This window comes from Trachurus japonicus, chromosome 11 (genome assembly GCF_045865225.1).
Source record: "Trachurus japonicus isolate A0001 chromosome 11, Traja_1.0".
In the NCBI taxonomy this organism is placed as follows: domain Eukaryota; kingdom Metazoa; phylum Chordata; class Actinopteri; order Carangiformes; family Carangidae; genus Trachurus; species Trachurus japonicus.
The window spans coordinates 27,511,774-27,633,669 of record NC_140917.1 but is presented as its reverse complement, the minus strand read 5'-3'; the positions used below and the strand labels follow the sequence as shown (position 1 = coordinate 27,633,669).

At 43.1% G+C, this 121,896-nt stretch overlaps 10 protein-coding genes and 1 long non-coding RNA gene across 20 annotated transcripts; 10 read left to right on the top strand and 1 right to left on the bottom strand.

Annotated features, from left to right (window-relative positions):
* The first annotated feature begins 1,375 nt into the window (after nucleotides 1–1,375).
* On the top strand, nucleotides 1,376–3,766 carry LOC146979031 (homeobox protein Hox-A13a). The gene is made up of 2 exons (XM_085792137.1): nucleotides 1,376–2,186; nucleotides 2,742–3,766. The coding sequence occupies exons 1-2, from the start codon at nucleotides 1,526–1,528 to the stop codon at nucleotides 2,987–2,989; spliced, it is 909 nt and encodes a 302-aa protein (XP_085648263.1). The 5' UTR covers nucleotides 1,376–1,525; the 3' UTR covers nucleotides 2,990–3,766.
* Nucleotides 3,767–13,260: 9,494 nt separating this feature from the next.
* On the top strand, nucleotides 13,261–16,488 carry hoxa11a (homeobox A11a). Its single transcript, XM_085792155.1, has 2 exons — nucleotides 13,261–13,927; nucleotides 14,760–16,488. Exons 1-2 carry the CDS (start codon nucleotides 13,261–13,263, stop codon nucleotides 14,990–14,992), a joined length of 900 nt encoding a protein of 299 aa, XP_085648281.1. The 3' UTR covers nucleotides 14,993–16,488.
* A 461-nt stretch (nucleotides 16,489–16,949) lies between these two features.
* On the top strand, nucleotides 16,950–23,750 carry LOC146979029 (homeobox protein Hox-A10-like). Its single transcript, XM_085792153.1, has 3 exons — nucleotides 16,950–17,471; nucleotides 20,702–21,710; nucleotides 22,586–23,750. The coding sequence occupies exons 2-3, from the start codon at nucleotides 20,846–20,848 to the stop codon at nucleotides 22,858–22,860; spliced, it is 1,140 nt and encodes a 379-aa protein (XP_085648279.1). The 5' UTR covers nucleotides 16,950–17,471; nucleotides 20,702–20,845; the 3' UTR covers nucleotides 22,861–23,750.
* Nucleotides 23,751–25,699: 1,949 nt separating this feature from the next.
* hoxa9a (homeobox A9a) lies at nucleotides 25,700–29,433 on the top strand. The gene is made up of 2 exons (XM_085792156.1): nucleotides 25,700–27,935; nucleotides 28,334–29,433. Exons 1-2 carry the CDS (start codon nucleotides 27,383–27,385, stop codon nucleotides 28,573–28,575), a joined length of 795 nt encoding a protein of 264 aa, XP_085648282.1. The 5' UTR covers nucleotides 25,700–27,382; the 3' UTR covers nucleotides 28,576–29,433.
* A 2,829-nt stretch (nucleotides 29,434–32,262) lies between these two features.
* On the top strand, nucleotides 32,263–35,484 carry LOC146979027 (homeobox protein Hox-A7-like). Its single transcript, XM_085792157.1, has 2 exons — nucleotides 32,263–32,899; nucleotides 33,803–35,484. The coding sequence occupies exons 1-2, from the start codon at nucleotides 32,533–32,535 to the stop codon at nucleotides 34,114–34,116; spliced, it is 681 nt and encodes a 226-aa protein (XP_085648283.1). The 5' UTR covers nucleotides 32,263–32,532; the 3' UTR covers nucleotides 34,117–35,484.
* A 3,215-nt stretch (nucleotides 35,485–38,699) lies between these two features.
* Nucleotides 38,700–41,911, top strand: hoxa5a (homeobox A5a). Its single transcript, XM_085792151.1, has 2 exons — nucleotides 38,700–40,055; nucleotides 40,674–41,911. The coding sequence occupies exons 1-2, from the start codon at nucleotides 39,461–39,463 to the stop codon at nucleotides 40,922–40,924; spliced, it is 846 nt and encodes a 281-aa protein (XP_085648277.1). The 5' UTR covers nucleotides 38,700–39,460; the 3' UTR covers nucleotides 40,925–41,911.
* Nucleotides 41,912–42,110: 199 nt separating this feature from the next.
* Nucleotides 42,111–67,419, top strand: hoxa3a (homeobox A3a). Of its 7 annotated transcripts, XM_085792140.1 has the most exons (6): nucleotides 42,111–42,591; nucleotides 48,292–48,428; nucleotides 53,665–53,742; nucleotides 58,425–58,485; nucleotides 62,308–62,884; nucleotides 65,663–67,419. In XM_085792140.1, exons 5-6 carry the CDS (start codon nucleotides 62,425–62,427, stop codon nucleotides 66,451–66,453), a joined length of 1,251 nt encoding a protein of 416 aa, XP_085648266.1. In that variant the 5' UTR covers nucleotides 42,111–42,591; nucleotides 48,292–48,428; nucleotides 53,665–53,742; nucleotides 58,425–58,485; nucleotides 62,308–62,424; the 3' UTR covers nucleotides 66,454–67,419. The 7 variants fall into 7 exon arrangements, with proteins under 7 accessions (XP_085648266.1, XP_085648269.1, XP_085648264.1 ...); XM_085792138.1 differs by lacking the exon at nucleotides 53,665–53,742 and having other exon boundaries at nucleotides 42,112–42,591; XM_085792143.1 differs by lacking the exons at nucleotides 53,665–53,742; nucleotides 58,425–58,485.
* Nucleotides 49,279–51,940, top strand: hoxa4a (homeobox A4a). Its single transcript, XM_085792152.1, has 2 exons — nucleotides 49,279–50,265; nucleotides 50,795–51,940. Exons 1-2 carry the CDS (start codon nucleotides 49,848–49,850, stop codon nucleotides 51,130–51,132), a joined length of 756 nt encoding a protein of 251 aa, XP_085648278.1. The 5' UTR covers nucleotides 49,279–49,847; the 3' UTR covers nucleotides 51,133–51,940.
* On the bottom strand, nucleotides 54,754–55,855 carry LOC146979024 (uncharacterized). Its single transcript, XR_015037149.1, has 3 exons — nucleotides 55,618–55,855; nucleotides 55,244–55,423; nucleotides 54,754–55,094 (listed from the first exon to the last, which is right to left on the bottom strand). It is a non-coding gene; the product is annotated as an uncharacterized LOC146979024 (long non-coding RNA).
* LOC146979022 (homeobox protein Hox-A2a) lies at nucleotides 62,725–73,002 on the top strand. Of its 4 annotated transcripts, none has more exons than XM_085792148.1 (3): nucleotides 62,725–62,884; nucleotides 71,081–71,282; nucleotides 71,921–73,002. In XM_085792148.1, exons 2-3 carry the CDS (start codon nucleotides 71,192–71,194, stop codon nucleotides 72,646–72,648), a joined length of 819 nt encoding a protein of 272 aa, XP_085648274.1. In that variant the 5' UTR covers nucleotides 62,725–62,884; nucleotides 71,081–71,191; the 3' UTR covers nucleotides 72,649–73,002. The 4 variants fall into 4 exon arrangements, with proteins under 4 accessions (XP_085648274.1, XP_085648271.1, XP_085648275.1 ...); XM_085792149.1 differs by lacking the exon at nucleotides 62,725–62,884 and adding an exon at nucleotides 70,066–70,581; XM_085792146.1 differs by lacking the exon at nucleotides 62,725–62,884 and adding an exon at nucleotides 70,066–70,697.
* A 2,950-nt stretch (nucleotides 73,003–75,952) lies between these two features.
* On the top strand, nucleotides 75,953–78,693 carry hoxa1a (homeobox A1a). The gene is made up of 2 exons (XM_085792150.1): nucleotides 75,953–77,065; nucleotides 77,445–78,693. Exons 1-2 carry the CDS (start codon nucleotides 76,459–76,461, stop codon nucleotides 77,822–77,824), a joined length of 987 nt encoding a protein of 328 aa, XP_085648276.1. The 5' UTR covers nucleotides 75,953–76,458; the 3' UTR covers nucleotides 77,825–78,693.
* Nucleotides 78,694–121,896: the final 43,203 nt, after the last annotated feature.

The window sequence follows — 121,896 nt, the reverse complement described above, 5'->3', positions numbered from 1 at the left end:
CACCAGCACAAATGCACCCAGGCAGGCCAGCGCTCATGCTGGATTTTGAAACTCTGGTAACAAATCCAATGAAAGCTGCACCAGGTCCATTTCCTCCAACACAGAATGGAGAAAGAGCCACTGGTCGTAAACACAAAGCAGCAGACCGGACACCCACGCACGACACGTCTATCCCGTTCCCTCTTTTTCAGAGATCAACATCATTTTCACACGTATCTGCCAAAAACACCCCCAAAAGATCTGCAAATAAAAAAAAAACATTCCTTTTATATTTCTAAGGCCGGGTTCGCACCAAGCACCAAGTCAAGCGGGTACAGACTAGCTCCTGAGACTGAACGGTGGAGAAAACAAAATGATAGTAAAAGTTAATGTCCTCCAATAGCTTTCATTGGGACAGGAATTCTCACCCCTCTTCCGCTCTTTTCAAGAGCTCAGACGGTTCCTTCAAAGCCTGAATAGCCCGACAGGCTGGATGGCTAGACAGCAACTTTCAACTTGACCTTGGCCTCCAGCCGCGTCTACCTCCTATGTAAAACCCGCACGCACTGCCAAGTGGGAGAGCTGCTTTCTGTCTTTGCATATTGTAAACATGTTGGAAGTCGAGCGCCTGGAGTATTCACTTTTAAACACGGCCTTACGTCTGATTTTACTTCGTTTTCACCTGAAACTGGGGCAGAGTTTTATTTTGGAGGTCGTTTGTGTGAATGTGTTGGGCAGAAACACTTCTGCAGCTGAGTGACCAGGAATACATGGTCTCTCTATAGCTGCTACTTCATCCCATATTCAACCCGCTGTTTGTGCAGAATATAGAACATGGTACACAGTGTATCCAGGCCTATGCACCGACGGGAAACAAAGGGTTTAATTCCACGTGCGTCATGTACATAATCGAAATCCAATAGTCTACTTCAATATTATATTTTTGTAAATGGAAATCTTCTGTAGTAAATGGTTGTGAAATGATACGCAGTTGTTAGTGCGACGCAGACAAAGGCTGGTCAGTGAGCGTCCTGGCCACAGGCTACATATGAGTGTAGCCTACATAATGAATCATATCTGTCTTTCAGAAATCGCGACCCTTATTAATCAACTTTCTTTTAACCTCAATGTGAAAAGCAGATACGTGAAGCCAAAGTGATCATATTCATAATCCTGTGATTTTGAAATGAAACCTTTTTATGAATAAAAAAAAAAAAATCCAAACTCCTAAATGAATCTTACTTTTTTGATTCAAGGCATAATATCCATCTGAGATGAAGGAGACCGGGCAAAAGCTAAATCTCTTGATAGGTACGGTCACCTTACTTCGCCGCATTTTTCTCCATTTAATTATCTGTACTGGGTGATGTTTACCGTCCTCTTTGCATAGGCTGATCACGTGACAGCATCTAGGCCAATGACGGCGCAACCTCGGCGCTCTTGTGCGCGTCAGAGTGGCTTTACTCTCTGGGAACCAGTATCTCCTTTTTTCAGTCTCTGGGCTTTTTAAAAAAGAGCCAGAAGCTTCAATGTTGGATGCCGTGCTATGACAACGTCACTGCTGCTCCGTCCTCGCTGGGTCGACCCGTCGGTGATGTTCCTCTACGACAACGGCGGAGGTTCCGATGAAGTGAGCAAGAACATGGAGGGATTTGCTGGTGGCAACTTTGCTGCGAACCAGTGCAGGAATCTGATGGCGCACCCCGCGTCCCTGGCACCCAGCACGGCTTACTCCTCCAGCGACGTGCCCACCTCGGGTATGGGCGAGCCAGTCAAACAGTGCAGCCCCTGCTCTGCAGCTCAGAATTCATCCAGCGCGTCCTTACCTTATGGGTACTTCGGTAGCAGTTATTACCCGTGCAGAATGTCGCATCACAGCAGCATAAAAACGTGCGGAGCGCAGCCCCCCTCCGCGTATGGAGAGAAATACATGGACACGTCCGCCTCGGGCGACGACTTCACCTCTCGGGCAAAGGAATTCGCTTTTTACCCGACCTACCCCTCAGGCCCATACCAACCTGTTCCCAGTTACCTGGACGTCCCTGTGGTGCCAACTATCAGTGCGCCCTCAGAAGCCAGACACGACTCCCTGCTGCCTATGGAGAGCTACCAACCATGGACTCTCGCCGCCAACGGCTGGAACAGCCAGGTTTACTGCGCCAAGGAGCAGCCCCAGCCTGGACACATGTGGAAGTCTTCCATACCAGGTAGGATACATCCCTGAGAGTCCAGCCTGTACATGACAGAGCTGTTTGACCTGCTAGTGTTACTTCTCAGCAAACAGGATACACATTGTACAGAATGGGGCTGAATGAAATGTCAGTTAGTGTGTCAACCTACAAAACAAACAGCAAAACAGTATGATAATGTAGCTACAACAAAATAAATGAAATAATGTATGGTAAGTCAGCTTGAATATATCTAGTACACTTAACAAAAGTGTAAGAAACACTTCCCGCTGAAATGATTTTTTATATTTATAAAATAATGGAACATTTCCTGGTAAATATTATAATCTGTCATTATCACACAAAAGCTAGCACCTCTCCTCTTGTTTTATGGCTTTATTTACGTTATTCTACACAGCAACCTTTGAAATATATATATATATTTAATTATTTTTTTAAATCACGTGGAAATATGAGGCCCCCATAATGTTCATTCTTGTAGATGAATATGATTTTGAGAGTGACAGTGAGCCAGAGCCACTTGTTGAGAAGCAGCCTGTGACAGCTCCTCTCCTCTTGTATTTTCTGCCTCAGACGCAGTGTCTCACGCCGGTGGAGACTCCGGCTCTTATCGACGTGGAAGAAAGAAACGCGTTCCATACACCAAGGTGCAACTGAAGGAACTCGAGCGCGAGTACGCCGCCAATAAATTTATCACGAAGGACAAAAGGAGGAGGATATCTGCCCAGACCAACCTGTCCGAGAGGCAGGTCACGATATGGTTTCAGAACAGACGCGTAAAGGAGAAGAAAATTGTCAACAAATTGAAAACCATCAGCTAGTTTTTTTTCTTCTTACGGACAGTGGGAGATAAACTACCACGCGCTCGCGCGCGCGCGCGCACACACACACACACACACACACACACACACACACACACACACACACACACACACACACACAGTTGGACTCATGGATTGGAATAACAAAACTGAACATGATTTATTTGTATGTTGCCAAATGATTTCCCGGAGCTTCTGGAACAAAGTTTCGGAGGCCTATGAACGCCGGAGCCTCCATATCCTGCCACTTGTTGTTAAATAATGTTTGAGGAGTCAAGTGGAAGGAAAAGGGAAAATATATCTAGCTGCAGTATGTGTGACTTTTTTTTTCTGGCATGTTCACTCTCAACGCAGGAAAACTGACCCCAGTTCAGAAATGTGTGCGCCACCGAGCTACGCCTTTATCTACAAGTTTAAAGATAAGGGCGAAGATCCACAGGAAGTGACGATGAAACGGATTTGGACCTTGGGAATGTTAAATATTAATCTCTCCTGTCTTCCTTTTTAAAACCTACTCACATGTTTAGCTTGTAAGAAGTTTAGTCTATGCGAATCCGTGCTCTCATTCATTATCAAGTCCATGGTGCAATTCTTATTATAATGCTTAGATAATCGTCCGGGATATGTGTTCATATCAATCATAACTTTTATAATGTGTGCGTATTCATGTGGTTGTGTATATAAAGTGAATTCCGGCATGATATCCAGGTTATTTGTGTGTGAGTCCAATATGTCGGTGTTTAAAGTCCGTTCAAATAAAACATGGACTTGCTTGAATATGCTGAAAATGGACCCGTTTGCTTGTAGCACAGTTACAACCTTTTTATCCCTTGGAGGACATGATCCCCCTCCATTGTTCTTTCACATGAATTTAAAATCCTCCTCAAGGCCCAAACTGCAGGTTACAATCAAGGTTTTAATTGAGAAATTGTCTTTTAGAAGGGTACATAGTTTTTTTTACTCGTCAAAAGCCTGCTCTGTTGGTCTACAGATTTAATTTTAAAATCGAAATATTTGGAAGAGTCTGTAGACCCCTGTGTGCTTCTGGGAACAGAGGAAACAAGTCAGTTGAGGCTGGTCTGTGCGGAAATATAGGCTGACATCGCCATCTAGCGACGACTTGGTGACACACTCCCATGAGCACACTGTGTTCCAACAGTAACCATAATAATACTTACAAAATAATAATACAACATTCGTAATAACACAAATTCAGTGTTCATCATTTTAATAATTTTAATAATGAACATTCAACATATTCCAACTCCATCGTTTGTTCTCTCTTGGTGCAGTAGTACAAATTAAAACAATCGCTTAACTATTTACAATGATCGCAGGGACATTTAATCTTGAAGGTCACCGCCAACATGTTGTTTCTGTCTTGTTTCTTTTTATTTTAACTCTGTAATTTTGTGTAATCCATAATTGGCTACTTGTTACATTTAAAATCATTACGACCATAGGATATGCTTTAATACGACTCGTCCTTTCAGTAAATTACTATATCTATATTGCGTCAATATGTTGCGTTGAACCAAAGCGGCCCTTTTTTACGCATAAAATTTTGATAATTATAATCATTTTAATCATGCATTTGTACTTGTAGTTTAGTCGTTTTAAAAGCCGCATGCAGGCGGTAGACCGCCATTCTGCTTTGCGTGTTCCTGTTTTTAAATTATGTTTTAATGTGTAGGCATACAGGGGAAAATTCAGATAGAATCAATTTATCGCTTTGAATCTAGTTTGGCAATTTCTCTCTGCTTTGCCTGGAAATTTAATAGAACAAAGAAGCAAAACGTATGAATAGCCGAAAATGCGCTGTGTTGAAAAATTAATATAATTATTATAAAAGAAAATTAATTACATTTAAAGCTCCTCTGGCTGTTGCATAGAAATATTTGACACAGTGATGTTATATTTTGAAAACAATTATTGTTCAGTCAACAAGCTGCTTTATTTAATTAGAATTGCATTTTTTTTAATTTAAGAGAATTGAACGCACGTATTCCAAGTGTCGCTGCAGGTTGTGCATTGTTGTGTGGCACTTCTAACACGGATTGATAAGTGTTGATAATTACTTGGTGGCGGAGTGTGAATGTTTACTTGTAGTTTTTAAAAGATTTCTTTTTGAGTGACTGTGCAGCTGTAACGCAGCTGCAGCCAAAGACCCATCGTCCTAGCATGCTGGGTTTGGCTCCATCTAATGAATATGATTCAGTCTTGCTGGCAGTCAAATGTCAGACATGAAACCAAATCCGTCCTGATCCAGAGCCCCGGCTCCTGTAGCTGGCTTTCCCAGCTGTTAGGCAGATATAACGGTTTTAGTCCAGTTTTGTGAAATGTGCCAGCTTTATGCATTTTATGTCTTGTCCCATTAATTCCAAGCACATAGGCTTAGACAGGACGTTACTCTCCCAGTAATTTGAAGCCCGTAGACTTAGCCCATAGGTTAAGTAGACTAAACGTAAACGGTCCCAGTCACTGAAATATGAAGTGATTGATTTTCCGCGCTTCCGCTCAGTGGTTTAAAAATGTTGGCAAATAACACAAATGGAATTTGTTGGAGCCATTCTCAGTTTTTTACATGGTGTTATGTCTTTCACCTTGCCTTTGCCACTGGGCCCCTATCACGCTCTTTGTACCATTTCCCCCTCCGGCCTCTTGTCATATAAACCTGAAATTCATCCTTAACTGCCAAGGTAACTAGGCAACTACTACAGTGTTTATATATTTATCACGAGAAGATTAAGCCCTCCAAATAAGATATATAAACATTATTCTATAAATTCTATAAGGCCTGAACCTGAGCTGCTTATTATTATTATTAGTAGTAGTAGTAGTGGTGTTGTTATTTTTATTATTTGTAGTAGTATCAGTAGCAGTATTATTATTATTTGTTTATTTATTTTATTTATTTATATGCCTATTTACTATTGATATTATTTTTGTATCTATTTTTGTTTTTGTAGCAGAGGGTAGTAGTGATGGATTGGTGATGCTGTTGTGTTTCTGTTTTGCAGTCATACATAGTTAGTCTTTTTCAACACACTTGATTTAATGTGTGGGATTTAACAATCCAGCGGATCTAATGGCCTATCTTAAAACATTTAAAAGCGTATTTTTAGTAGCCTACTTGCTCAGTAAACTGAGATTTGTATTTACGACAGGGTCATTTACAGTCAGCTAAAGACTGTGGAGTAGCTATTTCTAATCGGTGAGTAGTCAGATATGTTGTGCTTATGACACGCACGTGGCCAGCTGCTTGATTCAGAGAAATTTGATACAGTGCTCTATGTGCACGAGCACGACATCTTGCGGTGCCTTCAGACGTAGAGAACAGCGGAGCGCGCACGCATTATACAAGAAGATCAGAGATGGGAGAAAGGTAAGATGCGCGACTGCTCGCCGCATCCCAGAGTCCAAAAACACAGAAGAGTGGAAGTGTCGAGGCTTTACAGCGGAAGTTTACTGCAGTGACGTAGAGTGGGTGGCAGCTGGTTGGCTTTCAGAGAGCACGGCGGAGACTCATTGGTTCGCTGAGGAGCAAAACAACCCTAGAAGTCCCGCCTCTAGCCAGAGGCATGAGGTGACGGTCCAAAGCTCAGAGCGCAGAGCTCCGCCTATCATGAGCCATCTTTGATGGGACGGCCCAGACTGACGCAGGAAGACACAGGGGGCCGGGCTCCACGCTCAAGAATTGAGTTCTGCTGCCACACTAAGGACAAACAGGGAATTGCAGTTGATTTGTTCCCTTTTTTAAAAAAATGCATTAATTAACCTCTATTTTCAAGCAAAAATCAAACCTGTAATTTACTATTATTCATTTAGCGCATTTTAATCACCATTAGGTCCAGAAGATGAAGAAAGGTGGTAACATTTGTCTATTAGGTATTCAAGTATTCAGACAAAATGAGTCTGTGCTGTTTTACTATTCAGTTTCTTATTACACCAACACTGAAAACAGATTGGTCTGTTTTAAACAACAGTTAGGTGATGTCATTTCTTGTGGCCCAATTGTTTGAAAGGACTTCGGGCTCTTCTGCGTCAGTTTTACGCCCTCGCACAGTCTGTAGTCTCCAAGCAAGAGAGAAACTCAGTATCACTGAATAAACAGATACCATGGGCGGCTTTCGGATCAGTGACAGGGTAAACAGACCACATCGTATCTAATACGTGGCCTGGCCTGGTTTTGCACGTCTCTGGCTTGACAGTCAGACGCGCTTCAACACAGACAGGAGCAGCACTAGGCTTTGCTCTTTACATTGACCTTCGCTGTCTCCGTCCGTAATGGAGGCGAGGCCTGCAACCTTCAGTCACTCAACAATATAGCTCTGGTCAAGCCTAAAAAACACGAGTTTGGTTTGGAAGTTAATCTCGTAATACACCACAAAGACCGGAGCAGACATAAGATGATCCAGCACCGTGACAGCGGTCAAATAGAAGCACTTGACCGAGATTACGTGAAAGCCTCCTCCATGTCCCAGTCGGCGCCTTATTCCCCCACAGCCCTTTACTGATTCTCCTGTCCTGATTCCTCCCGTACATCATCTCATTTTCTTTCAAATATTAATGCCACCTAATTTACTGTAGACATTTATGAAGGATGTATAGACTATGTTTTCAAAGAACGGTATAAAGCGAGTTGTCTGTGTGTGTGTGCGTCGAATGCGTGCATGGCCTTTGTTTTCGAAAAGACATTGAATTAATTATCTGTAAGCAAAAATAAACCATCACAATTCAGCTTTAATAAAATCCAACAATATAGCCAAAATAAGAATAATCCCGCACGATATATATCCAGACGAACTGTGCAGCAACCCGTTGAAATGTAGGTTGCACTTGGCCAACACGCTAATACAAGCTTCTCTTAAAAACGTGGCCGCTTTAAGTAAATAGTTTTTTTAATCAACACGGGAATGTGCGACAATATGTATAATGTACCTTAAGAAACATCTGCATACGAATCATATTAGTGTAATATGACAGGTTTAACTAACCTATTTTCGATCAAAATTAAACTAATATCAAGTCTAATGCCAACCATAATTTCACGCGTGGGTGCTTTTCATATTGCGGTTTGTTGTCTGATTTTGTGGTCATCCAGTCTGGCTCAGTCTGTGATTCGTTCATTATTTGATCTTAGATGCAGGTGTTCATCAGCGAGCAATTGAAGTGGCGAGTTTTCATTGAATAAATCCGTTTTATCAGTAAAAGCTCAACTTGGCGCAGTCTGTTGCCGTCACTGTGGTAGTTAACCTAGATTTTCCACATCTGAAATGACACAAAAAAGACACTGTACAGCGAGCGTTGCGTGAATTTTACTTTTTCCAAATATCATGTAAACACTGTGTTAAACGGGGCATACTGTTTCGTATCCCACAGTGTCATATAGATCCACCTAAAGCTGAATATTGCGTTAGAGGATGAAATTCAACCAGTCATCTAATTAACATAGACTGAATCTACATTTCAACACAGAAACATACTTTAAATATATTTATAGGTTACTGTTCATCACTCTCGGTCCGATTATTCACTTTTGAAACTATTTGTCACTTAATTGGGCTTTTTTTTTTTTGCAAGCGTACGCGATTGGAGAGATTTTGGTGATTTTTGTGGAAATTCTTTTTTTTTTTTTTTTAATGTTATTAATGTTTTGTTTACTTAACGGCGGGTTTCTCATGCAGTAGACTAGTTTGTGCAGCCCGAGCTCCCTCTTCATATGAAATCCAAAGCCATTCACTGGACTTTAATTGCGACCCGTTTCTTTCTGTCATTGTTTTCTCCTTTCCTTTCTTGTTTTCCTTTAAGATTTCATTTCTTCTCCCACTGAAGTCCATTTTATGTTCCTTTTTGTCCAAGCCCGCTCCTCCAGACGCCTTATCTCCCAGGATACCCATCTACAGGCTAATCCAACATTGTGAGTCTTCACTGGTTTGTCGGTGGCTGCTCCCGTTGACCGTGGAGTTGGTCAGTTTCCCTGCATGGCCCCTGTGTGGTCCGCTTTGGGCCCCTCTGTCGTCGCCATCGCTGTCGGCCCACATTTCTGTCACCTGTGGATAAATCAACAGTTGTTCGCTGAATCAGGTTCAAATTTACTCAGATTATTCCTGCTCGTTCACTTCCTATTCGATTCCAGTGCAAGCTGTGATTGTTTCATGTTTCACTCTGATGGTTTTATAATCCTCAAGCAACCCCAGGCTTGTATCAGCATATCCAGCAACATAGTACCGGCTGGGCCAAGACCATTTAACCTATCATTCAAGTTCAAAACCATATTCAAAAACATCTCATAGCCTAAAAGATGACAAACGGGGAAAAAACTTAACTAAACACATAGGCTACATTTATTTATTTTTTTACTAAATGTTTTATGGTTTAAATTAAATCTACATTTATTTATCTGTCAGAAAGCCTGCTCTACATTTTGCTGTGGTTATATTATGACTGTGTCCGCATTACAAGCTCCTCTCTTGGTAAAGTTGTATTTTGTGACCTTTGAATGCAGGTATATGAACATGGCGCCCCGTCTTCTTATTCTATAATCAAACAGCCTGTGCATCTCTTCGGCCTCCTGTTCAGTACATTATCCAGTCCTCTACACAAAGTGTTCTCATTTTGATGCTTTGAGGCGCAGGTGTGGTGGCTGCTTTCTTCTTTCTTTTCTTTTTCATCATAAAATGGAAACAAAACAGCCTCTACTAAAACTCCGGGCTTGTTTTATTCCACTTTAAGCCTGAAACTACAGGAGGTTTCTTCGCAAGACACTGAATGAGCCTATTTAGCCTCCTTTATAGCCTATAGGCCTACCTGACGTGGCGTTAAACTGTACTTTCAGTTCCTCCCCAGGCTTGATTGTTTACTTGTTGTCTAACAAGGTTTTATGGCAGAAGGATTGGGCAATCTGGACGTCGCATTCCCTTCCTGACACAGCCGCTGCTCTTCTAAACTGTGGTTAGCAGTTCTCCTACATTTAGAGTAAAGTAGCCTGTATCGTGGTGTTATTAGTTACTTTATATAATTGTTCAATTTAAATCCTCCACCCTCAAAACGCAAATGTGTACTTATGTGAGAGTGTGTGTGTGTGTGTTTATATGTTTATATGTGTATGCGTTAAGGTACAAAAACAAAGACTATCATGGCAACAATGTCTGTGTAAACAAAGCTTTTTTCTATCTCGGTGCTAAAAGTATAAATAATCAAGTGCTGACTTTAAGGTTTCTTGACAATTCTTCAATGTAACATCACGAGTTAGTGTCACTGGTTTACTATTTAGATCAAATCCTAAACCACATCAGAGACTACACTGATAGCCTACGTCTCTTATGACGCACTATTAATGCGAAGGTGGAGTTCATGCTACTTTTCCTCAGCCTACAGTCAGAGGCTTTCATTATCGACCAGTCTTGTAACCTAAAGCCTACGTAAATGCAACAGCAATTAAAGGAACTCCATCCGGGGCACAGTGGGCTCTTTGCTTTCTGTGGAGGAGTCGCTCCCTCCCCCGAACTTGAAGTCGACCGTACAGACAAAGCTTTGGCTTTGAGGGCTTTTACGCAGCGCCAGACTGCAGTTTTGGTGAAGAAAATCCGCACAGGAACCAGAGTCAGGGGATCATCAGAATGCACTTCTTTAATACAAAACACATTCGACCCCAAATAACCTTTAGATAGTTAATATTGTCTCTACTTTTCAGACAGTTATTTAAAAAAATATTGTACATGTAAGTGACATTTAATCAGAAGGTTAGAATGGGCCTTAATTATTGTAAGTAGAAATCTTACCTTAGTAGTTTGAAGACATAATATGCTTGTATGTTGTTGAAAATCCTCAGCTGCTGACTTTGAGTCCGTGGAGGTGGCGACTTCCTATCACGCTTGGCCAGTTTTGTGGTGTCTGTCTGGCCAGAGAGAAAAAAAGCACTGCAGAATACTATAGCAGCTATAAAAACGCAGGTCTGTGCAGAGCTGGCTTTGGTTTTCCTGGGCATCCTGTGCTCAATTACAGCTTAAAAGCTCCAGCACAACTCGTAGAATTTGTCTGGATTGACCGAGAGGCGGAGCGTGTGGTCGCAAAGACACTGGAGTTGCTTGTGTCCCTGCAATTTATCCAAATAAAATGGCCTGCGAGCGTAACAGCGGAGAGCACAGAGACTGCATGGTTTTTCCTGTTTTGATACACTCACGGGGTGTTAGTTGGTGCTTGCACCGTCTTAGTGTGTGTGATATTTTAAGGTTGTGTTTCACATGTGCCATCAGGAGCCCCTTGGGTCCCCATGTGCAGCACCGGGCTGTGGGGCCAGGCCAGCCGCGACGGTCTTAATCCGAGCTCAGGTCTCTCATTCACAGCACATTAGAGTCAGGTTGCAGCCTCTCCAAAACAAGCTCCACGGTGGCCTCAGAGCAGAGGGCGAGGGAATGTGCACTGTGACTTATTGACCAGATCAAATAGAAGAAATCTCTGCATTTCACAAGATTTAGTCCAATGTGTTTGTTACTTTAAATTTACTAAAGCCTCAGTGGAAAGTGAACCTCTGATCCACAATTATCAGCGTTTTCTTTTAGCCCAGTCCATACCAACTCATGGGCGCAATATATTTATATATATTTATATTATATTCACATTCAAAATTTAGACTAGATTTCTGCGTTGTTGCTAATATATTTCAAAAAGTAACTGCAAAATACATGTGGAAGTATTTTAAAATCCTGCGCACCATTTTTCTTTCAAAACAATGATGTGACCTTTGATTTCGTGTGTGCTTTGATGGGATTTACAAATGTATCTGTCTATATATCCGTCACGAGGAGAAATAGGGGAAACAAACTGGGGACTCATGGAACTTATTATCCATCAGAACATTGAATTACCTGTACATTTCTGGATGACGCGCAAATGAGTAAATGCACCAAAAAACGTAAAGAAATAGCCGTGCGTAAAAGTGGAGCGAGCTTGAATATTGCGGCTTTTTTGAGATGTTGGTGCAAGGGCCATTAAATGTAACATGAGGAGAAATACAAAACAAAGGATAATTTAGAAATGGTAAAGGTTTATTTTCCAAAGAGCTTTCAACATTTGACTATTGAGCAGACTGTTTTAATGATTGTAGGCGTCAGACTTTAACCCTCAGTTCATGCGCTTTGTTCCTCGTTAAACCTGTGGTCTTTTCTAAGAAGTCTATTTCTTTCTTCTGTTGCTATATTACAACTAATATTACAACAATTAATATATCTAAAATATTTTAAAGTTACCATTTAAAATCCGAAATTATTAAGGCAGGATTTAAAAGATAAAGTTCAATTGACACTTTTAAAGTTGCAATTCTGCTTTCTGTGTAACCGAAGATTTTATCCAGTAACTATTTTGTAAAAACCAAAATCTTGTTTGGTCTTAGTTATAGTGTCACTGAACACAAGGCTGTGGCCAGCTGAAACATTAGCCGCTACTTTGAACATGACCCTGATAACCAAATGCCCACTGGGCCAAATGCTCTGTTGTAAAACCACCAAATGATGATGACTAAGACATTTCTAAAGGAGAGATAAGCTGCTTGTTCCCATCCTCCCAATTTAAGTCCGTGTTGTCTGTGCACTGTTTAAGTCTAGTTTAGTCAATGTTTCTATGAAGTAGGCTACGGCTCGGACAAGTTCGTGTATGCGGGATGCTGTCTTTATTTTTCATGCACTCTTCATAACATTCCAATAAAAGAAAAACTTAAAAATACGCACATATTATTCCAGGACAGACTGAGATTGGAACCACACAGAGCATCTGGGAAATAGTTATTGATATTTTGGCTAAAGCCTCGATAGAAATCCCTCTTTTCAATTTAAAGTGCGAGCATCCAGCTATAGTTCTCTCTTCTTCTGACTTCGTTGCATGTAAAGGAATTCATTTTTAAGTCGACATGGCGATAAACCACCAATGTCAAGCTTTAGGGCACACAGCAGTCATGTCTCCTACACTCCGACACACACTCTTTCTCTTTCCTGCGCGCACACACACTCACTCACACGCATACACACACGCAGGCGAGACACGCACACACATACACACAGCCTGAAAATCTGTCAATTTCTGCCGCGTGGTCACGTGACCTCCTCCTCCGTGGAGTGGATGGAGATGGCTCTCCACGTCAGCTTACGTCTCCAAATTTCTGTTTAGCGAACCTGCTTCAAAGAGGCAAGAGGCACGGCGCTTCAGAGCCATGTTCAGGGCGGTTATAGAGGAATCAAACCCTAACATAGAGTTATAGTAGAGGGTGAACTACGATGATGGATTTTGACGAGAGGGTCCCCGTCGGATCGAACATGTATTTGCCCAGTTGCACTTATTACGTCTCGGCGGGGGCTGATTTCTCCGGTCTTCCCTCGTTTTTGTCCCAGACCCCGTCCACCCGCCCCATGACATACTCTTACTCCTCTAACCTGCCGCAGGTCCAACCCGTCAGAGAGGTGACGTTCAGGGACTATGCAGCCATTGACGCGTCCGGTAAATGGCCGCACCGGGGGAACTTGCCTCAGTGCTACCCCAGCGCAGAGGACATGGTGCACCGGGACTGTCTGTCGGCGCAAACCGCCGTGGTAGGGGACATGTTCGGTAAAAACAGCCCGGCAGCCGCCGCCGCCGCCGCCTACCACCACCACCACCACCACCATACGAGCGCCGGGTCTGCCGCCTCCAATTTCTACGGGAACGTGGGCAGAAATGGCGTGCTGCCACAAGCCTTCGATCAGTTTTACGAGACGGCGTACGGCAACGCGTCGGAGAGCTCTTCCACAAATGGCTACTCAGGGGACAAAACAGCGACCAAGCAGCCCAGCTCTGCGCCGGAGGAGGCACCGTCGTGCCGGGACAACGAAGCGAAGGAGCCCCGGGATGAGACAAGCAGCCCGGAGTTGTCTTCCGGCAACAATGAGGAGAAATCCAGCAGCAGCAGTACGTATTAAAGTCAGCGCCTTGGTTATGAGAGAAAGTTTGCAATCTTGCGCGCTGCTGTTAAAAATTTTATATGCTGTTTTATAAGCATATAAGGTTTATAGAGGGCCTGTAGACCCCCCACCCCCAACAAAACTTTGTTATAAACTGCAGGATCACGTGTTTGGAATTGAAATTGGCCGTGAAAGACAACAGGCCCGTGAGTTTTCTATAACACTCCCTGACGTTTCCAAAAAAGCACCCAGTTATTAATGTGAATTCCTACAAGCTGTGGAGCTGCGTTAATTCAGTGTATTATAAACGTGCTTGTTTCACGGTTTCTTAGCGTTAAAAGCACATTTGCATGTAATGAGGGTGGCGCCTCTGGTTTAAGGTTTAGCACACACATGAGCTCTTGTGTTAAAGCTATCATGGAGTTTGTGCTCCCACTTGTACATTTCTCCCTTTATGTGTTCTATAAAACCAATACTTTCATATAAACTGTCTAATGTGGCGCACTCTGCTTTTCCTGCAGCAAGGTAATCGCTTGTATTTGAAAGTGATCTTGTTGTTTTCATTTGCTAGAAAAGGTCAAAGCCCAAGTGTATTGTCTAGTGAACCAGCAGCGAATGGTTTGGTCATCTTTCCAGTGTAATGTAATATCAGTATATATGACACTTGAAATGTTGAAATGGGAAATATGTTATTAATGCTTTATGTAGAGGAAATCCGCTCATGCGTAATCTGGGTTACATCCAGGGTGTGTAAATCTTGTTGTTACATAGTCATGGCTTATTTGAAATGTTTATATTTTCTATAACCGACACACTCTTTCCTTTTTTGTGCCTTCCAGATGGACAGAGGACCCGCAAGAAAAGGTGTCCTTACTCCAAATATCAGATCAGAGAACTTGAAAGAGAATTCTTTTTCAGTGTGTACATAAACAAGGAGAAACGCCTGCAACTGTCTCGGATGCTCAACCTCACCGACCGACAAGTGAAGATTTGGTTTCAGAATCGCCGCATGAAGGAGAAGAAACTGAACAGAGATAGATTACAGTATTACACGTCCAATCCTCTGCTTTAGAGGTCAAGACGACGCCGTCCTCTCGGCTCAGATAGCACTCTGTTGTGGGACCTGAGTGCATTCACAGAATGACTCTCCGGCTGTGACTCTCCTCATGTGTACATTCTGTACCACAATGGCAGAGACAGCAGCAGCAGCAGCAGCAACACTGCTCAATGGTTAATTTCAAGTTCGAGGACAACCGTATCCTGTGATCTGAATAACCTCAAGAGTGAGCATGAATTAAGGCAGTATGTGGACTTTGATATCGTTCTCCAGACTCAGTTTTTTTGGGGGGGAAATGTATAGAAATTGATTTTCTTTTGTCCTCGCCAAGACTTTTGTGCGTGCGAAGGCCCATGTTAATGTTATTGTGACTCACAGACGCCTCGTTTATTTTATTTTCACACGGGCAAAAAAAAAATTAACGGTCACTAATTGACTGACTCAGTGTATTTTGTAATCAAAAGATTTATTTTACTTTTTTTCTGTTTTTAAAACCAGAAAAGTGTATTTAGGATGATGGCGGATATGTGACTGAATCTATATTGGTGTGACCAAATAATGAGTCCGAACAGGATGAGAATGTACCGTGTTTGTTTTGTCAGCTTATTTATTTTGTAGCCACTCGTTTATTATCTCCTTTCATACCACGCCTAATCAAGTCAAAATACATTATTGGGATCCGTGTCGAGTCTGGGCTGACCTCAAAACAAGCTGTTGTAGTCTTTCCTGTGACCTGCAGAATATGAGGGCTGACTATTTATATTTTGAGTAATGCCCAAATCCGTGTTGTCCTCTTCTTTTAATTTTTGGAGACTATCAGGCGAGTATTGACAATGCAGGCCAAACCAGAGAGATAAGCTTGTCCACTGGAGCCGTGTGGAGTTGCACTGAGGTACACGCCCAACATATTCACACAGGTATACATATGCAGCGGGCCGCCTCGGTCTAATATTGTTGCGCAGTACAGAATAATTTTTCTTCATGACTCATGATTCTTTGGTACTTGCAGTGTAAAGATTTAAAAGATACATTTTCAAGTGTGCAGTCAGGGCAAGACTGGTCAGGGTCACCGCATTGAATCAACTGCTTGGTATGCCCAACTATTGTGTATTATACTATATTTCCAAATAAAAAAAAACAAAAAACAAATGAAAAGATTATTGAAAAAAATCAGTTGAATGTTTATTCGTTTTTTCCTCAGTGTTTTTATTCTATATTATTTTATTTATAAAATGTAAGTCAAATGGATGACAAAAGTAAAACGCCAGACCAACACATTCACTTCACGTTTTTATGTCGAAAAGAATTAAAATTCTCTACTGTTGAGCAGAGCTGACGACTCGCATGCGAATTATGAACAGTCCAACTTTACAGATGCGCGCACAAACACTCTCCAGTCAAATTGAACATTTGTATTTATCTTCTTGAAAATAAAAGTGCTTATAAAATTGTTGAACAATGGTTCATATAATCTTCAAAGTTTAATTGTTGGACATATACACACCACATTAACGTAAATATGGACGACATAATAATATTCTCCTTTGTGCGGTGATCATTTATGATTTTCAATAAAGAAATAGGCCCATTCTTGTTTTGATGCTGCATTCTTATGCCGCTATTGTGTTTCCTGGTGACTTTTAAACCATGTCCCACAGTATTTTGAGCAATATGAGATATTGTACAACTTTTCATTCCAGCTGAAGAAAATCTTTCCTAATGAACCAATGTGGGGAAAGTATGGATAGGTCCATACTTTGTCTATCTATCTCCATTACCTTTACTGTTGCCAAACATTCAACATAGCACTATCTACACATTGTTTCTCTCTGTCTACTCTCTCTCTCTGTAGTCTGTGTGTGTCTCTCTCTCTCTGTGTAAACTGTCATTTCGCTGATTGGCTTTGGAAACACTGCTCCAACAGCCTTTCTCCTTTGGCGAGGGTCGCCATATTTGCTGTTGTTATCACTGTGTTTATGGGAGCTAGCCGCAGCGCATTGGCGTTCATATATGACAGTCAAAAGGGCCATAAACGCAGGGAGAGAGGCTGAAGTTTATGGTTGCCTCTCTCTGCCATAGTCCGGCCTTGCCTTGCGCATCCTTTACTGCGCGCTGGAATTCCGTCCCTAATTACGGGACATCCTCCCCGTTGCCGCAGCAACGCGACCATAAAAGCTGTCTGAGAGTCTGGAGCATTTGTACAATTGGAGTGCAGTGCAATAAACCGTCTGAGACCCAAGGTTATTAACTGTGTTACCAAGGAGGCGAGAGCAACGACAGGGAGAGGACGCACAGGAAAAGGTTCTGCTTGTTGGGCGCATCTACTTCATTTGAGAGACTTTTCCCCCTCGTGTGGTTTATCCACGACGAATCAGTGTGGTGGCAACAGCTGCAATCAGGATTTAGACCCTCCTCTACCACCGGGCGGCGCTATTGGGACCAATGTCATGGCCGTGGATCTTTTCGACTCCAAGCTCACCTCAAATGCACGCAGGTAAAAGTTGTTGTCCAAACAGTCTGGAGCTCGAATAGTTGGCTTTTGTTGCAGGTACAAACCCTCGGTAGCCGTACATGTTTAGCCACCAGTCTGTTCTCCTGCTCTCGGGGCCTGATGGTTTGAGATAGGAGCCGTTTTGTGTTTAGTTTCCACATTTCTCTCTCGTGCTCACTGGGCCGTGCGGTAGAGAAAGTCTTCCTGGGGGCCCTAATAAGGCAACACATCTGTGCCAAGCCTTCATGCTGCATGTGCTATTCATTTTGCTGAGCTTGAGCTTTTTAATGGGTGAAGTATAGCATGGCCGGCTTGTACCTGGAGAGATCCGCAACCCCTTCCAGTCCAACCACAAATGTTTTGGATTTGGGGAAAGCCTGCCTCCCTGTCTAACAGAAATGGATGCAGTTAGTATCTTGAAGATACAGCAGTATACGCAGTGGGTGCTGGGCACAAAACAAATGATTTCATTTTTTGTGCAGCTCATAGCAAACCAGCTCATCCTAAATCACAACAGCTGCCCTTGTATGCTCGATCTTCTTCGCCTTCCTCCTCCGCTAACAACGTTTTGACGTTCTTCCAAAACACTTGATTCCCTGAACGTGCCAAGTGCGTAAAAGCCGTTATTACTATAGTTGATTTGATTGTGATAAGGCAGAAATCGCTTCTCCCTTTTCCTTCCTGTCGTATTTGGTGTCCAAGTGGCGAGTGGCTATTCTGGACCTTAATGCGCGTGGACCGGCTCTCTTTCTCTCCTTTGTCTCTCGTGAAAAATAAATGCTTCCGCTGGATGTAATAAAACGCCGCATTATTGTTCATAACTGCACTCGGGACGAACATGATACGACTCAAACTGCCTCTTCGGCTACGATTATATGGGCCTGATCAAAGCCAGTGGTCAGAGTAAACTGTTTTGAGGATATAATAGCCGGGCAGCTGTGAAAATGAAGATTTAATAGCTACAATTAATAACTGTAACACAAAGATATCGATAGGCCTCCGTGCCAGTACGACACCATGAAGTGTGCAGGGCCAAAACGCTTTAATACTGGGCGAACATAATTAATTGATGTATTTAGTTTCTTCACTGGATCATATGTCCCATAAGGAAAAGGCCACTGTGGGGAAGAGTACACGGACTTTGGACTTAGTGCTGTTAATTTGTGTATTCTTACTGGGCTGACATTGTAGGGAATTATTTTATGGTTTGTGGGAATTTGCTAAACGGGCACACACGCACGGCCTTTGCCTTTAAACCCCCTGCACTGCAGAAAATGCTTTACTTTATATTATTTCTACAATATATTATTTTGCTAGGGAAAATTGGTTATTGTATTATATCCATATAGACATAAATAACCTAGGAGCAACTTGCAGTCATTTAAGTCATTTGAAATATGCACCTTTTGAGCAGCAGCGATTGACAAATGTCCGCCGCCTTTGCACTATCTAAAGCCAGTGTACATAAATGAGCTATCAGTGACAGCAGCGTTTGAAAAAAACTAAATGGGCTCAATTTATGAATTTTCCTCAAATTTGCTCATTTCAGTACAACAGGCTGCAAACAAACCCATGGCGCTACAGCGGCCACCTGGGCCTGGTAATGGCAAAGCTGGCCGAGATTAACTTCAACCTGGAGAGAGCAATAGAGTGCACATGGCCAAGGACACTACGAGAAGGAAGGAGAGTTTTATTGTGGCCCTTATTGCCCCAAATTGGACCGACAGGGTGACTTGTATGTGCAAGCTCTATGCCTGCTTTGCTCTGGCACAGTGTGACTGTTCCCCCACAACGCCGTGATCAATATTTTAGCAGTTTGACTAATTTAAATTTGTAGCTGGGACCGAGCGTAGTTTATATTATCTGCTGCTTGTATGACGTACAGATTAATGCTGCAGTAGAGCGAAACTATATGTTTGCTCTAATAGCCTCTGAACGAAAGTAAATGCAGAGTTAACCTTTGTTGCATTTGTGCGTAATGGCTTCGGGTATGATTTCCAGACAGACTACTGAGCTAGTGAAAATACAAAGAAATACAACCACTAAGCTACTAATACAAATCAGTTTCAAACGTATAAATGAAAAAATATTTTCATGGTTTAATGTGAAACGTAAACTTACATGAGCATAAATTTTATACATCAAAGAGAAACCCGGTGCATAACAAAACCTCTCATGAGGGATGAATTTGCTGCTTGGGAGTCGCTGTATTTCTTATTAGGTAGGTTATTTAAGGCCATAATCCTTATTACTTTTGTATAAAGATTTACCCGTCACTGTGACTTTAATTGTTTTTACTTGTGCCAAGGAAATGTTTTTGCCGTTTACCCGCGGGTGGAGTTGTGCTGCTGTTGGAATTTACATAATTTAATATTCCACGAAACTATGAAGTTTAAATAGATTATGTTTTGCGTAGCACGGTATTTTTAGCAGCAGGAAAAGGCTGAACGGTGTTAACTCGATATTGGGGATGAAAGTCCTTGTAGGAAATAAACTAATGAAAAATCCTCCAAATGAATGGAGCCTACATCTGCAGGCCTATATTGATGACACTCACTCTCGTTCCAGAGAGCATCAGTCTTAACATATTTACGTTTAGTGCGGAAGAACTCGGAATGTCTCCATGGATGCGCCTTATAAAACGTTTTTTTCCAAGGCTTCTTTTGCCACAGGCGAATTTTACCTACAGTTCAAAACCCCCTTTATTACCACTAAGTTACATGGCTTTGTTTTTTTATGTCTTTGTTGGTGCGTTTCAGCAGCCCCCTAGGCTACTTTTAAACTTGATTTGTCACCTTAAAGCCATACCCCCTAATGTAGATTGTTTTAATTCTTTTCATTCTTCTTTTTTTTGCAAAGAAAATGGTTTGTTTTGTTTGTCAGGTGTAGGTGTATGTGTGTGTGTGCAAATGTGAGGATAGTCACTCAAATGGCAACCCGCCCGAGTCTGAGATTTTTATGAATCTTGTGCTTCCAACATCTATTTTTGTGCTGTGATTGATTTGCACACTGGAAAGGTACACGCACGCATCATTTGGCTTTGTGTACAGTCGAGGAGTTTGTTTAAAGATTGCACAATTGAATTGCAGAGTTTCCACAAAAGTGTACTTTTAAACTTTGTATCTTGTTAGACCTTGCCCCTTGTCCGGGGTAGTGGTGGTGGTGGTGGTGGTGCATTAAGGCGAGGTGAGGGAACACACTGATTGCTGTGCTGTCTCCTTTCTCTGCCTCAGCTCCATGATGGATATCGCTCTGGCTGCTACGTAGCCTGGGAGTGGGAGGGACTGCCCATCTTCCAGCATTTCCATTGGTTTTACAGTCCGCACGGCGGAGAGGGGGGGTGCCTCTAATCATATCCAGCATGTTTTGTACAAGAAATGTCAGCCAGAAAGGGCTATCTTCTCCCTTCGCCAAAATACACCACAATAATGTCATGTTCGGACAGCCCGTCAGGAAATGCGTTTTTAGTGGATTCTCTGATCAGTGGCCGCACCGAGAGCGGCGGAGGTCACTACACGGGGAGCGCGGTGTGTGTGCCTCATAGCACCGCTACAGAAGTGCCTTACGGACTACACAACTATGGATACTTCCCAGGTATGGGTAAGCGGAGCGAGGTGGGTCCCCAGAACATGGTTTCCGCCTCAGGGGCGTATATGCCCAGCATGGAGATGTGGATGGACGCGCAGAGGTCATGTCGTATGGACCAAGAGCACCCGGTAGGTCCCCAGGTCGCGCCCTGCTCGTTCCCGCAGAACATTAAGGAAGAGAGCACCTACTGCCTGTATGAGCAGCCCAAGTGCCCTAAAGCCTCCACCGCCGAAGATCTGACATATTCGAGGTTAACTACGGCCGGCGTCGGGTCGAGTTCTTGTACAGTTACCGATGGCGGCGGCGGCGGGGGCTCAGTGCCTGTGCCGGGCTACTTCCGCTTGTCTCAGACGCACGCACATTCTCATAAACTTTACAACACCAACGGCCCCCAGCCGAACCCTTCCCATTCTCATTTTGGCCTACACCCCACTGCTCCTGCTCGCTTCCACACGCCACCAACCTCGACTTCTGCCCCAGCCACGGCGCAGGAAGGAAGGAACACCGAGGAGCCCGTGTCCTCGGCAAAAGCAGACGTGCAGCCTCACGCTGCACCGGGGACCGAGGAGACACGAGAGTCCTCGGATGCAGAAGCCTCCTCAGCTGACGAGGCAGAGGAGCATGAAAAAGACAGGCCATCAAAGACCAGTAAAGGTAATCCCAAACCATCATAGGTGTGGTCCTGCACTGTTGTTGTGATTGCATGCAGGTAGTGAGGCTTTTTAATGGCACCTGTCAAGTTTTATTTTACTGGTTTGGCTGCAGTGACAAGTCAAGAGGCAGGTCTGGGAACTTTGTAGCCTATTTACATACCCCTGACTTTACTCTAATTTTACAACTTTCCAAAGAGTAAATTCATTTAAACAGTATAATTGTGCACGTATAGGTCAGGACAGAGAATGCGTAAAATTCAAGAAACGCTATATAGGGCATCACTATGGGTTCCGTTATTCAGTCCTACAGTGCGTCACAATCCTAAGCAATTATTTGAAAGTAATAAAATGTAATACATTTTAATTTCATGTAGCCTCAGACAGTGTTTCTTTTGACCGCTGCGTAAAACTTACCAGTACACAGGCTTACATGTATTAGTGCAGGCCTCCATTTTTTCCCCGCGCCGTAATATTTCTATAATCTTATTCCTTTTGTGACACTGACATAATGTTTGACTGGACTGCTGGTGTTAAATGTTAGATGTAGTGTCCTGGAAATATGATTTATTTTTATTGTCATGTCTCAGTTACAGATCAGGTGAGTCTAACAAAGAGACGGCGCACTTTACGCATAAGACACACACACACACACACACACACACACACACACACACACACACACACACACACACACACACACACACACACACACACACACTGTAATATGTATATTATGTGCCTGATGGCCTCTTCTGGCCACATGCACATCCCCTCATACATATAGTATATACATGGTCACAGGTCACACAAACAGCACAGCGCGCCATGATGCAGTGCGTAAAAACATCTACTGTATCTGCCATTTCTTTTCTTTAGGAGACACAAAAAGTGAAAGCACGGCCAACTGGCTGACAGCAAAAAGCGGCCGGAAGAAACGCTGTCCATACACCAAGCACCAGACACTGGAGCTGGAGAAAGAGTTCCTCTTCAACATGTACCTGACCCGAGAGCGCCGCCTAGAGATCAGCAAAAGCGTCCACCTGACGGACAGACAGGTTAAAATCTGGTTCCAGAACCGCAGGATGAAACTGAAGAAAATGACGCGGGAAAACAGGATCCGGGAGCTCACCTCCAACTACGGATTTTCGTGATGAACGAGGTGATCACATTGAAATAGAAGAAAATTGGTGAAATCAATTAGCCTACTACACCCCTCTCTCCACTCTTCCACCCCCCTCCACCCCCACCTCACCCCACCCTCCCTCACCACTTAGTCCACCCCACTGTGGGGTCTACAACTTTCTTTTATTTCCAGACCGCTCAACGTCATCGTCCTCTGCGCGCTACTGAGAAAAGGAAAAAAGGCTAAAAATGAATGTTAGAGGTTCTGTTTGTTTTCTGATGTTGTGTTTTTGTATTGTCGACACGTTTTTGTCACGTCTATGTTATGGTTGGTGTCGTCAGTGGAGTTAAATCAATGCAGTTAAAACACACCACACACACATACACACACACTCTGTCTCTCTCTCACTCTCTCTCATACACACACACACACACACACACACACACACACACACACACACACACACACTGCGCCCTGGAAGGTGGTTTAAAATGTCCACCTTCGACCCACCCACTGTTGGAAAAATAAGCTTCTTCTTTTTTTTCTTTTTTTTTTAATTTAGACGAACAAATATGAAACTATTTACTTTTAATTGGAAATGCATGATATAAAGTTTTCCTACATTTAATTTTTTTAGTAATTTTTAACTACCCTCGAATATGAATATGATGCACCAAGGGAGCATATTTCACCAAGGGAGGAATAATTCAACTATGACCATTAGATGTAGTCCACCATGATATAGGTCTATTCTGTGTACGAGCTAAATGTATAAATTGAGTCTTTATTCACGTTGAGGACGTTTACACGAAAACGGAGCGCAAAGTGAAGGAGGAATGTTTTTATTGTATATTTCTGTGTATATATGACATTGTGTTTTTGTGTAATGCTTAATAAATTATCAGCTCGCATTAAGAACTAGCTCTTTGTATTTTTCTACTGTGGGTTTATATTTTTTTAGTGATGTAGTTTTTCAGCTCAGTATTATACAAAAGCAGAAAAGGGCTTTGTTTGAAATGCAAAGTCCAAAATAATACATGACCCCCCACTGGAGAATACCTTGTTATTTTGTGGGGCAGCTTGGAAATGTTTCTGGGGGCTAATGTAATGGCCATCGGAAATAATTAAGATATTAGGCTATAAGCCGTCTAGCTGCATGCCCAGCCGGCTATTGTAGAGTTTTATGACTGGCTGGTATATGAGGTTTCTCCCTCTCCACTAAGAGCAGCTTCAGTCGTGGGAGAGCCTTTCAGACGGAGAGGAGGCCCGGCTCTCAGCTAGAAATCTCAACTGTACAGATACATTGTGGATAAAAGATTACCTTTGGCTTTAGCCTGGAATACTGGGATTAACATTTCGGGGATGGGTAAGTCCATTCATCATTGTGAATTTGTCCATTTTGCGCCCTGTTGCAGCGGCTGCACTTTAGTGTGTACAACACACACACTTGCACTTTCTCAGTCCAGGCGAATTTGTGGACACTTGATGACGGAACCGACGACCACGGTGCATTAAGAATTGGCTGATAGTGTTTCACTTGAGGCCCGGATTGACTGTCGAGTGGTTTAGGTAGTTTCATGTTGTTGGGGTCCATTTCTAACTCTGCAACATGAAACTGTCTTAATTGCCCCAGTTACAAACATCGATACCAAAATGGAAAGCAAACCGGGGACATAAAGATGATGGGATTTGTCCAAAATTGTGAAATGGTGATTTGGAAGCATGTTCTAAACCTGCTTGGCTTATAAATCGGGGAGGGGTTGGCTGCCTGCTTGTTATTGTGTATATTCTTCTGTCTCCTACAATGTCTTCTGTCGAATTCCACATTTGTTTTGTGGTTTCAGGCCGAGTGTGCATGTGTGCTGAATTTAAACGTGATCAAAGCTGAGCTGCAGTATGCGTCGTGGACTTGGGGATTAAGGGTAAAGCCGTGAGTGTTTTCCGTGAGTAGTAGTGACGCAGACACGCCAGACAAGGCCTCGGTTACGACCACTGCAGTGGAGGGGAAGGGGAAGGTGAATGGGGCAACAGCGACCTCCGTGGGCAATGAGACCGGATGCTTCCGCAGCGCAATAGTGGCTCAGACAAAAGGAGGGGAAGGGCTTTATGGCGATATTTAGATCCGCCAGACAGGCTGTTATCTGCAGAGGCAAAAGAAGTGAATAGCCCCTGCGGTAAACTGGGTGAAAAAACACCCTGATTTAGGTTTACAGCCTGAGAGCCATTGGCACAGTGGCGTCTTTTCCTGCTCTTAAGGTGTTTGTCTATTCTAACTTTTAGTGCACAAATAAGCGCACAGCCGCTCCTTTCCCCCCTCGGCTTGTTTGATGTCTGTTTGCCAAATAATGTGCAACTACCAACGAGGTGATGGTCTGCAACCAGAATGCACAGTATGGACACCTTCTCTCTTTTTTATTTCCCTGTGCTTCTTTTTCTAAATGCTGAGAATTCCTGCGTATTGAATTGCTTGTGGCCTTGTGGGGTGTTGGCCAAGCTCTCCATTTATTTGCTGGTAATAAATAAAACACGCAGGATAGTATGTGAGAAATCAAGGTTGCTGCTTAGTGCATCTGCAATGTGGGCTTAGGTATAAGATAGTGTCCATTGATACGCACACAATCGCCTCCTTTTCCTTAAAATTCACATGTTACAGTTTAAGTTAGTGATGTTTTTTCTGCATCAACTATACATGAAGTCTCACCAGAGTGCTACTGCTTTGATCTTTGCTTTACAGAAAAGGTTATAATATATTTTCAGCTGCATTTGTACCATTTTTGCTTTAGTCATAACAACCATACACCCTGTCTATTTAAATATAAAAATAATTTCTTTATACCATAACGAGCGGTTGTCTTCTGTTTCTTCCGTGTATTTATTTAATACATTTCAGAATCTAAACCACCACTACACAACCTACGGTGGTCTATATTTAATTTGTGCTGTTGTTGTGTTTACCACTCCTCGCACCATTACATTTTAAAAGGAGGAAACCGCAAAGGCCACATTGCGCGTATGTGTAGCAGTGTTTAGGTGTAACGTTAGACCCAAAGCACTGGCTGCTGGCGGGCACCACAGTTCATTTGTTAATGGCAGTGATGATACCAGCATATAGACCCATACAAGTGATAACGGCGGTGCAAATTATAAACGCCTTATACGGCAGGGCAGGCGTGAAGAAATCAGGATCCGCCATCAATATGAAAATATTTCACAAATACTCGACTGTCGCACTTCAATGGATCAGTAACACACTTTATTTTCTTATTTTAAATTAATATAGCGATTATTTCCTATTTCCTAATGTTTTGACAACTTTCCACATTGGGATACTTTATATTTTACATCATGCAGTCACAGGCTGTCCAGTAAATGTAAGTTATTTTTGTCATATTCAATAATAGTTTTTTACACCGTAGCACCGATAAATTTGACAAGTTTGAAACGGCAAAAAACTTTAATAAAAATGTCTCCTTTTTTTATTAAACGGGTTGAATTTTCAAAATAAAGTATTGCTCTTTTTTATTTTTCAGATTCATTGATTTTTTCCCCCCTGATAATAGAAAATATTATATAGTTCCATTTTGTTTTACCTAAATCTATATACATATGGTGCAGGGAGGATTTTCAGACCTCAGAGTTGCAGCCTCGTCCCAATTTATAGAATAGTATTGAATATCTTGGTCTAAATCAGGAAATATTAATTATAGGAGAAAATTATGTCTGTACAGATAAACTCGACCATATAACTTGTTTTCAACACAGTTTTTACAGGTTTACGCGTAAATATTGTATCTAGATACATGCAGCACTGCAAATAACATATTTAGCTTGAAACAACTATTTCAAATATTATGTTTATTATGTTTGATATTTGAAGCTGAAAAGGGGAAAACGCACTGAAGGATATTTCTTGCACCCAAAACAGAGTGAAACAAATAAAAATGTAATGTGTATGGACGTGATTCAAGATCCAGATGTTGTTTGAGCTTTATGTTGCAAAGTTTTTTAGTATGGCGGTGTTTAAAATGTGTTTTGGTGAGCAGCAGTGGTAGGGTGCTTACGTGTCCTATAAAGTAGCTCGTAAAATAAGACTTCCAAAAACATACTGTATCGTTTTGGGTAACATAGTGGAGATTTTAACAACAGCCACTGGCTGAGACACTATAAAAAAAAGAAGAGATTTTCATTCATATTTCTCATCTTCAACAGCAGATCTAGCTTATATCTTGATAATTCTTAGCTTTAAAAATGGAGGTTGTTATAGGAGAGCGGGTCAGTATTTAATGACCAAAGGGATTGATTTATCCTTTATTGTTCAGCCTTTATGATCACGTGTGTCCGCTGCCCAATGGCATGGCAGCCTGTCTCCCCATTACTAGCCCACTGTAGTTCTCTGTGGGGCCAAGTTGCTACTTGATTTCTCCACATTGTTATTTTGTGAGGCTGGGTTTACTGCGTGTGTATGTGTGTGTGGTTGTGTGTGCGCGTTTTTTACTTTTGCATGTATCTGCTGAATGACTGCGTACATGTGAAAGTGTAATTTTTCTGCCATGTCGACATCCGGAACACTGACTAGTTACTACGTCGATTCCCTCATTCTGCCCGAGAGCGAGGAGGTCTCCGTGCCGAGATACTCCTCTGGTCCCGGGCTCCAGCATGCCCGACAGCCCGCCTCTCTCAGCGACCACAGCGAGCTTGGGACTTGCACCTTCCCGTCCAAACCTCCGGTATTCGGGCCGTCATGGAGCCACGTTCCGGCTCAGTTCCCCGGCACCGTTTCCTCTGTTTATCATCACCACTATGGGCATCCCCAAGGCGCGGTGGGCGCAGACACAGATGGCCGTTATCAGTCGTGGCTGCTGGAGCCCATGTCTGGTTCCCTGCCCATGACCGGATTACCGACGACCCATCACTACGGAATCAAACCCGAAGGTCTGGGGACACGAGCTGACGGAGTGCTGCCGGGATCCCACACGGCGCTGCTGCTCTCCGACTACGCTAACGGCACCGTGGCGACGACAGCACCGGTGGAAAAGGACGCACTGTCCGGGCAAGCAGGGGACATGAGCGGAGAGGGCGACGAGAAACCGGGCCTGGATCCAAGTAAGTGGCTGCGGGCTCCTTTATGTTTATTGTAGCCTATTTATACCGCACAAAGCTTTGAGGATCGGGGTGCGTTATGGGGGGTGCGCGTCTGAACAGATGCCATTTACGTGCCATGAACGTGCCATTTCCTTATGGGGACTGTTAATGGCCCAGCTCTCCCATTGCTATATTAGATAACCTTTTGCACCTTTCAAAGTGAACGTGAACACAGACAGAAAGATAGCAGTGAGTTTATTTGGATGCAGCTGCGTTTACATGTGTAGCTATTTTCTAGGAGATATTTTGTTTTTTGGTCTGAGCCAGATTGTGAGTGTTGTTGTTATATTTTTTTTCTTCACACACTTGGCCACTGAGCACCGGGCCCTCACACCACTGTCGCACCCCACTCTTTTCAGATAACCCAGTGTCCAACTGGCTCCACGCGAGTGCCACGAGAAAAAAGCGCTGTCCATACACCAAACACCAGATCCTGGAGCTGGAGAAAGAGTTCCTCTTTAACACCTACCTGACCAGGGACCGTAGGTACGAGGTGGCGAGGCTGTTAAACCTCACCGAGAGACAGGTTAAAATCTGGTTCCAGAACCGCAGGATGAAGATGAAGAAGTTTAATAAAGACGGCGCACCGAAAGACGAGTGACTGAAACCATAGATAAAGAGTATTTAGGCTGATGGCTGAGCTTTGTGTGTGAAAGCTCTTAACTCTGCTGGACCTTGTTTTTAAACTTCATTGTCTTATTGTCCTATATAACAGAAGCTACTAGGCTTATTTGTCTTGTTAAAAAAGCATGTTGGGCTTCAGTTTGATGCGACTACCTTTATATTGCACAATTTTAACAGTGCCCACTCGTTTTTTTTATTGTTCTTTTCTTATGTTGATTTCAATTAATACCTCGTTAAAGTGTAGGCTGTTAGCTGGCCTGGTCCCTGTGCTTGTTTGTGTATGGATGTTTCTAGCTGTGTGTGTTTTCTGGTTTGTAGCTCTATTTGTTGTCTATCTCTGAGTCATCTGAGCGTCTAGTTTGTAAACTGTGTTAATTTTATTGCTTCTCCCTTATTACTAGAACTATGACTGATGACCATGAGTTTGAATCTAACATTGGAACCGTAGAAATACAGACTGCTCGCATTTTGAAGTAGGTACAAAACCTCACACACCTCTTGAAAATGCTTAGTGAATTAAAGATGTTATAGAAGCTATATTACATGACATTATTGACTACCTATATGTCTTTCAACTACCTACAATAACTTTTTTTTTGTTTGTTTCCGTTGGCGGATTATAGTAGATTTGCTTGCATTAGATACTGAACTATGTTTCGAATTTCAGGGAGTAACATTTTGAGAGAACATAATGTTTGTTAGTGAGAGAAAATGAAAAAATATAACACTGTAGGCTACTTATTGAATACCTCACGGTCTGCTGGCCGTCTGACTTTTGGTTCACAAATGTAATTTGTACTTTATTTATTAAATAAAACAAATTATATCTGCGAATGCATGCAAGTTACATCCTTATTTCATTCTGACCACACATCGAAACGTTCTTGTTTTATCTCGCGATTTCTTGGTGGGCGAAGTGCTAATTTGCATTGCAAAAAATTATCAAGGTTACTGCTGTCAATTACACACACACACACACACACACACACACACACACACACACACACACACACACACACACACACACACACATGGAGAAACTACAACACATTTTTGATCCTTTAATAAAACCTAAATCGTGCAAATTAAAGTTTTTGCTCGTTTTCATAAATATTTAGAGAATTTCAATTTGCATGGAGCACATCACAACAAAATGCACACACCTAGCTAGGAGTGAATAAATGTGTGTGTGTGTGAGAGAGAGAATGTGTGTGTTTGTGTTTCTGGATTGGGGACAGAGCTGCGTCTTGGCAGAGGATGTTGTTAGCTGTATACAGCCATAAAAGACAATTACCGCTATAACCTTTTATGGGGTGCAAAGCGCTGCGAGGCGAGAGGACACAAAACAAAAAAAGACACCGAGGACCTCGACAGCTGAAGCCCAAAATAATGCAGCCGATGCTTTTCTGCTCAGCTCAGATATGACAAGGCCTCTGTGCCTAAAGCTCCGTCATTAGCGCCATCTCCACGCAGAATAAACAAGGCCATTATGGCGGAATATGATGACCTCTCATGTGCAATTCAAAAGCTTTTAGAGAAGAGGTCGGTCAACTGTAGGTCTAGTTTTTTTAAAGTATGGTCTTTGCGTATAACTACTTCAAGTCTCTGCATGTTGGAGAAAATATTTGGCACAAAGAGAGCGCGCGGCTTCAAAGCTACAAAATCTCTGATTTATCAGAGCCAGGCGCATCCCTGTCAGATGCAGCAGACATAATTCAGTTCACATTCAGGGCTGCACGGACACACATACATTATTGTAGTTGTAAGGTAGGCTAAGTCGGACTTTGGTCCACCATGAGTGCTGTTGTGACGCGTTAGAGGACGCAGATGGACCCAAACTTCAAAGACTCGTCCAGAGACAGTGCAATAAAACGCCTGGTCTGCTATACTGTCTGGCATTCCAGTTTTAATGGCTTTATGGCCGTCCAGACACAATTAGGCCGTTTCCAGAATGGCACCCATTTGTTTTTTCTTCTCTTTCTGTGGGACTGCGCTCTGGACAAAAGGCCGAGCGGAAATGATCAGCTTTATTGGATTCTCCCCGACGGGGACGCGCAGGACTCACGGTCATTTGGAGCGATCCTTTGTTCCTACCTGGGAACCTTCCGCCCTCTGCTCCTTTGCTGAGCCCGACCTAAAGGAGAAGGAGCAATAAAGCCAGCAACACAGTAGCAGCAGGCCTTAGTATATAGATGCTTATATCAAAATACATCTGGACAAGTCTCTCAGAGGACCAAGCCGCTTTACTTAAAATACCAAAACGAAGAAACATAAAATTACCTTTGATCGTCATGTCTCTCTCTCTCTTTTTTTTTTTGGTCTCAAATCTCGTATTTTGTCTCGGATTGCAGCAGAAAGACAAAACCAGCCGAGCACAGCTGCCTCCCCACCCTGCAGTCCCTCCCAGTCACCAGAGAGTGGCGACACTGTTCCACATCAAACACACATTAGTTTTCAACAACACACCTCCCTAATGAACCTGCACTAAGGAGGAAACACACTGTAGTCACATTAGAGTCCAGCAGAATAATTGTACAGTAGTATCCAGTGTCAGAACAGGAGCTGCTTCTCCAGCCTGCAGCTCTGCAGGGAGCAGAGTGGGACACACTGACAGCACACACACACACACACACACACACACACACACACACACACACACACACACACACACACACGCACACACACACACCGTAGCTGCTGCTGCTGCTGCTCTGTGATAGTCGCTCTCTGTTCGCCTTCTCTCTTGGATGATTTTATACGCTTTTATAGACGTAATAATTCTAAACTAAATGAATTTGTTTGATAACAGAGTTACGACTTGCGGGAAATCTGCAGCATTTTTCCTCAATTTCTCCGGATAATCCACACGAATAAATGCATTACACCCTATCAAGATATATTTACAACTAACCACAATCGACACAGTCACTACACTGCCATCGTTTCCATGTTCACAAATAATGTAATGAATTTAAGGAACAATAATGACGACAATAAAAATAACACACACTATTAACAATAGTTCTTCAACGTAATTCAGTTTATGTGCATTGCAGACCCTTCTGCTCAATTATCTCCAAATTATGGAGCAATTGTGCAACACTGTAATACCAGAATAAAAAAGGAAGAATTTATTATGCGGCCTCCACTATTAATAACTATTTTAATTCCTATTATTATAATTATTATGATTAAATTGGTAGTAGTCTAGTATTTTCGCACAGCCTATATATGTACAGCCTATATATGTACATATGTATATATACAGCCTAAATTAACTACACTAGTATAGTTATAAACCTTATACGTCTCCATACACTGCGAGTTAATTTCGCTGTTAACTGAATTAGTTAGGCCTGCATATTCTTCTTATATTCTGCTTTATGTAGCCTTTAGTGACATGAAACTGCAGGTGTTTTTTTTTCTTTTTTTCTTTTTTTTAAGCAACTGAAACCAACAAATTCGCCGCCTAATGCAATAAAATAATTTAAACGTATCCCAACTGGTAGAAGTACCATAGTACTATTATTATTGGAGTGCATATTGTCGTTCTCATGGAGCCCAGGTTAAATGTTCCACAACTAATAGTTGCATGAAATTAAAAGGTTTAAAGCGTGATCATTAATTGTAAAGCACTTGTGGGCACGATCTTAAATTAGGCACATGAGCTTTTCATCAGTGGATTGTGTGAATTTCACTCGTATGTGTGTGTGTGTGAAGTGTTAGTCCCTCTCTGCAGTCCTGCGCCATAATGAAATCCATGTCTGCCTTCTGATTGGACGAGAGCGGCCAGGCCTGCGTCACGTGGTGAGTTCTTTGGTCCAGAGTAAAAATGGGGTTTGGTGTAAATCTAGGGTGTATTGCTGTCATATATCAAGCTACCTCGTAAAAACGACACTGAGGATTCTGGGCCAACAAATCAGAGAGGAAAAATATGAGTTCTTATTATGTGGATGGTCTTCTTAGCACATATACGGCGGGTAGTTCTCTTTTCCCAAACGCAGACCGGACTTCTTGCAGCATTGGACCCAGTGGAGAGGACTATGGCTCGGCTCGGACTGCAGCGGCCATCGCGTTCGCACCCTCCCTGTCTGCAGTTTACAGCGGCAATAATGCAGTATTCCAGAGCCGCCCCGTGTTTACCTCGGGCTACAGCCAGGTGCAGGACGCGCACACGCTGCATCGCAACCCGTTTGACCAGAGCCGCCTGTTCACCGACAGCTGCTGCCATCCGGGGCCGGGACCGCTCACCTCGCCGCCGGACAAAGAGCACCGGATGTACCCGTGGATGAGAGCATCAGGTATGTGCTGATACTGTGTCGTATGTGCTGTTTCGAAGCCCTCAGGTCAATGCTTTTACAAAACATTGGGATACTTACACTGGCCGTTAGTGGTTCAATTAATTTCGTGAAGCCAGTGGTGTTGCATGGAAAGAATCGTAAAACTTTTATTGCGCAACTAATGAGTTCTGCGGCCATAAATTCATTTGGCCAGCGCTTCTGTGTGTGCAGTACGCAGAGACCTTGCCGCTGGGGGGTTTCTCTGCTCTCCTATTACTCTTACAGCCTCTTCTCCCCTTTGTGGTTGTAAAAAAAAGAGAGAGAGAGAGAGAGAACCGGCCTGTTGTGTAAATCAGTTCTCTTGCAATCTGCAGCTCCTTTCTAATTGGATCTGCAGTGCAGATGGTTTGGTATTTTCTCAACTTTTTCGTACACATTACAAGATCAATGTGCAACAGCATTGTCGGCTGCATAAAGAAGTCAAGTGGATTTAGAATTAAAACAGTAGATGTTAGTTACAATTTTCAAGCAGAAGGTGTTGGGAATCTAATTACTTATGGCTCCTTTGGTGCTCACAGCTTTGCTGGCTTTTAATTGGAAAGGCATGCAGAGTACCGAAGGAGGGGGCACGAGCCAAGTAGGACTACTTTAAATAGATGGAGAGAACTTCAAAACAGATTAGTGTGTGTGTGTGCACGAGGAGTGTGTTCTGTGAATTAGTGTGTTGGGCTGGGAGATGAGATAAAATAAGAGACACAATTAATTGTGCAATCAAAAAAGAATGGATGAGACCCAGGATGCTGCAAGTTTTTTTTTAATGTTATTTATGGTTTATACAAAATTGTACGTAATATGCGTGGGATAAAAAACAAAGCACATTCTCTGCTACTAGTTTATGCATCTGTCATATCTTTCCTCCTTCAGATCCAAATCGAAAGCGGGGACGGCAGACGTATTCCCGGTACCAGACCCTGGAGCTGGAGAAGGAGTTCCACTTCAACCGGTATCTGACCCGCAGGAGGAGGATCGAGATAGCTCATGCCCTCTGCCTCTCAGAGAGACAGATCAAAATCTGGTTTCAGAACCGCAGGATGAAGTGGAAGAAGGACCACAAGCAGGAATCGGTGTCAAATCCTGAAGAAAATGACGGAGATATCCAGGCGGTGTCTGAGGCCACGGGGGAAGAAGCTGGAGCCACCGGCAGCTCCGGTTTGGAAACACAAATCACTGCAAAGTAACGGAGGGGAATTAAAACACTTAATTATAGGTTTATTATGACAAGTATGGATTGAAATATGACATAACATTCATGCACTGCACCTTGAGTGACAACGGAAGGCAGTTGCTACAAAGCATTTATCATTAGACTGTGAATCATTATTATTATTATTTTCTGCATTTCATATTTAAACCAGAAATGCATTTTTTAAAAAGAAAAAAGCTCCGCATGAAAGAGCGACATTATCCTACCTATCCAAACTCTATTTTTATATGTAACAACAATATGTGATTTAACCTCATTATACTACTGAGTCAACATTCCTTTAACGAAAAACTACCTACTGTATAATCTTGACCTGCTATCATCAACAAACACTGAAGCAGCGAATTCAACATATGTTGAAATTGATTGTAAATTATTATATGTATCCTACCTATTAGAGTTTCTTTTTTGTAATCTATTTCTAAAGGGAACACACATCTAGCGTAAATGTGCCTTATTTTGAAAGTAGTTGAAATAAAATAGATTTTTTTTGTTAGTTAGCCTACATGCCCCCTAGTGTGTTTAGGTGCTTATTTAGCTTTGGAATGCCCAAGTTTATCAGTATTTTTAGGAATACTATATTCACCCTAATCGTAATATTCATTCCTATAATTCATGTTTTTAGCTCGTGTTTGGCCACCGTGAATGAACAGAGTTTAGTTTTCCTATGCTACCTACCTCAGACCCCCAGATGCTTGCACATGCTTATTATACTGTAAACAGGAATACCCTAATGTAAATGTTTTGAAATATTAGCTCTACGTTGTTATTGCATATTCCATGTTTCAAGAAATTCAGGCTGACAATTCCCCACGTGTCTGTGAATACAAATAGGCTAATAAAATATAATTCAGCCAGTATAACCTTTCACTATCAAGTTCTTTTCTTTTGCCAGTGTAAAATGAGTAGGCTGGTCTTAATCCACAATGTGCAAATACTGTGATACATTTAGGTTGGTGAAGTAATATGTGAACAAATGAATATAAACAAATCTGGAAATGTCTTAAAATATGTCAATAAAAATATAACAACTGAATAAAAATAGCTTTTCCCTGCTGATCTGTTTGCATTTAATATTTGGATTCGGTCTTTGCGCACTAACTATTGTGTAACCTCCACAATCATAATAATAAGCAGTGTAATCAGGCGCCGGCTGATAATAACATGTTGTACCTAGTCAGCAGTAAGTGGCGTTCACCGTGACCAGTGTCGGGTTGCCTGTAATGAAACATGTTGCGGTCCATTATGAGGGCTGTAGGTAAACACTGGAGTTGGGGAATGTGAGCTATGAGGATGCGAGATGGGGCAGGCTGCACATGAAGGGAAATTACTGTTGAACTCTGCATTCCCTCTCCCCTCGGTAAGATGGCGCCTGACGGTGACCTGCCCCCCCACTCCTCCTCCACCCCCACTTTCCTTCTCCATGCCCCCTAAACCCTCCCCTCCCTCTCTCCCTCCCTCCCTCTCTCTCTCCTCCTCCCCCCTCCCTTCCAGCTCTGGGTCATAAATCCGTTGTTGTTTATGAAAATTTACAACATGGCAATACAACTTTACGACTCGACTCGGCCTCCTATTGGTCGGGGCTCGTCACGTGGCGGGGAGCCGTGAACATGAACTTTTTATATATAATTTCCAATAGCGGAATAGAGCAGCCTTCCATTTAACGGTGTCGAGCTTCCACGCGGCTGTTTTCACCAGCGACCTTCTACATTTTACACCCCTCACTTCTCCCCTCTTTTTTTATTATATATCTTTTTTTTGTCGTTGGAGTTTGGATTTTTTTTTCCTTTGTCGTCGCGCAGGAGCTTGTCTTATGTTATGGATATGAGTGGATCGTTTGGATGCCCGGCTGTCGCTCTCCTGACACGGTTTTGGCAAGATGAGTGGAAGGAGCCCCGGTGCGTCACTGACCCCCGGGAGCCCCCGTTTCCGTCCTGGGACACAGCTGGAGACTTTCCCCCCCTCACTGGCCGTCTGCACCTGCCAGCTTCCTCCCTGTTGTACCTCCACAAGGTAAGACATGTGAAACTTGTTAATAAGCTGCATGTGATTGCTCAATGCGATTTTTATCCTCAAACAGCTTATTATTTAGACATCGCGCCTCTTTTGCTTCTGTTGGATTCAACCGAGGTTGAAATCATGTGGAGGAACTGGTTTCATGTTACAGTTTATGTTGCAGTGATAGCAGCTGCATGTGAAAAAATGTGCAAAGCCAGCCAAAGAATGCGTCAGTTTCTGCGCACAAGTATAATAATATAGTGTTGGTGCGCCTGATGGTTTTTGCATGTCGTCCAGACTTTGTTTGTTGTTGGATTTAAATGAGGATGGGCTTTCGGCTGCAAAAATCCATTGGACCAAATGAGGTGCTCTTTGACGCCCTCCTGTGGAGACACTGGAGGAACTGTCGTTGCAGGTTTTGCTGCAAATGTCTGTGGTGCGAACAGGACGTCAGACAACTCTGTACTTGTGTGTTCATGCATAATGCTCTTGTGTGCGTGCAGGCTTGAGTTTACTGTCAATTGCATTGGGAGATGGAGATAAGAGAACAAAGAAGATTATTTTAGGGACTGGATAAGTGGTAAATGTCGCGCATGCAGGGAAGTCTCTGTCAGTGGAATTCGGCATGTCTAAATATTTCTGTTTGTCACTGCGAGGAGCCTGTAATTTACAGTGTTGTGACACTGCGGTGATTTACGTCATGTCATATATCATTAGACGGTCAAACAAACAGGTTCTGTGTGGAGCTGATGCAGATGTGAATGCATATCGAAATACACTTTCGTTTCCCACCTTGCTTAGCCCATATTTGGACACAACGTTGGTTGTTTTCAGATTAAAAAAAATTTTTTTTGGCATATATTGCAAAAACAAACATATATGTGCTTGTGCATTGATGAGTAGCGAGGAAGTGCATGCTCTGTCTGCTGTTGTCCCTAACACCATAATGGAATAGACTACTGTTATTATGTTGAAGTCGTATTTAGGTAAAATATCATAAATATTCTGAAACGCTGCTAGTTTCAATCGTGCAATAATATTTATGCAAAAAAGAAAGAATTTAAATATTGTGATAATTGAATTGTATATTCTCAGGCAAACGGGTGCTAGTGTGCTGGGATGCCTGCAGAGTGCACTGCCCTCCTTTTTCCTGCAGCACTGACCCCCTCGCTCCCAGCGCTCCACATTTGACACCAGTGCGCACTCACTTATTTCCTCTCCTTCCTTTTGGTCCTTATAGTTAGTTCCTGGGTGTGTCCCTTCCTCGGCTCGGGGGAAATCTTTTTCGTGGGAACTTTGTTGCCATTGGCCAGCCATAAATCAGCTGTTCGGGGGACGATTGTTAAGTCAACAGACACTTGGTGTGGGTCTGCTCTCTACTTATTGCGGGCCCACTGGATGTGTAGGAGCTCGGTATTCACTCTCTGCGTGCCTTCTGGGGGTCCGTTAGCGCAAAGGGCACACATACCTGGAACAGAATAAATAATGTACATCTCAGTGTTTTTGTCAGTAACGCAGGATCGGGCTTGTGTTAGGTGATTGTGCTGCTCTGGGGAAATTGCATGTGGGGGGAAACCAGAGGACAAGTCACTGTTTTCGACAGGCGAAGGTGCCATAAAAATTCCACAAGGAGAAAAGCAAACGAAGAGCGCTGGAGGAGGCGACTATTAGAAGCTATGCAGGATAGTAGAGCTGATTTACACTTTTAATTCAATGTAGGCCAGGTCACAAAATTACGCAAAGACGGGAAGATTTCTGTCAAAGTGTTTGAACGCAGCAGTACTCTAAATATTTCTTCTTCAACAAATCTGTTTTTGCTTTTATACTTTCTTGCCATGAAAATTACCAGTGACCAAACACACGATTGTTTTCACACTGTTTCTCTAAAATAGCAGAAAATCTAAGTTTTAATTCTTCAATTCTTAATTTTTCAAGTGGAAAATGAGCAGTAGAAAATCATAGGGACGCTGTGTATTAACAGTGTTACACACACGAAGCAAAAATACCATAAATATGCACGGTTTGTGTTGCTATATTTGCAAGAAAAAAAAGGTTCAACATAGTCTACAAGTAAAATATTCCCCTTCTTTTAAATTCGACATTTCAAATACAGAGGCCTCATTTGAGCGTTTCTTATATTTTTCTAATTTGTATATTTTGTCTTTGTTTTTCTAAAGTGACATTTAAAGGCTCCGGGTTCTTCAGCAGCCTGTAAAAAAAATAAAATAAAGAAAGAAGATATTCCATGTTATTGTCGACCTTGTGGTGACATTTCTCACACAAGTGCAGCTTGTTCAGAGTGACTGTTAAAAAGTTAACATGACAGAGGAGGCGCCGAAATAACGCCGCGTTACGTCCAAAACGGTCGTAATATCTTCCAAGTGCTTGTTGTTTGCCATCGTTAAATCTGAACCGTCTCATAGAGTCAGTAAAGTGGTTGGATGTGTGTTCATATATAGAGCATATTCACAGTTATTCATTTTTCAAAGTGGCGTTGAGGACCGGCCTGGAACGGCTCCGTCTCTGTGGCATCACTCGATAATGTGGTGTTTAGCTTTTATCTTTCCCCCAAACATTTATTCATTACACTTTTCCCACATGTGCGCCTCTTCACTTGTTTTATGATTAAAAGAAGAAGAGAAAAAAAACATGAAAAAAAAACGCAGCCCTCTTTTGAACGGGCTTTTATTCTATTAACTGCACAGACTATTTGCACTCATCGCCTTTCATAACGTGCATAACAGACTCTGATCGAATTATTTCTGTACACTACCCTCGCAGAGATTGCACTCTCAGCATGTCACTTGTTGTATTGTTTAGGAGCCCGTTGGTTTTTGCCGCAATGGTCGTTAACCTCTGAATGACCCCGTGCCGGAGCCCACGCCTCAGAAAAGCGCCGCAGACGGGCAGTGCCGCAGTTGAGCCAGAGGATGGCGCACCACGACAATCCAAAACACCAGAGCCCCTGCTCTGAGCCTGCCCGAGCCACGAGCGCATGGAGGCGCGCGCCCCTCTCATCCCACCCAGTATTTCCTGCGTGCACGAGTTTACCTCTGGAGGTCACCAAGCAGGATTTACGACTGGTCAACAAAAGCACGTGATACTCCGCCGTACCCCATATTTGGGTGCCTACGTAAGAGAGAATCAAGTCCATGTCCCACTCATTTCCATAATTCATCATAAATTGTGCAAGGGTGCTATAGGACGCGCTAAACCATAAGAGCCACAAATCAAGCACACAGGTTTATGCTATTTTACCTCCAAATAATAAAACAACAACAACAACACCTACAACGGGCAAACGGTGGAATTGTCAACAAATGAGCTCCTATTTTGTGAACTCATTCTGCGGTCGCTATCCCAATGGCGCGGACTTCCAGTTACATAATTATGGAGACCATAGTACGGCAAACGAGCAATACAGAGACTCAACAGCCATGCATTCCAGCAGGTACGGCTATGGCTACAACGGGATGGACCTAACAGTCGGGCGGGCTGGGACCGGACACTTTGTGGGCAGCGAGCGGACACCGGGATACTCCCCGAGTCACTCAGCGGCGACGACTCCCTCGGTGGAGCCGGTCAGGTACACTCAGTCCGCCAGCAGCACCGGGACTTCGTCTCTATCGCCACCACCTGACCCTCTACCGTGCTCCTCGGTCGCCAGCTCGTCCCCGGTCACCGAGACTCATTCTCAACAGAGAGCCGTGAAGAACTCCATAACGACCCCGTGCTCAACCCCGTGCTCGAGCTCGAACGGAGGCACGCTGCTGCTCGGCCGGGACTGTGTGTCCAAAGCTTCCCCCCTGGAGGACGAGAAGCCTGCGGGAAGTGCACCGACAACTCCTCAAAATGTCACCGACTCGACACAGCCTCAGATTTACCCGTGGATGAGAAAACTCCACATAAGTCATGGTAAAGTGCTTTTTAAAAAGATCTTGTGTTGATTTGAGAGAGCTGGCACTGTGTTGTTGTTTGGAAAATGAATTATCTCGTTGCTATCTTATTATGGGACTCTAGTCCTACGAGAAAAATCTGAGCTAAATTGGACTATTTCGCCTTTTGCATCGAAAAGATGAGAATAAGTGCACTTTGCTATGCGCCTCTCACCTGTTTGGTCCTGTCACCATAGACCAGGTAGACTACGGGATCATTTACTGAAAACACAGGCTATAATTGTAAAGTTTAAAATCTAGAGATGATGCACAGGATGTACGCATTTACTTGTTTATTCTGCACAGTTTTAGTCACAGGTATATCTCACATTTTTGCACATTTTTATTGCGTTAATTAATTTTCGCAAGCTGCATCTGAAAAAGGTTAAAAGTGTGTATTTTTTACTTTGCTATTTGTTTTTGCATGATTTTGGATCTTGCTGAGCGCCATTTCAGACGTGTTGAGAATCAAATCAGTCAGGAAATGTAAATTATTATCGATACGTGGCCAAAAACAAAAGCTTGAACTGTGTATTTATTCAAAATAACATCTACTGTATCTCACGTGTTTCTTGTTGTTTAAAAAAAAAAAAAAAAGAATTGTCAGGACCAGAGGGGAAGAGAGCCAGGACTGCTTACACCCGGTACCAGACCCTGGAGCTGGAGAAGGAGTTCCACTTCAACCGCTACCTGACCCGCAGGCGGAGGATCGAGATAGCCCATGCCCTCTGCCTCTCAGAGAGACAGATCAAAATCTGGTTTCAGAACCGCAGGATGAAGTGGAAGAAGGACAACAAGCTGAAGAGCATGAGCATGGCGGCTGCGGGCGGGGGAGGCTACAGGCCTTGATATTCGCTCCTCTAACCCCCTCACTGATAACGAGCACTATAAAAATAAAAACAAAGATTGTCATATCAACTTCTCCTCCTCCTCCTCCTCCACCTCCTACAACAAGCGCAGAGACTTGTTAACGGGGCTGTGTGCGGGACGGGGGGACACCCCATACAGCCCCACTGTATGTTCAACAACAGTCCCATTATATCCCTTAATATTATTTCCTTTTTATTTCCACCGTGGTAATGCTTATGTGAGTAAAAAAAAATGCATTATGTACAGTTCTGTCTAGATTTAGAGGAAAAAGAAACAAAATAAATGTTTGTTTAAATTATTTCTTGTTCAGACGACAAAAAAAATAAGAAAAAGAAAAAAAAACGTCAAAGCTTGAAATGCTTCCTACCTACCGCAGATGAATCCAGTCAAAGTTGTGTGATGCACTCAGAACAATAACAGCCTACCAAATAGAGGGTTGAGGTTGAGCTGCCTTTGTGTTTAGCCTTCGTTTTTCTATGTATGTACTGTATATGTCTGTATTTATTTGTTTGATGTATTGTACCAACTTGTCAGATAACTTGCTTCCAAAAGTAGAGCCAGCAGAAGTTCAAGCCTTGTGTGGTTATTGTGTGCGTTGTGAACACATGTATGGACAGAGGTGCCGACTCAGTCAGTGTATGTACAGTAGCTGTGCCTTGTATCTTTTTCTTTCTTCCTTCCTTTCTTTGCAGGAGCTGTTTGCATTGTTCACCTGGACGCAACATCTTAGTAAAAAAAAAAGAAAAAAAAAGAAGAAGAAGCGTGTTTTGTCCTTGTTTTCTAGCTGTTTCTATGTGGAGGCTCCCACGGAAAATTTCATTGCCTATGTGTATAACTCCATCGTGATAAGCTTTTTGTAAATGTTTTTCAAAGACTGGAAGTCGAGAATATACTATAATAATGATAATAATAATGATGATGATGATGATGATGGTGGACATAATAAACTTTCTACTGGAACGGCAATATCACAGCTGAGTGTACGTTTTTGTCAAATATCTAATGCGCTTTTTGGGAAATTTCTGCGTGCGTGAAAGGTGAAAAGTCGGAGTTTGCCCCCCTCTTTTTCCCCCAAAAACCTGTAAGCCACTTGAATGACGTGTCAAAAAAGGGTTCAGTTTAGTCAATTAAAATCTGTTTGAATTCAACAGGTCCCCCTTGAATGAAAGTTTCTAGTTTTACTCACCTTTCTCTGAAGCTGGGGGCTTTTTGGGGTCCTTGGCCACTACACAGGCTCCTGGGGCCCGGCCGTCCCCTTACGCACAGACTCCTGGGCTATTCCCGGGGACTCAGCTCGACTTTTTCAAGCTGTAAACTTTATTAGGGCCGATTCTGGCTCTCTGACATTTGGGTGCTAAATGAATGGGGGGTTTTGTCTATGAATTAGATCGTAAAAATCATCCGGAGCGCGGCCAGATAGGCTCACTGGCCATAAACGGTCACGTGGTAGCCATTAAAGTAAGTTTTATGGTTTTGGGGAGTTGACAGTATATTGCACATAACATATAATCGCACTGACGGCGAGGCTTCGTCTGACTCTCTCTTTGCAGGCTGTAAGTGTTACTTGACCGGTACAGACCGTCTCTATTGCTCAGTCTGCCTCAGTATGGACCGGACGCTCCCCAGGATGAGGACCGCGTCTCTGGGTAAGTTTCTGCAGACTAGCCGGTAGCCTGAGAACAGTCAGCCTGTGTTAGACAGCCTTATTATTGTATTCGCTCCCTCTATCCGTCCCTATTAGTCCATTACACTAATTTGTCAGTTGTGCAGTGCTGAATACTGGTCTCGGCAGATGTTGCGCAGGGTTGGGTCCGGCTCATGGCTATTTAATTGCTTCCTTCCCCGTGTAACTTGTTTCCCTCCATCTGTGGTGTAACTCATAATCCATTTTTACATGTTGGATAATTATCTCTGTGTCCATTTCCACCCCCACAAACTTCTAGTTGTTGTCGTTTTATTACATTGGAGAATTCACAGACCGTGAGCCAGAAAGTTTCCAAGGGGTGTGTGGAGTGTGTAGATTTCCTTGATAAAGTTAAGCGCTAATGCAGGCCTACACATTTACAGCTAGCTGCGTCTGATTGGATTCTGCATGTGCTGATGACTTTTGGAAGTTGTATGGTCCATCCCTGGAAAAAAAGTTGCTCCTCTTGTTGCTGCTGCTGCTGCTTTGCGCTCCCACATGTTGGCACCGCAGTACATGGCTCCAGGACAGGCTGTAAACAGTGTCAAGTAAACACAACATGGGAACAAACAACAGCAGGGAGACATCTGAAAAGGAATTCCGTTTTGTGTCAGCCCAGGCGTTTTGTGTTTGGGGTTGAAAAGTTCAGATGACCTCTCAAAAAAAAGAGTCACTCTCGCTTTGTGGTGACCTCTTGTCCGACCAGAGCCGTGGTCAGAGCGGTCAGCAGTGCCACAGAACTGATCCCACAACACAGTAGCGGAAAAAACACAAAACTGTCACTTTTCTTGGACGCATTGGCCTTTATCTTTTTTCTTTTCCTGATATTTTGCATGTGTGCAGGATTGGACTCGAGGCGTGTGTTCCTGATGGGAAACGTCCAGACTAAATATGCTCGAAAACAACCAAATAATTTGACAGGGGACAAATCCTATTTGTGTCTCGCCACTTTTGGCTGCTAACCATGAGGAAAATAGAAACTTCGTTTTGTTTTTGTAAACTCGCTGTTGCGTTGCCTGGTCTGCAAAAGTCAACGGTGCCATTTTAACCTAAAATTAAATATTTCCTCCTTTTATTTTGCTGCAAAGGCCTACAGCACTCAGTAAATATAACGAACTATTCCAACCATTCAGAAAAAACAGGTATATTCAAATTAATACATTTCCTTCTCACTGCGCAGCTTCTAATCTTCTCAAGGCTTTTCGAGCTCTGCAACAGATCTAATCACCTTTGAGAATAAATTATTGGAAAGCAGGGGGATTTAAAAAAAAAATCAAATGGAAACAAAGTTGGCGGTTGCATTGATTTTCAAATTACATGAAGCAATCCAACCATATTGCAAGCACCCCTCGCTTTTTTATTGCTGAACACATTTCGTGCATTGTTGTGTGAGGAAGTCACCACTTCGACAAGATGCGAATGTATTCTCCTTCCACTTTGATTTTGGACACTTTCAAAATAAAAAATAAAGACACTGAGAATGCGGCTATTTGGAAATTAAAACCCCCTTTTTTTGCCAATATTTCAAAAGGAGAGATTTCGACAGGGCCCCATGTGCGGCATATTGCCAGGCAGAGAGGGAGAGAGGGGAGCGCTGTAGGTTCATCTGGAGGTCAGCCACAGCACCAAAGATAAATCTGCATCCTCTCAGAGCCACCAGCAGAGCTCGCTTTAGGCCAAGTTCACTGTCACCCTGCTGTATGGAGAGAGGAAAAGCACTCACACATCCACGCTATAGCGCTCACACACACACACGCGCGCGCGTTAATGACACGTATGCGTGGCTTTGCCTATAAGCATAATGCATAGTAATAAATGAATTTACCAAAGGACGCAGCGCCTGTGGTAACATCCTGCACTGGAGGAAAAGAGTGTGCAGAGGAAGAGAGAGAGAGGGAGAGAGAGAGGCGCAGTGTAACTTAAGGTGCTGCCTCCAACAAAGACTTTTGGCTGCTCTGGTTGCTTCTATAAAGCTAATGAATGATTTGCATATTTTACGGCCCTATTAGTCTTGAGTAGGAGCCCGTTGGATTTGTCTTCTCACTCCCACGTTGGAAACGCCACAAAGCCACAATTGCATTTCAGCTCTTGTGTTGGCATCTTTTCTAATTATGAAATTTGTGAAAATGATGATCTCGATGGCGAGAGGTGCGCACACTGTTCAGATGATTTTTTTTCTTTTTTTTTCGTTTCAAGAGATCCAGATATCTCAGTGGGCTGGGACTGATGAGGGCGAGGTAGCTGCAGAAGAGGAGGAAAAATTGGGGTCAAAAGTTTACCCGCTGAACAAGTCTCAGTCATCTGTTCACTCGGAGCTTGATGCCAGCCTTATAATAGCGATCTTGACTCTCCACACAAAAGAGAGAATAGCTTTGAATTACATATGTTGCACGGTGCACTCCAGGTGAACCCTGGAAGCGCGGTGACCTCGCGTTTGGAACCGGGGGGAGGGGACCCCCCACCCGTCCCCGGCAACAAGATTGAGTGGCTGGCGTTTTATTAGGGCGGTTGATTGGTGAATTTCTTTTGAATAAATTGCATTTGATATGTTTAGGGACGAGGGCAAAATTTGCATTTTGAGGATTGATACTCTCGACCCGGTCACAGGGTAATGGGAAGGCCCACAGCCCCCAAACTGCGCTCCCGACCCCTTAAAAAACATTTAGCCCCTCTCTTCCTGATAAGCTGAATAGGAGCCTTTTAGGAAAACAGAGATGGCCCAGATGTTTTTGTGAACCATAGAGAGAAAGCTCAAATGGAGATATTTTTTTGTCAATATGTAGCCTGTGAATATTTATTTTTCACCATACAGGCCCGTTGAAGCGCTGTTGAAAAATCTATTTCTTTTTGCGAGTTAAGCTGTCGATGGTCAGATGTGTGAAGGCGCAATAGAAAAATAAAAGATATAGATACAAAAAAAAATTGGCTAAAATCCAAAAGACACCAAGAACATCAACATTTTTGTATCAAAAACATGAAGTAAACCATCTCTTGTAAAATGTAAAACATAATAACAAAAGCTCAAAGAGTTTTTTTTTAATAATAAAATTAAATATTTATTTAACATACAACTAGAGCGATACAACTCTCCTGGTGGAGCTCCTCTGATGAAACCAACTAATAAAACACAACATATTGTCACTTTCGTTTTCAGGGTTTTTTATTTTTATTGTCAACATAAAATCATTACAAAAGGAAACGCCTTATTTTCCGGAATCACCAAAAAAGAAATAAATAAAGAAAAAAGCAAGATATTTCACATATATAGAAGTTAAACACGTTCACAGATATTCCCGTAATCCGCTTTGTACACAACAAGTTAGACAACAAGCAAATAATGTTCAAAAAAAAAAATCAAAAGAAGAAACATCACTTTCGCTCACAACTTAGTTCTTTGTATTTGTATTCTAATGGTCAGTGAGATTAGAAGCGGCCCAACGAGCTGCAGCATAAACCAGACCACATTCATATTCTCTTAATACAGGGTTGATTTTCTGCTTTGCTTAAGATAGTGAGAAATAATTCACGTTTTCACTTCTTTTAATTCAAATATTTACTGCGGCCATGTTGCACATCTCCTCTCAGAATCCACAATCTGATTGATTCAACTTTTAAAAATGCATCTGATCCATTTAAACACAGTTTCTGCAGCAGTCATTGCGCACATGGCTTTTTAGTTTTGGCGACATTAAGTTGATGAGTTGCATTGCTACTGTTTTGAAAAATCTCAATTTCTACTTCAGCACTTGAAGTTGCAGCACTCTGCTGCCTCTCAGGAATAAGGACGTGGCTGTTGCACCTCTCCTCTCTCTGAAGGTCACTGTTTTATAAGTGTGATCAAAGTTAGCAGCTGCAGGTCAGAGCTGGCCACCGCTCTGCTCCCTGCGTGTGTGTGTGTGCGAGCCTGGCTTTAATAACCAAGTGCTATAAAGGCCACTCACAGTGTAGGAGAGAAAAAATACCTTATTACCAGTGTTTACCTATATGAAGATATTTCCATAAAGCCATGAAAGCTGTTGTCTTGGCACATCTTGGATGCAGAGGGGATTTTTTATCCCGCCCGTCATGCAGGACTCCGGATAGACAAGAGACCTTGTGAGAGCCATCTGCAATCTGTCACCATCGTCCCAGCACTTCTCTGATAATCTAAATTTACAGTAAACTGTCAGCGTGATGTATATTGCTTAAATAGACCTTCACTTCACAGCACTGGCTCTGAAGGGGAACACCGTGATCCGGCATGTTATAGCTTATTTTCTCCTGAAATCAAAATCTCCAACACCAGCCTCTAACTGTTTTTCTTTCTTTCTCAACGTCAACAGGAAAATGGGTCTTTAAATTTTGTGGAAAATTACTCAGATAGAACAAACTGGTCCAATGTGGTTTCCAGATGCTGCACCTTTTCCTTTTTTTAGTCCAACGGTCAATTGGATGATTATGGTCCTATTATATTTCGCTATAAACTGAGGTGTTTGAGATATTTCCAGATGCTTTATAGCATCCAAACACAGCAGCAGCAGCAGCACATAGGCCCGCGTGTGATAACATAGGCATTTCGCTTGTTATCTAAACTGCTTCCTATAGGTTGTAATGTTTTAATGAAGTTATTCACAGTCGAATAGGAAAAAAAACTGGTCCACACAGCAACAAGTAGACTGACCTGTAAAAACACGACCGTTATCCACGCTAGGATAACTTACAGTAAGTGGATAATAGCCGAGATGACCTGGCCCATATTTATACAGGGACTATATATAATAGAATGGCAGCAGACTGTAAATTTAGATATCATGTGAAGTCGTCTTACCGCTGACATTATGTTGACATATTGCCTCTCAGGTGGTCTCTCGGCCATAAGGATACAGTGGATATATGGTAGACAGTACACCAGCTGCCATTTACAACGAGTCAAGCAGCCTGGAAGACACACAGAACAACAGCACCTCTGCCTCACAGCAACAGTGTGCTAACATGAGTAAGAAAAAAATAATACACACAACAAAAATGCATTTTTCCCTCATGAAAAGCAAAGACCAAAGGCCTCTCCCTCCATTCCTTCGTTCTTCTATATGGCTGCTGAGTAAAAGAAGAATTCACCCGTTTTGCGTCTTCAGCATCAGCATATCCAAAAAAAATAAAAACTAGGATTACAGAAACAAATCTGGAAAAGAAAAAAGAAATGTTTATAATTATACAGCCTAGTATACAGCCACTTCTGCAGCTGCAACTTCCATTCCACACAGATTTTCTCAGATAGTTCCAAGTGTGATTTTTCTACATAGTTGCAGCTCTTCTACACATTTTTTTTTTAAAGAATCTCTGGGGGACCTCCCTTGGGTGCTGACCCCGCGCTATAAGTGCTCCCCAACAGACCCTGAAAAACTGAAGTCCAAGTCCGGGGTGAATCCCAGGTCACTGCGTCTAACAGATATGAAAATGTCGCCTCTTTGGAGAAGGGGGCACGCCTTGTTGTTTAACAAAGACTGTCAATGGGCAAGATTAATCAGAAACAAAATGGAAACGGTGTCACTTTGGGGTCAGGCAGAAGTTATCTCTGTTTAGGGGAGAGAATAGAAAGAGAGGGGACCAGGGGGAGAAAAAAAAGGAGAGAAAAGAGTGCTTTCAATATTTCCGAAGTTTGGCCTCTTGTTTCTCCACGCAGAGGCCTTGTTGACGTGGACAGTGTGGAACAGCTTTGTGAAGAGCTGCTGCATCTTCAAGGGACACAGATACAGTGAGCCACCTCGGACATGGAGAGGAGACGGGACCTGGACGTGACGGCTGGTGGCGAGGAGCACGGTCAGAGACGTTTATATTTATTCTACACCTCAGCAACACCTACATCCAAAATTGTAGTTTATTTTTTAAATTATATTTTTTAACCTAACTCATAATTAATCATAAAACTGCACAGTTTCCACACTAAAAATTAAACATAACACTGCCACTATTACTTTAATTCTTTATCATTATTATCTCCAAAACATATTTTCACTCTTGCAGCATGTGACAGTGTTTCTGTGCAGCCTTTGCTGTTTACAGTAAAGGCAGGAAGCGCAGCAGAGAATGTCAACCAAAATCTTGCAAATTTATACATGTTAAGAAAAAAAAACAATAGGAAAATGTATTTTTGTATTTTAAAATATAGAAAATTATTATAAATGAAATATGAAGTATTTATTAGATGAGAGGTTATCTGTGCTGTACACAGCAATTCTGACACATCTCACTAAATGATCTGGCTTCAATTCCTATTGTTTGTTTTGGCTTCTGCTTTTACGACTACAAGTGTTTGTCCAGTTTATTTTGGATGGATGTCAATGGCATTTAACACTGAAGAGGTGATAAGACGTGATACACATGCGGTCAGTGTCAGATAAGTTTGGTTTGAATTAATAAGAGGCTTGAAGTTGTTTCTATGTTCTGGTCGTAATTTCATTTCAAAGCATGAAATGAACAGAAGATGGGCCATGTTCATGTGCACAGTCGTGCAACTTGAGAAGCGAAGAAGGTTGTGTTGTTGTTGTGGTGTGTGTGTGTCATAAGCGGGTATTAAGCAGGTTTTCCTGACAGGTCATTTGCTTTATATGCAGGCGTGGATGTCCGCGGAGCAGCGGCTCGTCAGTGTTTGGTCAGGGAGCGTCTCTTCTCCTCTTTTCTCTTTTCGGCCATGTGAACAGGCTCATCCAGCCTACACCTCCTTCCACTCTCTGTTATCACATCAACCTGCGTTTCTTTGCGTCTCCATCCGTTTATTAGGATGCGACGTAGTTTAAACTCAGACACCACTCTCGTGTCTCTGAGTGTCAGAAATCTCTGTCTGTCTTTTGTTTGTGGATAACAGTATTTTCCCAGGGCTGGATTTTCATATTCACTTTCTGTTTCAGAGCAGCTCTATTTTTTTCCTCCTGCAGGAAAGCCTCACCCACACAAGTTTGGCCTCATGCAGTAAACAAGTTAGTTGATTGGTTTTGCTTTATATACTGTGATTTAATAAGGAAAACACCAACGTAAGCCAGTCCGACCAGTGTTGGTGGTACCAGTGCCATGCTTTCCATTGGTTCCTGTTTACATGATGCCCACAGGACACGCGGTGATTGGTGGCGCTTCACACGTGACCAGGCAACTTTGTACATTTGACAGGGAGTAGGAGGGTTTTGTGGAGATCAGAAAAACGACAGCGCGATAAAAATTAGTATTGTTGCACTTCACAAATTAATGACCATGAGTTCCTACTTGATAAACTCCAACTATATCGAGCCTTCCTTTCCTCCATGCGACGAATATCAGCAGAGCGGATACATCCCTAACCCCGGTGATTACTACGAGCGGCCAAAAGATACGGGCTTCCCCCATCACGACGAACCATCCTATCCGAGGTCAAACTACACGGAATCGGGCTACGACTACGGTAACGTCCCCGCCGCTGGACTCGATGATTTCAGCGACGGGCATCATGCACAACCGCAGCCGGTTCCACAGAACCACGGACCTCGCCTCGCCGCGGCCCCAGACGGTGGCGCAGGGGCAAATGCCAGCAAAGACTGCAGCCTTGCCAGTGAGGTATATCCCGGCGTAGCGAAGGGCAAGGAGCCGGTGGTGTATCCTTGGATGAAAAAGGTCCACGTTAGCAACGGTGAGTTATCGTCACGGTTAAATAGCAGAACCACTGAGAAACAACCACTGGAACACACGCGAGCCTATTGAGGCAATACTAGTAGCAGCCCTTACAACAGCAATTTACGACTATCGAGCAGCAGGGTCGGTAATTAAGGACCCTCGTAAATTTTATTGCCTATGTTCGTCTGTCGGGGCCATGTGCCTTTGTTGCTTTTTAACCCAAACTACCTCCACCACTGGAGCCGAGCCAAACTGTAATATCCGACCCCGCTGTTTTGTTAATCATTTCTAAGCTTGATCTGTCCCTGGATGCGAGTGCTTATACACTCGGCATCTTCACATTAAGGTCATGTCCGTAAACTGAAACAAGACAGAGAATAAAACAAACAGAGCGGCTGCAATTTCCCACCAGAACCAGAAATGTTTTATAGTCTCCCAGCCTTGTATAATGCGTCCAGTGGAGGAATATGGGATTGGAATAAACGCTATCAGCCTGCATGTAACACCTGCTTGCTTGCCTGTGTATGGCTTTTTCCCCCCTCCAGTCAGTGCCAGTTACAATGGAGGAGTGCCCAAGAGGTCCCGCACTGCCTACACCCGCCAGCAGGCTCTAGAGCTGGAGAAGGAGTTCCACTTCAACCGGTACCTGACCCGGCGCAGACGGGTGGAGATTGCACACACCATGTGTCTGTCCGAGCGCCAGGTCAAGATCTGGTTTCAGAACCGGAGGATGAAGTGGAAGAAGGAGCACAAGCTTCCCAACACCAAGATCCGCTCCTCCAGCTCGGCCTCGTCCTCAGCCTCGGGGCCCCAGCAGCAGCAGCAGCAGCAGATCAAAACAGGCCAGCAGCTTGTCCCCACGCCGTGCACCGCAGGTCTATAGTGCATGAACGAACCCCCGACCCCACAAAAACCCCAATCCAGACTGAGATGGCAAATAACTCAAGTGGAATTTGTTGGACCCGATTCTCAGTATTTTACACACATGGTGTTATCTCTTTCACCTTGCCTCTGCCATTGGGCCCCTGTCACGTCCTTTGTACCCTTTCCCTCTCCGGTCGTCCTCGCCCTCTTCATATAAGCTTGAAATTCACCTTTAATTGCCACGGTGGCAACTGAAGTGTTTATATATTTGTTTATTATTATGAAAGAAGGATTACGCACACTCAAACCGTAGGACTTGGATCAAAATGTATCATTACAGTTAAAATTGAGTGAGGTGAAAGTAAGTTTGAACTCATTTTTCTATGTTCTGTTTGATTATTGTTCTCCTGTTTTGTATTATTGCTCATGGAAAGTTCTAATATACTTGAAAGATATTTAGCGAGACTCTATAGATGCCTGTGTAGGAAACCAGACGGCTGTTTTAGAGCTATGGCATCAGTCAGAATAACAGTGTAGTTTGTGTGTTTGAGTGGGTTGGTTTACTGTTGAATGTAGTCCAGGTGACTTCCACATTAATGTACATAGACAAATCATAATGAAGGCACAATAAGCAAAGCATTTCGTCAAGTAGATTTCTGTTCGTCGGTGTTGTAAGGTCTAGTTTTATTTGTGCTATAGTGCGTCCCATGTTGTGCTGTGTTCTAAACTGTGAATATTTGTATGTGCTGTCTCAGTAATGACCGTTGTGATGTAGGCTAGTGTAGGATCAAAAAAATGTCCCTGTGAAATAAATATGTACTTCACTTATAAGGCTGACATGGCTTTGGATATTTTCTCATTGCAAATCCTGATTTGATCTGAGCGCAACAAGCCGTGCGTAACGTGACATTTATGAATTTATTTTTTCATGCATTCCTAATTTTAGGAATTCCAATTTCAAAGCTAAACAATATAATTTCATACTGTTTGCTTTCATTTCAGTTCAGACTCTGCGATTTTTTATTTTTTTTAATGGTGTATCTTTTATTTGAAGCAGTTGAATCATTTTGGAGATGCGTGCGTAAAACTGTGATAACGTATCTGAGCATTTGGATAATTTACTGCGCTACTCTTGAAAATGACTTCACTGATCCTTCTGACTTTATCTGAATAGATAAAAGACAGTTTATTATATTTTCTGAGATGAGCTGAGAGGATTAACTTGTTCATCAGGGGTCAAAGTTGCACGATTCCTCTTGAAGTGTAAGATTTATACTGGGGGGAGACGTCTCGACCACTGAACATGTGCGATCTTTTCAGGATTAAGTCATTTCTAAGAAATGTATCCACATGTACAATAGTTTAGATAAAATATGTTCACATGCTTGATTCCATTTTGTATTTCCATGTCCAATTGGCTGAAATACTAATCCGTAAAATGTGCATGGACGTCATGCTCATTTTGCTGGATTTAAATCAGAAGTTGTAGAAACATGAGGCAGGGGTCAGCTGTTGGCTCTATGTTGCAGGCTTTGCTGCTGATACGGGAATTACACCGAACCCAAATTGTTAAATGTATCCGGCCACACATATTGTTCTTACTTTCCATTGCAGGGAGATCTCAGCTAACCTCAGTGCACCAGAGTGTGAGTGTTGGTCACTACCTGCTACATCCAAACAATAGAGAGTTCAACCAGGGGACACGGTCGGCTCTGGCCAATCACCGGCTCAGAGCACTTCTTCTGACCCCTGACCTCTCGACACACACAATGTTCAGACCATACATCAGCGCTGAGACCTCCGCCAGCTTTTTCTTCTGCTTCTTCTTCTCATTTTAGAGATTTACCCAGAGACAGCGCGGAAACAAAAACTGTGTTTAGGTGTGAATCTGAGCCATGAATTTTCCTCAAATTATTCTTAGAGACAGCTCTTCTGCAATTCATCACAGAAACACCCCTGTCAGCGCGCGGAGAGGGGGCAGATATGAGCAGAAACATGCTGCTATTGTGCACGCAATGCAGTGTGATTTTCAGTATGCTTTGGCACCGTTGGTTTCTTCACAATATTTATGCCACTAATGTCTTAATGAATGGACTCTCAGTGCATTTAATCGTAAATTAGATAAAACATGGCATTCACCAAAATCCCTGAAGTAAAAATCCACAGTGACACCATCCACGTCCTGTGGCTTTGTAGTATTTTCTCTTGCATGTCAGAAAATGTATTAACAGCATGCCTGCAAACGTAAAATAAAAAAGGACTCCGTTTAGTGCAAGAAACGTTAAAGCCCCAGCTCCTGAGCTTGTGTGCAGCCCTCGCTGCAGACATGGCAGTTGTGCAGAAGATGGCGTTGAGGCTGATTGGCACCAGTTTTGCGCAGACTCTAAGAAGTCCAACTAGTTCAATTACAGATTTGAAGTCATTTGATTCGCGTATAGAGGTCACTTCCAATGTACTGAAATTTTAATTCGCCCGTTCACGTGACTTGTTGAATAATGAATGCCCCGGGGTCAGAAATAGATCTGAAAATCTGCCTTATTTTCATTTGAAGTGATCCTCTGCAGGGTGCGAGTCACATCTCTTCTCCCCTGACACAACTCTGTCTGCTGGACACAGACCGTCATGACTTGTGAGTAGATTTGGCAGATTTTTACTTTATTTTTCCTTTAAAAAAATACTTAAAATGACCCAGAAGTGGGGTTGTTCCTTAATCCTGCCGCATATATTAATGGAATTTATAATATATATTAGGATATGGTCTAATTATCCGTTATTCTCAGGTTTCTGGAGTAAAATTGAGCTTATTATTTCACTCAAATCAAATATCTCTATTTGATTGTCAAACATTTTATTACCAGACGTGCAAATGTATTTCGCGCTGAAACATTGTATATTAAAAATAATTTAACCTTGTATCATAAACAGTAAATATGATGAATGGCAGTAGTTGTAATGTTTTCTTAAAATGCTTAAATCTTTGGACCAAGACAATATTTAAAATGGTGACACTCTCTCTCATTCTCTGCACGTATGAGATAATGTAATTGTGCAAATTAGTTTAAAATACACTCTCAGATCTGTCTGCATTGGTGAAACTATAATCTATATAAGTATACGTGCGACTACATATAATATAGTCTCTAAAAACGGACATGAATGGTAATTAACTGTCTGCAGGGTTAATTCAAAAAAGTTCAATAAATTATTTTCAAAGACGCATGAAAAACTTCACATCTGCCTCCATGAATTACGCCAGTGATAATGTGAGTATTTCTTTATTACCTGATATGTTCATAAAATGTATTTAAACAACAGTGACAATGCAGTGGGCTCATCTGTTGCTCCTAAAAGTTGTCAGGACAACTCGGTCAAAGAGCCTCTCAATGGGAGTGATCAATAGACTCAAGTTAAACATTAACACAAAGTACTCCGGGCACTTCAAAATGTGTATTTATAATTATGTGGTAATTAATTGTATTTATTCTTATTATCAGGGCTCATATTAAAGCTATTGTAATCCACAGTGTTGTTAGTAATAATGCCCTACTTTGCACTTACCTCCCAAATTTAAACTACAGCACAAAAGCCTATATTATAAATGATACTCGACCAGTGACAAAGAGTCAAAAAGTTCAACATGAAAATTCAAATAGTTTTTATTACAACCAGCTATGTGAGCACAAATCCCCCAGTCCTGGTCCTCCGTCCCCGCGCTGCGTCTGCGTCTGCGTCCATGAGAGATGTCTCCAGTCAGCTTAAGGCGTTGAATTTCGCATTAGCCTTGATGTTGGCCGGTGTAAACCTCGCAGAAAGAGTTATCTTCTGCTGAACGTATCGGTAACCCAAGCTTGGCTGTTAAGAGCTCCGAGTGTCAACAATGTGGGAAGATATGGACCCGCCGTCTGGCCAACATCCAGGGGTCTGCGCCTCTAACTCCTCCTCGCTGACAGTGATAAGGAGCCGTGATTTGTGTAAATAACTCTGAAACATTTGTTTTATGCAAAGGCAGATGAGATTTAAAAACATGATCAATCAATTTCTACTTTGTGCAAAGGACAACTCTGGAAAAACAGTGCAGCAAAAAGTGTAAAAAAGAAAGAAAGAAAGAGAGAGAGAAAAGAAGAAGCTACCAGCTCAAGGCCTTCGGTTTACGTCTTCTCCTTGTTTTTGAACCCAAAATGACACCCCACTCGACTCTGGATGCCTCTGCCCGGGTCAGGGAAAAGTTCAGGTGTGGTGGCGAAAGGCGAGGCTGGATCAGCCTTCAGTGCACGGTCATGTGGAGCCACCTAATCCTGACAGCTCTGCGTCTGTAGAGGAGCAAAGAGAGACCAAAGTAACACATTAAAGACTCAAACAAATCACAACCGTGCGTTTTAAAAGCTGTGCGTAAAAGTTCCCCCTGTAACCATCCACATTTATATTCCTCCTCTTCAGTTTCAGAGGTGCTGAAGGTGAATTAATAAGAGCTGCTCTGCTTCTGTTCCTGTCTTTAAAAGTTTACCGCTCAAGTTGTAGTTTGAGAAGACAAAGGCTGGTGTGGGAGTGGGATGCTGTCCATGTCCGCCCCGAATGATTAATAGTCTTGGTGGGATTTTTCCACGCCCGCTGCTCGGTGTTGACGGAAAACAAGCGCCAAACGGTGCCGAGAAGAGAGAAGCTCTTCCGGGCTAAGGCTTTTGGCAATACCTGGAGTGGCTGCAGCCAGGAGTCTTCCAAGGCGCACGCGTGGCACACTGTTTTAGATAGTGATTGGTTTATCGTATGGTGGTAAACCACAGCAGGGTTATGGCTTAGTCGGCACTTCTACCAGCCCATCCTCCCCCACCCTTCTCCAAAACAGCAAAACTCTTCCTTTGCACAAACCTGTAATTTCTGCCATCACTCAGTTGGTCATAGGAAACGCGTAAGCGCATGTAGGTCTAATGGGGGTCCATGTAGTGATCAGCGGGGTCGAGCAGCCACTCTTTGGTTACCTCACCTCCACTTTCCGCTCAGTGCTGACTGACACGCACCCCTCTCGACCACCAGGACTCACACCCTCCGTGTGCAGGACAGGTAAATGTGTGACGTTTTGTTTCAGTTTAGCCAGCAGCAGCAGCAGCAGCAGCAGCAGCAGCAGCAGCATGCAGGCTTTTGCTGATGGAGAATCAGAGGCTGAGTAAGTGGTACTACAGCCTAAGTCTGACAATGAAGACGGGGGGGCGATATTGAGTTGAGTTCTGTGTAATGCACTCCACAACCCCGGCTGTGCTGTAGAGAGAAAAGGAGAGGAGGTTTATTGGTGTGATGAGTAACCATTATGTCACCATTAAGTGGTATTTTGTAGGGAAAGCTCTCTCATTCTCACATAGTGCGAATTGTCACGCTGCAGCGCGAAAGCCTCTGGTTTGAGTCTGGCTCTGAGCCGCGGCTGCACTTGAAACTCAGCATAATACAGCAGGATTAGCTCTTTCAGCCGCTAACAGGCACCAAATATATGGCACTTTAAAACTGACAGAACAGTCTTTCCCTCTGAATGGGCGACACGTGGAAAAGCTGCTTCTCTGCGAGAGACTTGCTCCTCTGCCAGATACATTGCAGTGTCACATACCCCTCTTTTTTCTCCCTCCAAACTGATCTGTTTCTCCTCAGGGGCAATGACTGCCTCCATTAATGATTCACGGGCTCAAATAAAAGGGATTTAAGTTGACGTTGCGTCACGTGAGCGGGGCGCATAATACTGCGCGGTGTTATGGCACGGGGAAGAAAACCGGAGCCCCGGTCTGTGGCCATATGATGCTGATTATATGCGGGTTACCCCCACTTTCCGTGAGGGGAGTCCGGGCTGTGTAGTTTGTTTATCGAGGGGAGAAAAAAGAAAAGAGAGGCAGACTGAAAGACTGAGGATTCCGGGTTTGTGGATGTATTATACTGCTGTCACGGACGGATATGTTTTTCCACGCGGACAGAGTCAGAGCCCGAGCTTTGGGAGGATGGATTTTATTTTGAGGTATTTCCGCCGATTGTTCATTACTGTCGTGAGTTATTGCTGCGCGAGGCAGAGGTCAGTAAAAAGGGTCCTGAGCTTTTCGCAGGGCAGAATTAGACAGGTAGAGAGAGTCTATCGATACTCTACTATCTGTTATCATCTCTGATTTATCATAGTGAATGAAGCGAATCATAAATAGGCCTGCACAATGTACACACACTATATGTAGGTGAAGATTTAAGGATTTGTTTGGGCCATTAAGGTGCAGGCATCGTTCCATTTAATGCTCCATGTGCTATAACATTGTAATAAATCTATTATCAGTCTATTATTTCTGCTATATTCACATCACGAGCAGCATTTGAATAAATAGGCCCATGTACCGTTTGTAAATAAAGCAGCCATTTAAATATCAGCTCCCAAGGAAGAAAAAAAAATCCAAACAGAGCGCGCGGCCGCTCCAAGGTGCAACCTGTCCTATAAAACAAACATCTTGTGTCTGAACGTGGGGGTTGTTTGTGCGCAAATGGTACATCAAGATGGGCTCCATAAAGAAGTAGAGGAAAGCGGTGGGGTTGTGTCGCTCCGCCAGGGAAACGAGGATATAATGGAAGACAGAGTGCCATCCAGGACCGCGCGGCCGCGCTGAGGTCACGGCGCTCCAGCTTGATTTATGGGCACGGGGACTTGGGGAAGAGGGTGCGCGAGAGCTAATGACTATTCGATCCGTTTGTGGAGAAAATGCTCACCGGGCAGCAGGGAAACAACAAACACGATATTAGCATAGGCCCATTTTAATGTTTTTAGTGATATTACGCTGATAAGCATCGATGCTCGGCTGTGCTGCTGTTGTTCTCTCAGAATAATCTTAACATTCTGGTCTTAATTCATGCATTTTCTTTATTAGTGTTTGATTTATGATGTGTTTTCTACGGGTTAATTAATTTTAGCTGACATTTTGTTGCAAAATCTCAAACGGGATCTCGTTCTTTACGGATTCATAACGCTGTGAATACATTACAATTTTAATACAAATGCATGCAGCACGTTGTTAAATCCATTTTTTTTTCTTATTCCAAAAATTATTTTAAGAAAGCTCACATGGAATTTGACCTAATTTAGTTTGGCCTATTTTCCACATGTTTTTCTCTGAGTCATTTTTAACACGAGGCCCAAACAATTACGCACAATAACAATAGCTTTGTTATTCATAATCACATTTTCTATCTGCAGCTGTCTGAAAATAAAATCCACAGGAGCCCAATTTAAAGAACACGTTCAAATGTTGTATTATCTTCTGAGTATTAAAAAAAATCTTTTTATTCCACTCCTCGTTGCAGAAATCCAGCCAAGTAAATTCAGGCCATCGCGAGGTCTCGGAGACACCTTGAACTGCCTTCGGTAAGTCCATATATCTTTATTGATTTGTGTTATGAATGCTTGATGGTGATATCCGTATTCAATTTCTAATAAGTACCACACACGCCCACCAAAGCACTCGCAGGGATAGAGAAGCAGTCCGTGGCTTGTGCATTTCCTCGCAGCAGCAATACGAGCAGCCCGTGAGCAATAATTCCTTCTCTTCCACTTGTCTTTGTGGTGTAATTTGTCACTATAAAAGTGACGAGGGGAATCGCAGCTCTTGGAGCGGTGCCTTACTCCTTTCAAAAACTCCTTTCTGTGAAAGCCATCTGCCCGGACCCGATCTAGTTTACAGCTCTCAACTTTTTAATTTTTTTTTTCCTTTTATCAACATTTTAGATTTTTTTCTTCCTCCCACACCATACGTGTTAAGCAGCAGCAGCAGCAGCAGCAGCAGCAGCAGCAGCAGCAGCAGCTCTCTGACATTTAACCCTCTGCTCCAGGCCGAATTAAAGAGAGGGACGAATCAGCATTTTAGCAAAACACAAAGAAGTAAATAATTAGACAAAGTGGCTGTTCCAGTCTGAGAAAGAAAAAAGCAGAGTTGGCTAAAAATAAATCCTCACGCGTGAATTTTTGTCCCACTCACCCTCCCACGCCGTCCGTGTCTTCTACATTTTTTTCTTTCTTTTTTCTTAAATTGTCATTGAATTTTGTCCCAGAGCCTGAAATCAGCAGAGAAGCTGCAGCTCTGGACATGTTTACAGCTCATAACAAGCTGAGAGGACATAAATCTATTTTTTTTTCACTCTTTCTTTTTGGCTGCACGAGGCAGCATTACCATGCAGAGGGATTCCCCTGCTGCCGGCTCTCCTCTCCCCTGCTCCTCGCTGCATGTCCTCCGCTTTGCCCTTTGGTGATGAAACTTCTTCCCATTTTTCACATCCTGCTCCTGGTGGGGTTTTCCCTTGATATACTTCGAGCACCGCTTTGATCTGAGGTTTCTTGTGCTCTCTAATCTTTTTGTTAAAAAAAAAAATACACATTATGTTGTTCTCTCTGTACAAGAAGCCAGAATGCAGTAGCTCTACCTGGCGCAGAAATGCAAACGAATTGCGCGTCCTTGTGCCGAAAGATTGAGGAGCATATGCAAAAAATGCGGGTTAATGATTAAGCTGTGGATAGAAGCCCTTTATGTCCCAGGGAAATGGAAAAGCAGCGTGCTCAGCGCCTGATTATTCCTTTGTATTCTCCCCTCTCTCCAAAATCTCATCCACTGGGCTCATAACTCCACTGCAAGACGTGGAGTAAATAATAACAAAAAAGATTTAAAACACTTTAGGGATGGACTTCCATGCTCTTTGGGACGATGTAATATGTATATATATATTTTCTAGACACAGCCTCATTTGGTTGGGGGAGGAGGAGAGGCAGCCACTTGATTTGAACTGGCTTTCCAAGGCGCTACTTCATTTGCATAATTTTTCTTGTCTATGGTGACGCTCTGGTTCGGGGCAGTTCACTGGTGTCTGCATGGTACTGGTGAAGGATCACACAGTCCAGCATAGCCTTGGCTGAGTTTAATATTGCTATGAAGCCCTGGCCATTGCTCTATAGCATGACGGTAAATTCAATCTTGGGGCCAGATAACTCTTATCTCGCTGACCCGACTGCTCACGCCTGCTTTCGTAATCTCGGTTTACCCATCCACGTCGAGTAGGAAAAAAAGAAAAGGAAAAAAGGAAAGGGGTTTCTCTCTGCTCTTCCTTTTTTTGTTGTGGCTGCTAATGCCTGGTTGTATGGCAGGGCGCAGTCTGCTGCTGCCTCTGCTGCTGCTTCGCCCAGCCAGCCCTGCCTTTAAACTTTTCTCTGGATTACTGCTTTGATCGATTTCGTCGCTGAATGAGAAAATATTGCTCGGTGCTCTGCATTCGTCGTCAGAGGATAAGGTAAGCAGGCCAGAAATAGGCTCCCTCGGTTGTAAATGGCGGAGTTTGTGTGTCGCGCGGTGATTTATCACCGTATGACTTAGATCTCGGTTCAGGAAGAGTTCACACACACAGTCAGGCAGCCAGATTTCTCTAACGTGGAGCAGAGGGCTGCGCGCACAGCTCTAGTCTGTCTTTTGTCTCCTTTTTCTTTGCCATTTATGACTTTCGCAATGGCTCGCCTGGAGATCCACAGCACACCGCTTTCTGATATGTTTTCCAGGTCATCGTGAGAGCAGATACAGTGAAGACACCTTCTTTCAGCCTGCGGTTTAGCTGCGTGGAGATCAAGCTGGGGGCTCATTTTAGTCTGATTTGCTTGCTTGTTTTGCTCGGCTGCACAAACCCAGTGTTATTCCACATTTATTTTCCTTTCACTTCACTTTGAGCTCATTTCGAAAAAAACATGTTCTACTTTAGCCCGTGCTGCATGCCTGCTGTTTGACTGTCCTGCAACTGTGAAATAAACAACTAACACTTTTATTGCAGCCTAACATCGTTATTGTTGAGCTCAGGTTTTACTATCAGACACAGCGCCAGGGCCTTTTTCACTTTCAGCAGTTAAAACGTTAAAGTTGCACGGTTGGGTTGTATAGTCACTTTAGATTTTATATATGTTATTTTTCTATCTGTTCCCTGGTTTGAGGCGACGGGCGGTGGATAGTACAGACAAAAGAAGTGCATTATTATAGAGACAAATGTCGAGGTTAAGATCAATCTCCATTGAAAATAAAATAAATAAATACGTTCTTTTAAAATTGTATTAATAATAATAATAATAATTGTTATTATTGTCATTATTATTGTTATAATAATAATAATTATTATTATTATTGCTCTGGTTTAAACGCATTAATTGTGTTTCATTATTAAGGTTGCATTAGAAAAGCAAAGTGACCTGTGGCTTACTGGCTACTATGGTTTATAGTTTCCTCAGGAATCTGTTAGAGGCGGATCCCCATGGTTACCTGCGTGAGTTATGGAGCTTTTAGCAGCAGGCTCTGGGTGTGCCATCCCCGGGTCTCTGTCCGCCGCCTGGATGTGTAGCATAGCGGGTTCTGGCTGCTCGTCGGGGTCGCTCGCTCGGAGCGAGCCGTACCGGCCCACTGACCCTCTCCATATATCACCGCGCCGGGCCGCGGCGACAGCAGTCATTATTATGGGGGCTGCAAGGAAAAGTTCACAGTGTGGTCATGGAGATACACGAATGCCCGCCCGGTTTTTCAGGTTTCCTCGTGGCCTTTCCATTCATCTTGCAGCACGCAAGGACAAAAAAAAGCAGACGAGAGAATGCGGTTGTTTATGCTTTGCGCCAGGTGTCTTTTACTGAAGGAACGTGGTTTAACTAAAAATGAAAAAAACTAAACAAAAATAGAATTAAACCCTTGCGAGCCACGGGGAATGTTTTCATCTGCTACAAGGAAATTAGATCCACTGTTGACAGCCCTGTTGGTAGAATAACAATGTAACAGAAATATTATTTTCCTGTGTGGTAACCCCCTAATAAGCTTCTCCTACAGCTCCTTTTCTCACCCAAAGCTTTTTCTCCACCAGTTGTAACTCTGTATTCAGTTTCATTGTTAATAAGCTCCGAGCTTTAAAATGTCACGCAGTTCCATGTTAGGTCCTAAAATTGATTTGGCAATCTGAAATGCTTTTGAAAAGGTTTTTTGTTTTGATGTTGTTTGGCACAGATGGTAATACAAGGTTAGTGCGTGCCTTTGTGCCCTGTGTAAGCCATAAGGTAAACGGTAATAGTCTACAGGACTGTTGGCCCTATCTTGCCTCCATAGTCTCCAGTGTCAGGCCTGTATTGAAAAGTAAGATGGATCGCCACCATTTCTTCTCCTCACAGTGCTTCTTGTAACCCTAGGTTCACCCGAGGAGGCCATTGGCGGAGAGGCGTCACGTGACCACGGGGTGCCAATGTTATTCTACAAGGGTGTCAAGACCCTGTCAGTTTCTGAAATAAATATTGGGAAACGGCGAGATGCAAAAGGCAACCTACTACGACAGCTCCGCAATTTACAGTGGCTACCCATATCAAAGCGCAAATGGCTTCAGTTATGATGCCAATCAGGTCCAATATCCCCGGGCCTCTCATGTGGAAAGTGAGTACCATCGACCTGCCTGCTCCCTGCAGTCTCCTGACGGCTCCGTGGCTCTGCAGAAGCCGGGGGAGATGGCGGAGAGCTGCGACAGGGCCACAGCCATTCAGGCGGCGCAGTCCAAGGTTCATCCCGAAAGCAATCAACCGCAGGTGCCGGTGTCAGGCCCACCCCCTCCCTCACAATCCCCCGGTGCTATCAGCCAAAACACAAGCAACGGGTCCAACCAGCCCAACGCCAAGAACGGCTCCCCGACCTCTACCACTCGCAAACACATCTTCCCCTGGATGAAGGAATCCCGTCAGAACACCAAGCAGAAACCCGCCAGTAGCTCCAGTTCAGGTACCTCCAACCGAGACCTACTGTCACACATACACACACACACACACACACACACACACACACACACACACACACACACACACACACACACACACACACACACACACACACACACACACACATACACACACCACCTGATATCCACTGACCACAAAGTTACATAGGTTTTGTTGAGGGAGGATACTCTAAATGAGGGGTGTGGGTGAGGGGGCAGTTAAGGGGTCAGGACAACAGGACAACAGGACAGTACTGTCCCATAGAAGATTTTTTTTTCTCCGTCAGTGTCAGAAAGATATTTTTTGTTTTTTACTGTGCTTTTATATTGTATTGTATTTATACTTTGATTCACTCTGAATTCTTAAAGTTACTCAGAAAAAACAAAGCCACTGTGTCTTCAGCTCCACCAGCACACCTCTGCACAGGTTGCTTTTAGTGAATCTACACCATAAGTGAATGATTTCTCTTCTGATGTCTCAGCCATGATGATATACAGGAAATATAAGTTGGTATAAGACTGTAGAAGAATCACGTGCCTCCACATTGGAAGCAGATTCTACCATTTGTTGTCTCTGTGCCCTGCAGCTGACCTGTCCCTACTGTAAACACGCATCTCCACTGATCACATAATGTTCCCGCAGGGACAACAAACAAACACGCACAACAGTTGTTCAGTTTGTCCTGCTGTTTTTATGAGAGCGAAGCTTGGTGGGTCAGAGTGAAGGGGGGTGGGTGGTCGTGGGGTGTTTGGGTGTGTTTGTTTGTATAAAACTAAACTGAAAAAACTAGAGATGCTCATTTCCCATGACCTTATTATTTTGTAAAATTTTGTGGGTAATATTTCAATTAAGGTGCACCAAGTAGTGAAAAGTCCTCTGGCTTCATTTTTGATTTATGCTCGGGGAGGCGTTTTCCTTAGTTTTTAACAACCCGTAAAAGTGCTTACATTTATGGAGGGCCATTTACGCACGTTTTACGCACGTAGGCAAACCAGACCCAGAGGAAAGCTTTGCAGGTCAGGGTGGAGGAGGTTGTGTTTTGGGGTCTCGATTACATAATGCCAACCTAAAAAAATAAATAAAGATAATGCCCATCTTCCAGTTACCCCTCTTTAAATACAAACGAAGTCAGAAATTTTATTGTCAGGTTAGTTTCAGTTAAAGTTGGAACTGCAAGGAAATGTGACGCCTGCCATTGGATTTTTTTCAGGAGTCATATTTAGAGAAAGTTTTTGATCAGTTTTATTTTTCAACAGGTCGAGTTGGTAACGTGTATAGAGACTTTTACGCACGGTCACAATCCACCGTCTGCTGCTTAAGTGGAGGGAAACTTGACGTGTCAGGGTTTGGGGGTTATTTACTGACCTAAAAACTCAGTTGGTCATTTATTCTGTTAATTTTTTGTAAATGAATTGGACATTTTTCTAATTACGCTAAAGGTTGTCGCCTTCAGTAAGAACTAGGAATGCGAGGCAACATGGCGCACTACAATGTCATCTATGTTAGGAAGGTGTTTTTTTTCTCTCCAATTGTAATAGTGCTACACACGAAAGCCCCTTTACGCACGATTTACGCACGTAAGCAAGTATATACCAAATCTACCCATTCTGCTGTTCAGACTCGAGGTCAGAGTCAGTGGGTTGTGTTTGTGTGGTGTTTATTTACAAAGAGCCAATCTACACATGCTCACTTCTCGTGGTCCTCTCATTTTGCTTTTTAATTGTAATCTTTTCTTGTAACTAAGTTACAGCTTGGTGCAGAAATGTGTGATTTATGTCTAGGAAGGTGTTTTCATTCGTTATAACAACATATTTATGAATAGACTCGCACATACCAATAATCCTGCTCTCGCCACAGCTTTCCCAAATCACTCTACCTTTTAATTCGAGCAAATAAGCCCCTTAAAATGAATTCATAAATAATATAGCAATAATCATTGTCATTACATACATGGGTATCCCTCCCATACCACGTGCTAAGCCTTTCGTCTCTCTAATAGCCTAATGAGGCTGGAAATGTCATGCTGCATTCCTTTTGCTCCAGGTCTGGGCGGCAGGTAGTGAAATTTATTAAGTGTTGGCCGTCTGCCACGGCGGTAAATAGACCAACACCTTGCTATTCTGCAGCCAAGCTCCAGCTCCTCTTGGAGGGGAGGGGGGCGCTTATCAGTGAGGTGAAGGCGAGCTGCTTTATACACCCCGAAGAATACATAATGCTTGTGTTTGCATTACGCGTGTGCTACTGTGTGACTACGGGTGAAGATGAGGGTCAAAATGTTTTAGTAGGAAATCTGAGGTTACCTGGTTGCATATCAGATATTGACCCAGTGCTCTCCATTCACCCTCTTTCCCTTTGTGGTTAGTGTAGCGTGTGCACAGGCGCAGTGTCCATACATTGATTGTTAATTGTTGTATGGAGCCCTGGTGATAACCCCTGTGCTTTGCAGTAGGGAGCTGATTTATCAAAACGTTGAGATGTTTGTAACACATACAGTACGTGCACACGCACAGGCGCGCGCACGTTACTGAAAACAGGGAGGAGGAGAGGGGGAATGAAAAAAAAACTCCTTAAGTGGTGGAGCAGGGCATATTTATCTAGTAACTGTTCCCCACCCCCTATTGATGGTGGAGAGTTCTGTTATCAGCTGTGTGCTTGTTGCCACGAGGTTTTGCTTTCACTCTCACTTTCCTGTCTCTGCCTCTGTACCTCTCTCTCTCTCTCTCTCTCTCTCTCTCTGCCTGCAATGGATTACTGATTGACATCTTCCTCTCCTCCCTGACAGTGGAGAGTTGCCCCGGAGACAAGAGTCCTCCGGGGTCAGCAGCATCGAAGAGGGCCCGGACAGCTTACACCAGCGCCCAGCTCGTGGAGCTGGAGAAGGAGTTCCACTTCAACCGGTACCTCTGCAGACCTCGGAGGGTGGAGATGGCTAACCTGCTCAACCTCACCGAGAGACAGATCAAAATCTGGTTCCAGAACCGCAGGATGAAATACAAGAAGGATCAGAAAGGTGTGGGGATGATGCCTTCCCCTGGTGGACAGTCCCCGCGGAGTCCCGTGGGTCCGGCCTCCGGTGGCGCTGGAGGCGGAGGATACCTCAACTCTATGCATTCTCTTGTAAACAGTGTACCTTATGAATCCCAGTCACCGACGTCTTACAATAAACCTCATCAAAACGCATACGGTATGGCCACGTCATATCCCCCTCCTTTGAACAGCTCCCTCAACAACTGCCCGCCCTCCCAGAAGAGGTATCCCGGGACCGAATCGGCCACGCCCGAGTATGACGCGCATCCTCTCCAAGGCAATGGCAACTACGGCACGCACATGCAGGGCAGCCCCGTTTATGTCGGCGGAGGTTACATCGACTCAATGCCCAACTCTGGGGCCTCCGTTTTCGGTCTGACCCACCTCCCGCACCCGGGATCCGCGAACATGGACTACAATGGAGCAATCACAATGGGCAACAGTCAGCATCACGGAGTGTGTGATCCGACACCGACGTACACAGACCTAACGTCGCACTACTCTCAGGGAAGAATCCAGGAAGCGCCCAAACTGACGCATCTGTAGCGGTGGCGCTGCCCGGATCACTCCGCCCATTGTCTTACCCACCTCCAGACACATTACTGCTTTGTTTCTGCGCCTCCTCACGGCTTCCACCTTCTCTCCGCCTTTGTTTATGTTTTCTATAGTTTGATGTGTGAAGTAGCTTAGGATAAATAATCACGACTTGCTTGAATTTTTCTCTATTTGCTCGTGTCATTGTCTCACAAAGACCTTTATCTGGGCTGTAGGACGTGTAGAGCGGGAGGGAGGGGGGCACAGTATATGCATAGGCCTATTTAATCTTTTTTTTTTTTTTTTTATTGAAATCTTGTTTTAAAATTGAAACTCAAACAGGGTATTATGAACGTATGTTATTCATTTTTAATGTGAATTTGTCCGTCTTTTATTTATCCGCAGTTGAAGAATTGTGTTTTGCATTTTGTTGCACTTGTGAAGCCACGAGCTTGGATTATGAGGGAAACACATTTTCAAAAAGCAAGGGTCATGAGCTTAGACGCAACCTCCCTTGTTTGTGTTTTGTTCTATTGGACTTTCTGATGTTATTTATTTTTATTTTTTATTTTTATTTTTTTGGTGTAAAGTTAAGAGTCCATTAGTATTATTTGACACCCCTGCGATTGTGTGGGGAGAAGGTTGGTGCATATTAGCGTCTCAGCCCTTTTCCAGCCCATACATGTAGTCGACTCCGCACAAGCTCCCTGCAGCAGCAGCAGCAGTAGCTCACCATGTTGCTATTATAGCCTATGTTTCCCATTTTCTTCTAATTCTTCTTCTTCGAGGAGGTGTTTTTTATTTTCTCAGCGAATGTAAAGTCAATCAGTCATTGCAATAAGGGTGGAAAGAAGGACACACGTTAGCAGTTTCTTTATTGAAGAAAAAAAAAGAAACAGACATCATCAATTTTTTTTCGATGTCATACATTCCATGCTGCTCCAGTTCAAAGAAATAAATAAAAGAATTGAAATATAATTGTAGCAGATCCTCCTTTTAATTTAGACACATCAGAGAAGTTTCACGTGATCACAACATTAAATACAAGGCAGCTTCTTAAATTAAAGTAAAACATGAAAATATACCTCTAGCTTTTTTAATATTACATTTTATTATTGTGATAAATGTGATTATGTGGTGCTGATAACATGAAAGCACAAAACAAAAACAATTTGCAGTATATTAAAAGCATAATAAAATACTAATAGCCAACACCATGGGTGATACATAGTAAATATAAATGTCCATAATTTATACATACAAAATAATAAGGAACCATTGCTCAGAATTAATATTCAACAATATAAAAAAAAGCAAATGGCGGCGGATGAAGTCAAACACAGACTAAAAGCTACTTGATTTTTGTCTCCCTCCTCTTGACTCGATGTGAGGAAAACTCGGGTGGCCTCCTCCTCTCCTCTCATCCATAATAATAAAAAATGTCACCCGGGCCCTTCTGGAGATTCTGCAGGAAAGACAAACAAGCTAAATGAGAAATCGTTTGAAAAATAATTCCCTGATATGTTCAGTCAGTCAAATGCGGTCAGAGAGGATACAGGCTGAACTGGAGTCATAACGGGGTTTTCATTTGTCTCATTATTCTGCAGATTTGCAGACGCCAGCGTTCAACAGCAGGCAGCACCTCGGTTATGAGGATGGTTACAGCAAAGAGATGAACAGATGAAAGATGGAAAACAGGCCATGTGTGGCTTTGGATGAAATCAGAGGGTTGCTTACAAATTATCATACATTTAAATGCATTTCTAACTACAATTAATATAGATATTAATTTTGAAAAAGGAATCAAACATGGAGCTAAAATATTATTGTCTAATTTACACAGAATTTCTTGTAAAGAAAATGCAGTTTTTTTGTTGTTGTTCTAAGCCTGCTCTGGGAGTTTTCCATCTTTCTTCTCCAATTGATAAAATTGTGCCATGTTCAGTTTTTATGAATGTTGTTATGCCTTTGTGCAACTGCACTACTATTTGTTCTCACTGAATTTTGCATGAAGAATTCATTTTCAGCCCGATCTGATTGATATAAGAGGACGTGGACATTAGCAGCCCTGACATATGGTTAGCAGGGGAACCTAGAACAATTGAACCATGGTGTGTCAAAGCAAAAAAAAAAAAAGCTGATGCACTGAGCATTTCTGCATCCAACACAGACATACTCACTCTCTCACACACTGAGAAATACACGCGCGCACGCACACGCATACACAGCAAGGCACTGATTTGACCCATATGCGCCGTACACAGGTAGCACATAAATAACGTTTTAACCGAAAAAGGAGACTTGTATTTCTTTCATTGCGTTTCCATCCGTGGGAAAGTGCTCCTAAATCAATCCTGTTGTAAAGACAAGTGTGTAGGACAGGCTGGGGTCCACTAAATGCCGCCACCCACTCCTTTCCTTACACACAAAGCCTGTGCGTAATTCCAAAAAAGCCATCCATCTCTCCCCCTAGCAACTCTGTCCTCCACCACACAGTCTGCCCCGCGCGCAAACCTCACATGTCCACCAAAAAAACTGACAAATAACACGCCGGTGTGTTTTAAATCGCACTCACAATTCAAAGGTAAAAGAAGCCAGGTGGAGAAGCTGCTTCGCCATATACTCACCAATGGCGCGTTATACACTGTCTCCTCTGTAGAAAAGGAAATGGTCGCATCTTAGGCAGCTGGAATCTTATTTATCTTTTAAAACATCCCTCCAGCGACATCCCAGGCGCAACTGTGAGCACAAACTGGTTCTAATCTGAGTGGCCAGTGTTTCTCGACGCTTCCTGGCTGCATTTGATCCGGGGGAGAGTTAGAAACCTTAAATGTGTTGTGAGGGCACCGAGCTGTCAGACCTTTTGGCGAGTAAGATTGATCGCGCACAGGCTTCCAAGACTCTTTGTTTGGAATATAAGCAACAAACTGAGAGAGGCCTACCACTTCTCTTCTTCCTCTCTCTTACTCACCAAGCCATTTTTTTGGAATGGAAATACAACATGTACACTGCTTGACGAAAAACATCCCAAATGGGGCTTTTACAGATTATTCTGGAAGAGGTCTAAAACCAAACACTGCGGGGAAGAGCCATTCAATAACATTTCCATCTACATAATAACGCTGCAAATGGATTCGTTGTGAATGGTCGATCCGTGCAGCGTGTTGGTGTTTGCTTCATTGCAATTTCAGGTAGAGGTGATCCAGCAGGAAGCATTTCACCGCTGTAGCTACTGTCCTCTCAACGAACCCTGCTCTCGCCACTGGATTTCCCAATTCCACCATCAGTGTGAATGTTTGAACCATATTTTAAAGGAGATGATCGTTTTGCAGTTTTGGGTTAAATCGAAAAATCCGAATATCAGTCATCACAAAACAAAGAGTGCCTCTGTGTTCAGCCATAGTGTTTGTGGGTGCATGTGCACACACATGGGCGCGCATGACCTCGTTATGAAATCGACCTTTTTGTGCAATAAACTAAAATCCACTGTGTATTTTAATATCACATCCATGCAGCCCTCATAAATAGCCTTAATTCAAAAACAACTTTGTGTGCAGTGGGTGCGTGTGACTGTGTGCTTATGTATGTGTGTTTATAAGTTTGTGCAGTGTAGCTGCAGCTGTAAATGTTAAACTGCAGTTACTGGATGAAATGGCCTGAACGTGTCATATCCGTCAGTATTAAACTAATGGATGGGCTTTTTATTGCAACACATGTCAATGGATGCACTGCATATTTCATTGTTATGCACCTTTAGGAGAACACACATCCACTCTGGAGTCAGCAGACACACTGAACAGACTGGATTGTTGGGGTTTGTTTCTGTCCAGAAGTCTCAATATCAGTTTTTGGTGTGTGTATGTGTGTGTGTTTCACCCCTGAAGTCTGGCTCTTGCCTATATGAATAGCTACTGGCGTGAAATGTGTGGGTCTGTGTGTCTGTGTGTGTGTGAGGTGGGGGCGTTCTCGACTGACATCTTCAAACAATACGAGAAAGAGGAGTGCACGAATCCGCGCGCACCCTAGGCTGGGCTCCTTCCCTGTAATAGTGAGCGTCAGCCATTCTTAAAAAACAGATTTTGTGGCTTAGTGGACTGGACTGGAGAGTGCGAGAGGAGGATAAACTGAGCGGACAAAGATGTAAATAAAAAACAGTCGTCCCCCAGCTGAGCGAGGCGTTCTTCTTCTGAGTTTTTGGATCAATCAGGCAGACAGTGGCTTCTTTTGATTAAACCCCAAATTGTCATTGGGCAGAGGTAATCATGTGACAGGCAATTCGGTCCAATTTCAACCTTGTCTCCATGAATTCAATAGTTTAATAGTAGCTCGGTCCCCATACGGCCGTAATCAGTGACATAGAAAAAAACACCACCACGAGGTTTTTTTTTTTTAATGATTTTTTCTTCCTCGTCCTCACTGAGCCGCAACATTTATAAAAATACGCGTGCAAACTTTCCTCGGCTCTCAGGGAGCGGAGATGAATTACGAATTCGAGCGAGAGAGCGGTTTTATCAATAGTCAGCCGTCGCTTGCTGAGTGCCTGACATCTTTCCCCCCTGTCGCTGATTCATTTCAAAGTTCATCAATCAAGAGCTCGACGCTTTCACGCCCGACACTGATTCCTCCTCCCTTTGAGCAGACCATTCCCAGCCTGAACCCGGGCAGCCATCCGCGGCACGGCCGGCCCAGACACAGCCCCGACGGATGCAGCCAGCTGCCCACCGCCTCTTTACCCCCGGAGTACCCCTGGATGCGGGAGAAGAAAGCCTCCAAGAGGAACCACCTGCCGACCTCCACCGCTACCACCATTTCTAATGGACCCGTGTGTTTTTCTCCAAAAGGTGGGTTGATTTCTGCAGCACTTGGTGCATTACAAAAAAAAAGAGAAGTGTTTACTATCTGTTGCTAAAATAAGAGCCTCCTGCACACAGGCCTTTCCTTAAAAACACAAATATCCTCCAGTGCTGTTGTTATGACACATTTATACTAGTTGCTTTTATTTTGATTGTCTATGAAGCAAGAAAGGAAGAAAAAAAGTTTGGGTAAAGTTTGGTGATGTAAGATGATTTATTCGTGTAGCCGGGGCAGAGTTTTGATGTGTGACAGTAATGAAGAGTGATGGAGTGCCGTTGCCGAGGAGGGCAGCTGGAGCATTCATTAGTATCCCACACCAGCCTGGACCTCACTGCTTTTTATTTTGCACCGTGTTTTGCTCCTCGTTCACGCCGAACAGTATTTTAGGCGTAAAACATAACTGATGTGTATCTGTCTACAGTAATGGTTTTTAGTCTAGATAGAGGCTGCACAGGCTCAGCTCGGGTCAGTAGCTCCAGCGGCCATTTTGCTGCAGCGTGTTGAGAGCCTCTCTCTGGTGGTTTTCTGAAAGCTTTCAATGTTAGATTCACGGGGCTGCGGGGTTATGTAACTGTTGTGTCCTGCGTTTTTTAATCCCACGCTACCGTTGCTGCTTGTTTTCCAGGCTCGCCTGAGATTGTGGAGAGCGGAGGGGGAGGAGGGGGCTCTCGTCGGCTGAGGACAGCGTACACCAACACACAGCTGCTGGAGCTGGAGAAAGAGTTCCACTTCAACAAGTATCTGTGCCGACCGAGGAGAGTGGAGATAGCGGCTCTGCTGGACCTGACCGAGAGGCAGGTCAAAGTCTGGTTCCAGAACCGGCGCATGAAGCACAAGCGGCAAACCCAGAGCAAGGAGAACCACAACGGGGAGGGGAAGGGGCCGGGAGCCGAGGACGGCATCCACAGCGACGAGGAGGAGGACGAGGCCCCCCTGTACGAGCGGAGCGGGGCCCTGCTGGAGAGAGATACCTGCTCCTTTCAGAACAACACTCTCAGCACCGCGCAGCAGCTCCACAATGGAGAGGCCATGGGCTTTGCTGCTGCGCCGCTGAACAGCAATGACAAAAATCTGAAACATTTTCCCAACCCGTCACCCACTGTTCCGGGCTGCATGTCAACAATGGGCCCCGGCTCGGCATCTGGCCCGGACAATGGCGACAGTCCCCCGGCCCTGGATGTTTCTATACACGACTTTCAGCCTTTCTCCTCGGATTCCTGCCTACAGCTCTCCGACGCGGCCTCGCCGAGCTTGTCAGAGTCTCTGGACAGCCCCGTGGACATTTCTACGGACAGTTTCTATTTTTTCTCGGAGTCTTTGACTACAATCGACCTGCAGCATCTGAACTATTAACTCGAATCAATCACAATAACTTTTTTTCTTTTCCTTTTTTTTCTCCTTGGGACAATAAATATCAGGCTACCATGGTATTAACTCTGATGTTATTTGTATATTCGGCACATTTATTCTGTTGATATTTGACTTGACGATTAAATCAAGGTAAGGATGAAATGAAATCACTGAAGTAGCTCTACTCAACCGTGGCTTGTAATTACCATAACAAATTGATCTCTTGGAATGGAAATTATGAGTGTATGTGAATAATTATACAATATTAGGCCTATGGAACCTGGTCATTTTTATTTTTGTATAGCTTCCAACGTCTTGGATATTTTTGTTAGAATACAATTAACTTGCTACAACCTTCTTTTCCTCCCTTGGTGTTTTTGAGTCATTTCTTTTTCTTCTATTTACACTCTGAATGTTATGGTTTGAATTATTCATGCAGAAAATATGCAAAATAAAAAGAAGTAGGGCGCAGGGAGATAGAGACGGTATGCAAATTTTAACAACAGGTTGGCAATGAATATAAATCGTTTAGACCGCACTGAGTTGTGAAGGCACACACACCTCTGAATTTTACATTTATTATGCTAATTAATTTCTACACAATCCAAATTACTTTCAAATGTTTTAAGATAAGATAAAAATAATTCGTATCTTTATAAAAACGAAAACAAAGCCAGTCTTTTCCTCATGCCAAACTTTGCCCTGCAACTTTTAATATTAATCTTATTATTAGTAATTAAATAACCAAAAAAATATTTTTAGAATTAGCATTTCATGACCAACTGATTGATGCCAATAATTTAGAGAAACGGTTGGTAAATATTTACATTTGCACACAAGTGTTAGGACTCTTTTTTTAATGCAGCCTGCACAAAACGGATATAAATAATTTCTGTGTTCACCTTCAGACTTAGAGAGAGAGAGAGGGGAAAAAGGCAAACACGCCAGCACGGATCTTAGCATGACAGGGCTCTTAACATTGTGTGCATGTTGCAGGCAAATACCCGAGCCATGTTTGCCTTCAGGAGCTCATAAATCACTCCGTGGCATGAATGAGACGGACATTAAGGAGACCAATTGTGGCGTAATGTGCACAAATAAAACCCCACTTACATTTTCATATGGGACTCCCCAATTCCTGAGCTAAAAAGGGGCTGAGTCTCTGCATGTGTTTGGTAATAATTCATTTTTATAGCTTGTTTAAACACGGCTCTGGCTCTGGCTCGGCCACAGCGGCAGCAGCAGCAGCAGTAGCAGGAGTCTGCTCAGGCTATGAGACTACACTCTTTGCCTGTGTGGTAAAAGTAGCTCAAACTCAGAACAGACATCTTGTGGACTAGATTTAATTTATCAGACATACATTTACTAAGAATAGCTCGCCTATGCTGCACAGAGAGGATCATTATGCAACATTTGGCTCACTTTAACAAGAGACTTGGTGTGTTTGTTAGAACATTACTGGAGCAGCAGTTAGTGTTGCACTGCTATACACAACTCTTGCAGCTCAATATAGGGATTATGAAGGCGCCTGCTCTATTGTATTGCACTTGAGTTGACTTATGGGAATCAGCTATTAGCTCATGCACAGCTTGACTCAATAGGTTATTCCACTTTGACAGCTTTGCGCGCGAGAATAGTGAAAACCACCGGTTGCCGACACCCGGCCCCGCGCGCACACGATCGATCCAGAAAACTCATCTTGCACGTGCGAATTTCACAAACTGGAGTGTTCAGCGGTTTATCGAATAATCTGGAAGCAATAAGCGGCCCATCGACTGGCTGCAAACTGGTGTGCTGGGCAGCTGGAGAGAGAGTGTGTGGGAGAGTGTGAGTTTGTGTGTGAGAGAGAGGGAGAGGGTGGGATGGGTGGTGGGGTGGGGGGTCTTACCGGGGTAATAAGCAGGGGTTGTCCCTGCACCCCTGCACTCTGACTAACCGCAGGACCAGTGTGGGCTATAACCAAATCATTCCGAGACATCGCGCCCTTTCTGCGCACATGTGTTCACACAAAGAGCCGAGAGAGGATCCCGAGGCCTGGCCAAGTTTCCACAGGCGAGGCAGGTCCACTGCGCCCACTCACTACTGTTGCAGAGGCAGCTGGGAAGACGGGGGAGGAGAGGGGAGGGGGGTGATGGGGGCGAGTGGTATTGACCCCACTGCGCTTTTTTTTCTCTTTTCTCCACTGGTGGGAACTTTTCGCCACCCCCTCACTTTCTTTAAAATCCTAAACCTATCTATCTATCTATCTATCTATCTATCTATCTATCTATCTATCTATCTATCTATCTATCTATCTATCTATCTATCTATCTATCTATCTATCTATCTATCTATCTATCTATCTATCTATCTATCTACAATAATCAATATACACACTGCACACTCTTGGTGTTTAACCACCTTCTGCCTGTGGGGGCGCTCATCTCTCCATGTCATCCTCCGATCCTCCCTCCCTTCCTCCGCTCTCTCTTTTCCTTCCTCAGTGAGAGGTTGGCCCTGCCGCAGGTCTCCCACGCATATACCCCCTCCCTCCCTCCTCTTTCTCTCTCCTCTCTCTCTCTCCCTCCCTCCTCTCTCTCTCTCTCTCCCCCCCCACCCCTCGCTCTCTCTTCGCTTCCCAGCGCTGCTTCGCGTGGCCATTAATTTCTCCAACAGCTTTATTTGATGAACTTAACAGGATAATCAGCCCACACTCGCACCTCGGGCTATATATATATGGGCACATTAGATCCACGACGGGCCTCGCATTATCAGATCATTTGATCACCATACATGCATAATGAATACATGTGGGAGTGAAATCAGAGTAGATAGCGGACCCCATGACCCCGGGAGAGGAAGAATTAATACCACATCATCTCGATGTTTAATGTGTTGTCTTGTCGTTACATCACCTGTGACCTCCTGGAGAAGCAGCCAAACATCTCTAATGCGACATTGATGGGGGGAACAAAGTTTGAGAAAGAGCTCTGAACTGGAGGAGTTTTTGTATGTCAGGAGTGAAACCTTCCCAGCCTCTCCCTCACTGTCAAACTGTGACAATATTTGCTGAGCAAATCTCTCACAGTGTTAAAGCGTGAAACACTTCGCATTGGAATGGGACACTGATAGCCCGCAGATAGCCCGTGGCAGTGGCGCGCACACACACTGAGCCATCCATCCATCCAGCAGAGAATGACACTATTGTACATATGACAGCACGGCTGCAGTGTGCAGACATGCACGGAGGGCACAGGCAGGTTCGACCGCCCACACACACATGCACACACACTCACACAGACACGCACACCTATTCTCCTCTCTGTTCCAAAAATAGCGTACCTGGGGTCAGGGTGCTAGGTCGTCCTCGTGGAGAGGTTGCAGAGGGTGAAGCGTTAATCTTTCCCCGGGCGGGGAGCTCGCAGCGGGGGGTTAGAAGACACCGTGTTTGCCGTTCCCCATGCAGCTCTTCATGCGACCCCGGAGCTGTCCACCGCCGTCTGCCTCCCAGCTCATTGTTTGCTCGGCCAATACATTAGTGGCGACGCGCGTCACCTTGATCGACGAGCGCCTGGAATTTAAATAGCCACTCAAACACCAATCTGTCACCGGCTGTACGGGGATAAGGACAAGTGCCTCACTGGCTGACCCGGGCCCACGTGACACAGCACCCGTTCATTGATAATCGGCCCGTGCGCCCCCCTCCCTCCCCTGATAAGGACAGAGTGTAGGTAAAGGTTGGCACGGTCACTCAGGGTAAGAGGGGAGAGAGGAAGAGATCAGAGGGGGTCTGTAGAGCGGACGGTCCCTCGGTCCCGGTAGAACGATGCTACAATGAGCAGCTTCCTAGACTACTCGGTGATGAGCGGTGACGGTGGCTCGTGCTCTGTCAGGGCTTTCCACTCGGACCACGGGATAGCAACTTTCCAGTCCTGCGCGGTGACTGTCAACAACTGCGGCTCGGATGAGCGCTTCATGGCGAGCAGGGCTTCCCCTGACGGCATCCCCCACCAGCCGGGGTCCTACCAGTCTACTGCCAGCTCGCTGGGTCTCCCCTATGGGGCCCATCCGGCCTGCAGCTCCAGCTATGGACCCCAAAGTTTCTGCACTACGTATAACCATTACGCGCTCAACCAGGAAGTAGACTCCACAGCTGGATTCCCACAGTGCGGCCCACTGATGTACACGGGGAACATTTCCTCCTCCATGGTCCCTCAGCATCGCCAGGGTTACAACGCCGCCCCCCTGGGCCAGCTGCAGTATGCCCACGCTGCTTACGGCGGCGGGCACGAGCAGGCAACCCCTTTCCCCGGGTGCTCCAACCCGCTGTCACCTCTGCACGCAGCTCACCTGGAGGCTTGCTGCTCACCTCTGTCTGAGGGCGCGTCCTCTGCGCAGACCTTCGACTGGATGAAAGTCAAGAGGAATCCACCCAAAACAGGTAGGTGCCAAGTGTTGCCTGTGGCAATGGCACAAAGTCTAATGTCTGTAAACAGCAGTGATCCAAACTCTTTGACTGATGTCAGATGAGCACGAGTGCGGGCAGAGACAAGGTGTTAAGCTCAGATTTGACACTTTAAACTTGACATTCCCTAATTGAGTCTGCCAACTTGATAATACCCTGTGCCAGGAAAAGGGATTAGATGCCATGTTGGACAAGCCAACTGGTATTATTATTATTATTATTAGACGTGTGATTATTATCTGTGTAAAAGTTGCTCCCGGCCTGAAGTAGTTTAACAGAGTGTTGTGACCAGAGGACACAGTGTCTCTCTTTTTTCTTTGTGGGACTTCACAGTGATTGGTTTCTCTGTCTGCAGGCAGGTCGGGGGAGTACGGCTATGGGGGTCAGCCGAACACGGTCCGGACCAACTTCACCACCAAGCAGCTGACCGAGCTGGAGAAAGAGTTCCACTTCAACAAGTATCTGACCAGGGCGCGGCGCGTGGAGATAGCCGCTGCGCTGCAGCTGAACGAGACTCAGGTGAAAATCTGGTTCCAGAACCGGAGGATGAAGCAGAAGAAGCGGGAGAAGGAGGGGCTGCTGCCGGCCAAAGCTCCAGCCTGCGAGCCGGGAGAGAGCCTTCAAGAGAAAATGGACGATGCAACATCTGAGAAGTCAATCTCAGCCCCTTCCACTCCTTCTCCCACATCCTCCACGGGGTCTTCCACGGGGGCTGACCCCTACTCTTCCAATTAACAATCAACTGCCTCTTTACCTCTCCTGGCCACAGGCGGCCTGTGTATACCAAAGCTCATACCCAGTGTATCAAAACCAAAGATCTGGTCGATGGATAACTGATGTGAACATTTAGAAAGAGTTACTGCACTATATGGAACTGGGACAACAATATGGACCATTTCTGGGTTATACATTTGTTTTATATTGTGTATTGTGTCCGGAAGAACAAGATAATTGCTGTCCAAACAAATATAGGTCATGGTTTGTCATGGTGTGCCCACTTTCCTTTGTAATTTGAGGTTAGATAAGCGTTGCGCTTGGACCACGGTGGTGCAAAAGATAACAGTACTTTCCTTATTCCTGCCCCTGACCTGTGGCTGAATGTTCCAATGTAACACACACACACACACACACACACACACACACACACACACACACACACACACACACACACACACACACACACACACACACACACACACACACACAAATACCTCAAATGTGCCAAAGTTGTGCGCCACGGCCACGGCCATGTGGCTGATTGCACTGGATGTCGTCAATTAGGCATCACACAATCAACGAGATGACCTCGTTAATTAATCGTTATAGAGTGCGTTGTTATAGTAACTTAATCACTGTCACCTCTGTGTTTCAGGCCTGCGAGTCTGTGTCTGAATGTCTTTTGTGTGAGATTTGCATGATGCGTAATGCTTTCATGTATTATTAGCAGGGCGCTGAGTTTTATCAGTTGGGGAACCGGTCACTGACGGCCACGTATGTTCCAGGCTTTTATCTGTTATCTATTTAATCCAGTGGGGCACATACAAAATGTTTTGTCCAGAGAGACGTTTACGGGTCAATCATGTGTATTAAAGCGCGTTTACCTCTAAAAAACCTTTTGCTGTATCATTGCTGAAGGGGGAATCTTGGGAGAGGCAGAATTAGAGACTTGTCAGATTATTTTAACACATTTTTTTCCAATTCAATCCATCCAGCAGAGAGAGAGAGAGAGAGAGAGAGAGAGAGAGAGAGAGAGAGAGAGAGAGAGAGAGAGAGAGAGAGAGAGGCAAAGCTCTGTCCATTCCTGCAGAGTCTCTCAATGTATGCGGCCATGCGCGCTCCCGTCCCTGGGGTACAGGGTTATTGGCATAATAAAGGCATGTTTGTCCACGGAGGAGATGAGAGCGCGTCACTTGTGATGACAACCTCATCGAGCTCCGGGCTTACTGAGGGGACAAAAAAGAGAAACACGTATCGATTGAAACATCGAGGTTAGGCTATCGACGAGGATGGAGCCCCCACCGGCCCTGTCAGCGTCAACTCTTCAGCCCCCCCCCCCCCCCCCCAACTTACATGAACATGTCATCATCCCCACCTGATGACAAGATGACCAGTGAAAAGTTGCAGCAGTGCATGTCACACAGACAACTAGGCCCAGCCCTTTAACAGGGGCTAGTAATTCAAGCAGCTTTACGCCTTTTGTAAAGTTAACAAATGGCAATACCACTGCGTAAAATCATACAATTGTTTCTTAACTGGGATTCTTGTTTTATCTACCAGTTCACCATTAGCGCACTACATACCCTCTGTCTCTTGTTCCAACTAAAGAAAAAGCTGTTTCCTGATTCAGTGTCTGTTTTTAATTCCTGGTGTGCAGGATGCGAGGCCATCCGTCCATAAAAGGGCAAAAAAAACACCGAAAGTGCCATGATTAATGAGCGGCGCTCACCTTTACCTCGGATCCACCTGCAGGAGCGGCTCTGTTGGAGCTGAGGAGACCTGAGGCTGCAGCCAGGCTGCTCTGCCTCACTCACGGGAGCAGGAGAGTAAGTTCTGTAGACGACCTGTCTTTTATTGATCTCATCTGTAGTCACGTTGTTTTCGATGGTGTTAATGTGTATCAGGTGTTTTTTCTACATTCAGGACAAAGTTGGTGTAAGAAGCCTGGGACAAGGTTAGCTGGGCTGCTGCAGACACCCTCATTCTGTTGTTTCGGTATAAATAGCTAGAGTTGTTGCTCAGGAGACTGTATTTTTCAAAGGTGAAAGAGTCGCTTATCTCTTATTTTTCAGAAAGAAAAAAAAAGAAGTAAAACATTTCTATATCCTCCATCTGTTTGAAAACGAACTATTATATTTTAGAAAATAAATGGCTAAACATATATGATCTTAATTTTCAACAAAAGGTCGGTATAATTCAGATTAATGTTATTGTAATATATATTTAGTTTTCACTATTTTAAGAAGTGATTATAAAAACCTGTTGGAACATTTTAGGGTAAAACGAAAAGAGTTGCAGCAGTTTCACTGTCTCTGCTTTTTTATGAAATAACACGTTTGAATGATTATTCTGCCTGGCTGCTGCTGACAGATTAATAGGTCGTGGAAATCATTCGTGCTTTAGATTGTCAGACTGCATAAAAATAATGTAAAATTGTTCATTAACATTATTTTTGAACAAAGGAATTATAAATATTTTAGACTTCCTGGTTTAACAGTCGAAAACTCATTTTATTAAAACATTTCTCTCTTTTTTGGAGGACAAATTGGTTTAAATTAGTTTTTAAATACGCCAGTGACTTTGGACATATTTATTTCACTGTCTAATACGCATATTTAATATTATGTTGATAATACGTTTTTTTTTAAGTCATTTTGATTTTGTTTACGACCCTTGACAGTCATTTGAATCAGCAGCCAAACTTGTATCATATTTCCACAGCTGTCCCTCTGTTTATTGTAATTATAAATTCCCCCTCTGCTCAACAAAGAGCGACAAGAAATTTGGCAGCAGGTTCCAAATTAATTTTTTGTCCTGTGTCCAAACACCATAAGATCCAAGATCTTAAGTCGATTTAGATTTAGACAGAACAGCGGTAATAGAGACTTCCTCTTTCACACTTTAATCAGATATTGGTTCATTTGTGTTACAGTAATTGTTGGATGAAATAAATGCTAGCAAATATAAAAGCATTATTCGCGTTTCAATGCCAAGCACCCTTGACGCACACCGTGTTTTTTGGGAGGTTGAAGCTCCACAGTTCTCCTTCAGGCCCTGCGCGGTTTGCAGCAGCCGCACAGACTGGAACAGAGACGCAGCTGATCCTCAAAGGAAAGCCGGGGTCACCCCCCGGTCACAGTTGGAGTTTGTTGTCACAGCACCACCCGAACCTAAACAACAGTTTACAGACCACACTGGGCAAACAAGTATCTCAACAAGGCAGCCACAGTCCTGCCCCAAAACACACACTCACACACACTGAAATGACCTCAGTCCTGTGAGATCAGGACGCTGCTGCTGGTCTCGCCGCCAGAATCTGGTCCTGCGTGGCTGCTGGTTCCCATTAAGGCCTTCAGATAAACACATGGACGATGACAGATGCTTGACACAAACCATTAAGGCTTTGTGAAAAGAAGGACAGACGTTTAAAGCAGGAAGGTGAAGCAGAGACGAGATGAAGAATTCATCTGCGCGTCCTTGATGTGGCCTAAAAAAGAGACGCGCGCCTCGTGCCAACCACACTGATCAGGACGCTGCAGATGAAGAAAACGACTTTGTGACATGGACCAGTCTTTTCCTTCAGTCTGTAAAATAGTTACAGAGGTTTTTAGACTTTGTTCCAGACACAAAGGTGAACAGTGAAAATGTCTAAGTAATTTGAACCTTCTTAAAAAAACAAAGGAAATATTCAACAACTTTTTTAAATCCGCAAATTAAATTTAGTTTTCTTCATACAAAATCAAATAAATTAGCTCGTTATAAAATTTAAATCATTTCCAGATTTGAGCTAAAAAATAAACACAGACTTTTATTAAGAAAAGACAGAAACCTACATTTTTCTGAAACTCAACTTATTTTTAAGAAATATATTGTTTAATTATTCATGGTTTTATTATTAATTTATTTTTTCCCCCAAAGTTGCGTATAAATTCGACCTAATTAAAATATTTATGGTGGATTTTGCATTTTGCACTACACTAACAAAAACATATTGACAATATTCATCTTCAGCATCTAATCTCACATTTATATCTGTTTTCAATACATTTATTATTTTCACATTTTTTTCTTTACTCAACAATAATATTTAATTTGCCCTTTATTTGTACTAAATAGTAGTTATATCTCAATAGTAATATTTTAATCATAACTTTGTATTTTGATGGGCATCACATTTAATCTCCTAAAATCTGTTTGCTCCATACCTGCACTCAGAAGCCGTTGGAAACAAAGTGCTTCACTGGATTAAAGCTGAAGTTTTCACTCTGAGGTTAAATGATAAATAACTTTGCAAATGCACGGTTAATCTTTCATGAAGATGTCACATCATGCACGTGCTCCTCCAGGTTGAGAAGAGAAGCAGGTGAGGAATACGTAGCTTGACATAATGTGACTAATTCTCTCTAACAGTGTCAGTGGACGCAGAGAGATGGGTTGAGAGACAGGAAAAGGAAGCAGAGTTGACAGCAGGACTCACAGGCCATGCACCACCTGAAAGGCTGCAGGTATTTATATCCCAGAAACACACACACACATACACACTGTCACACACACACTCACTATATATGTATATAGAGAGAGATTGGTAGAAACATTGCCAGTAAACAAATGCAATATATAGTTGCTTGAGGAAATTTAGGTCAGGGATGAGCACAGGCATGCATTACACACACACACACACACACACACACACACACACACACACACACACACACACACACACACACACAAAGACAGATAAAACATCCAGAGAGAGCGAGTGAAACAGAGAGGAAATGCATTTGAAAAGCTGTCACCCCTGCAGTGTCAAACCGAGGTCTCTGCCCCTCAAGTCTCACCTTGTTGATTTCCTTGTCTCATTTCTCTGAGAGAATGTCTCATTTCTCTCAAAGGCTGATGCCTGTGTGTGTGTGTATGTGCAAGAGATACACAATAGGATCATAAAGTTCCAGCAGAACTATCAAGTATGAATAAAACAGAGGGATTTATCGCACAGGAAAATGCTTGTAGAGGGAGATGCAAGTTCGGAGGCTCGTGCCATTGCACCACCCATGGTAAATATCCATTTGGCACTGCCATCAGACCTTATTGACCAAAGCTTTTACGGTTGAGCCTCATTTCCTCATTGTAATAGAGAAATCCTAGGTGTCCTCAGACATTATGCAAATGAAAAGGGCAGAGATACGAACACAAACACAGTCAGTGTGTCCTCCGGGCCTCTGTCTGCGGTGACACCTGCACACAACACACTGTGCCTCTGCAAATGAATCTTAGCTGTGGTTTGTTTATGTTCGGCTACACTGCTCTGCCTTTACATACACAGCAAAAACCAGAACGAGAGAGCGAGACAAACATGAGCCACAAAATTGCGGAAAAAGCCCAGAGCGACAGAGAGAGGCAGACAGACACAAGTCAGTCATCAGGGTAGTCGAGGTATTGGCACGTCTGCACTCATTGACCACTCCCCTGCTGTGATTGGCAGCCAAAATGAATTCCTCCATCGACAGATGTGCATCTCCATGTGCCGATAAAGGGACGGTGCCGATGGAGGGATTGACAGTATGATGGAGGAAGAGAAGAAGGAGAAGGAGAGGAGAGATGACATCATGTGGTCAGTGTGGCGGTCTGTCCCGCTGCTTCTAGGTGTGTCTGTGAGGTTGGTTAGAGACGACAGTGAAGCTGGCATGTGAAAGTTAACTGAAGAAGAAGCAGAGGGATTAGGCGGTGGGTTAGAGGCCGACTGACTGCAGCGCTGCTCGACAACAGAACTCACCTCACAGAGTTGTCTGCAGTTTGCGTTGAGCTCCTTTCACTCTGGTGAACTCTCAGTCCCACTTGGCCAAAAGGAGCGATATACAAAGAGACGTGAAAAGAGCAGAGCACAGCCATGACGCCTCAGCAGGTCTGAGGCCCAGAGGAGGAGAGAGGACTGGGAGACGGGCCGTGGTCTAGAGACACAGGTCCATCCATCACACACGTCCTGACCTCTGCTTGACCCCAGCATGGCAGCCAATGAGGCGCCCTTACTCCCCAAAGAAAGAAGTCCCCCCCACACACACACACACTTATCTACCCCTACACACACACACACACACACACACACACACTGAAGAGATCGGGTGACACTGAGTGGAGTCTGGGTGCTCTTTGTGTTCGCCATTGTTGCTTCCCAGAATCCTTTGTTTTTTACGTGACTAATGTGAGTACCAACACCTGACAGACAGGCTGTTCCTCCTCTCTCTCTGTGTCTCTCTTTCACACACACACATACACACACACACACACACAGACAAGAATAACCACCATGGAACATCCTTGCTCAAAAAAAGTGGTCAGACAGAGTAGGACTGCGGATACCGAGTGTGCAACATGTTTGATTACTGGAAAAATCTGTAAAGGTCTGCCATTTTCCAATTATTATCACAAACTGGATTTTTGAGTAAGAAAAATTACAATTGTGAAACAAAATACTTGTAACTTTATGAATTTAGTAGCTAAATTGAGAAATGCTTTAACATTTAACCTGTGTTTTATGTGACTGCTTCAGTGCTTGTTATAGACAGGACGTTTTTGAGTAGACCGTTTTCATAATATTAAAGTTTATTACTTCTGTGTCATCCATCTCCACAACTGAACACAAGGGTTATTCTGTACTGTAATAAAAAGTTGTATTTACAGTAAATCAGATTTAATTATTTAAAAATGAATGCTACAAATACATTTATATTTTCCACAATTGACTGTGAATACACAGTTCTGGCTTTTGTCAGTATTTTGGTGAGCAGATGTCACAGATAAAAAATTGAAATTTAATTTCAGACATATTGCACTACTGACAAAATAATGAAAAACATCTGTTAAAAAACACAATACATAGTAGGCTAGCATCAGTAATAACCTACTCTGTGGCCTATCTTCAACAGCATTGGGGCAACTTATTGGAAAAATGCTGTAAGTTTTCATTGAAAAAGTAGCATATTGATTAGTTGCTACTTTAGCACAGCTCCATCAGTGTCTCTGAAAACCACATATCCTCATATCACATCCTCTGTGTATAACATTAAGAAATAAAAAACAACTCTTTAGTGCTAAGAAGCAAACAACCTAGGCAGCAGCTACATAAAACAGTAGCCTATCATTAGCTTAGTCAGTGACTATGTAGCAGGTAGTCCTGTGCTTACCACACAGTGTAGGCTATGCCAACCAACTGCGAAGCTAACATGGGAGGAAAATGGGGTTACATTTAGACATCCCATCATTTAGACATCCCACCATTCCGACATGCGAACGTCCCACCATTCCGACAAAGCTTTCAATATAAGGAAATGTGCGTGGTGACTCCCAACCCAAAGTCCCCCATTTGGATAACTTGAAGACATGCAGAACAATCACAGAGCCACCACTGCACTAATTATGAAAGAATATAGTCATATTATATGTCAAATTAAACAGCAGAAGCTGGCCCACAACATGTAAAAACCATGTTTTTATGACCCACACAGCCCAAACACAAAAAAAACAACTAAACATCAAACTTCATGAAGCATCTCTGTGTGGACCCAGTCGCCACATTTCTGGCTCGTATACTACTGTACATTATGCAAAACACATCAGCTACCGCTATTGGAACGATACATAGCACCCGTGGCTACACAGAAGCACGGCAGAGAGAGAAGCCAAAAACGAGCAAAGTCGAGACACAGACACTGCTTGGCCAAAACATGGTTGTAAATGTCCTCTTACCTTTGCTGTTTTGCCGTGAAAAGTTTGTTTTATGGGTAAATCCACAATATTGCCAGGCCTAACTGCAGCAGGTCAGTGCAGCTTTACGCAGAGGGACACAGAGGGCCTAGAAAGTTGTTATTTAGTCCCGGTTGATTCTTTTTCAGTTATTTTATGCAAATTGTGTGAAAATAAAGATTAAACAATGGTTTATGGTGGCAGGTGGTTCCAAGCTGTGCCAAAATGTATGATTTTGTAGTAAAATCTCAATAATTTTGTACTGCTTCACTTTATCAGAATCAACCACTGCAGAGATAATGTTCATACATTGTACAATCATTTGATGGAGGTTTTGAGCTTTATTAGGATTATTCTGAAGGACACTCATCTAAAATATGATTTTTTTTGGGGTGGGGGTATTAATTTAATTTAATTTTTTCTGTGCCATCTTCATTTACTCTTCACCAGTAACACATACGTATACTGAAATCTACACATCTCAGCAATTTCTAAATTTTTTTTTACTATGACACCAAACCTTTTCAAAGAGACCTTGTGGTTGCAGAGATATACTCATTTTCGAGAAAAGGCCTAGAAAATAGGCTTGGTTTGACATGCTGATCGAGGAATATCCACATGGTTGTGGGGGGACTAGTCTGCCTGTCTCTCTACCTGGTCTTTTTACTAAACTTAACCAACTCCTTTCTTCATTGCCTAAGCCCAACCAGTGCAAAATCTTTTTTGGGAAAAAATACACTATTAAAGGAATTGTCGGAAAGGCAGGATGTTTAAAAAAAGAAAAAAAAATACCATCATTCCGACCATAGGAGGCAAATATTGTCGGAATGATGGGACGCTTGATAGAAAATTAGGCCAAGTGTTGCCATTTAGACAATTAGAGCTCTATGTCGGACTGGTGGGATGTTGGAATGGTGGTTGCCCCCCAGGAAAACATGCATCAACCTCCCATCACATTTCTGGTGAAACAGCAAAGTTAACCCTGCAGTTGTCAAAGCAAGTATGCATTACTGAAATAAGTAACTGTAATCTGATCAACTGTAGAGCTGCCAAACACTGCTCTACCGTATGCTACGCTATGCTAGCCACCCAGATAGTTTGTGTCAGTGTGCATTTAGGCTACCTGTCGGTGTCTAATATTTTGAAAAAGGTAGCCAGACAGTAGCTATACATGTTTCTCTTCAGTGTACAGTTAATCACAAAAATAGTCATGCACTTTGCTCTGTTCTTGTTGTGATTTTGTTGTCGAGCCAAAGATGTAAGATTAACACACAAAGCTAAAACATAATCCCTGACCCTGAAGTGCACAGCCAGCAACACACCCAGCAGCCTTTCCTGAGCGCTTGTCAATAAGCCAGAAGGGCCTGAGCCAAACCTTTGATATCAAGGACCTGAGCCTTTGGTCTCATGAATAACTAGACAGGTGAAGTAGCACGTGTTAAAATGGCCTCGAGGAGATAATTGCTAACATATCACAAAAAAAGAAACACAGACCCACAGTTCCTACTTTGACACACACCCACAGCTCCAGGCCAGGGGAAGGTTTCTACACCTTAGATTTAACGTGGCCACGTCCACACAGAGTTGTGTAAGCGCCGGGTTGTGCCGCGGGCGACGTGCAGTCATTGTCGGGATGTTTGAGCTTACCCGAAACCATTTTACCTGAGAGCCACCTGTCAGGCCTCCTCATAAAGAAGAGCAATGGTGCTCACGTGTGCTGTGACAGAAGACCAACTGAAACACAAGCTGGGAGGGATTAGCGAGCAATTTGTGTGTTAACTGATACAAAATGGAGCGCTCAACCTCATTGATGGCCGCCGGCGTGAGTTGAGTTAACAGATCAGGAAATTCAGATCATTTTCAGCTGGATTTAACACAGTTGTCGCACTTTTAACTAGATTTTTTCTTGTGGAATTAGTTTTACTAATGTTGATGGTGCTAAATGAAATGAACACTTTTGAGCAAAACCTCTCAGGAGCAAAGTCTCATTTACACTTGAATGCTTCGATTCATTTGCGACACTAAAAAGTACACGAACAGCTGTAAAGCCAGCGTGAGTGTTAAAACAGACAGTGCTAATACAGCAGCTTGTTATTGTAAAGAATGACAGAGATGTTTCAGTGACAGATGTAAGGCTTAGTGTAACTCTAAGCCTCTCTTTTGTACACGCCCTGAAGCACATCACACTGTGGGAGTCTGGGAGGCAGAGTGAAACTATGCACTGATAGGCTGCCTGTCCCCTTCAGGCAAAGAACCGTCTAGATTTGAATCTCCAACGCTCGTAACAGTGAGCTTAGCAAGACAAATTGATTCCAAGTTAAATCTGTGAGATGCTGTGTGTTTATGGCTGTGTAAACATAGATAGATAAAAAGCCTCTTATCACGCGGCTGGAGCTGAGACGCTGACAGAGCAGCAGTAGCCATCAGAAAACATTACCCAACGTAAACCATGTGAAAGTGGAAGACTTCCTAGTTTTTGTTTTCTTTCAGTGTCACTGTGAAGTTTCAGTGATCATGGCCTTGTTCTCCAAAAGCATCTTAAAACATCAGATGATCAGGAAACTTGTTTTATGTAACTTGTTTGGTGAAAAATATGCTCTAAAACAGACCAGACTGTTTATACCAGTCACTGTAGAATAACACCTTGTGCACAATTTTAAAACTTTGTTTTTGTTCGTCTAGACAAACCTTAATTCTCCAGATACTTACAATTACAGAGCCTTAGAGGGCTCAGTGCACACAAACAAACAGAAAAAAAAACATTAGTGGACATCCTCAGCACATTAAAAACACATAAGTTGCATTGAGAATTAAAGCTACAACTACATTATTAAGAGCAAATTAACAAGCACACTTAACAGCAAAAAGAACAAGAGAAACACTGCACAAATACTGATGAACATGCAAAAATATTGGCAAACGGCTAAAACTATGTGTTGCAAAATATTTCCAGTAATACTGTAATCATGCAATCAGGATGTTAAAAGTAAAATAAACATCATTAGCTCAACATCGTTAATCAACGTCAGTGTCTTGCAGAACTGAGGTTTTTTCATTTTTAAAAAGACATTTCTGTGATATTGTAACTTCTGTTGTGCAGGACTTGTGTCTCTTCTGAGGTGTTCCTGTGTTTACTTACGGTTTTCAAGTTTCTGCTGTGTGTCTTCAGCCCATCCAGTCCATGTGTGAGTGGAGTGTGTGACTGATTAGTGAATGTGTGTCTCATGTTTGATCAGTATTTTTATTTGCAATATTTTCTAAATGTTCTCTGAATCATTAGTTTTGTCAGTGCACACGGGAGTTGAGCTGTTGCTAAACACAGAGCTACAGATGAAGTTTAGTTTGGCAATAAACTTAGTGTCAATCAAAAACAATAAAAATGTAGCCAAATGAACAAAGAAGCTGATGTTAACAACCTTTTCATAATTTTTTGACATGTTCTCACACTCACCTTTGACTCACATCTGAAAATCGTCCCTTTCCGCTTCTCCTTCCTCCTCCTCCTCCTCCAGCTGCCTGATTACCGACACCAGAGAACATGTTATGTTGCGTGGCCATGACAGTGATGAGTGCACAGCACTTTGATGGAGAGACACTAACTGCAGTTATTTCACTGGCAATAGCATCCCATACATTCACTTTATCCTTACCTGACAGTGCGCCCTTGAATCTAGTTTGGCTCCACAAGAATACTTTATTTTGTGTCTGTACCTTCTGTGGGGTGATCTGGCTGAGACAAGTTTTTGCTTTTCACTTTCAAAGTCTGCATTTATGTTTTCTCTTCTTTTTTCATACTGTCCTGTTAAATAATTTTGCTTTCCTGTCAGATAAGGATATACACTGTATATAGCAGTGTCAGTCTGATGACAGAGACAACACCTGTGTGAAATGCTGATGCCACTCACTCATCTAAGAAGCTAATGTGAACTGTCAGCACTGGATCTGAGGCTAGTTCTTACCCTGTGTCCAAGGTAACGTCTGTGTCAAGTAGCAACAAAATGGATCAAAGGGAAACAAGTTGATTTGCCCACACCCACTTTCACCTGGAAAAAGTGGCCGTGGTCATCACACTGTGTTTCTGTCCAAGGTTTTCTTTTGAAGACAGTAATTACCAGCAAGATCCAACTATGACAGTCTCTTGCACCATTGTCATTTCTTATTATTTTAAAGCAGAAGTAAGCGGAATGTTTGTGTTAATACAAGTCTTAAATAGTTATATCTTCCGATGGGAATCACTTATATAGAGTGTTTGGTCCGAAACACAGGTCTGTCAGTCACTCTGCTCTGCTCTGAGAAAACTTTCCTTGTATCCTACAACCTTTATCCAATGAGGAGAGAGAACGGCATAAAGGGGCAGTCCTCTCTGTGTGTGCAGCCAAGGGATGCGCGTGAATGTGGTGACGTAGGGACGAGGGTGGGGACTGCTAACTCCATCGGCTGACAGGAAGTTAGCCAAAATGACCAGATCGCTTACTTCTGCTTTAATTAAGAATCCAATACAATCAAATTTTTTATTAGTCTTGTTTTTGAGAACTACTTGGTCCATTAGATAGCAACATGGGCTAACCCAAACTAACCTGGGCTAAGCTTTATTTTCAAAGCTTGAGAGAACATGCAAATTTGAGATTTTCTAATGTCTAATGTCTAATGTCTAAACTCCAAAAAATCCAAAGTAGTTTTCCAACATCATCCAGGAAAGAAGAAGAACCACACAGACACATGTGCTTTGAGTGCATGTCTGTTGTACGTGGGGGAGTAATCTGTGTATGTGTGTGTGCACGGGCGTGTGTGTGCGCATGTGTTAAAGGAAGCTGACCTCTCCACCACCACATACTCACCTGCAGACAGCTGGACAGTCGCCCTCGTCAACACCCCCTCCTCTTCCTCCCCCTCGCTCGTTATCATTTGAGCTCCACAGAGACTCTTCTAATGACAGCGCTTGTCTATAACGTCGTCGTCACGGCCCGTGTACGTGTGTGTGTGTGTGTTGCCCTGTGTTTGTGTGTGAGCCTGTGCACTCCAACCAGTGCATGTTTGCCCTGTAATGACAGCGGCTGTCTATAACGGCTTGTCCTGGCAGGGATCATTCGGTCCTCCCTCTGTCCCACGTCCGCTGTCTGGTGTCACCCGTGTCCGGGTGGACGATGATGTGATCTTTAGTCCCCTCTGCGATCTATAGACTGGCATTTGGCTCAGGGAGCGTCCCCCGGCCCTGACATGCATGCTAAAGCTTAACGTTGTTCTGCCAATATCCCTCCTGCCCGCCTAACCTCCCCCAACAGGAAGTTAACGCCAGCCAGCGCAATATCCCAACAGACAGCATTAGATAGTGGAGTGGCAGTTAGCCACTGAACTTCGAGCCCCTGTTGGGAAAACTATAGATGGTTGGTGTGCGTGCACAAACCTGTGGTGCACAGGTTCTTGCGTCTTTTGTTGCTGTGCAGTAGCAGCTGGATGTTGAAAGTCACACAGTTTATTCTCTTCACTCATTGTCGTTGGTAGCTGGATGTTAGTTGTAAGGCCTACTCTGGTTAGCCTAAGGAATAGGCTACAGCTCTCTCACACTCAAAATATCTTCGATTCTTCCCAGGGCCGTTGTATAGGGGAGAAAGGTGATGATAATTCTAGGGGCCCAGCACCCAGTAGGGCCCACAAAAAACCCAGTAGTCTAATCTACTGTATGACTGATTTATTCTGCATAAGACCCTGACTAATACTCATGCTGCATTAGCATCAAAAAAAGGTGGCTAAATAAAAAATGATAATACATACGCAGTCTAAAAAAAAAACTGGAAAAGTTAGGGGGTAGGGGCCCACTTTAGTATTCTTTAAGGGGGCCCAGAATTCCTAGCAACGGCCCTGATTCTTCCTACACTGTCATGCATACTACATTCTCCCAGGAAGCTCAGGAAGAGACAACTACCTGAAAGATAGCCTGCAGAAAATGTAGCAAGATGGTAGCACGCTGGAAAAGGTAAGTGGTTCTTCACGGGTGTAGCGTAGACTCCTAGGGCAAGTTTTGATCCATTGTTGAGTGCTAGTTTCCTCTCACCGATAGCACCAGCACAACACTAGACAGATGTGTTGCACATTATCAGGCTGTATTAAATTATATTACCCGCAGTAACTGTGTTAATTTACTTTATGATAGAAGCAATAGTAAAAAGCTATTCCCCTATGAGAATATTCCCTGTGGACGCCACATTTACGGTACTTCATTACCTGTAATAGCAGGAATGATTGCAGTGGAGATGTATTTGTAAGATGTGTTACTTACACAAAGAAGATGACTGAACCTTTTTTCACTCTCACGTCTGTGTCAGCTGGGAAACCAAAAGAGCTGTGTTTGAATTTGTGCAACGCTTCAGTTTATGAATCTGTATGCATAGTGTATGTGTGTGTCTGTGTGCACCTTTTGGTATGACCCTGCACCAGAGCTACAAATTAAGATTTCGTTCCAAAGGGCATGAATAGAAGCGTTTTAATCCAAAGTAAAATTAAGTTAAGGAATGTGCTTTTATCACCAGCTGTTTGAAACTATGTTAGCTTCAAGCTAAACAGTAAAGTGTCTGGTTTCGGATACAATTCCCTCCTCCTCCTCCCAACTAAAATTAAGCATTGCATTATGCTTTTCAGTTTCATAATTACCAGTTACATTCATTAAGACAAGCCTCATACCAGTGCTACTTATACTTTCCTCCAACCTGGTTACATTGATTACAATCATACTCCTCATGGGTATGCTAAGTGATTCCTTCCCCCACTGTTACAGACTACTCCTGTTTTAGTTTGTAATTATGACTCCTGCCGATGGCATCTCTTGCCTTGAGCATCTTTGCGTGTCCAATATTGGAGTGATACTGCGTGCGTCTTGGTTTTGGTACATGTAGCACTGATGTTATTTTCCTCCTGCTGAAGCTCCTGTTCTGGTTGTATTAATTAGCGAGGCCCCTCAGGAGCTGAGCGCCACATAAAACTGCATGTCCTGTTGTGCAATAAAAGTTCCTGCCTGTCCTGATGTGTCTTTAATGAATATGAGACACAACAGGCTGCAGTTCAAGTTGGATTGTTGTCATTCAGCCGTTCAGTGGAGACGCAGGGGGGTGTTGGAGTGAGAGAGAGGCTCTTACATTAGGATTGGCCACTGCTAGAGTACTAATCTACTTATCTTTTATGTAAATAATGTGTCTAGTGCTATCTACCTCTGTTTCTGGATCCTATCCCAGCATGTCCTGGATGCAAGCCAAGGGTCACACATTTAAATCAAAATACTGTTCAGTGTTAACCAGTGGTGTAGTGTAGTGTAGTGTGTATGTGATACTCAGGTATACTCAGTATAACCACTGAAAATGCATAAATATTTCAGTATACCCAGTCAGTGGCTCTCGAAGTGGAAGGGTTGACAGGGTTCAAGGGGGTCCCCAACTTTTTCTTGAAATTTTACCACTTTTTCTTAGATTATTTTACCTTTTTTTTTCAGAAATGTTATCACTTTTTTAAAGCAGAAGTAAGTGATCCGGTCGTTTTGGTTAACTTCTTGTCAGGCCGATGGAGTTAGCAGCCCCCGCCCTCGTCATGGATCTATTGGTCCTCGTCCCTACGTCACCACATTCAGGCGCATCCCTTGGCTGCACACACAGCCCTTCATGCCGTTCTCTCTCCTCATTGGATAAAGGTCGTAGGATACAAGGAAGTATACAAGAAGTTTTCTCCTCGGTTTACAGCAGAGCAGAGTGACTGACAGACCCGTGTTTCAGACCAAACACTCGATGTAAGTGATTGCCATCAGAAGATATAACTATTTAAGACTTATATTAACACAAATATTCCTCTTACTTCTGCTTTAATTATTGTTTGACTTTTTTTTTTTTTTAACCACTTTTCCTAGATTTTTTTGGAGAAATGTTTACCCATTTTTTTTTATTGTTTGCCCCTTTTTTTGAGAGAGAAATTTGCAAAATCTTACCACTTTTTTGCTTTTTCTAGAATTCTTTTGGGAAATTTTACTCTTTTTTCTCATTTTTTAAAAAACCTTTCTACTTTTTATTTTTTTTTATTTTTTTTTTTAGAAATTTTACCACTTTTTTCTAAAACATCTTTTTTGTTTATTTTATTTTATTTTTTAAAGCGTACCACTTTTTTCTAGAAATGTTTCAACTTTTTTTGGAGAAATTGTACCACTTTTTTCTCTATAATCTTTCATATATTATATTGATTGTATATTTCTGGTGTTTGCTTCAAATTCTGGGGGGGTCTGTGGTCTAATTTGTGTCAATTTTGGGGTCCACTGGTACCACCAGTGATACATGAACAGTTTACCCACCTAAAAAGCAGTATACCCACTAAAAAAATTTGACTACACCACTGGTGTTAACTACATTCTTCTAAATGGTCTCATCAGGTTTTCCTCTGGTCTCATGTGTTTGACCAGAGAAAGACTCTATCTCAACCTTTATTAGCTTATTGTATTGACAAATGTGTCCTATTTATGCGTCCGTGTTTTCTGCCTCACATGTAGGCTTATATGCTCTTTGGTCTATCCCATGTGTGTGCTCTGGCTGGTGTGTGCGGTCCAGAGGGACTGGCTGTGTCCACTCCTGCACGGTCAGATTCATCCCTGACAGCACAGACCTTCCTCCAACCACCTCTCCTCTGTCTCCAGGCATCCTCTGGTGTCACATTGTAAAGTCATTTCCTCTTATTTCTTCCTGTCTTCTCTTTCTTCACTTTCCTTCAGTGTCCTGTCTCTCTCACTCTCTCCTCCTCACCCCCCTTGCTGCTTTTCTCTCTGGGTCAATACTGTGTGTGTTGGGGCTTCAGTGGTTGCAGTTTCTAGATAAACACCCTGTTAGCAGGATTATCCCTGTTGTCCTAACAATGTAAACCTGGGATTAGACCGGACTCTCCAGGGATGTATGTGTGTGCATGTTTGTGTGTGCGTTGTCCTAACCGAGTAAGATCACCATCTGAGGATGCTGCCAAGTCAGAGGACAATATGTGGACACATGATTACATATGTAATGTGGCAAAATGTGTTTTTGTATCTTGTAAATATTTTTACTTAATTAAATATACAGTATGTTGTGGAAATGAAAAACAAACAAACAAACAAATAAACAAAAAACCCAATGGCGTTTTGTTTCAAATACTCACCCTCCCTATTCAGAGATGATGAAATACCATTCAGGCTAGTGTAAGGAGTACATCCATTAGTTTGAAAGCCTATTGGAGACCAAGCACAGCACATAGTACTTTATAATACTGTCAGCAAGAATTTTCCTCTTTTGAAATTGAAATTGTTTTGTGTTTGTTAGAGTCGGTTAGGTCACATAGTGCCCCCAACAAAAGCATAGGCTGGCCTGCTGCAGTGACTTCCTGCTGTCTTGTCGTCTCATTGAGGTTTCCAGGCAGCGTAGATGTGACAGTGAGTTGTTTTGATATTTTGTTTGTTGTAAACATTATCATACTGTGTTGCTATGTGTTGCTATATGTGCCGTTTTTCTTAACAGAGGTTGATTGTTCTGTGTGTGTTTTATGTGTATTTATGGGTATTGGATGTTTTTATGTGTTTTGGACCTCCTGGCTGCAAATCAATTTCCCAACAGGGACAATAAAGATAACTTTGAACTTTGTTATTTAGTCAATTTATAAGGTGCTTTGAACAACTTCAATTTCAACCGTTGTTTCCAGTGTTTTGGGCTAAATTACTGTAAGCTACTGTAAGCCTTCTGATTGTAGTTTTGTATTCACTTTAAAAACACCAGAGTGGGATTGATTTTCTTAATTATCTTCCAGCGAGGAAGGAAATAAGCATATTTCCTAAAATGTCCAAGTGCTCCCTTAAAACTCTGCCTCTGCTCAGCCATGCCCTATTTTTCCAACATGGTTGTCTGACAGTATGATTTCCCTGTGGGTAATCACAGTTACCTTTGGTTGCCTGAGCTCCCTATCGTCTACAAAACCAATACCTGTGGGGCTCATGTCTGTCTGAAGTGAAATCATATATTGCATGAATAAAATATTTTTCCAAAGATGAAACATAAAGAAAACAGTGTGTAATATTTCACTGGAAAAAGTGTTTCTCAATTCTATTTTGATTTTAGAGACCAGAATCAGGTAATATGCAGGAGAAGGTGAATAATTGTTTGGCAGCTAGGGCGCTGTGGTTTGGTAACCACACTGCTGGTGAAGGGGCGGAGGAGAAAGCTGAAAAGATATTAAGGCGGCGAAGCAAGTAAAGGGGCGCTTGAGAAGGCGTGGCAAGGTCTGTGGTGGTGGTGGTGGTGATGAGGAGGTGAGAGGTCAAAGGTCAGCCCCCCTAGTGATATCTCCTGTGCCAGAGAGGCAGTCACGACCCGGTCAGCGGAGGTTCAGGTGTCAGAGAGAGACGGCTGACTGACGAGACCAAGCGGGACCTCTCCTGCGCTCCGTCCCGGTTGGACCTTTCATCCTTCCCTCCCTCCCTCTCCCCAACACTCCCCCATGACCCATCCGTCCCTCCCTTCAACCGCTACCCTCTTCGTTCTCTTCACTTGCCGTCTACCCACTGAACCCCAACCCTGTCAGCCTGTCATCCCTCCCTCCCTTCCTTTCCCCCCACACTCACCTTCTTTTTCACCCCTTAAGCTAAACATTACCACAGGGTTTCACTCAGCAGGCCGCGCTGACTGAGGCAGCTCCCTATGGACCTACATGTCTTCAGTACACCATCATATGTTCACACGCTGCACATATATGCACACAGCAGAGACGCATATATGGCTTTGCTACATTGCTAGTCCTACAAAGGAAAAGTTTTAGTATTTGAGTTTGAAAGAAGTTTCCAGTTTTCCTCATTCTGGCTCTTATTTTTCCAGTTGTTGCTATTGTGCCTGTCGGCTATGGAAACACTGTAGAGGTTAATATATTGTGGAAATTCTGCACATATGGACACCACTAGACAAAGACATCTACTTCAGGAAAGGAACATGACCCTGAATATAAAAGAAAATGTGAAATGTAATGGTCTGTTTTATTGCACAGCTTCTAGGATTGGTTCACTGTACTGGGCTGTGTGAGTCACAAGCTCTGTTGTCCTACTGTAGTAATAATGTAACAAGAACAAGGAGCCCCCATGTTGTATCGAACTGCATTTCATTTTTAAGGGTCTATAAGAAAGTCACAACTTTAATTGACCTATATCACCAACTAAGGACCTGAAACATCCACATGATTGAGACTTTATGTTATCATATGTTGTATAATGAGTTTTTCAAAGACAGGAATTAGTATCCAAACAGCAATTGTTGAGTCATTACTATTGATTCTATTAACCTTCACTTATATTTATTATGGTAATCTTTGTGTTGTGGGACAATAAACGTATTATTTATTGCACATTTAACATATAGGATACTCATTTCCATCTTTCGTTGCATTCAATAAATCAATATTCCATCTATTACTGAGGGAGGGTGGCCTTATAGATGTAATACCTAACATTATGTTTGGTGAGATTGAGTTGTCCATTTCATCATGGGTGACTGTTAAAATGACATAGCAGGGAGACAATGTATGCCAATATACTTTTAGAACAGGATATGCAATTTCATAATGGTGGATACTGATAAGTTATTGAGTCTCTCTGACCTGGTCACAGCCACCGCTGATAGATTAACCACAGCTGACCGCAGGTCACAGTGATGGTGGGTGTCATCTCATCAACCACCGCTGATGGACCAACACAATGTACTGTAGCTATTAGTTATCGAGAAAGCAACCGTGACACCTATTGTTCCATGCTTAAATTGATATTGCTTAGATAGTGCCGTAAAAAACAAACAACAAACATATAAAGATAAAGTCATTCTAACTGATACATTTCCTTTCTGAAAAATAGATTTGTCCAGTTAGTGGTAGTTTTGTGACACGAGGTTGTTTTCTTTATCAAATACTGTATTGCTGTTGCTGCTGCTTGGAAACTGGAGCCAGAAGTTTTGTCTTTCACAGTAGATATTTTCTCACGTTCTCATATAGCCAGAAGCCACCACCACTTTTTTCCTGCTTCACTCTGGACCCCAAACCGCAGTGAAAAAAAAAAAAAAAATTACAGACCCTGTAATATTATCGCTCGCAAGAACAGAGATGGATGTTTGTGCAAAACCCTAGAATAAATTCACTGATGATGTTTTGAATGAAATCTTCAATAATGACCACTGCTGTAGCAAATAAACAATGGTTAGGGCATGGTTCTGGTTAGACAACTGAAACATTTGGTCAAGGTTAGGCAAACATTGTGGTAATGGGCTATTGCAGGTTTTGTTACGCGACATAAACTCTATAAATAACCTGCATAAAAGTCAGTTCCACAGTAGCAGACACCCAAACACCACGCTGACCTCCACCCCCATTACTTTCTGCTACATTAGAGGCACACTCCTTCCTGGCCCTGGGTGTAAACTATGCCGTCCAGAATTATCCAGCACAGATGCAATAGCTAGGGATACTTTTCTGGGCCTTAGACACATGTCATGCACAAGCACGCATGAAACCACATAGGCTGTCTTATTGTGGCTCCTTTTTTTTTTTTTAAAGATTTGAAGTAGTCTGTGCATGTTTCATTTCCTTAATAAGATGACAAGCAATGTGCCTGCAGCTCTATGAAATGGTTTAAAACTTTGCTGATGGACTGGTAGGGAAAATTCTGTCACACTCAGCTTGGTCATTTGCATAATCCAGTCATTTTGAAACACATTAAACATTGTCACTTTGCTTTTACTAGGGTTCATGATAATGGGATATCAAAATACAGCACAATGTTTTTATTCATTTAAGTATTATTCCCCTCCCAGCCTTCAAACTGCATCTAGTGTCAGTGGTTTATATTCATAACCATTTCACGTCTGCAGATCGGACCCCACCCCGAAGGTATGGACGAGCTTCTCATCACTCTCTTACTGTCTCATCATCGTGTTGACTGGCTGGCACGCCTGAGGACACGAGACAGCCAGACACAGACACTGGCAGGTATGCACACACAGACGTATACTCTGGCAGGTGCAGGCTGCACGAGGATCTGCCAGTCGCCTCTTCTGTGTTGCTTTTCATTAACTTGTCGAAAACAATCAAAGACTGTCAGCAGGAGTGACAGAGAGGGAAAGAAAGAGAAGAGAGGAAAAGAAAAGACAGAGAAAGAAAGTGAGCAAGAGATTGCCCATACTTCTTTTCACAGATATGACTGTTCTTGCAGCTGCATCTGAAATTGAACTTCCTTTCTGTCAGATAACATTGTTTCTGGCCTTTTGTTGCTCTTGAAATGTCCTCATACACATAGAGATGCACCTCCCTCTCTGTCTCACGCATAGACACACAAAGGTGAGAAAATGCAGCGATAAAGACACAAGTGCTCTGGGCAGCATGCATTCTACACTGTCATGTCATCATATAGTATAACCCCCAAAAGCGAACACCTGCATGTTCTGAAGAAGACAAAATGACAAGGCAAGTGTTATTCTTGAAAAGCAAGAGCAACGCCATAAGGATGTTGAGTTTAATGCCACAGCTTAATGAAATAAGGACAGAATACATTTAGCTCTCTGCATAAACCAATGGCTTATTTCTTTGATTTGGAGAGGCACATCACTCTGCTAAAGGTTAAAGGGAAGATATTCTAATCAGGGACTCTTTACACAACAGCAGCTCAATAAGGTCAACTGGTGTCACAACATTCAGGTTGGAGGGAGGAATGTGTGTGTATGTGTGTACAAGTGTGTTTGTGTGGCTACTTTGCAGTCACCCTCTGTTTACCTTTCTGTTGCTTGTGCAGTTGCTACAATTCCTGTCTCTTTCTTTTATCTTTGGCTGCTTTCTGCTCGCTCTATACCGGTTTTCCTGTGAAAATGCCATCACTATATCACTCTAACACACACACACACACAAATGTAAAGTCAAATGTAAAGCGCTGGTGTCTGACGGGGTGATCCGCCGGCCAATCGGCTGTATTGATTATTGGGCCAGGGGCGGTTTGTGGAGCGGCAGCAGTAATTAGGGCTTTTTGGTGTGGATTAGCCGAGAGAAAAGGTCACCCGCTCAACATCAGTGGCAGGACCACAGGCAGGGAGGGGAGGGGGGGGGGGCTGTGTGACGGGACTGTCCCCAAACCTGATGACCACATTGGCAGGTAACATATACATAAAAATAATAAAGTATACTGGATGTAGACTATAGAATGAAAGACTCTAAAGTCAAAATCAGACAAAAACCAAAATGGTCCACCAGATTATTTATCCATTATTGGAAAGAATCTGTCAGTAAAATTTCCCTCATTGCACAGAAAGTAAGATAGGTAACTCTGAATTAAGAGAATAATTTTACTGTTCATCATAATTTTCATTTCTAAATGAAATTGGCAAAAACCTTAAGGAGCTTCTGAGCACATTTCAAGTCAGGTCAGTTTTTAACCAAGACATTTAGAGCTAAATCATCATTTTGACCCAGTTTCCCTTGGCTTTGCAATACATATACGACCCCTGTTTTCCTCTGCTGTATTGACAGTTTTAATTCTGCTCTAACTTTTCTCCTTTCTGTTCCTCTCTCTCTCTCTTCAGACCTGCAGTTGACTTCTCAGTGGTGTGGCAGGTCTCCGTGTGTCTTACGAGGTCATGACCCCCCCAGACTGTGACCTGGACAAACAGGACTGAGAAGATGCAACAGGACATGGAATGTCCTTTTTTTGTTTTTGTTTTGTTTCACTTTTTAAATCTTCCCTCCTTGCATTTCCTAGAGCAAAGAAAAACATGTTCTTAATAACAAATGAGAAAGAGTTTCTATAAGAAACATTATATCACTGTTGCTAGAATTATAAAAGCCCTGCAGTTAACTGAGGATGTATTATTTTTTCTCCTCTCATTGTGATTGTCATTTCTAAGCCACTGAAAAAGTGATTTATTTAAAGGGCAGCACTTTTTCTTTGTGAACATATTTTTGGAGTTAGCGCAGCCACTTGTCTGCATTATCTCTATGTCTCGCATTATATATGTTCACTATACGTCTGGTACCATGTGGAACCAATTGTTTTTTAATAAAAAAAAGCCAATGTGAATGATTAAGAAGGTGTCTGCTTGTCGGCATTTACTGGGTGTCAGCTCGCCTTCTTCTGTTCCACAGCGGCTCAGTGTGAAGCAGCAGCAGCTGTGGCAGATTTGGGAGCGCTGGTTTTGTGCAAAGCTGCAGCACTCCTAGTGGTGGAAACACAGAAGAGGTGCCACATTTCTGCAAAGCCAAGCAGACAGGAGGAGGCGAGTGATTGAGAGAGAGGCAGCGTGCATGAGGATTGCTTTGTATTGCACCACCTTGTTTTTGTGTGTTGTGATTTTGCAATGACAGAGACATGTGTGTTTGTGTACATGTGGGTGGTGGGAGGGGCACGGATACCTGTCTGTCTCATCACACCACCATGTGTTCTTGAATGTGTGTGTACATCACTGGAAAAAAATCTATCTGTGGCACTTTGTCTTCACTTGCATGTGAGTGTGTTTGTGTGTGTGTGTCTGCTTCTGACCCTTTCTGTATGAAACAGAGTGTATGAATTGTAAATGTCAGTGGAAATGGCATGCCAGCAGAGGCTCTGAAGAAGTGTTGTGTTGTGTTGTGTGACAATAGAGGACGTACATAACTGACAGGCGAATCGGAAACAGACATGTGAGGGCCAAACAAACCTTGAATCCTAAAAACACTCTTCTGATTAATGTGAGGACAGTCGATGGCTGATTGTAGTCTGTATTCTTATTCCTTCTTTTCTCATGATATGAAATGTTTACATTTTCATTTACCATGACTGGGAAAGATTAAGAGGATTGTCCAGCGATTAGCAATCGGCAACAAAGTGTTGTAACACCTGCATTTGAAAACACTTATCACAAAACATAATCCCTGTAATTTCACGTTTTCCTGTTGTCACAGCAAACTGCTGTTGATTAAGGCTTTGCAGAGGTTTTTATTTTGTTTCCATGACAAAAACATGCAGCCTTAATCCTGTCTCGTTGGGTCGGAATCTGTTGCCATGGTGCCCTGGGCATGTAAAACTAACAGGACCTATATGGTATGCTATAGTGGCAGGATAGGCAGGGCAGCCGGGGTCTATCCGGACTCTGCACGGCTCCTGCATTATAGAGTTCACCAGAGGGTCAAAAGTGTCACCACATACATCACAGCTGTAGCAGAACGGCACACACCGTTGCCATGGTGATCGGCCATTTTTTCCCCCCGTCCTGTGCTAAGCCAAACAGTGGTGGGTGGGTGCCGAGATACGAGAAAAGACAAAAAGGATTGTGTGCCCCGCTCTTATGTATGTCTCGGGGTGTACGTATGTGGAGTGAGTGTGTTTATTTGACCAGGCACATTTCAATTACAGCAGGAGAGACACATGTGTGCCTTCCTTGTTTGGTCTGACTATCTGTGGTCTCAGCTGTACTCATCAGGAGCGCTGTGCAACAATAGCTAAGGTGCCCGTGGTGGGAGCTGCACAGCGTGATAAAACTGGCAAAATGACGGTGTCAGAAGCTCCATTGAACATAATCAGGCTGTGGTAGATGGGCTCGGCTGTTGGGTTCGGGACTATAAGTCTGGCGATTAAACATGCATGGGGAGAATCCTTCATCACGAGCGAAACAAAGCCGCCCTGCCCTTCCCACGTGTTCCAACATCGCCATGGAAAAAGCCTGTTTCCTTGGCAACCAAACTGGCTCTCTTTGTCACAGGAATGGGGAAGGAGGGAAAGGAGAATGAGGGAGCGGAGGCAGGGGAGGGGGTGTCGAGCGGAGGCATGACACTCGGCGCTGACCTCCACCTGACCTCTAGGTGAACACACTGGTTCCTGCTTTCCTGGAGAGAAAAACCTGATTGGTTGTTTTTAATGAAACAAAGACGAGTTCAATCGTCTGAGTTAAAAATCATGCGACTAAATCTCTCTTTTCTTTTTTTTTTTCAAGTTTGACGCCCACAGCCATCATAGACTCTTATAATGTTTCTGACGATGATTCAAAATATCATAAAGCTTTATGCAGTGAGGAGAACTAGCAAGCATCCTGTCGTTACACCGCCATACGGTACCGCCTGTATGTATTTCCTAAAAGCCGACATCCTCTCCTCTGCTGCCCCCAGTGGCAGAGTGTGTAGGGCCGGTGAAGGTGAAACAGGGAGAGGCAGAGAAAGGGCTTAGCGAAAGAGAAATGACTCAAGGCGAGGAAATGGAGGATGCAGTTCAGAAAGCGTAGTGGTGAGAAAAAGACAATGGCTTGTTAATACAGGCAGCCAGACAAAGAGAGGAAGGGAGACAAAGCGAGACGCCGCTTTTATGTCGACCCACGGCTGCTCCCATAGCAAAGGCTGGCACTCCGGCTGCAATGCTAACCTAGTGTTTCCCTAATGGGCTTAATGACATATGGAGCACAGATTGTAGCAGGGGCCGGCTCACTTTGAAACCGCTGTCGCCTCCCTCAGGGCTTTGCCAGCAGTACATTATGAAGACGTGGTGACTAAGGACACGGGTCAAGTCTGGTGAACTTAAATGGTTTTCAGATGATAAGTGAAAGGATCTCTCCATGACACTGAGACGTCTTTTACATCTGACAATACACGTCTCTCAACAGGTGTATTACTTTCCTTTTTAATCCCCCAACACAAATTAACATGCAGGGGATAACTTCTCCCATCGATTATTATCTATGACACCACATTTGCCTTCTTCTGTAAATTTCTCGCCACTGGCTCGTATGACATCTCCCCAAGCATGTCCCAGTGGCATATCACCCGCCATTTTGTTCCAATTTGTCCCCATCACCGATATCTCTTCCTCCTCTCAGCTCCTTTAGTCTGTCCACATCTCACTTGTCGTCTGGACGTCATCTTCCCGCGGACTGTTACTGATGATATCAGATTGCTGTTGGCTTTACATTGCTGGAGAGTGGAGCTAATGGGCTTTCAAATGCTTTATTGTGAATGCAAGCTGTCAAGAGGGAAGAGATAGGATCAGATTTGATTAGCAGGCGGCAGCAGCAGAATAAAACGTGTTTAAATAGGGAGGGAAAGCTGTTTGTTTTACTGTGTCTGTGGGAGTAGGAAGGGAGGGAAAAAAGACTTTATAAAATATTTTTGCTAAAATTGGCCAGCTTTATTAGATGCCCTTGAGTTATCCCTATTCCTGCTAGTCTATTCATCCCTGCTCCTGCTCTCTCTTCCAGGTTCCCCTTTTCCTATGCATCCCTCCCCAGCGGAGGAGAGAGTAACACTGCCTCTTTTGGCTGGATACGGTAAATGTGCTCCTCTCTGGCAGATGAATGATGTCAAACAGACATATTTATATTCATTTAGGACTGAGGAGGAGGAGAACCCATCTGTAACGGATGTGATAGGAACCGCCACGTGTGAGTGTGCGTGCATTTAGGTGTGTGTCTATGTGCGAGCGCATGCACGTGCATGTTTGAGCATGTGTTCCAAGGTATCCATCGTTTGTGATAAATGAATCGTGCTTTTGTGTGAGTTGATACCGTGTTTGTGGATTTGTGTGTGTGTGTGTGTGTGTGTGAGGGTGTGCGTGTGTGTGCGCAACGTGTGTGTGTGTGCGTACGTGCAAGCGAGGTCATTCCCCGGTCACTTGTTCAGGCTGTGTGATGAATGAAGAGGAGAGGTGCCTGCAAAGCTGGAGAGATTTGGGAGAAACATTGTTCCACAGGGTTAAAAATGGTCTTGTGTTGTGCCAGAGGCTGAGGGAGCGTGGCTGAAAAAAAAAAAGAAAAAGAAAAAAAGTAAGTCTGCAATTTAAGTGGATGTTTATCATATTCGATGTTTAATATCAAACCACGGCAAAGTAATAAACTAATAAAATATTAATATTACCTATTTGATTGTGCTGATTTTCACAGCAGGGGATTTCGCAGTACTCAAAATTGGCTCTCGCACTATGTCTGTTTCTTCTTTCCTACAGGAGAAGAGAGGTGGAAATGGCTGTGTTTGGGTTGGACAACAGACCCACTGGGGTCAAAGACATCTGACTCAACCAGGACGTATCAGCTTGCAGTAGACAGGAAGTCAGTCGACCAAACAGGAAGGACTTTACGCAGAGAAGGCTACTGAAAGCACAGCAGCAATCAGCCATCGCTGTTTGTCAGCATGGAGCCCAAACGTATACATTATGCAGCCATGCGAGCCTGAGTCTGTGTATTTTCTGTCACAGATATTATATTATGTTGGGTTTGGACTCAGTGATGGTTTTTTAAGGGGAGACACTACAGGTGAATAGGGTAAAAAATTTAACTAACAGATATCACCATGAAACTTTCCAAGTTTATTACTTTCATTAAGACAAATATTTTTTGTATTACAAGTTTTGTCAAATTTTATGTTTAAATATGTAAATGAGGCAATATCTGATGAAATATGTGCTAATTTGCATACATTTCCAGAACCGAAATCTGAACAATGGATAAAGCCTCTTTCAAAATTCTTGTTTTATTTTGTAGTTGTAAGTTTTTACAGAGGGGATTTTGGATATCTCTTTTTATCACTCTATAAATGAGAACATTTTTAGTCACCAGCCCTAAAAAAAATCTAATTTCGACATGTTAATAAAAAACAATAAAATGCTATATAAATCAGGCTTTGAATGATATATCAACAATCCAATATAGACAGGAATAAAACTGGAAGGTTTGGTGTGAAGTGGAGATTTCGGGTTCAGAGTCTGAGGAAAAACTCATTTTTCACTTGTACTGTAAAATTCCATAGATTGTTAATGTAAATCGTACTTTACGATTGGTTGCGATTGCAATTTTTGGAGCCTACATCATTGTTCAGGAGAGAGAGAGAGCTTTACAATACCTGACATGACATGGGTCAGATAACAAGCACAGCACAGTATGTCACAGTAGCATGTTAATTTAGGAGAATGCGAATTTAGGAGAAATCTACTGACGAAAGAGACAAAATGAAGTAAAATAACCACCTTTCTATCATTTCTTTTGACTTTTCTGAAAGAATACATGCCAAGGAAGAAAATAGGGCAAAATCTCAAAATTGATCAGTGCATGTTTTTGCCTGTAGTGTCTCGCCTTCAATGATGAAAAATTAATCACGTTTTGGAGCCAAAAACGAATGGGCTCTGATCTGAGAGACGAGTGATGGTGAGTGTGTATGTGTGTGTGTACAACCATGTGCTTGCGATAGTGTGGTCAGGCAGAAGTGCATTGTGGGATCGATGTCCACACCTCATCCTAAATTATTCATCCTGTCAGCTGGCCTGTCCGCCATCGCCGTGGAAACCGCTGACCAAGAGCTTTAGCCCCATCCCTACGGATTCACCTCTTCATCCCCTCCTCGGCCCTCACTTCCTCCTCTCTCACTCTCTCTCTCTCTCTCTCTCATTATCTCTTCCCTGATTCATTCATTTACAGCCTCTCTCGCTCCCACTTTCCAGTCTCACCTCTCCAATCATTTCATCTGTCTTTCTTCTACTCCCATTATTCAGTATATCTGTCTTCCTCATTAGTCCTGAACTCCCACTGACTCACTTTCTCTTTCTTTTTCTCCTCCTCTTTCTCTCCCTGTATTTCCCCATGCTGACGTTCTCTCCTGTTCTTCTGTGTTGCTGACTAAGATTATAATGTGTTGGGTTTGTACGATGTTTATGTTTGTGTCTTTGAAGTCTGCCCCGATGGCCTCTTGGAAGACAGCCATAATCCTAGTGAGCCACCAGAGGTTGTTCACCGTGCCGGGTGTGTGTGTCTATTCATCCTCATACATGTGTGAATTCATGTGTGCACATGATCAACTCTGAGTGTGTGTGTGTGTGTGTGAGAGAGAGAGAGAGAGAGGGAGAGAGAGCGTGCGGCTGTGAGTCAGTAATTGTGACATGGCTCATACATCATGGCCAGAGCCCGTTTGATTACAAGCGGAGGGGCCCAGTGATTAATCGTCGGATTCAGCTTCCTGGCCCGAGTTGTGACACCCGGTCACAGAGCATCTGTACTGACACACCCCCTAGCCCCACAGCCCTGCTCCAACGTACCCCCATACCGCCTACACCCCTATACACACACCCACACACATACACCCTAGTACCCCCTGCCTCCATCTCACTTCCTCCCCAGCACTTCATTACCTTCTGCCCTTCTCTCGCCTCCAACAATACACACCTTACCTTTTCCATTCCTTGCTCACCAGTCTTGACCTCTTTGTTCTCCACCGCCTCTTATTTTATCTTAGCCCTACCCTCCCACTCTATTCCCCCTCTCCAGTCCTTCTTATCCCCTACAGTATATCTTGTCTTTACTGCTTTGCACTCCCCACCTCTGCACTCCCTCGTCTTGCTTCTGTTCTCTAACCTTTCCTTTTTAAGCCATTCTGCACAACTCACAGCTTCATATTAACCAAAGCCTCGCTGTTTGGATCTTATCACCTTTAGCCTCACAGCTTTCCCCTTTTCCTACAAGCTATGACCCTTCAATTGCCTATTTATATTATATATATATATATATATATATATATATATATATATATATATATATATATATATATATATATATATATATATATATATATATATATATATAATCCACACACACACACACACACACACACACAGTAGCAGTATATATTTATATACCAGCCACACTAACCCCTTCCTCTAATCTGATTTGGCTCCCCTCTAAATGTATCTTAAGTCCCTTGTGCACGCACGCACACACTCACACGCACGCACGCACACACACACACACACACACACACACACACACACACACACACACACACACACACACACACACACAATCATTATATACATCCTAGTGTGAGTCAACAAGAGGTGCGCACGCACACACACACACACACACACACACACACACACACACACACACTTTGCTGCTGAGCCAACAGCCTCTTCTGTACATCTGTTCCGGCATCTAAAAGCATCTCCACCTGGCGGTAAAGGTCATGAAATTGAGGTCCCAACGGCCCAGAGCAGCCTTTAATCCTGGAGGCAGGCAGCCTTGAAGCTAAACAAATGCCCTTTTGTGCTTAAGACCGTACCATCACCTGAAATACCTAGAAATGTATTTATTAAGGGTCTTTTCCCCCTTTTTTTCTTTTCCTTTATTGACATGTCATACTGCATAATTACTGTATAACTATTTGTACATTTTCTAAAGTGTGTTTCTAGCCACTTGCAGATTAATAGATATTTAGTGGGCTAGCTTGTTATTTATGAAAGCATTTCAGGGATCGACTGAAAAAAACATGTCATGGTTTTGTTTTTTCATGGGATTTGTTGACAAACTCAGAAGAAGAGATACGAGACAGATTTGATACCATGAGGAGGATGAGGAGTCAGAATGTGAGGGAGCAAGAAATTCAGGGTGGAAGTCAATAGGAAACAAAGGAAGAGAATCTGTGAGGGTGAGCAAGCAAGCTGGTGAGAAGCAGAGACAGTGTGTGTGTGTGTGTGTGTGTGTGTGTGTGTGTGTGTGTGTGTGTGTGTGTGTGTGTGTGTGTGTGTGCGTTCCCCTGGCTCTCACCTCCATGCAGTATCAGGATGAGGGATGGTCCTGCCAGCGATCAGCCCCAGCCTGGACTCAAGCTCCACACAAGGATTCCCTGCTGAAACCATTAGTCTGGGCATTAAACACCATTAGAGCACACACACATACACACACACAGTGTGTAGTGCTTTACCACAACCCTACGCTCACAAATGTACATCCATGGTATGAGTGTGTTGCTGGATACTCTCTCTCTCTCACACACACACACACACACACACACACACACACAGGAGGAGAGTGCCAGTCAGATTGGCTGAAGGGAAAGGAGCAATACGACTGGAGAACTTCAAAGAGAAGGATGAAAAAAGAAGGGATGGGAGGAACAGAATGGAGGGTGGAAGGGCGTTGAAAATCCACTTTTCCTTTAATGTTTCATTTCTCTTGCTATCATCTACTCTATTTGCCTTTTCTAATGCATAATTAATTAACGACAAGTAAGAAATTAATTTCCTGGATGTCAGGTTTTTTTTTCTGTATAGGCTTACCTCATCTTTCCCCCACACTGCACATGGATGCTTCTTTCATATTTATTTATTACCTGTTTCTGCGTATGCGTGTGTGGTTGTGGGCATCTGTGTGTCTGTGCTCTGTTGCATGCTGGAGTGAGCTTTTCCCTGGCGATCCAGGTGTAATTGGGTTAGTGACAACCAGGACAATGTGACACCTGCAGGTCTCAGCTGTGCCTCTCCCTGCTGAACTGGCCTGGAGTCAGCTGGAGCTCTGTCATCTGGACTGCCGCGGCTGAAATGGCCATTCTGGGACTGATCCAGGGTTAGAGGCTCTGCTGGGCAGAACATAAATATCATTATAAATCCTAACCTTTTGTCTTTAAGCTTGACAGAAGCAATAATAAAGGACAGAGAAAGAGATTATATGACATCCATCTTAAAGTATTGACAAATCTGGTGGAGGAAAACCACTTACTAATATACATTTTTATACAGTTTTGCATTTATACAACCAAGACCTGACTATTTATTCAATGTCTGAACCATTATTCAATCTCAGGATATTAAACTTGTGATCTCTAATAATCCATTTTACATCCAAATTTCAGACCTAAGCAAAACGGGTGATGGCCTGAACTCCAGAGGAAGCTGTCTGTCTGACCCGTCAGTAAACTAGGCCGCTATGATAAGGCTACTGTGATAAGGTAAAATAAAAATAATGTAATCATTTTTAATAAGAGGAGGAATTTTGGATTTGAGGTGGTGTTTGTATCAGCCGTTGTTGTTGTTTACAATACAAGAGGTTATGATGCATCCTGTGAGCTGTGTGCTTTGTTGCTCTTGCAGATTGGAGCCTGCAGCTGCTGATGTTGGTCGCAAGAGCATCATTTACAATTAGCTCCTTCAAGATAAGTGGGTTGTACTTGATGAAATGATGATTTTGTTCACATTTCGTTACTTGATCTTAGTTAGCTATATTGATGATGTCTTGTAATTGCAAAATGCATCACCTCCTACAGACTATTTTAACCCTCCTGTTGTCCTCCTGGGTCAAGGAAGGAAGGAAGGATGAAGGGAAAGAATAGGTAGGAAGGAAGGCAGGAAGGATGAAGGTAAAGAAAGAAGGAAGGACAAAGGGAAAGATGGGAGGAAAAAAGGAAGGAAAGATAGATGGAGGGAGGGAACAGATTGGGTCAAAAAGGAAGGAAGAAGTAAGGACGAAGGGAAGGAAGGAAGGAAGGAAGGAAGGAAGGAAGGAAGGAAGGAAGGAAGGAAGGAAGGAGGAAGGAAGGAAGGAAGGAAGGGAGGGAGGGAGGAAGGGAGGGAGGGAGGGGGAAAGGATTGTGGAAAGAAGGAAGGAAAGAAAGCTGGAGGGAGGGAACAGATTCATTCAAAGAAGGAAGAAGAAAGGAAAGAAGGGAGGAAAGAAGGAATGGAAAAGGGAAGGAAAGAAAGATGGAGGGAGGGAACAGATCGATCAAAAGAGGAAGGAAGGAAGGAAGGATTGTGGAAAGAAGGAAGGGAGAAAGGAAGAAAGGAAAGAGGAAAGGAAGGAAGGAAGGGAACAGATTGGGTCCATTTGACCCAGAAGGAAGAGTTATTTGGCAGCAGTGAAAACAGCCTAGAATGTGTCATCTGATGTTTTTTATGTGAAATATAACTTCATGATTCTTTACCAATAATCGATAAACAGTAGTATCATCCATGCTCCTCCTAGTCTTAGGTTGTTTAAAAATCAAACGCACCTTGTGGCCCGAGCGTTTCTGACAAATATCATAGACACACTCGCGGGCAGCAAATAAGCTGTTGGTGTGTGACAGTTTCCCAGATGCCCTCCTCCTCTCATCAACTTGTGATCACAGACTGATGTCATCACACAAACGTCTCCCTGTCACATCAGATTTCTGCTGCTGGTGGCTGAGACCTAGCTGTCTCTGCAGGCCGGAGTGGCGGCAGACCATGCTAACCAGCGCCACGCCATCGGAAGCTAATAAATCATCTGTGGTTTTATTTCAGATTTATTCGGACTGTAATGAAGACGCGACGGGCCCCGGGCCGTAACCGACGGCGACAGGGTGACACTGATGAATGGCTAAAGGTGTGCTCACTACAGTTGGAAGGAGAGGGAGGACTGTCAGGCTACGACTGTGTGTGTGTGTGTGTGTGTGTGTGTGAGATAGAGAGAGAGAGTCACACTCCAAATATCTGTTAGATCACACAACTGTAGATAGCATCAGCATTAAATGTATAATCGTTACTCATTGAGTGCAGAGCACATTGATACTAGAACCAGGAACCGCTGTCAGTCTTCATCATCCTGGTTATCTTCACTGTCATCATCATCACCTTCATTATCGTCATCATTACCAGAATCATGGATATTGTCTTTTCCATCCTCGTCATCAAAATCATTATCACCTTCATCATTTGCATCAATCTGCAGCGTTATGGCCATCACCACCTCGTCCACGATCATCACATTAATGTCATCACCTCATGCATCACTTGCACACCGTCCTTATCAACAGGAATCAGTAACTTTTCCATTGTCATCGTCCTTATCAGTTCAATTCATTGTGAATTATTTGCTTCAGTACATCACCTACACATCAACATCACCGTGATCAACATCCTAATTACCATCATTAACGTTATCACATTTGTCATCATCATTTTTTTAACAGCTCATCATCACCATCATCACCACCAACCCCATTGCTGTTGTTATTGTTTTCAACAGCATAACCACCATTTACCATCACAAGCTTCTCAGTCATTCTAACAGTGGCATCATCTGCATCTCTTGCTATTCACATTATCACATTCATCACCTTCACCAACAGAATTCAAATCAGTGAATTCATCATCTCATATCACCACAGTTATCCTCACTGCCCTATCCAATACCAGTGTTCTGTGTTTGCTTCATTAAAATCTGATATAAAATCGTATTTAATTGGCCCATGAGTGAATTTAGCTGGAATCACTCATTGGAAAAACATATTTTTACATTCACAAAGCATCTGTCATTAAAGCAGAAGTAAGCGGAATGTTTGTGTTAATATAAGTCTTAAATAGTTATATCTTCAGACGGCAATCACTTACATAGAGTGTTTGGTCTGAAACACGGGTCTGTCAGTCACTCTGCTCTGCTCTGAGCCGAAGAGAAAACATTTATCGTATCCTACAGTTTTTATCCAATGAGGAGAGAGAACGGCATAAAGGGGCGGTCCTCTCTGTGTGTGCAGCCAAGGGATGGGTGTGAATGTGGTGACGTAGGGACGAGGACGGTGACTGCTAACTCCATCGGCTGACAGGAAGTTAGCCAAAACCACCGGATCGCTTACTTCTGCTTTAACGTTGATATCCTCACATTCTCTTGTGTAAGTGAGTGCTGATGATGCTCCTTTCAGGAAAGCAACTGGGTTTGTGTGTCAATGGCGGTGCTTCCTGCAATCAGGTGTTTACTGAGTAACATGTGACCATGTGACCTTGTCACATGATCAGTGACATTTTAAATCCCACACACCTGCTCTAGTGTGAACAATACCCTGATGAAGACTATGTGAGTCGAAACACGTTGGTTGTCCCCGATGTAGAATAAAGGACTTTTAATATACTAGAGTGCCTCTGCCTGCCTCTTTTTTGGCTGCTTTTGAACTTTCTTGTGACAGCCGCGGTCTCTCTGTTTTCCCCATATTTCTCAACATAATCATTATTAACATTGTTAACTAGTCAACGTGATTTCAGTTGGATTATCTGATGAAATAAAGGTTATGTGTCTAATTACTGTAGCATCATCATTATCATCAAACCTGTGATCACTCTCCTCCTCCTCAGTGTGCTTGCTCTCGTCATTGCGTTGTACTCCATTACACTGACTATGTGTTTTTATAGCGTGCTCTTTCTGTGTGTCATCACAGTCCTCCTTGTCCGCCAAGGACAAATCGACTGAGCCAACTCAATGCTTCAATCCTGGCAGCTTCCAGTCATCTTGTCAATCAATGAATCCATAGGAAGCTTGTCTTGGCCAGGCCTGACACAGTATGGCACAGCACTTTGTGAAGAGCACGGAAAGACATGGATGCACCATACACAATAATGTGACAGCAATATGACTACAAGTCTGGAGAAGTTCTCCCCACACACTGCACATACTGCACACAAGCACATACATTTGCCAAAGTCTTTTATATAAATGTTCAATAATCCTTTGTCTAAATCATCTTTCATTCTGGTTCAAGGAAAATGTAAGTGAAAACAAATTGAACTGCTGAGCTTGTTCCTTTGGGGAGTGAGGCAGCTGTGGCCAGCTTCAATTCACTGCAGTTAGAGGAGAGTCCAATCACAAACCAGAGTTTATATTACTAAATGTGCTATATCCTGTGGTGCTGCAGGCATGATGGGTCAACAGTGTGACATGTTAGTGTTTATCGTTTTTGTGGAGAAACTGACTCGATCAACAACTCACCAATCTGCCTCTCATCACTGATTACTGCTGCTCCTTTACCTAGTACAACACATTTTGTAATTTTTCTTTTACTAACTTAAAATGGGCCTGAGTCACACAAATATATCCTTCAGGCAAAGCAACTAAGAGATTCAACAAACCATGTAACAAAATGAAGGTGTAAGAATTTATTTGAAAAAATAAAATAAAATCTTAAAAAGTTGAGGCAGGCAAAAGTTATGTATTGACAAAGATAATGATCCATTCCACACCTAAAGTGCTTAAATGCAGGTCTTTATACATGTGTAAAATCAGAGCATACACAAGGAAGAAGAGATGAGCTGGTATATGCTGTGCAGACTGAACCGTACACCTAACACACAAATTGTTGGACACAACCCCCTGCCTAAACTCCAACAAGAGGAAAGTGTTGTTTGAGGGCTTTCAGATGCTTTTTCTTAACTGAAGCAGGCTGCTGAAACCCCAATGCTTAAAAATTGTATTGCAAATTATGTATTAAAAAACTAAAAAAAAAAAAAATACAACAGAGGTTTAACCAGCTGATGCACAGTTGTGACATTAGATAATAGCAGTAACTGCAATGTAGTTGTTTTGTAATGGCTCATAGGAATGTTTTACCAGATAGTTTAGGTTGCTCGTAAACTGTGAGACCATAGGCTGTTCTCACAGAGGATATTTTGACATGTCACAGTGTGACAGCATAATACAGCACAGATGTTAATAAAATTCATGATGGCTGAGTTCCATTTAGCTGCTTCAGTTTTATGGTGCTGCTATTGTTCATGCTGGCTCAGTGCCACAGTGTCATGGTTTATTGTGACAGGCAAATAGGATAAAGCCATCATGATTGTTTTTAATAAAACCAATGCGTTTCCTAATGGGATAAGTTGAAATGTATACTGTTTAAATGGTGTGTTCTCAATGAAAAGATTTAAATTTAAAGCTTATTTAGGTGTGAGTTTGTGTGCAGATCTTACTGAGTGAATATTATCATAATCAGACACTCAGGGGTCCGGTGTTTCCATATGCCTGTGCAGAACAGTATTGTGCACTGTAGTGTGAGTCTTCACTCCATCATCCAGTCTCTCTAATTACTGCTGTTTGTCCATGGTGAGACAACATGAAGGCATTTGACCTTACTGGCTGACAACCACCATGAAAGGACAGATAACACACTCCTCCTTTACACAGAACTGGCACCATCTCTCTCCTTCCATCTTCATCACTCCCTCTCACACACTCCGTTACACTCCTTCACTCTGTTTCTCCATCCCCTTTCTACTCCCCTCCAAAGCTGTCACTCAGTAGCCACAGAAATCTCTATCACAATCTCTTACCCCGTTATCTACCCACTCTCGTGTTCTTATCCACATTACTTATCCTCGGCCCTCCTTCTGGATCTAAATGAAAAGTTGTGCTCTGTTCACCATATTTGCAGCACAGTTTAACAAGGTATTAGCATACCCTGTGGGTCTTTAAATTATAGTTTTCATATGGGTGACAAACGTGCTTTCATACACACAAAAACACACACTTACACACATATGCACATTGCACACACACACACACACAGACCTATGTATGCACAGAGCCAGTTAATTAGAGCTCGAGGCCCCTCTCTCCTAACGAACCTGGGGGTAATTAAAGAGCCCCTGGACACGGGTGTGTCTGCGAGCTGCTTCTAATTAAGCCCCAGCGAGCTGATTTAGCTAATTAGCTAAAGGCTCGATGTCGGACACCAAAGCATTCCAGCCCCCGGCGGAACGCAGGAAGTTACAATGTTCCCACATCGTCCCTGGCAACACTTTCATTTCCTGGGGCATCAATCACTAGAGGTATACTGTCGCTATAGTGACTGCCAGTGAGGGGGTCTGGAGGGGGACCTGCAACCCTTAGGGTTAGAGGTGTGAACCATACATGTTAAAGCACTGGGATGATGGGACCAATCACATGCTGAGCTCACAGTCAGCAGGTACGTAGGGAAATCGCAGGAAACATGTGTGAGAATACAAGTATGTGAAAAAAAATGTTTAAGCAGACGTATTTCTTCAGATTAGTGATCCTCCACCTCCTTCTGTCTGGAACTCTACCCCTTTCATATTGTACTGGGTATTTGTTGAAAAATGAAAGAAATCCACATCAAATTCATCAATTCATGAAAAATCAAAAGACCACTGCTCCAACATGAGTGTGTTGTACTCGAAAGAAGCTCAATGTCAATTCCAAAGAAATTCATCTGTGCATCTCCCACTCTGGTAAAGAACCAGGTTGCAGGTTACCAGTTAAGCTAAATGGTAACCATAGATATATCCTGACTAGATGCCGTGTTGGCAGACAGCTCTATTAAAGTGGAATATACGTCAACGCAGCCGCCACCTTGGTACGGTGGAGATACCCTTCCCAACCGAGACAGGGTTGTTTTCAAGGCAAATGCAGAGACTGCTTGCCGAAAAACTGCCCCCGACGGGAATGTGCGTCAGTGGTTTTGCATGAATTTACCTCGAAAACAACTTTGTCTCGCAACTTTCCATTATCATCTCGGTAAATGTGCAGCTCACAACTTGTCCAGAAGAGTGTTTTGGAGTTGTTGGATTGTGTATTTGAAGAGTTTGATGAGGGAAACCAAGAAATCCCATTAGCCTCCGTCTGAGCAGCTCACGGCTCCGCTCTGCCGTTCTAAAAATAGCTTGCACCGACAATTAAAGGTAACAAACCTACTCGTAAGACTATAGGGATTATGGCAATGGGCCAACTTGCCAAAATGTTGAACTATCCCTTTAAATTTCATTTTAGAACAGACAATCAATGACGCTCATTTGGATTTTACAATGGCTGTTTGACCGCAGTTGAACTACTTCAGCATAACAACATACTGTAGCGCGATACCCCGTCCCAAGATGGCGGTGCTGTTGACGTACGCAGAGAAGCGGAAGACAGCATCTATGGTACCAGCTATCTGGTTACCAGTTGGTAACAAAGTACCAGCTCAAGGTGGTTACCAGCTCCCACCAGCTTGAGCTGGTTCCAGGTTACAAGTTAAGAGTCTTAAACTGGTTGCCACCAGCTTGGGCTAGGAGGTTACCAGCTAACCACCAACTACCAGCTCAAGCTGGTTACAGCTACCAGCTAAAGCTGGCTCAAGTTTGGGTAACACTTTATTTGACGCCTATGGTATCTCTATAACACATTATAATCATACTAATGAGTTTATAATGATAGTTATACACGTTTATAAGCAAATTATAACACATTACAACTATATTTATAATGCATTATCAATGTGGGCATTGTCAGTGAGTTACTTAGAATTAGAACGTATTATAATACCTGACCTTATAAGTCATGATAAAATGCTTGATAGTGTGTTATGAGTGTTATGATTTTTGTTATAAAGCATTATGATCATTTATGAGTGTTTATAACTATAGTTATACAGTGCTATAGATGCATTATTATAATGCGTTACAGAGATAGGTGTCAAATAAAGTGTTACCCAAGTTTGTTACCACCTACTGGCTTAAGCTGGTTCTTTAATGAAGCCTGGAAGTATTGTATGATAAGTGCTTTTTGGATTTTGTCGACCCAGTCATTGAACAGCAGATCAGAACAGAGGTTCCAAAATTCTGTGGACCATTAATTGGTGTTGTTTAATTTATAATTCAAGTTACTTGGTGTTTAATTAATCTGTTCATTAAATTGTTCATTTATATATTTTGCGGCTCACATCAGTCATGCCATTGCCAACAGTTGAACAGTTCTGTTAAGGAAGAAGATCACAATGCAGGGAGAAGTGACTGAGTTCCTTTCTCATATCACAGACATGAAGATTTGGCATTATGAATTCAAGTGTTTCCTAAATCCTCCCGGATATCACAAAACTTCTAAGAGCGGATACATCCCAGAGTAGCTGTTCATCTCGTTTCATCTGCCACCTCCTCATTTTCATCTTTCCCTCTGTTCCTCTCTGTGGCTCGTGTCACCAATAACTCAGCTTCCAACTTCATAGCTGGAGCGCATCTGATCCCCATTCATTTCCGCAGTGGGAGAGGGAGAGATGGCGTTGGCCACTAAGGCCCTGATCAATCATGATCTAGCACGACAGCTTGTATTAGAGAAGGAGAGACGGAGGGATGGAGAGATACAGAGATACAGAGAGAGAGAGAGAGTGGGGAATATAAGATATTCAGACATGGATATTTCTTTTTCGGAGATGCATGTGATTTGTCAGCATGACCAGATGCGATCAGAAGACGGTCAAAGGGAAAAGAGTGAGAAGAGGAGGGAGGGTTGAAAAAAACCCCATCCCCAGCCTGGTTCGTTATTAAGAGATTAAATCCCATCTCTGACAGACTTGTCAGTGTGGGAGACAGAATCGAGCACGGCCGGTAATTTGACTAGTTCCCTATCTCCTCACCGCTCAGTTGGCCGATGACAGCCGGGCGACAGAGCGTTGAATATGCAAGATGTCTCTCCCTCTATCCCTCTAAACTCTACCATCTACCTCGCTTGTGAACGCTGTCATGGCTACCTCAGAGAAACACACACACAAATATATGCATGCGCACACACAGCCCTGTGGAATGGTACATTTTCAACCATTTGCATTCTCACCAAGAGGTTCTGACCTCCTAAGATAATGACAGATGAAGGTTTGCAGGTTCAGGTCCCTCACATGTGTGCAAGCACAAATTTCTCACTCTTAAGTCTTTGGCTCTAGCTTTTCTGTACTTTCAGTGTGTGTGTGTGTGTGTGTGTGTGTGTGTGTGTGCATCTCCACTGACAGTTCCTGTTAGCCTGATGTGCCGATCCTTCCAGCACACCCACAGTGAATCCAGTCAGGCCAGGTGTTATTTTAACACTCACTTTCGGAAGATGAACGAGGGACGTTTTCCTCCTCCTCCTCCTTCCATCTCACTCGTTCTCATCCCCTGTTCTCTCTTTTCTCCCCCTAGTCCCATCCCTCCATTCGGAAAAGCCTGACCCAGTATTACAGTGACATTATGGGGCCACTTACCGCCCTGCAAAAATAAACCCCAGTGAAGGAAGAGTGTGACAGAACAAGGTTACAGCGTGCCGTTGCGCAAATTAATCAAACAAATAAACGAGGAATTTAGACTTAAGCAGGGAAGATCTCTCCCCCTCTCCCTCTCTCTCTCCTCCCACTCACTCGTCTCTGCTCTCGTGTTGCAGCGCTTGTGTTTGTTCTGCTCTGCTCTCCGAGACAACACATACAGACGACAACACACAGACACGCACATTAATGCACAAACATCTACTCGCGCAATCACAGGGGAAAAAGAACAGATTGCAGTCTCACCTGTTTGACATTCATCCAGTCACTCATTTCTCTATTTTGAGATGAAAAGTGCGACTGGTTCGTACCAGCCCGCCTTAGCCCAGAACCAGCTGTCTGTTGCTACACCATCAAATACATTTTTTCATCTAAAACTTTCTTCCCAAATTTTAGTCAAACAGCCTGATACGTCCTGTAAAACGTCTCACACTTTGGTGCCTACTCCCTCAGCAGTGGTTGTCAACAGTAAGACCTATAACTGTAAAATGCTAACAGGCGTAACAGCTGTAGCATCACTAATGCGAATGCCTCTCATGTTGCGTTCTACCGCCATTTTTTATATCAATGTGAAAAACTCATTGCTGCTCCACAGGATCCTGCCTTTAAAAATCATTATTGTATTTAGTGGATAGTAGAATCAGTCACCTGTCGAAGGCTGTATGAAAGGTTCATTTCCATCCCCCAGAACTCACAGTATCATATCCTCTACCATTACCTTAACATTTCTTTTGGTCTATTCACTGTGTGAATCAACAAGGCCTTAAAAATGTAAAATCATTAGGTCATTACTTACCCTAATTTTTAATCCCACCTAATACATGAAACTCAAAATTTCTTGCTATGCTTTTTAAAAAAGTTATACGTTATAATAATCCATGTTGACTTTTAATAACCCAGAGAATAGGCATAAACCTCCAGCATTCAGGTGCATGCAAGTGGTGCATACACATGTAGGTGGAGTATACCAATGGATGATAGGAAACAAGGAAGGTAGAATTTTCCAAGAGAAGTCAAAGTTAATTGCACCTGCTAAAGGTGCTATGGTTGGTTTAATTAAACTGATTGTGTTTCTATATGATGGTTCACACTTTGAATCTTGGTTGTTTGTTGATTTATTGAAAACAATGTGTTCTTTATGAGGATAGATGTTACATCTATGGTTGGTTTAAATGTCAATAAACATTTACAGTGAGAATTACACACAAGCTGTTTTCAATATTTAATGCATTTTAAATGGCATCTCCTCCTTGAGTGTCTATGATCTATGGTGAAAACAGTGTCTGATTTGTGATGATAGAGCTCTAGCAGCATATTCTGTATGTACAGCTTAATGTATGAGAATCCTTAAGTCCTTTTCTCTGTCTATGATGTCATGATGGAGGTATTTGATGTTTCTTTTTTTATGCCAACGTCCACCACCGTCTCTCAGTATTCAATCTTGGAACTATTTTCTCACCACAGTCAGGAATGCAGCGTAACATCCAAGTCTTAGTGGCAAACATTTGTTGAAGCCAGCGCACCTTCCTCCTCATATCCTCTCCGCACCGGATTATAATATTAGCTTTCCTCATGCTGTAAAACCCTGAAAATAAATTCAACTGTTTGTTCATGACAGCTGCAAATACATCAGCTGAATTAAACAAACACATGAGATACAGTGGACACTGCTGCATTATTTACTGTATATATTTAGGTGTAGACAAGTGTAACACCTACTCCTACCTGGGCATAATGTGGGTGAGCCAGTAGGTTCAGTGTTTGCAAATGAAGTTGTCCTGCTGCTCTAGAGGTTTTCTGAAAAATGTCTGGCCTTATTTTATTGCAAAAAATTGCTGTACCTCTATTCCATTGGTCAAACATGATTCTGGTGTCATTTCTATTTCCCTCCAGGCTGATGCCAACACAGACAAAGAGGGCTAATTGACCACGCTGAGAAAAGTGCATCCTATGTCAACTTTTTATAAGAATATCTTAGAGAAGAACAAAGTTTAGGGAGCTAACAGAAGTTACAAGTAAGTAAACTTATTGATAAAACTATTTACAACCCATGTAAAATATGATAAATCACAAAAAATAATAATTTGAAGAAATCATAAATGGTGCAGAAAAAAACATCTCTCCCTCTCCTCTTGCATCCCTGCATGGTGTTAACACCGCTTGTGATATATTTTGACAATTTTTTGCGCTTCATTCACTGGAATCTGCTCAAAGGAGGAGGTGTAAGGACTGTTTGCTCCCATAAAGTCAGAGAGAGGAAAGAAATGTGAATGTTGTTCAGTCTAAACACCAGTTAGTTCACGCACACATTCAATCACTGTGTCATCTCTCTGCACTTTCAGATCGCTCTCGGTGTTACACGCCGGTTACCATAGCGATGGCTCGGAGGCCCATTCCGCATGCAGGCAACATCTTGATTAATCTAGACGATGACAGTGCGACTCTTGATGGGGACAGCTCCACATTGATCCGTAATGAAGCCATTGAGCCGCATGACGAATGGAGGGGAAGGAAATTTGTGAGCACATGATTAATGAAATAATTAATTAAGTAATTGGATTGACTTAATTATTTATTTCTCAAGCCTTGAAGTCGGAGAGAAAAGTTTGATTGCATATTCAAATCTGTGAGTGCAGCGAGGTGAGCCGTGAGTAAGAGCAAGCACAGATGAGAGAGGAGCTTTCTCCAAGTTTTATCCAAAGAAACAGTTTTTTCTTTATTTATTTCATTTTTCTGACTTCACTTCAACACATTTTAGGAAAACTTCCAATGCACGGAAAGCAGAATTCTTCAGATGACAAAGTAAAAGTTAGGTTCCAAAGTTTTGGGATGATTAGTGATTTAAATTATCAGATTAATGAACATCTGAGCAGCCCGTCTCATGAGCTCTCCAATTTGACCCAAACACAATTGTTTCAGCTTTTCACATTGTTAATAGTATAGATGATTAACTATCTTAATGAAGAGTTAAGTCTGTGATCCTATTCCCATATGTGAGCCCCAGTAAGTCTGGAAATAGATTTTGTGATTCCACGTTGCCTTTTCCATCTGCTGCCTGCTGTTTCGGGGTGTGTGGGATGTTTCCTGGACCTGCTGTCAGGACTGTGAGCTTTTCCAGGGAAAACATGCAGTAATTTTGGATCTTCTCTTAAAAAGCTGGCGCGGTCTTCCTCCATAAGCTTTTGCATATGTCATACCTGGCATTAGAGCTTTAACTTCACACTAACTCAAACAGAAAGCCTGTTCACATTTCCCATAACTCACATCATAAATAGGCTGATGTTCTGGTTCTTTGGGCCAGCTTGGTAGCGAACCTTAAATTTGCTATTGGATACCACAGCAGCCGATTCTGCTAATGACGTACGGCAAAGTATGACTGCATGTCTGCAAATCCCACTGCACGCTCCTCTGCTACATATAGTTTCATCACCTCTCTAGTCTCTACCGAACCGTTTGGAAGTCCAATAAAAAGTCAGAATCGCTGTTTTTTTTTAATCTTTGGAAGAACTTTGCTGAGCATGCATGCTCTTTTTCCTGCTCTGCCCCGACTCACATGCCTCCAGTAAGACATACCCACACCTGGGAGCTACCCTCTACCACCACGATATTCCACATACTCGCCACTATCATTAGTAAATATTGCATTCAGTATGCTACTATAACTACCCAAGAGGCTGTGCAAATCTTTTCAGTCCATGTTCTGTCCTATGTTTTATGTATGTCAACGAAGTACACACAATTCAAGATGTATCATGTCCAAGAAACACACCAGCATGATGTAATGTGTC

Coding starts and splice junctions, on each gene's coding strand:
- LOC146979027 (XM_085792157.1), top strand. CDS start 32,533: ATGAGTTCTTATTATGTGGATGGTCTTCTTAGCACATATACGGCGGGT. Junction 32,900..33,802: donor CCCGTGGATGAGAGCATCAG/GTATGTGCTGAT, acceptor TTCCTCCTTCAG/ATCCAAATCGAAAGCGGGGA.
- LOC146979031 (XM_085792137.1), top strand. CDS start 1,526: ATGACAACGTCACTGCTGCTCCGTCCTCGCTGGGTCGACCCGTCGGTG. Junction 2,187..2,741: donor GTGGAAGTCTTCCATACCAG/GTAGGATACATC, acceptor TTTCTGCCTCAG/ACGCAGTGTCTCACGCCGGT.
- hoxa1a (XM_085792150.1), top strand. CDS start 76,459: ATGAGCAGCTTCCTAGACTACTCGGTGATGAGCGGTGACGGTGGCTCG. Junction 77,066..77,444: donor GAGGAATCCACCCAAAACAG/GTAGGTGCCAAG, acceptor CTCTGTCTGCAG/GCAGGTCGGGGGAGTACGGC.
- LOC146979029 (XM_085792153.1), top strand. CDS start 20,846: ATGTCAGCCAGAAAGGGCTATCTTCTCCCTTCGCCAAAATACACCACA. Junction 21,711..22,585: donor GCCATCAAAGACCAGTAAAG/GTAATCCCAAAC, acceptor TCTTTTCTTTAG/GAGACACAAAAAGTGAAAGC.
- hoxa3a (XM_085792143.1), top strand. CDS start 62,425: ATGCAAAAGGCAACCTACTACGACAGCTCCGCAATTTACAGTGGCTAC. Junction 62,885..65,662: donor CGCCAGTAGCTCCAGTTCAG/GTACCTCCAACC, acceptor CCTCCCTGACAG/TGGAGAGTTGCCCCGGAGAC.
- LOC146979022 (XM_085792145.1), top strand. CDS start 70,919: ATGAATTACGAATTCGAGCGAGAGAGCGGTTTTATCAATAGTCAGCCG. Junction 71,283..71,920: donor CGTGTGTTTTTCTCCAAAAG/GTGGGTTGATTT, acceptor CTTGTTTTCCAG/GCTCGCCTGAGATTGTGGAG.
- hoxa5a (XM_085792151.1), top strand. CDS start 39,461: ATGAGCTCCTATTTTGTGAACTCATTCTGCGGTCGCTATCCCAATGGC. Junction 40,056..40,673: donor AAAACTCCACATAAGTCATG/GTAAAGTGCTTT, acceptor AAAAAAAAAAAG/AATTGTCAGGACCAGAGGGG.
- hoxa11a (XM_085792155.1), top strand. CDS start 13,261: ATGATGGATTTTGACGAGAGGGTCCCCGTCGGATCGAACATGTATTTG. Junction 13,928..14,759: donor GGAGAAATCCAGCAGCAGCA/GTACGTATTAAA, acceptor TGTGCCTTCCAG/ATGGACAGAGGACCCGCAAG.
- hoxa4a (XM_085792152.1), top strand. CDS start 49,848: ATGACCATGAGTTCCTACTTGATAAACTCCAACTATATCGAGCCTTCC. Junction 50,266..50,794: donor AAAGGTCCACGTTAGCAACG/GTGAGTTATCGT, acceptor TCCCCCCTCCAG/TCAGTGCCAGTTACAATGGA.
- hoxa9a (XM_085792156.1), top strand. CDS start 27,383: ATGTCGACATCCGGAACACTGACTAGTTACTACGTCGATTCCCTCATT. Junction 27,936..28,333: donor GAAACCGGGCCTGGATCCAA/GTAAGTGGCTGC, acceptor CACTCTTTTCAG/ATAACCCAGTGTCCAACTGG.